Below are 142,544 nucleotides of genomic sequence, written 5' to 3' on the forward strand. Positions count from 1 at the left end.
CAATGTTGTGAGATGACTGGAGGCTCTTGTGAATAAGGAATTCGGGTGGCAGTTAGGTATGTTAAGCATCAAGGGTATATTGAAAGATTATCTTTGAATCTTACCTTTATAAGTCATCTTCAACTGCAAAATCTACATTAATTGATAAGTCAAATCTTAGCAGCCAGAACCTCGAGACTTGTAACGCAGTTTGCATTGTATCAAAGGAGTTTGATTGCTCTTTTCAAAGACATTTAGGCAATGACAAAGTTTGGTTAATGCTTTTTCCTGAAAATTAAAATGAAACATACCTAGTTGTTAATTGAAATTATTCATTTGAAATTTTAAATAGAATTGTATGTATTCTGTATTCTGTTATTCTGTTTTCACATTGCTGTTTACGTCTTGTTGTTTTTATGTTTAAATATTAGTTGAGTCGAAATCTAGGGTCCCGTGACAACTTTTAGGATAACTTGTTTTGAAAGTTGATTTTTGTATTTCAAAGTACGCTCTTCAAAATGAGCTTGGGTACATTTTGATTTTTGATGCTCGTTGGCCGGAAATGGCGTCATAAAATATGCACCTGTAAAATCATTTTTACGGTTATAACTCAAGACAAGTAAGTCAAATTCATTCAAAATACACATCATTCGACTCCTCGTGAGGAAAGCTTTCGAATGATGTACATCAAGTTATATTTTTATGACATCAGCAATTCATGCCATGACGTCACTGGTTGAACTCGCAAACAATAAATTGATCGTACTGCTCTGATAAAACTGAGTTCTAAAACATGTTATGTAGTGAAGTCACTGTCTTAGCAGAAATAACTGAGTAACATTATCGCAACTGTACCAGATGGATTGTTTAATAGAAAAAACATGTTTAATATCCTGTCAAACAACGTCTAGTCATCACAAATATGAGTTGGTTCTGATTCTGAGTTACTGTCAGAAAACAGTTCGGTCTCTGATTCGGATTCTTGTGTAATGCTACCAATATCTTGTCCGTTGGAACCATTTACTCGCAGGGCTATCACATCATCGGGGATTGCTTGCCATGTTGACAGGACTGGTTCTAGCAGCCCTGCTGAACCAAACTTCCATCCATGAGATAAAGGAGATGGAGGAGGCTTTTCTTCGTGAAAGTGTCTCCAAATGTAAGATTGGTAATTTGCTCTTCGGCAATGTTGTGCCAGTGAATCCTCATCAGGTGGAAGCCTCTCTGTATTCTTCCTCTTCATTAAACGCCATTTTGAGGATCTTGCTGCTGCAAGGGATTGGCTAGAAAGATCGCGATAGACACATTTTATAGTGAATTTTGTTAACCTTTGCATGAGCTCTGGACATAGCTCAACCTGTAGTCCAAGATCACAAATTAAACTGGCAAACTCTGGAGTTCTTTTCACTTTTTCCAACACTGAGACTTTTCCGTGACCAAAGAAGCCACTGATTGCATCTGCACCTGTGAAGGCATGCATTTGCACAAGGACTGGAGCTAGCTCTGGGAGCTCGTAGGTGACGCGCGACACTATTCATTAAATGTTCTTTGTCGATTCCCCAAGAATTTATCGCTGCTTCTATGTACGTCCCCCCACTCTGGCTATCATACACAATCAGTGGCGCAGAGAGGGGGGGCAGGGGGGCAGTTTGCCCCAGGGCCTCGGGCTGAAAGGGGCCCCAAAATTATTCTGAAAATTTTTTCGAAATGTCTTTTTTTTGAGAAACTGAAAATGCATTCAAAGATATATTTGTTAATGTCGAAAATGATGGCAGTAATTTCATTGGGTCCGTACACTGAGTCTTGTTTGAATTTAAAGCCTATCAGCTTTATTTATTGAGTCTGGGGTCCCGAAAAAACTGAATAAACCTTAGATCACATGTTTTACGGATTCGTCTTTTAAGCTGAGTTTCCCTGAGTTTCGCAAAATCGTACTTATTGGAAGGGAGCCCTGATAAAAAATTAGGTAACCCATATAATCTTGTTTTAATCTATGGCCCGTTCAAGTGAGTTATGTTTGCATTTAGACTCGTTACATAAAGCTATATTATACTTTTGGGGCCCCTTTCAGCAAACTAGCATTAATAAAGAACCGCTTACGTTCAACAATGACTCAAGACCGACTATCAAGCCTCATGACTCTTTCGATCGAGCACGAACTAGCAAGACAAATTGATTACGACAATATCATTGATCAGTTTGCAACTGAAAAGCAAGAAAAATTAACTTTTGAAGGACGAAAGAACTGAAAAGCGTAGTTCCATGGGATTTTTTAAATAAAAGTGCGTAGAATAAAAGTTTCCTTTCATTTTAAATTTTAATATTGCGTGGCTCACCAGAAAAAAACAGTCAGAATTGAAGGAAGACATTTTGAAGTCCTCTTTAATCAGCTAAAAGGGTGTGGTCAAAGAGCGTATTTAAATCACTTACTCTTAGAATTAATGCTTTTTATTACATTTTATGATATTTTAACCATATTCTATAACGTGCGCAAACGTTTGGAAATAATGGGCGTTTCCCATTTCAAAAAGGGCGTGGTCTCGAAAAAATTTTGTATCCGACTCTAGGGCACCAACCAGGACTTTGCCCCAGGGCCCAGGTCGCCTCTCGGCGGCCCTGTACACAATAGTGCTTTCATTTTCCTGAAATCTGTTATGGAAGCCTAGCTCATCAACAAAGTTGTCATCTAAAATCTTCTTTATACATGAAGTTCTTTCACATTCCGGATAATTAAAGTTATCAAGAAATTTGTTGTGATCTTTCATTAAGCCTTTTAATGTTCTTGGATCCCTATCTTCTATTACACATTCCCTTACATTTTCGACAAATAATTGGTTGCTGAACATGTAGTGTTCCTTCTTCTTGTCTACCATACTTAATGTGCTGATTCCAGCAACTCTTATGATACCTCACTTCGCAAAGGGGTCTTCACACTCCCTAATGAAATGGAGAAGCCTTTCTCGCACTATCTCATCTTTCAGAAAGATGGTTGCAGATTTTAACTTCATCCATGTACATTTTTGCTCCAAGAGATGCAAATTTGAGGTTTTCCTATCACGATGCTTCGAATCTTCTCCTCTCATGCAAAATATGCACAGGTTCTTATACAAATTTCCTGTCTGAGACCGTCGATGAACAGAAGATATTCTTGCTGGAAATTGTGAATGCGGCGTGAAATCATTTGACTGTGTACTCTCCAGAAAATCTTCTTGTTGTTTTTCCGTGACAAGGCACTTTCAAGTCTTTTATAATCTCCAAGCTTTAACCTGCGTGTCTTGTGAATAAAATTACCTTCAGGCCCGCTTTCCCACTTGGTCTCTGTGTAAATTCTTCCGTATGGATCTAATCCCATCCATTTCTCAGCGACAGCTCTGAGGTCCTTTCAAGCCCGGGTGTCTTTTCTCTCTTCCTTTGAATCAAAACAGTCTTCCTTGCAAGCAAGACATACCCCAAGACATACCTTGCGCCTTTTTGCAGCGCTTTCTGGCTTTGCTTTCAGAATAGGCTCCGACATTACCAGTGGAGTTACATCTCGTAGCGATCTCAGCACAAGTGTCGCACATTTATGTGGGAATATTTTCAATCATGGGTCATATTCTCATGAGCAAGGTACTATTTACATAATTGCTGCTCTTAGAATAAAAACAATGCTCTTTAAATAAATTTTCTCAACCACAGGCGACATAGATGCTGTACCATTGCTGAGTATCAATTACATACGGTAATTTGGAAATCTCAGTAATCCTTGATATGAGATAATTTCAAAGATACTGTTTGAATGCTAAGATCAAAGCCAAAGTTTACAACCATGGTAGATTTTGAAAACTGTCCACGGTAGATTTCGATAATATGAAAACTGCCCTTTCAGTTTCCTGTCTGTGACGTCATCAACCTTCAGTGACGTCATAGCATAAATTGCTGATATCATAAAATAATTTGATGTACATCATTCGAAAGCTTTCCTCACGAGGAGTCGAATGGTGTAAAGTTTGAATGACGTTGACTTACTTGTCTCGAGTTATGACCGTAAAAAAGGTTTAATAGGTGCATATTTTATGACGTCATTTCTGGCCAACGCCCATCGAAAATCAAAATGTACCCTGGCTCATTTTGAAGAGAGTACTTTGAAATACCAAAATCAACTTTCAAAACAAGTTCTCCTAAAAGTTGTCACGGGACCCTAGATTTCGACTCAACTATATTGCTTAAAAACAATTGTTATAGAGTGAAGAATAACTGATTTTTTTGGTTTTGTCTTCTTTACCTGTTTAATTCTAAACCTCTTTCTGAAACTAAGCGTGTTGAGGCAGTGAAGTTAGAGACACAGTGAAAATATGCGGAGTACTTTCAACGACTTTCATAGCAGTGACAAGCAAAGGAATAGGTTAGGCCTACAATATTTACAAGCAAATTAATTAAAAATATGTTTATGGAAGCATAGAATAGTTTGTATACGCAACTTTTTTGTCAAATGCATTGCGTAAGAATCTCAATACTGGGATTGCTAAAACATTAGAAAACTCTTGTCTTGGTACTGACTCGAAAATGTTAAGAGACATTGCACAGTTGTTTACTTATCATGATGGAATGAGTTTAATTTAGATTCATTGTTTTTGCGGATTATATAAAAAAAGGCTTGTCCTTGCTGCTAGTTTCTCTCCGAAAATGCAATGTCGGTGAATATGTTACGTACCATTTGTTCATCCATTTTTCTCTATTCTCGAAAATTAATGGCAATTGCTATTCGTGGCTGTCGACGGCAGAGGATAGAAAGAGGCTTAGCTGAGGGTTCTAAGGTGATTTTTTGTGCATTTTTCATCGTCGTTAATGTTTGATCTTGATCAAATCTTTTCATGTGATTTTATGAGATTGAAAAAAAATATGAAAAATTAGTCCTAACAACTGATAGCCTAGCTTTCATCAGGAGGGGCTCAAGCCCTGAAGCCCCTCCCAAGTCTGCGCCAATGTTTGTTATCATTTGGTGGTACATTGGTTGTATGAAGTGAAATCTGATTGTGTTCCAAGCTTTGATAAAGTCAACACTTAAACCAACAGTTGAATCAACATTTAAAATCAATCTTCGCGCTCTTCGACTCTTCGTTTCGCTTTTCTACATTGAAGCCCGATTATGTAAGATGACCTCTTGCACTCTCGAGAAAGGCTAGAAGTGATGACAAAGTCTTTGCACGTTGAAGTTTCTTAACCTCAATGTCCAGTAGATATAATCCCTTGCTAAATGAATCAATTATTCGTTATCCAGTAACGTTTGATAATGCATTGCGGCGGTATTAGTTTTGGTTGATGGTGACATTAGTATCGCATCGGAATCGCCATTGAGTCAGTTTGACCAGATTAATATGGACAACACTTGCTCTATAGAGTCTGTAAGCTTTGTAATACAACGCAAATCCATGGATAACTTTCTTCTTTCAAGACTTTTCTGGACTTAATTTAAACCATAGAAATAGGATGTAAACATTCTATCCTGCTGCCATGTAAACCTTACAAAGCTGAATAAGATCATTGTTGTTACACCTGCAAATGTTTGGATACAATCAAAACTGTTGACAAGAACTTTAACACCTCCTTGTTCAGTTATTTCTTTCACATTCGCTCAGTTCGCGCTAAGCTATAGATGAATGGCATGAGCTTGGTTAATATTGAATCAAGTTGTACCAAACTCTTTACAGGAGGTTGAAGTTGATGCAAATTCGCTTTTGAGAGAGAATGCAAGGTAATATGACATACTTGGACGCCACAGTAGCAGCTCACATCAAGGCATTTTTAGCTTTGGATTCGCTAGTTGCACTTCTTACTATTGTTGGAAACTGCATTTTTATGGCCACACTAATGAAAAAGAGCCGATTACATACACCTTCAAACATGCTGCTAGGAGCTTTGTGCGTAAGTGATATATTTATCGGGATAGCAGTGCAGCCACTGTGGATAATCGAATTTTCATCGTTTTTAAATGACAAGCCGTTTGAAAAACTCAGTTTAATAAAAAGAACACTGACATTAGTTTGTGTTGGACTGTCCTTTCAGTTCCTTGGACTTGTCAGCGTAGACAGATATACAGCGATTTGTCATCCGTTCATGTATTTCGCAAAGGCGACATGTCGAACTCACATACATATATCAATTATTATTGTGTTTTTAAATGCAGTGTTCTATGGACTGTTTTTTATCATTCCTGCCTATGAGAGGAAGCGCATCACTTTTTTAATAACGTGTATGTTATCAATTCTTATTATATTTTGCAACATTATGATATTGAAAACACTGCTAAAAACAAGGAGACAACTTGTCAGAGTGGGCGACTTTTTGAGAACTCAATCTACAGAGGCAATTGCAAACGTGTCAATGTCTCGACGTAAGCAGAGTTCAAGGCAAACAAAAGAGAGAAACAAGACACACGTTATCATGATTATCATGCTTCTATTCTTTATCTGCTACAGTCCATGGCTGATTCAAAACGCTCTTGCATTGTGGAAACTAGATGCCTTCAAAACAAGTACGGATTTTGTTTTCAGTGAGATATGGACAGACTTCCTTTTACTAGTCAATAGTTTTGTCAATCCATTGATATACTATAGCAGAATCAAAGAAATCAGGATGGCTGCCAAGGAGGTCCTTTGTCGAAGAAAAGAATTCAATGTTCATTTATCTTTTAGCTATTCACAGAGCTAACTGTTTACGCAAGAAAACCTTTCAAAGACTGATCGAGATTTTTCTGCAAGAATGAACCTTGATCACCTGCCACTTTCAGTGCCTATCTTTGCTCAACGTAATGTATGATTGGATGCTTTTAAGCACAAAAAGAGAGTCACTGGTGAAAAACAAGACGAGAAATCTACGATTGTTACTCCCCCTACAGCCCCCCCCCCCCCTCTATGTTAAAGATTAGAATTTTCTGCAATATATGAGTAGAATTACACGTTTTAAGCGTTTAGGCAACTCATATACATCACCTTAAAGGCTCGAGGCAGATTTATCATCATTGAATGGCTATATGATATACAGACAACAAACGCAACATAAATTTTCTTCTACATTAAAACGTTTCAGCATCCAGTCCTGTTAACCTACACTTAGCAAGTTTTCCTCTCTCTCTCAGTTGTTGCTTCTTGTTCACTCTTTTACCCTTTTTACCCTTTTTACCCTTTTTACCCTTTTTACCCTTTTTACCCTTTTTACCCTTTTTACCCTTTTTACCCTTTTTACCCTTTTTACCCTTTTTTACCCTTTTCACCTTCTGCTCCTGCTAGGAAATAATAACAGAACTTAAATTGGTGAAAAGCTTAATTTGCTTAGATTTCGCTTATTCCAAAATATCAATATACTTCTGCTGGTACTTTTTAAAGTTATTTTACAGATGATTCAAACATAGTTGCCAAGATATGAATAAAATTTTTCTTAAAAACCAAACATTTGTACATAGTAAAAGATTTTCGAAAAAATCCATATTAGATTTCTGGTGGCGTTTAAACACTTATAATTGATTTCAAGCGTCGGTTTACATTCGGATTAATTAGCGTTCTGGCAATAGCTTGATAGTTCTGTGTGATCTTTCTCAGGTATACCGCCACGCAATGTCAAGGGCTATTCAACAGAATATGTAGTTAACAAGTTGCTTGCTTTCATTACCTACCAACAGGCAGACGAATTTCATTGCTCAAAAATTCTTCTATCATCTTTGCAAAGTTCTAAACGCATCGCTTCTTTTCATGTAATTCGCAGACAAAGTTTTTCTTAAAATCTATCAGAGACATTACAGAAAGCTCAGTCACGAGTTTCTATTTAATCAGGTCTCAAGGACTGATATCGTGCTATCTTCCTTGGGAAATCCAAAGACCTTACGCATTGCAACTCTGATTTCATGAATTCGAGCATAATATAAAATCGGATTTAGGAGACTGTTGAACATCACTGCAAAATCAGCCCACATTTCTAAAATTTCATCTACATCAGACATTGGAAAAAATTGTCCTTTAAGGAATGCACCACCTACAATGAACCAGTATGGTAGGTAGCAAGCCAATAGAATCAGTATTAGCAATAGCAAAACGTTTATTCTTTTCTTCTCTTGCCTGAATCTTTGGCTCTCTTGCCTATGTAGTATTGCACTTTGTAAAACTGAAATTTGTCTCCTCTGTTTTTGTAAAACGGCATTTATTTTGCAAAAGCTATAAAGTAGAAGTATAAGACTGCCAACAGTAACTGTTAGCGTGGATTTGAAGATATAAGTTGGGTTGTTGTATGTAAAGAGAACAAAGCCAACTGCAGCAAAAATGCACCAAATAATTATGGCTACTGCAGAAATTGTGAGGTGTCCTTTGCAAGAGCTAACCACGTGATACCAAAATGGACGACAAACCGCAATGCACATATCTAGGCTTATCAACACGATAAAAAGAAAGGAAGATCCTACACATAGCCAAGCAACGGACCCTCTGATGTAGAATAGATTCTCGTTGAAGTTCCCAGTAACTCTAAAACTGTAGTCGGCTATCCACAATGGCTGGGCCACAAAGCCTACTAGAACGTCGCTAGTACTTAATGCTCCGAGGAAGACAAAAGAAGGTTTGTGTAGTGATTTTGTTTTTATCAACGTGATCAAAAATGCACAGTTTGCAAGGCCTGTCAAAACTGCAACAGCAACATCGAGTGGAAGAATGATCTTGATGCTGGTGTATGTATTTTGAGAAAGCATAACACGATCTTCATTCATTTTTTGTGCCTTGTCCGTGGATTAGAGCTTGAATACCTGTTGGCTCAAGACGTCAAATAGCTCGCAGGATAATCAACTTATACTAGTTATGTCGGAATTTTGAATCATGGAAAATACCTGTTATTACCATGGCCTTTCATAACAAGTTGGTTCTCTTTGAAGCCTGCAAATAAAAAGCCTCAAAATTATCCTCCAAGGTTTTTTATCCACGCTGAGCCTATGATCTTGTTTCCCAGACTTGAAATCGCAAATGCCATCAATTAATTTTGTTTTTTGTTATACTTGGACTGCAAACTGACGTATAAGCAGCTTTTCAGTTCTAGATTGAATATGAAGCAGGAAATTTGAATTTCATAACCAAACAAAGAATTTGGCGGTTTAAATTATTAAGAGAAGTTCTTGTTAAATAAATGCCTAAAACGAGATGAAGCTAATTAGTACACTTAGAAGGCTTTACCAAATGGCAGGTTTGACACCATCAGCTTTTGACTCGCTTGATTAAACTAGAAACCTAACAAATTCAGCAAATTGGGCATTGTAATCCACAATAAAAATCTCCTCTATATATAAACACTTTGATCCCACTATATATTGACGTTCTTTTAAGTTGTAAATAGTCATTAAAGCTAGGAACTTTTTGAAATATTTCACGACTCAAAGCAAGCCTTCTAGGAGGACTTTGTTTCCACAGTTGCAGGTTTTACTTCACATTGTTTCAGCATACAAAATCATTCGGCATTTTAAAAATATAATTCAAGCAGAAATTTTCTAATGTATTCTGGCAAATATAACGTTGAATAGAACTCATTTTTTAAAGTAAGATAATTGATTTTAAAAGTAAGATTTAAAATCAAGACAAGCATTTTAATAAGATTTTTTTGTATACCTCTAATGATATTGTAATTTATAATACATGTTACGTAATTACACTACTCACAAACTACTTAACAATACGACAAGGACCATACCACGAGGAGCAAAAATCTATGACTACCCCATGGCGTTAAATAAAAGTTAAACTACACATAATTGTGCATAACATACAATATAAGGAACGCTACTTTAAGAGAAATGGTGGCTGCATAGCATGTATCTAGAAAAAATAACTGATAGGTATTAGACAAGTCGACAGGTTTCATAAATAGCCGTAACAATTCAACAACTCAAACGAGAAGATGTTTCCGTTGAGGAGCGGTGCTAAAAGTGTTCAGTATCCTGGATTTCATTTCTTATTGGGTATATTGGGTTCATCGTATCCCGAAATTATTAGTAAAGAGGTTTCACTTGCTGGGACCAACCCTGTTGGGTGAGATTGGATAGTCCTTTTGGGTCATGAATGCCATAGACAGATTTTACAGGGAGGGGGAAGGGGTGGATTATTGACAAAAGGTTTTTGAGAAAACAGAGACAGATGGTTTAAGTCTCAAAGTGAAGTCCTGTCTGCAAAGTGAGAACCGCGAATAAGAAGTGGTTGGATTGGTTCCGTTGTGTAAACAGGGCTATGTTTGCTTCTTAAATTTGTAAAACAAAGTAAGACGTCTAAGTCATCTTTGGGAACTCAGTGTCTCCCAGCTGAGCACTAGCTACACTTTCTCTCGCAATGTCCCCCTCGCCACATTTTTTTATTAAATTTGGCAGAATGATATTTTACTACATACACATAGTCTTGCAAAAAAAATTGTAGATAGCATCACCATTGTCTAAGTGTGGTCGCTTATGAAGTTTATATAATTCGCTAAGGTTATGCCTATATAATTCGCTAAGGTATTTGGAGAGGTATTTGATATGAGCCGATAAAAAAAGATTTGAGTCATGGATAATTAATTCCTGAATGTTTATGTTCCTTTACTTTCTCCAAAGCTTTGTGATTAAAAAGAATCAATAGATGATCAGTTTCAATTTTCTTCTTTGAGAATATTAATTCAACAACTTTCTTTTAAGGATCTGGGTTAAATGACATTCTCCAATTTGTAGTAAATTGTCTTATCAACTCTAAGTCATGGTTCATATCATTGGAAGTTGTGTTGGAATCTTCAACAATTGCGAACAACAATGTTTCGTCAGCAAATTACTTACCATTGCACTTTAGGCCTACATCAAGATCATTAATATTCACAAAAAAAAATATGGGTCCAAGAATAGATCCCTGGGGCACCTCTGCAAAAGTTCCTCCACAGTTGGAACTTTGCCCATTGAGAACGAGTCGCTGTTCAGGCACCGCGCAGCCATTGGGCTAGCAGGGACTATTAGCCCACCCCCCCTCCACTTTTCGGCAACAATAGGCTAAATAATTTTTGGAAAATTTTCTCTAACGCAACTTTGGATAGTTTATTCCTATGTAGTTGCAGTTCCTCTTGACTGGGAACCTTTTTTGTTCATTTTCTAGGTGTAAAATGGTGTATTTTCTAACTTGGTTAGCTTGGTCTTTTATTATCCTTTTTTTAGTTATTGATATCTTCTCTGAACCAGACTATTTTTAAAATTTCAGTAGAAATGAGCAAGTATTCTCTAAATGGGGCGTTCTCCGGCGTTCTAGAGGGCGTGGCTTCAAAAAAAAATCGGTCACGCCCATTTCAGCCCCTCCACAATTAGACTGGTGCGTGGTCCCTGTCATTGTTATCGATCTTTGAGAAAACTTTGGTTCAAAGAAATAAATTATACTGAGACGTCACGTTGTTTTAGTTTAAAGATTAGAGAGTAATGCCACACCCTGTCAGATGCTTTAGAAATATCAAGATACACAGAACGAACATCAAGCATAGGACTACAATCAAAAGCTTTCGTATGCGTTATAGAGAGTAACTGATTTACTGTCGAGTCTCCTGGACAAAGCCAGTACTGATTTGGTCAAGTATCTTGCATGATACAAGTTGCAATTATAAAGAATCGTAGATATGTCTTTCGAGCATTTTTACAAAAATTAACAGGAGAAATCGAATGAGATTTTAACGAGCTATATACCTTCCATTTGATATCATTTTAATTATATTGGTAAGTTTTTCAGTTTTTTGAAAATAAAGCAAAGACTATTAATTCAGCAGAAAATACTAAGTAACAAAGATTTTGGAACAACTGAAAACCAACTAGATAGAAAACAGAAGAAACAGGCACTGATTTTACTATTGAAATATTCATTTTGAATCAATGCATTAATACAAAGTAACAGTATGATGTTCAGAAAACTTTATCATAAATCATGTTCCAGCGACAGAGTTGAATTTTATGATGCATTAATTTAATAAATACTGCATTTCATTGCCATAAGTAATGCTTTTGGACCAAGGACCGATATACAGGGGACTGTCTGGTGGCGCATTGGCCCCTCCAAAAAACTTACGTTGCATAAGTAAAATACTTTTATTTTCTAAAATATGGTTTTTGATACACTGATTTATAAGGGCTGCCCCCCCCCCCCCCCAAACAAAAAGTTGTAACTCGGTCTTTGCTTTGAAGCTTCTCGCAGGCGGTTTTGACTTGCCTGGTATGTGTTTTCCACGGTACCTTTTAGTCACCACAACCTCTATGTCCTTTCACCAATAATTAGCTAGTGATATCTATATTTATATATAGTGTGACTCTATTAAGGGCTTCAAACAAGGTTTCACTTAAAGTATATCAAAGACATTGCAGAGAGGTATCTCGTGAATAAATATTTGATCAGGCCTAAGCCACAAGAATTCATTCCCTGTTGTTTTTCTTGTGAAATCTAAAGACTTTCCGCATTGCAACTCTGATTTCATTCACTCTGGCATAATATAGAATTGGATTTAGGAGGCTGTTGAACATCAATGCAAAATCTGTCAACATTCGCAAAATTTCATCCGCATCTGAAACTGGATAAAGTTGCCTTCTAAAATAAGCAACACTTCTTGTAAACCAGTATGGTAGGTAGCAAGCTAATAAAACGAGTATGAGCAGATGCAAAACAATTCATTATTTTCTGTTCTTGTGCAAATCTTTTGCCCTCTTGCCTGTGCCGTCCATGAAAATCACCGGTTGGTCTGTTAAACATAGGCTGAGTATTAAGTATACGTTACTGAATTTTTACCAAACTCCAAGTTTTTTCCCTGATTCTGAATAAATCCAAGGTGGGTCATTTTGGATTTGGACCAAAAATGTGACAAATTGATGACGTCAAAGAACAGAAAATTGTTTCCATAATGACATGTTTACTGTGCTTCTTACTTTAGAAAACAAAAATAGAACCCATAGTAGACAAAGCAGAATGCAACAGTTGTTTTCTGCTGCCAATCTTTCACAGTTGCTAATTATTGGTGAGTCTTATGCCCTTTGTGCTGCAGATACATGCTACACAAACCATGTTTTTCAAAGTTTGTTATCAATAGCGATCGTGAGAATGAAAAATTAGAAAGTAGCAATCGAGATATGGGGGTGGATATAATGAATAAACTATACATATTTATCCGTATGACATTGTTATTCAAAAAGTATTCTTAAGTCTTTTGTGATCTTTTGAGTGACACGCTCAGCATGGGCGAAAACGAGGCATAAATCCCCCAGTTCATCATACTAGTGCATTCAAAAAGAAAGGTGCAAATGAAATTCCAAAAAAGGACTGGTTTCTACACCACCGCTCATCAAGTGATTGTTTACGCTAGTGACAAGAGCCTACTAGAATATGTCATGAAGATTTCAATGAGGAATTGTTTTCCCAATACATGACATCCCATTACGATCAGAAGCTGAAAATTACTGTCTGCGTTAGGTGCTTGAAGTCAGGTGGCTAGAGCAGTACATGCTTTGTTGGGTAAAGAAAACCAGTTCCACGTTCCAACTCTGAGATCAACAGGCAACTGTATGTTAGAAGGTATATACTGATAAAGCAGAAAGAGAATGGCAAAAATGGAATTTTGGAACCACCGAAAGTCCAGTAGATGAAAAATACAAGAAACATGAATCATTTGTGTTCTTTGCTTATGATTTTACATCACTGCGTTATTACATAGTTATAATATTTTGATCATGGAAGTTTGTCACAAAACCAGGTTCCAGTACCATGGTTGAAGATTCTGTTGCATTTCTTGTAAAAGAACTGCATTTCCCTTCCAAAATCCTGTCCTAGAAGCTTCACATAGCTGCTTCCGGACTGGCCTGCTATGTATTTCCCACGGTACTTTCTGCTCATAACAACCACTATATCCTTTCCTCCAGTAGACGTTGGTGGGTACCTCATGACTACAAAATGACCATTTGGATCGTTGACTGGCTCTTTGTCAGTGGATTTGACGTAATCGGGGTAGTTTGGATCGATTGTGAACCAGGCAGTTCCCCTCTTTAGTTGATAAAAGCCATCAGAACGTTGAATGAACAGGATTTGGTTATAGTCAGGAACTGTGCCGTAGGAAAAATAGAGATATTTCGATGCTAACATTTTTATGTGATATTTTGGCCATCTTACTGAGAGCAGAATGTATTTGGATCCAGTCCAACTGGCCATATCAGGGATACCTGAGAATAAGAAAGCAAAGAATGGTTAACAAAGATTATAAAAGAAAGACATAGAAGAAGAGACTCTCCTAAAAATGGTACCTTGGTAAATGAAAATTGCTTGCATGTTTCCTTATCCTTGGTTGCCATTCACAAATACAGTACATACAGAATCAATGCCCACTAACTCCAAATTTAAAAGAATTGGTCATGCTTAACAAATCCTTGAAATTCATTCTATTTCTTTTAAGCAGATTCTTTAAATATAGTAACCATGTTGCTTGCAAGATTATATAATGAGATACTCAGCCAAAACAACTTGAAAAAATTAAGCAAAACCTGGCAAAGTACTTACTACATAGAAATCATAGAGGCTTGAACAACAATCGTTTCCCTCCGAAATCCCCCCTCCCACGAACGATTAGAAATTGTTTAGAGAATTTTATTCATAAAAACGGTACCATTCAAACCAGATCAAGAGCTACAAACATTCAAGTATAAAAAATATATTTCCAGGGTATAGACTACGGATGTTTTGACCTTACAAATACAAATGGGAAGGCCACCAGAACAACCTGCTCTGCTCGTACCATGTTCTAGTAACAGAATGGGATATAATTGTAGCCAGAGGGTAAGAGGAATGTCCCTTATAAGATCCATCGTAGAAATTGGCCAACCTCTATTTCAGTTGGTGAGTTGATCTTTATTAGATGGTGAATTATATCTCTCTTACCCCGGCGGATTTGAGGGCTTGCCTATCGTAGTGCCAAATTCAAAGCAGAGAAGTTTCGTACCTGCCAGTTTCATGAAGTCCCGCAAGTACTTGCTTTTGGCATCGTGCCCTGGTGGATAGTAGTGAGAAACAGTGGTAGTTTGCTCAATCTTTGGTGCATGAAGGAATTTCAATGCCGTCTTGTAATTATTCAGGAATGAAGATTTAACTGTATTGTAACTTTTCGCTTCATCATCATCGCCAGCCTTTCTTAGAAGGAAGATCAGGTCATCAATCACCATGTCACGTATTGTGGCTATTTGTGCATACAAATTGCAAAAACTGTAGGGCCTCTTGGCTGCTTCATACGATGTTGCTGTAAGTGATCGAGATGCTATGCGGGATTCTAACAAAGCCAAAATTCCCACACCTGCAACAGAAATTCGAAAACTCATATTATAGGGTTATAGGGTTTAATGTAAATGCTTATGTAATCGATTTAGACTTGGCAATGTATAAATGTCAGTTTGCTTTGCAACACAATTATTAAAGATATCTATCTATATTACAGTCTCCTGGCAATTTTAATCCATCATAAAAGTCCTATGTGACTTTTAGTTTTGACTTCTAGTAAGCTAGTAGTTCTAGATATGCTAACACCCATCCAATACAAATTACACGATTGCATGTAGCCCAGATACACCCCATCTGGAATCAGTTGTTCTAAATGTTCTTTCTAAGCATTCCGACGTAAAATTGAGGAATTATATTTTGCTGCTGATAGGCACAAGTTGTTCCACCTGAATATCTATAGGATGGTATTTTGAGGTGCCAGTTACACTATACCGGATTGCTATCGGGGCGGAGTAACCACACCAATCCGGTACACAACGCTCTGATTAGCGGGGTGAAAATCACTCCGCTCTGGAGGTGATACGAAAGTCACTCCGGAGTCTCCATAGCGAAGCGTTGTAGTGTAATCGCACGATTCCGATATGCTCCACTTCGAAACAAAGGATTTCTTATTGTTTTCTGCTTGAAGCAATTCGATCGTTAATGAACAATGGCGATTTGTGAGATTTTATTGCTGTTGGATAATGCCAAACCGAAATCGTCCCAACATTTTCGTATTTGAATTTTATCTCTTCCCAAATTTTATTGAAGTAGCCCTTGGACGAAAAACATACTTTAACACATCAGATAGCAACACAATCTCGCTATCCGTCCTACGAACCGTCTCAGTTTCATGGTTGATTTCGTCATTTTATGCATAGCTATTGAAAACGAATTCGCAACAGCACATAGATTCAAAAATATTATCAAAAAATTGAATCTGGTTGATTTTGTGTACCAGCAATGTAAAGGAATGCAGGCTTATGAGCGAGCGGAGCGTCGTCGTGTAACTGCTACCCTAAATATCACTCCGGAGTAAAAGTTACTCCGTTCTGCCTCGCTCTGCTCCGCTCCGATAACAATCCGGTATAGTGTAGCTTTAGCCTGAGTAGTTATAACAAGGTTTATTCATTGCTACAAAGATAATGCTGCCCATGCAATTGAAATATATGTAGCCACAATTTTGTTGGAGGTGGAAGCCCAGAGGGTAATCGACCACTTTTTGCTTATGATTAAAGACACAAACCTAAGTTTTCATTTTAATCACACAATTGCTATTTAAAAGAGTGAATGAGATAATGAAATGCCCTTAGATGAAAGGCTGGCATCGAAAATTTAATCGCTCTTGCATCCAGTGGAGATAACAATGCTCTTCAGTACAAAAAACTTGCTCAGTTGTAGCCTGTTGAAATTAGAAGCTGATTATACTAGCCTGTGGTTATTGGAACCTGAGAAACAAGTCTTGTAACATCAGCTTGGTCTAGCGTTTGGGAGTGCTTAGAAATAAGGTAGTTAAAAGCTGTAGTGAGTTCTTGTTTGCTGGCCATTGCTTGACTCTCGAGCTCGTTATCTGATTCTTCACGTACAACTTGCTGTATAAATGTCTGCATTGTGTTGTCAACTTTTGCACCGGAAACAATTCCGATGATACCAGATACAAGAGATGCAAGGGGTGCGATGAACTGGCCAAACGGAAGATTCTCTGCTATTCCTGCCACAACCTCGAAAATTCCACGTGCAATCTATAAAGGAAAAAGAATGTGAGTAATACATGTAGCATATCTCTATGCAAAGTTTTCATTGTGAGAAAATTCCATGATACATGTAACTTGTAAACTTACCTCTGTACTGCTGGAGCTAATCAATTTAGGGACAGCCAAGTTCAGGGCTTTTGCCATGCCTAGTGTTCGAGTTGTGATAGTTGGTGATTTTGTGACTTCATCTTTAACGTCTTTGATCAGCGAGACAAATTCTTGCTTGTAATTCAGTTGCTTCTCTAGATCATCAAATATCGCATTTAATTCCTGTGTCTCAGCGTCTCCGCTTACTAGCGTAAAAATACTGAAGAGAAAAAAGATAATTCCTCTTTCCATAGTAGATTCTAACCAAAACCCGCCAAGGTCTTCCCAGTTGATGCTTTTGCTAGAGGTCACACAGGTTAAAGAGTAATGTTGCAAAGTTCAACTCTCCCTACATATAGAGTGTTTGGAAATCTTAAGTCACCAAATATTAGGCCAGTTGGTAAGCTATGTAAATATAAAAAGCATCCTTTTAAAAAACTTTTGAAACCATTATGGTATTAAACGCTTTCAATGGCTCCTCAAATCCAGGTTTCTTCTATGATGCTATTTATTTGGGAGATAAAGATTATTTACCTTGCGTCTAATTTTGTGTTTTGTTTCAGCGGGCTTTCTTCTCGTTACTGTATATTTCAAAGCTTTAAGAATACAACAGCTTTAAATGATAATGGCTTTACAAATAAAGAATATTTTAACAACAAACATTTACATAAATCAGCTGAATTTAATACTTAAACTAAATAGCTAAATTTCTTGAAATACTATTACTGCTTACATTTACAATTGTGAAATAGCCTGTTGGAGTAAACGAAACTAAACTTTAAATTTCAGATTATGATTTAAATTGCAACAACCTAGTTGAAATCTCTAGCTCATAGTTTTATATGCTGTATTAAAATGATGAGCTGAAAACATTTGTCTATATATCATCAACTCGAAAAGAAATCAAATTGAATTGCTAATGAAGAAATTCTCTTTGACCAGCTCTCAGGTATCGATGGATACAATGTTGCCGATGTAAATATGAAAGACCTTTGTCATTTACTCTTGTTTGGAGATCGGAATTTGGGTACAGTTGCAAACAGAATTATATTAGAAGCAACAATTTCCTTCGTTAAGGCCTCGGCAAGGTTAAGTTAATGCCGAAATACAGCCGCAGCACCCATTTCTTTTCTTTCTCTAACTTTTATTTCTTCTTATTTTCTCTTTCTTTTTTCTTAGATGATGTAACTTGTTGTTGAATTGTATGTGGCATTTATGGTGAGGACTCGGTGACCTTGTGTCTTTTCTCGCCATGAATGTCACAGCTTAATGTAATTGTAGTTTTAGTAGTTTTAGTTGTTCTTAATTGATATAAAAAAGTCGTACAATAAGAAATTCTTCATTGGAATGGCTACAGACATCTATCGATCAGTTTTGATTTACGACAGCATGGTTGAAATTTCCAGCTCAGAGTTTAAATCCTGCATTTGAATTGTGATCTGAAAAATTTTATCTTCAAGTCAAAAACACGAAAAACTGAACAAAGAATTCTTCATTGGAGCAGCTACAGCCATGTATCGATCAGGATTGATCGATGAACTGATCATCACAGAGATGTCTTGAAATTGTTGGTAGGATGTGGTTTGGGTTGCTGAAAGGAGTAAGAGTAGGTATTGAGTTGATGAGAAAAGAATGGATAAATCTTGAGTTGATGAGAAGAGAAGGGACAAATTATGAGTTGATGAGAAAAGATTGGACAAGTTTTGAGTTGATGAGAAAAGAATGGATAAATCTTGAGTTGATGAGAAGAGAAGGGACAAATTATGAGTTGATGAGAAGAAGGGATAAATTTTGAGTTGATGAGAGGAGAAGGGATGAATTGCTGATGAGAGGACCATGGCTTTTATTGATCCAGCTGATCAAGAAGGGCTTTTCACTCTTACTTTTGTTTGATTTATTGATTGAGAAGTGGATGGTATTTGTCAACATTGCCTAGACGCCATTATGAAATGTCCCTTTTTATTTTAATTTTGGTTGGAAAATCTGTTATTCACATTTATCAAGTTTCTTGATTTTGTTTAATGAATGATTTCCACTACTCTATAGCCTATTCAAGTTCTAACCATCACCCATTCAGTGTCTCCTAGCCACCAAAATGGAATAAAATACAGGCTCAAAATAAAACAGTTTATTGTAAGTCTATTTTAAATATCTTTGCAAAGCTCTTGAACTTAAAAGTTATAACTATAATCATGGATAGGATATTTACTCTAAGTTTTCTAATAATTCAAAGACGTTGATTTTAATGAATTTCCGTCCTTGATTTTTGTGTCAAGGTCTGTATTAAAAATATTCAAAAAATGTATTCGATACCGACTGTGTTTATCTCTGTGTATCGTATATTGATTTCAGTAAGGAAATAAAGACATCATTTTTAATTCTTGACATGGTTGTAGCTCTAAAGTATATTGTCCCATGCTGTGATACGTTAGATTTTTCTTCTGATTGATTTATAAATTATTATTATTTTATAAAACGCTTTTTTTCGCAAGTGAATTTACTTGGTGAAGTTTTTAGTTGAATTATTTTTGCCAGGTGAACACAAGATTCTTTCCATTCGTTTTAATAAATGTACCATAGGTTTGGTTTTTCTGAGAGCCAAAATAACTTTGGGCGGTCTCTTGGTCTTGTATATTTTTCATTCGCGTATGCTTAAAATATCTTTTCAAGGGTTTGGCCTGGTAAACAAAGTGCATGTCATAACCATCGAAGATGACTTACGAAATAGATGATAAAATCTTCATTAACTATTTTAACATTTTAGCTACACACCAAATACATTCTTGACTGCTGATTGTGGACACTAAAGCTTGATTTACCAAACGAAACTGAGACCAGCACCAGAGGGAAACTTGAAAAAAACGATGTGCTTTTTATAATTTTATTCTATGTTGACAAAACAGAGCAGACTATATAAGCTTATTTACTGTACTACTATAAATGACATGCACAATTCTTTGTACTGGTTTCTTCGAAAGATTTATCATGTTGAAGTAAAAATGGCACACAAGCCTAAAATTATGCGAAATAAAGCTGATCAATTCTAGTTCAATTACAAATGATGATCAATTCTAGGAGTCACAACCAAAACCAATACGATGCGAAACAAGCTATACCATGATTATGCTAAATTAAACTTCCACAACTATACCACAAAATTTTGCACTGGATGGTAGATTCAGAAATTGCAGTTTGATATTAATTTCATGAAATTATTGTACTTCTAGTACAGTTTTTCTAGGCTGAATATGTTTACATTATTTATGCCATTCCACTGCGAAGAGCTTTCTACTTGTCTTTTCAATTGCAGCAAAACATCTTCTTTGTTGATTGAGCATCTTTCTCAGGATAAATCTAATCTACTCATGAAGATGATTCTGTCTTTCTGTCTTGCCTTCACACAACATCTCCCGTGCAACTCTACGGAACAGACTCATTCGTCCGTAGTATATTACGGGGTTAATAAAACTATTCAGGTAGACAGCGAACTCTGACCACAGGTTGATGGAAAATTCCTGGCTCTTCCATCGTTCTTTTACATTTAGATAATCAATGCTTAAAAGTAATTTATAAACATAGATAGGCAAATAGCATAGAATAAAACATATAACCAGCATTGCAGTTACATATGCCTTATTCCTGTCCAAATTTGCTGTTCGACTTTGTTGTCGCTCATCCCCTCCAAATCTTGTGTCTGTTTGAAAGATTTGTCTGCTATGTTTTCTTATCACGAACGCTATTCTTACATTGCAAAAAGCGATGACTGTTGCAGTGATAATTAAAATGGGCAAGCCGTCTATAGCAAAATGTCTTATCACTATGAGCTTTATGCACTGAAAAACAATGCCAAAGATGAACAAGAAGATGCTTCCCCATATGTATCGTTTACATGTTGCATGCCTCATATACAAGTATGGATGACATATTGCAACATATCTATCGACGCTCACAGATACCAGGTAGAGCAAAGATAGAGTGATACAAAAGTAGCTGCCAATCAATTTGATGTATTGGACTGTGATGTAGTTGGCATCGAAGAGACGAAGAATGCATGTGCATATCGCCAATGGCTGCGGAATAAGTGCAACCAAGAAATCGCTTATCGACAATGCACCTAACAGAATGTTAGAGGGTGTTTGCAGTGACTTCTTCTTTGCCAATGTGAAAATAAAAATCCCATTGCCAACTAGTGTCAGAATTGTCACTATGCCATCCAAAATCAGGAAAATTATTAGATTGGCTGTATTATCTTCCATTTAAAGCAATATCTGGCAAGCAAACAGCCTAAACAGTAATACCTGTTATTCTCTTTCCCATTTGCGGTTCTCTGATAATCACACTGACAAGATTCCAAAAGATTTAACAAACCCTAAAACAAAACTGATTATATCCAAAACAGATGTTTTAGATAATTTTGACCAATGTTTATATAAAGCTCTTTAGATAATTTCTACCTATGTTTACAGAAAGCTATAAAAATCTTCTTTTTGAGGATTACTCATAAATTGTTTTGTCCAATAAAATTAAAAATCGGCAGGTTTAAGTTAAGTACATCTCTGCATCTAATATGTTGGAATAGAAAATATTTAACATCGTTCAAAGTATAGAAATCCTGTTTACTGTAATTCTTTCAAAACGAGAGAATGAAATCCAAATGGATGTTATTAGAAACCAACCGCGATCTTAACAGGATCATTTATCAGCAAATAGGCAAGATTGTCTGTAATTAAAATCTTTTTGACAATAAGATAACAACTTCCCTTTGATGGTTTCGAAGATCTTGCAATTAAACATGAGTAAAATGCAGAGGTAAAGAATTCTAGTTTTGAATAAGTCATTTCGTCAAGGTGGTTGTAAAAGAAGCTCAATTCGATTAGGCACCCCTGCTGCATACAATGGTATAAGATATGATGGTATTTCTTTGCTCTTTCTTCAATTATTACCCTTTAGTGCTCAATCTCATTCACGTGGGAAAGTTATTGATGAGTATCGCTCATTTGGGTAGTTGCATTCCTATTTGTCTACCAGGATGTTTCACGTCATTTTTTCATGTCTGACATGAGAAAGAAGGGGGCGAGATCAATTTCTCATGATATTACATCTGTCAACTGACTGTACTTTCGTGAAAACACTGTTCTGTTGTTAGTCAAATGACAAAATTTGTTGTTGCTTTCTCGCTCTGTTTGCAATCTTCAATTTTTTGCATCCGTTGCATCCGTTGCATCCGTTGCATCCGTTGCATCCGTTGCATCCGTTGCATCCGTTGCATCCGTTGCATCCGTTGCATCCATTGCATCCGTTGCATCTAACTACACGGCAATTTCTTCAAGCAAGTGACAAATAAGTGGCTCTGTGAGTGAGTTGAAAAATTGCCTAAAGGCTGTCTGTCCCCTCCATTATTGGCTAATTCTAAATTGGAAGCCTTGCTATAAAAGAGGGTCTGCCTCTGCCTCTTCATTATCCGAAATTAGTTATTGTGGGGGAACACGACAAAAATGGCTAATCTTTATATTATCACAATTGACTAGACATTGGAAGCCAAAACAAAATTCACAGCACTTCGCTAAAGGAGAGTATGTTGTAGTGGTTCTTCATTCTGATTGGTTATTTGTACAATATCATGGCCAAAAAAAGAGATTCTGAAAACTTTGAGGGACATACTGTCTTTAATCCTGATATTTTTTTACAAAAAGCAAACAAATAATCAAAAGGACAGTTGTTTAATCATTAAAAAGTCAGCGTTCTTAAACTACTGGTATGAAAGTTGTGTCATAGGTTCAATGAAATTACGGTCAAATAGATCACACATACTTCATATTGATGAAGCTAACATAGAGCTGACGTCACCCAACCAGAGTGATTTATGAGAGCACTTAGTGGCGGATTTAAGGGGGCAACTAGGGGGCAGTTGCCACTCCCTCAAATAGTTTAAGCAAGTCTGGTTCCCCTTTTTGGAAATTGTTCCCCCCTTTTGAAGAATAAGAGCCACGTGAAAAGGTTTCTGAGACTTATAGGTTAATTTACTTCAAGGATTACCTAAAAGTATGCAACAATTTTTGTGAAAATTCCTTATAAAGTGAATAGAGAGCCTTCTGTCAGTGGTTAGAGTGGTTGTTGCATACAGCGTAAATTTCCTCATTAAGATTCCACGTTTATCTTATTTGTGCTAGCATAGTAATACTCTTTAAGACCAATTAATACTATCAATGTAGGTTGACTAAAACGACAAAAGTCCCCTTTTTATAGTTTGAGTACCACAACATGCTAAAATGCATGCTAAAATTGCATGCTAAAATGAATTTCCGATATCAAAGGATGATTTGGCTTTACCCATTTTTTGTAAGATATCCATATAAGGACATGGGGTAATTAGAAGTCACGTGACAAATTAAAGCTCATTTTACTACTTTAAACGTATTTCTACCAAAAAAGAAAACTATCCTTCATATTCCACTGCTCAGACAAGATTTATTTTGTTAAAAACGTCATTCCAGCGACGTTTCTCCTTCCCAGAGGATAAGCAGGAACCTCTCCTGATTTATCCCCCATTTTTTCCCAAAAACAGCGGCAAATCCCCTTTTACCATCACAATTCAATATCACCAGTTGATAAAGAACTTGAAACTGGTAATCAAAATTTCCCCGCTTCAAAGTGGTACTCCCCGCCTTTTCCTTCTGGTCTGTAATCCGAGCAAAGGGGCCTCACATCTCATACATTGAAAAAAGGATAGCAGTACTTGCAAAAAGATTTTAAGTACCTGCGTTTGAATATTTATCAACTTGTTGGTTATGAATCAGACTCCCCGTGGTGAAAGGCTTAAAGAGTCAAATAGTTTCAAGTCTCAGCTTTGGATGAAATGAAAAATTGATTACATATGACAAGATCTATGTCACTTTTTCCTCGGTCAACCAATGTCAATTTATAAATGGCGATCAAGTTCTATTAAAATTTTCCAGGCAATTTCTGTCATCAAGTCATGCCACGCGTGAAGCTCAGGACGAAGAAGAGAAGATTAGGAGGTAAAGGAAGGTGAAGAAGAAAAGGGAGAATAAATCAAAATAGAAAGAATGAAGAGCAAGAAAAATAAATAAAAAGAGAATGAGAGCAGAAAGAAAATCAATGTAAAGAGAGAAGAGGAAAAAGAAGAAGGAGAAGAAGAGCAAGAAGGAGGGACAGAAGAGCAAAAGAAGGTACAAGGAGAAGATAATTAAGAAGAGGAAGAGAGAAGCAAGATGAAAAGGTGGAAGAGAGACAAAAAAGAAAATAAAAGGGAGAAATTGAAGACAAAGTAGAGTAATATGGCGAAAAAGGAAAGAGGAAGAAGAAATAATTGAAAAGAAGAACAACAAAAGTAAAAAGCTGAGTCTGTAGCCGATTTCTTTTGATTGTTGTTGTTGCTGCTGCTTCCAGAAAACACCATAGGAAACAGGTGAATGGCGGTAGAAAAGGTTGGAAGTTTCCCTTAAAAGGCCGAACAAGTGCAGATAGTTGTTAGGCTGTAGGAGGTTAATTTTATCTGCAAATTATAGTGATCAGCAGAAACGGCTTTGTATTTCTATTATGCAAAGATCTTCACCTGGAATAAGCACAATCACCTTCTGGTTGATATGTGGCCTAATAGTTCTTTTGTTCGCTTCTTGTTCATTAAGCGAGGAGTTTGACCCATATTTTACACTTGGACTGAGAAAAGATGCATCGAATAGAGAGATAAGAAGAGCTTATAAAGCTCTTGCAAGGAAATGGTAGGGACCTTTGAAGCTATATTATTTAATTGATGAAGCGTCTTGATCGACAGGTTAACATGTTCAAGCTGTTTACACTTCGCCAATAAGAAACAGTAATAGACTGTTTTTAACTAGCAACCATCAAGACCATCTTAATGCTATTGTAAATACCTTGAAATTTTGAGAACTTGAAGCAAATTATATTAGAATTTTATGTGAAGAGTTTTTTGGCGGTACAGAATTTGAAAATATGGCAAACATTTTACACCATATTGGCTAAAAACTTTTTCGTCTGACACTCCTCAGAGCATAAAACGTCAAAATTAGGGTCCGAAATAACACGATGAAAAATAGAATTTTATACTTAAAGCACCGACTCAGACTGTGAAGGCAGTCAATGTTTTCTCCAAGTCTTGACTTGTCATTTTGTTTGTCATATTGTTTGTCATTTTCTTTCATAGTATTGGTGCTAGTGCCTAACAGTTAAAAGAGTAAACAATGGAAATGTTATTATCTTGATTTTTCTTAAAGCAGGTTATAAAACGCCCTTTTAAATGAGTCATAAAAATTTGTTAATTTACTTCAGAGCAATGATGGGAACTTAGCATGCATGATGAATTCTTATTTAAAAAAATTGGCTTGGGTAAACTAGAGATTGACAAATTGGCCATTATACTAACCAAATCTATTGAAACCAGTAAAAACTTTTAATCCTGAATAAAACCTTATGACATAAAAAAAACTAATAGAAATTTCTTTGATTTGAACATTGAAGTTGAAGATTGTACGTAATACCATAGTTAAGATTGCATGTAGCATGCTTAAGTATATACTTTATAGAGTATAAACGTTGGATAATAACAAAAAGTATGCTGAAAATTTATATCCATGTGTGGGCCGAAAGCAGGCGCGGATCTAGGCCAGTTGCACAGGTTTAAAAAAACCGGTCAACTTCTAAGAGCTTTGTTTTTCTGTAAATCTTGAATTTTTTATCTAAATTTCATTTGCAACAATTGCTGCACTTCTCCCTGACTGGCTACAGCTCTTCTGTTTATATACTGAATTGAACCCCTACAAGCATCTTTTATCTCAAAGTATCTGAGGAATTCAAAATCGAGGAAATCAGGAGCCACTCAAAGTGACAGTTTTGAGTATGCTATCTATGTGCCAATATTGAAACCGGTGGCTATTGTTTTCTGAAAACCTGTGAAAACCGGCACCCATATGTTTCCCTTGGGTGAGAGAAACCGGTGGCTAAAAAGCATATTCAATATCAATATCCATAGCTTGAAAGTGTGGATGCTTTAAAACAAAATGAAACAAAATTAAATACGGAGGCAAATAAGAATCTGAGGTTTTGTGTTGAGGGAATAGACTTTCTTTCTCGGAAAAAATCATGAAAATTAGAATCGAAGTGGATCAAAGGCCATGCTGAAACGAAGTGAAATTCTGACATATTAGATGAAAATGTGGGCAAATTAATCACATTTTACTAACCTCATTAGCAACTTTTAGCAATATTTATGGACCAATAACACACAGGGCTGTAATGTGGGTAAAGCACCCAGAAACCGGTCAAAATTTTGGCTAGATCCGTGCCTGATCGAAAATAATGTGAGAGGTAGAAAGATGTGTTTGATTGGTTATCTTGCTTTTACAAATCAGCAACCACTACACCAGCAACCACATCTAGTTGAAGAGTCTAAAAGAGAAAATGAACTCTTCCTCTCTAAACAAGTTGGGATTTTTTGTTTTGGTGCAAACAGATACCAAATCTCCTGAATTGAAAGACAACCTTGCCTGCCCAATGATTTTGAATTTGTTGTCACTAAACATTTTGGCACACTCTGAATTTGTGCGTAAATTTTGACCAATTACCAAATCACATTTTATTTGGGCATTTTGGTTTTTGAAAATACACCATTCTCTGTTTGGAACTGTTTATTGCTTGATACCTGCAGGAACATGCTGTTTTATTTTGTCTATTAATTGCTGGTTGGTTAGCGCCCTACATACTGATCTTTATATTGGCACACAAAATTCATAAACAACTTTTGATTGGTAGGAATGCAGTCCTTTTGAATGAATAAAAGCATGCCCTTAGTACTATTGACCACATCCCTCCCTATCTGCTCAAAATTTTATGTGGGGTAATACCAAATAATCAATGAAACCCCTGAGACTTTTGATCCAGCTTGAATCCCAGATTTTAGTATTTACAGCTCTTGATCTTTCGGTACCAAGCAACCTTAGATCGTTTCCTTTCCATATGACCCTGTGTCTTTCCTGCTTTGATTTGCACTTTAAAATGCCATTTGGGTGCTTTAATTTGTTTTAATGATTACATAAATAATTTTAACTTGTGTCGTGAACTCAATATTGCTTCAAGCGCAAACAACTTCTTGAATAGTCCACAAAGCAAAGAAAAAGACCTTTTAATTCTACCATGCGGAAATTACCAAATCATTACAACTCTACTCTCGAATCATCACTAAAGAAAATTCTCTACTCTACGGGCACACAGCCTCATTTAGTATTACTACTTATTATTATATCACTTTACAAAAATATCTACCGCCGTTACATCATACTTGCCAGATTACCATCGAATGTTCTAGAAATTTCTGCGCATACTAATCATACCATGAATTATAATTACAAAGCAATGTCAGCAGGGGATAAACAAAGCAAGTCTTAAACAAAACAACCTCATATGTAATGTTTCTTTAATTAGTTCTAAAGATTATGTAAGTTCGCATCACATGTCTTCGTGGTACTCAGTGACTCTGTCACACTTGATTTCATATATAATTTCTCTGCTCAATTTTTATTTTCATTTCAGGCATCCAGACAAAAATAAGAATCCAAAAGCACAAGAAATGTTCATGAAAGTCACAGATTCCTACAATGTATGTATAATTTTATTTACTAAATTTTGTAGAATATTGGATTAATTTTTTCAGTTTTTAATTTATTTTAATATGTAGCACCAATAACCTAGCATTGTATTAATTATATACTAAACATTTAATACCGACAGAATTTGTTCAGGCACGCAATATGGTAAATTGTAAGGAATAAGTGTTTGATCAAAAACACATTTCCAGTCATCTTTTGTCACCCAAGCAAATAGCAGATACGATACAAAGCTATTATATCTAAACACAGGGAACATAAGTAAGCTGAATCAATCATATCTCTTGGAAAAATGCAATTGAATATCAAACCAATCATGGAAGCTAAGGAATACTATAGGCATTTAGTATTTGACCTTATACATTAGCCCTTGGAACATCGTCTGAACAGTTAAAGTGTTTTTAACAAGATTTTGGTATGGCACTTCAGGTTTAATCTCTCAAAGATCATCATAACAGTTCATTTTCATATGATTTTGCCTCACACCAAAGTAAAATGATTTTATAGTTTTTTGAAACATTAAGAACCCTTTTAGCCTTGTTGATTTTTATTTTTAACATTTTTTGTTGTCTTTCGTTAGAGTGATTGCTCTTGCCTGGGCAGGCTAAAAATAAACAACCAGTGAGAATGAGCAACCAACTTATTTATGCTCCAGTGTCAAAAGACACAACTTGACGTTAGCTATCTATTGAGTTTGAGTTGTTGTTCAAGGCATGGTTTTGACTCTCTTCAAACAATGTGTAGTATATATAACAGAATACAGTTGATTTAAATTGATGCATGAAATAAATGAAAAGGAGCACCATTATTTGACAACTTATAATAACATTTGAGCAGTTGTCCCAGAACTTTTTAACATTTAAGCTTTTTAAGTGTTTTGGTTTTAGGTCCATCATGTTTGTAATAAATTCTTATTCAAAAATTCTTTGCTGTCAAGGAAGTGCATGATCTTACATACTTTATGAGAACAATGACAATATTCTATTTTATAGCAGTCCTGGTAACATTGCCATTGCACGCCTCCACACATGCCTTGGTCAAAACATTAAGATGGGTGTTTCCATTACTCCATATTTATCTGTTCTCATTTCCTTTGCTCAAGTTTTTTTAGAAACTTATTTCCCTTCCTCCATTTTCAAATGTCTCTGTCTTTGCTGTTCCAAATAAAATGATGTGTATGATTACCAGCATGCCAACAAATTCCATATTACCAGGACTGTTTTATAGTAATGTTTTGGTGATCATTCAAATCATTATTCAAGGTAACAAAACATTTGAATTGATTTTGTAGATATTGAGCAATGAAGAGCGCAGATATAACTACGATAATTTTGGTATGACTAAAGAACAACCATCTGGTCAACACTCTGATGGCTACCACAGTCCTTTTGGGTTTCATTCAAATGCAAATTGGATGCCATTCAGTGATTCATTTTTTGGAAATATGGGGAACAAGAATATTCAAATTCTTACAAATCAGTTGTATGAAAAAACGGTTCTCCCTATGAGTTATAAAGCTCCACAGATGATTTATATTTATGGTGATTGGTGCTTTCAGTGTAAGTAAGACTTGTTTATAAGCTGTGTCCTTTCCTTTGCATTGAACACTAGATATACAAAGTCTAGAATATCATGCACAGATATTTCACTATTTTTGGCTCAGTTTTTCTAGCTAATTTCAAGGTTACAAAGTCTCACGGTTTGGTTGATGTACATAAATTATATAACCCTGATATGCTATGATGCAAGGCAGAAAAATGTGATGCTAATACACAGCTGTTTAAAATGCAAAAAACAGTACATGGTCAGCATTATGTCACTGATACATCCAGTATGAATTCGGTTTAAGGCTTTAAACAAGCAAGAACTGATTTACAGTGAGCTAGAAGCATTTACAGTGGATTGTGGTTTCTAAAGCATTTTAGGAAGAGCTTAAAATGTAAAGGGGAAACCATTAGATAAGATTTGGATAAAGTTACAACAAACACATGGCTTATTCAAGAATTGGTTTTCCTTATATCAAATGATCTTAATGTCAAAATAGCAAGTTTTACCTTCATCTCATCTATACTGGCCCAAAATTCATGATTGTGAAAATTATTTTCCCCACAAGGCCATTGGCTTTTATCTTGCTTAAGGGAGGTTTCAGACTTCCATTTTCCCTTATTTGCTGGCAAGCTTGAAAATTTGAGAATTCACAGATACAAAGGAATTTTTCAAGTGGGCTGCCACACCCCTCAAACTACCAAAACTACGACTTTGCAAAGAGCTAGGACTTGTGTACATGAAACCTTTTCTCACATTTATTGACCTTTCTGCAATCTTTCTATTCTCGAGAGAAAAATATCAAATCTTAATGATTTTACCTTGATTTGTGTGTAAGAAGGAAGAACCGCAGGATAGGCTGTCCGCCAGAATCTTGCAATGAGTAATAATACAAAAGATATTCAGGAACAAAGCAATATGACGACAAGAATCAAATGCAACAAGATAAAATTTTAAAAATAAATTAAATTTAAGGAATACTAATATTACGCCCCGGCATATAGGGCCTCATCAGAGTGATATGTGGTATTTATAGAGTGATATTTTACCTTGATTGTCTGGTTTGTTGTTAGGTATGCAGCTGGAACTGATTTGGGAATCAGTTGCAAATGATATTACATCTCTAGGGATTGGCTTTTATGAGCTGAATTATCAGTATAGCAGGACACTGAACAGCAGACTTGGTGTAAGGTATTATCCACAATTCTTAGCTGTATTTGAAGGCAAGGTTCTGGAATACAACATGGAAGAATATTCAAAAGAAAGTTTTAGGCTGTTTGTTTGGAAGCTGATTCCACAAGGCCTTGTCAAACAGGTATGTGATGTTATAAAGTAAAAAATATTGCTGCTTACATTGCAATACTAGCTCAGTGCAAATTTTTGGCTAATGTTTTTTTCACTACAAATGTGAGAAGCTAAGTTATACCTGTAATTGCATTTATAACTCGACTTTTATTTCAATTTCAGCTTAACAAAGAGAATTACATCGAGTTCTTCCGTCAGTGCTTTATTGACAACAAGCCACAGGCCATTTTATTCTCAAACAAGATAGATGTACCTCTTCTGTTTAGCCTGATTGCATATCAATACCACCAGAAGATTGCTTTTGCGTATGTGAATAGTGCACGACCTGGCTCTGATGGTTTATTGAGTAGATATGGAGTTCAGAAAAAGGAACAACTGTTTCTTATTCTTAAAGAAGAACCTTCAGTGCCAGAGGTTATCCTAAAGGTATACTATTCTTAAGAAACTTCAAAATTTCCTCATTTCTTACAAGGTTTCTTATGACAAGCCATTGTATGTATGCTGTACTGCTTGAAACTTTGAGCTTTTGAAGTTTAGTTACTTGCATTCTCTTTAGCTATGGGTGAATTTCGTTTCAATTGTGTATGTAATTATCACTATGAATAAGGTTATTTTTTTCAAATGGAATATATCCAATTTCAGGGTTGGTGATATGATAACATCCACTCGTTTTTTATGAAATTATTTCTTATTTTTCTAGGGTTCGAGTCTAAGCCAGAAAGCTATCCACAAAGCGATCTCTGAGAATTTGTATTTTCACCTTCCACGCTTATCATCTCAGGAGATATTTGACAGCATTTGTCCAGTATCATCTGAATATTATAAAAGGTGAGTATGGTCAGTGCTACGATAAAATCTGCTGCCACAAAGGGCTCTAAAAGTATGATGCGAAGTTTTTCTATTAAACATCGTAGGAGATTAGGACCTACTCTTTTTTTTGTGAGTTGTATGATATTTGCTTCAACCATTGGCATTGTTTTGGTTAAAGTTGTAATGTTTTTGGAAAAGGAATGAAAAATACATAATTACGATGCCAGTTGTTTGGTGTTCTAAGTTGCTCTTAGGTCAAGGATGCAGCGAATTATAGGACAACAAAATATCTTATTGATGTAAAAACCGATTTATATTTTCGTGAATTCGTAGTGATCGTGGTTTGTGAATGTCCCGCTTAAAAGAATCCATGAATAAATACATCGTGCATTCAAAACGGATTCAAACAAGTCGTTAAAAGATATAGAAGCAAGTCGAAATCCATCAAAAAAGTTATATGAAATCCCTGAACTTTTTACAAAACCCTTGAAATCATAGGTATGATTCCGTTAGTCCAAGCTGCATTCAGCCATTGCAGAAACCGTTACAATTCATTCGGTAATGATATTAGGTACGGAAGGAGCTGCCTTCTCGTGTGGTAACAGATCGTTTACAGTTTTGTGTTATCATCGAGAGAGTGTCAATGATGATTTTCTTATTACTCCATGTTGTGATTCAATAATCACTCATATTTCATGGAATTGAATTCACCTTCTTTTAAACGAAAATGAACCCATGCTATGCGTTTGGTGTAATTCGCATTATTTTTGTTGCGATTCCTTCGACTGTCAAGGACCGCAAGGAGACTGCATCTTCTATTTTGGCTCAGCATATGAATCCAACGAAACATGACCTTTGTGATGGGTGTTTTCTGAATATGGGATGCGATTTTATTAGCATATTTCTCATTATTCCAGGGAAGAGCCTTTATGCACTGTTGTTGTTAGTGTTTGAGTCATTCAAAAAATATCAGCTTAAAGGGAGCTCATTGCTGATTTTCTTGCTTATATAGATACTGCGTACTTCTGTTCACGTTTTCACGCCAAGATCATAGTTATCAAAGATATCTCCTAAGAAAAATGGCAAAAGACGTGAAATGGAAAGAGAGAAATGTTCAATTTATGTACATCAATGAAGACATACAGAAGAACTTCAGGATTGATGATGCCAAATCTGACGGATCTTGCCAAAATGGAGAACAGGCATTGAAGGTATTTCAATAAGCAAATATCTAGAGTATATACAAATCTATTTAACGTAAGGATAAAGTATGCTTTCATTGACAATTATGTTTACATTTATCCCTAATTTAAAAGGGGATGATTTACCTAGCAAAGAGATGTTGATCCTGATGAAAGTAAAACAGAATTTTGTCATTATGGCTTTTTTAGCACTCAATTTACTATTTTAATTTTCACCTTCCATTTTTTTGGCATCATCAATTATTGTATGTACGTTGTGGCAAAATTTGGATAAATTGTCTGATACCCCCAAAAAAAATTTACGAGGCGATAACATTTGTAAGCAAATTATCATTTCTCGGCATGGGAAAAAAGGCACAATAAGCGTATTTATGATGCCAACCCCCTTGCTGATTGTAATTAGCCACTTGTGCAACTCTTTTCCACTCAATGGTATACTGACGCCTCAAATTAAGGTATCTTGGAAAAACCGAAGCTAAATTTGCGCCCCAATATCACTACCCTTAAAGTTCTTAACCCAAGGCTTATTTCCAAATTTATTCTTGGAACTCAACTCAGTTTCTTCATTTTCTGTCTTTTGAATAGAACACATTGTTTTTTGACAGGTGCTGGTTTTCTTGCGTCTATCGGCAAAACGTATTCTTTATGACTGGCTACATGGAGGCTTTTGTCCTGATGATCCCGAGGACCCGTCGGTGAAACTCGCGTCCATGCTCGAGCAGCTTGTTGGTAGAAAAATAGATCTATCTAGAGAAGCAAACATATCCGCAATCAGCGACGAGCATCAGCCAGTAAGTTTAAAGCTCTACTCCCAATAGAAATATAACTAACTTGAAGGTCATCACTATAGTAACGTCTTTCAGCTTTGATTCAGGCGTTGCCCCTGCCTTTCTTTTGCTCGGGGTTGGTTGCTTCACTTCATGTACTTTTTGTATGCAGTTTAAAAGCTACCCAAACAATTTCCTATCAAATATCAGCACGCTGCTTACGTATTAGCAGATTTTGCTTACCAATTTTTTCTAACACAGCTCAGCGCTAAAAAATCATTCGTGATTTTCGTGGTATATAATTACATTGTAGAGAACAGGACGGTTCTAAGTTGCTACTGTGAGTTTCACGCTTAATTCGGTCATCGGGCAACTGTTCTACAATTAGATGTCAAGCTTTTCTTTTGGACCCATTTGGGCCTTGATTTCCACTGATTCAATGCATATATAAAATATTTAGAATGAAATGTTGAACACCCTTTTAGCATCACTAAAAAGTTAAAATTTCTGAAGTGTTCAAAATATTTATGGACAAGTTATGGAAAATCAAGGGACAAATTATAAACAAAAAAAGCATTTTAGGTGTATAGCTCGTTATCATAACGAATGGTGGACATGACGAATTTACTGTATGTCTTATTCACGCTACCCGTGCTGTTTATAATATGTGGACCATTCTTTTAATAAGCTTTTGCTATACAAATAGCAAATTTTAACTTCTTGAAAACTTTTTATAGCAAAAATTCCTTTAAACATGAGAAAGAAAACAAATGTAAATTACTTGTTATATTTCGTGTTATATTCGTTTTTTTTGAATCATCAATATTTCTTGTAGACTACCATACACTATTGACGTTTTTTCCTTTGCAGCACTTGTTTTATCGTATTTCCAAGCACATGAGCTCATTTTTTGATCACGTTGTCGATTCATACCAGTTCTTTAGTTGGTAAGCGTTTTTCCCTACTTTTCAATCATTATCATTCTGGGTGGTACCAGTATTTCTTTCTACTCGGGTACCATGTATTCTGAAATCTGACATCTAAATTTCGCTGCATCAAGTTTTGACCATAACAATTTATTGCTTTACATTGACCAGGGTATTTTTGCCTTCTTTATTGTTGGGTTTCTTATTGAATCGAAGCATTGTGTTGGTGTTAAATGAATCATGCTTGTGTTAACTGAAACAGTTCGACTTATGTTAACTGAAAGAACTTGGTGAGAGGTTAGCTGTTGATGATTGGTCAAAAAACTAAAGAGCCAATCAACATGCCGTTTTTTCCTGTGTGTGACTTCGGGTACTTACAGGAATTTTGCACATATACTGTATTTCCTCGAAAATAAGCCGCGGCTTATTTTTTTTTATGAAATGAAATTTTCAGCCTACTTTTGAATGTTGAAGTGTTTCCAGAAAGGAAAAAGAAAATTTGAACAAAAATTCTTTTTTCCACTGATAAACAAGCTCCTCCAAGTCCTCTGAAAGTGGTCGTCTGCCAGAACCAGGTAGTTGTTTGAAGAGAGCCTGATCGAGTTTTTCATCTTCTAATGTTTTTACATTGATTTCAAAGTGTCTTGCAGTTGTATTATTGGAACAGCCTGTATCTGCTATTTACTTTGAAACTTTTGTTTTAAACTTAGCAGAAAACGACTTTCTAGTAGGAGCCATATTTACAAAATATTTATTTTCAAACAATTTGCCAGTAGATTGGAATGATTTGATTCGAACGTTTATTTGACTGTCAGGAGTGAACGTTTATTTGACTGTCACTGTCTCTCGGCTTATTTTCGAAGTCGGCCTATTTTCCTATATTTTCTAATATTTTTTGGCTTATTTTCGAGGTCGGCCAATTTTCGAGGAAATACGATGTATTGCAGGCTAATATAACATTGAAATTAATGTTCCGTGATTTCATTGATTTAGACCGAGCTACTTGTACGTTGACACGACACTGCTTTTTCAAGTATGAGATGAAATAAACTGAATAAAGTTTTTAAGTTTAATCCTCCTCATTATTTTTGAAAAAAACCTGTTACATTGTTATCAAAATTATTGAATTTGGTGCTATTCAGATTTTTATGTTATTTCTTCATCATTTGAATCAGGTATCATTATCTTAATTCATTTACCAGAAATCTGAAATGCGTCTCCAACCTGTTGTTTGTTACTTTTAATCCGCCATATTGCTTTTCCCAGGAGCAGTCCTGTTTCCATGATAATAAATTCAATGTTGATTGGCATTGTGCTTGTTGCTAGTGTTCTGTTACCTCTTGCTGGGTGAGTTCATCATTTTTCACTTGTATTCCTTTTAGCGTTAGAGCTTTTATCTCTATCACTAATAATGTTGACGATAATTGGATGGCCTACAGAAAAATGCATCCTTATTTTGTGACTGACATCTCAGTGTAGGGAGATTCAATTGAGATTTGATTGAAATCTGTTTGGTTTTGGAACTGTCATTTGTATATATTTATCTTCAATGTATCTTGTTTTGCTCTTGGTTATGGGAAATAACCACGAAAACATCAGCATTATTATGACCAGTAACGTCCTTCTCCATCGCGGGAAACAAGGGGGATATGGTCTACAATCGTAATAAAGACATATTTTCAAGAAAGACTTCTTTTTGGTTCCTAAGAGGAAGCTATATCGAAGGTTTTTCGGTAACGCCCACTCTGCTTCCCTATCTGCTTAGGCTAGCGGCAAATCTAACGGATATCGCTCTAATCTAAAGACAATGCCGAACGACCATCTGTTTTTTATTCATGCAGGAGATCCTCATCACAACAAGAGGAAGAGGTTGATTGCACTGTCTTGGGAATTAAGAAGCTTACTTCCAAGAACAGCAAGGAGCTAATCACCAATGCTCCTCCGGGGAGGTTCACGGTCATCATTCTTTTAGATGCGGAAAACTTAAGTCAGGTAGAAGATTCACCAATCATGCAGGCCTTTTCGGACGCTACATACACATTTGTCAGGTGAGCTTTGCAAGATTCGTTTAACGGAAGAGGACTTAGACAAGCAAGCAGCCTATTCAAATCGAACACTTTGTTTATATTCTTAGCAATGATTTTGCATTGATATGCAACACATAAGTAAAATTTCTCGAAGCTACTACTGCGCCTACACCTCTTATTCAAATCCTTGCTATTTCGTCAGTTCAGATAACATGTAGCCTCTTTTTCACTTCAACTCTTCTAGCTCTTGCTATTATAATTGAAGCACATTTTTTAAAAGGGTCCCAAAAATAGCTTGTTATTGGCCAATTCAGCTACAGGAAAATTCTCTTCAGTTTTTATCTGGGTCTATTTCAGAAATGGCCCTATTGCTGCAGTGCCAATAATACCCACCTTAGTCCGTCCCTGTCTGTGAGCTAATTTTGTACCTTTGTAATTGTGCTATTTGTTCATTTGTAGAGGAGAGCTGATCACGTTTGCCTGGCTTTCCATTCAAGAGCAGTTGTCTTGGTGTGCGGAAGTTATGGACATAAGAGAGTTTGGGAAAGTTCTACCAGGCACTGTAATAGCCGTTAATGGTCGTAAGAAATACTTGCATGTTTTTAAACCAAATGGTAACGTGAATCATGAAAGACTTGCAGATTTTATAGGCCTTGAAAGTGACAATGAAATAGATGATGATGAACTGGATGGGCGAGCTTTGCAAAGTCAGAAAATCGCAGTTATATCTATTAGAAATTTTTTAGGTACTTGGTTAGAGAGACTTTGTGATGGAACATTGACTGATCGGATGCGTGTTGATAACTGGCCTAAACTGGAGCTTTAGAAACGATATCTGTTTGCAGTTTGCGAACAGTTTTGTTTGGCTAAACTTTAGGACTTGCAAAATTGAATGTATTTACAAATTTCAGGCAGAGATATTTATTTGTATGTAGGGAAGGAATTCCCGTTAAGGTTGACCATCAAAGTTTATACGAAAAATGGTAACTATTGCCTTTTGTATGCTCATGCCACATGGTTGTACCACTAACAAGTTCAGTGGTTTTTATATGTGTGCACTGTTAGAATTGATCATTTAAGTCTAGAAACAGAGGTTGGGTTGAATTTTTAGCACAAAAAATAATGCGTTTATTCGATCAGTTGAATTTATTTAAATTTAGTGTGCCGTTCGAGGGGGTCAGTTTTCTAAAGAATGCCCGCTTGTCCCCTAAAAGTATCGTGGAAATGCCTTCGAGTAATTTTAATTCTCTATTCAAGCCCAGTAGCAGTAAATTCGAGTGTCGCTTCTTCTGTTAGTGTTTTTTAAGGACATCATCGAAAAGGCAGTATTTTACAATTAACTTTTGCAAAAGTAACCGTGACTTGAAAGCTGAAAGGATATTAATCTCATGGACCAGCACCAGAATTCAAGTTTATTTCGCATACAAAAAACAGTTGATAGAATATTTATCATTGTAACTGAACAAATTTTAGTTTAATATTAGATTTAGTATAAAACTTGGTTTGTTTTGTCATTTGTTTCAATATTCGACTACCTTACGACCACAGAATCAGAGAAGGTTGATTCTTGAGTCAACCTTATCCTGATATATTTCTAAAGATTGATTTGCTTGAAAATAATTTGTTATGTAGTCCTTTTACATGTGTCATAGCTTTTTTTCGGCTACATATTGTGGTATTCTACAAATTGGTCAAAAGTCAAGAGAAATTAGGAACAAGCTGAGGCTGAGCTACTCTAAAATGCAATTTTAAACAACGTTTTATCTCAAGTACGAGGACTTTCGGATGCTTTTCCGGTAAATTTTCAAACTTGTCGGCAAATGAAGATTGTTCCACTTACTTTGTTGGCAAATGAGGCCTAAACACCTCCATAGAGCGAAAAAGCTATCAGTGGCACTGCTTACACCATGTTAATTTAAGAACAAAATAAGAACAATCCAGCCTCAAAAAAGATTGTATATATTTATAGACTAAGTACCCATCCCCTTTTTGCTGAAGCCTGCAACAACTACACAAAAGGTCCTTTCTGGGCACCCCTCAAAATTATTGCATTTCTTCCTTTAAGTATTGAGCAGCAACAACAACAATTTTGTTGCTATAATGCTGCGAGTTGAATTGCATTGTAAACAGAAGAATCGTCTGCTCGGGCTTTGCAAAGGCTGTTTGTTGCCGCCTTACAAATCGCAGTAAACTCTGCCAGATCGCAAAACATTATCAACAATGAGCTCTTCAAAGATTCAGCAAAGTATAAAAGAAGGTTTCAAACTGTATCCTTTAGTACCAGGTGCGCAATTAGATTTCTCAGGAGTGTTGTTGGTTCGGAACAATTAGTTTTTAGGCCATTCTTATCACCTAGTATATTTTTTCTATCGACTAGGTATAGGCGGAAGTTTTGTCTATTATACAATACCAGATAAACTTCAGCTCTCTTAATTCAAGTAAAGTTATGAGGATTTATTGTGTAAAGCTTTAAGGTTTTTTTACTTTCTAGCCTTTTTCTTTAGTGCAAATTATAAGGTGTGGTTTCATAGGTGTGTACTATTGTCTTTCATTGGTATTTCTAAATGAATTCCTCCATAAATAAATGCGAGTGGCAACAACAGTTCAACTCAGCTTCTCAAATGTTAGCTTTATTTTATGAAAACTAGTATAATCCCTGTAAAATCAAGGTTGTTGGATGTGGATTAAAAAAACTCTAGGTATAATTTCCCAGATTCAAATTTAGTGCACCATTGCCATGCTCTGCATACTGGTTTTTCAAAACCATTCATTGCTTTGTTGTTTACATCAAACTTGATAATAGAGCAACAGAAATCTGGAACAGAACAAAGACATCAAACAACTGTTTAAACAATTACTATGATTTGCATCACTTCAGCAAACTGCAAACATATAGATTTATTACAGCCCTTGACAGAAAAATGTTAGCACCCATTGGTTACAACATTTGAAATTTGAACACAGATTTCTAACTGCTAAAATGTGTCTGGATAACTGATCAAATAATAAATGCAGTTGTGTAAATAAAGAGCAGTATAAGATAACCTTATATGTTCAAGACCTTTGGGTTTTTTGTCTTGTTTTTATCGTAGGAAGGAGGGACCTTTGTCATTTAAGTAGTCCTTTGTCTTTGATATTTCTTAAGAAGGCCTGATAAAGATCTTTTCTAGTATTACAACTAGAGTTTTTAGGGTATGCTCCTTGACAAAGCAATAGAAATTGGATGAATCTTAGAGATGCTGAGAGTGGAAAAGTACTGTGGCAAGGAAGTGAGGACATGTGAGTAGAGTAATATGTATCAAACTCTAGCAATTTAAAGTTAAAAAGTTAATGCATAAAAAAAACTTGCTGTTCGAGAAATCAAGTGCTGTTCTTTTACATTATAAGTTAATAAACAAAGCAGAGATATGCAGATCTTTTAGAATTTTGCAAAATTGAAAAGATCGCACCCTTATGCAGGCTCATGGGCCTATAATTTTTTCCAAAATGCCAGCCATTGGGACCAAAAGATAAATCAAAGATGCTTTTTCATAACTTTGTGCATTGACAAGTAAAACACTTAACCGTTTAATCAATTTCAATATTAAGTTTTTTCACTGACCATCATGCATGTAAAAAATTTGGTTACCTGTTTTAGATAAAGAATTGATATGTTCCCTGAACAAGACATTATCATGATATACATATCTTGCTCTTGTGCATTAAACTGCAGAGGGAAAGTAAGAGCTTTTATAAGTGACTAAATTGACAACAAGAGGGGAAAAATTTAGAGATCTTATGCAAATATTTTCTTAAGATACCAGATCTTTAAAGCAGAATGTATGATCAAATATATTGTCAAAAGAGAAATATGTAATTTTTTGGTCTTTTATGAAGTATTCTTTAACATCCTCATCCAGAAAAGTCTCTAGCTTAGCTTAAAGGCTCAATGATCCTACACCCAGGTATAAGCCCATGGTCCTTTTTACCAGGTGGGCTTATTTGCGGCATAATAAGGTACATACTTTTCATTCATCAAAAGATTAGAATTTTCAGCCAGTCTTTTGTCATACCTTTCTAGCCCTTTAACTTCAATATCAAGCTGTGTGGAAAGAGTCACCTAAAAGAGTAATTTGGTTTATTTTTGTTATCTCATCATTTATAATGTTAAGAAAAGATTTGCACCTTTAAGCAAAATTTAATTATTTGACTTATTCTTGATTAAGAGCAATGATATTTAGTTTTAAAATATGATTATTAAAAAACTTTTCCTTTCACATTCAGCTTATAAGATTTATGTTTTTGTCCATATTTTATTTTTTCACTAAATAAACCTTTTTGTTTGTGTTGTAGATCTTTATCAGGTGTAGAACATGAAGGTAATATGTTGTCTCTGTTCTTCTGTGACTTTTAATAAATCTTGTTCTTGTTCCCCAAAAACTGATGACTCCTAACAATGCAAGTTTTGTTTCAAGACAAAATACAACTTTAAATACTCTTTGCCAGATTGACATGTATATGAACACTGTTATTATCTTCTGGATTTGTCAATAATTTCAGACTTTATTCTAAAATTTCAATATGGTCAATCCCTAATATTTTTGGGACATTTTCAGAACTTCAATAAGCATAGTTTATGCTACTAAACATATCCATTGGTTAAAAGAATAAAAACAATGTTCTACTCATCAACAGACCTTATAGAAACATTGTCTTCTATATATCTTTTCATTAGTAACCAATGACCATGAATATTTTCATAATTGTGAATCTCTATCCAAAGTCCAAAGAACAAAGTTCCACTAATGTGTATTTGAAATTTCACATTCCATTTGCTATAATCCCATCCTCATGTTCTTTTTGTTTAGCAAGAGTACCCAAAAAAGTTCTAAAGTGCAAATCAGTGTCAAGGGAAATCAATTTTACATCTAGAGAAGAAATGTCAAGGTTTCGGCTAGAACAGCGTGTCATGTTTAAAGGAAAATGTATAGAAGGTAACTTGATATAGTTTTTGGGAATCAAGCATGTCGTGGTAGGAGCAAAACAGCAGGTGCTTGACAAATTGAGCACCTTCAATTTGCTAGGCATGCAAAAAATATATTGCCAAATCATCAATAACAAAATAGATTTATTGTAACTATGTACTTTTAGAAAGTATAGACTCACTAGGCACTTGAGTGATTGAGCTGCTAAAAGTGTCTAGGCAGGCATGTGGAGATGCTCCATTGAGCTTCAGTGCCTCTCAACACAAGGCCTGCAGTCAAGACAATCTTTGTATTGATGATAAACTACATTGGAATCGTATTAAGAGTTTTGCTTTTTCATACTGTTATAGAGTTTCCCAGTTAAAAATCATTTAATAATAATTAGATATTCTTTCATACTAGAGTGGTATTTTGAGTTTGGATTTGTTATTCCCGAATCAACAAATACTTGGCAATCATTAATTGAAGCTGCTCCAGAAGACCAGATGATGCCTGCAAATGTTTTGAAGTAAGATTTCTTGTCTGATCAAAATTCTTCTTAAAATTTTAGTAAATAATGCTGAAGGATCTGTATTCTGTGAATAACACTGTTTCAAACTGATTGCTTGTCTCCAATTTTATAACTGCACAAATTTATTGCCTTTTTCTTGTTTCATTAATATTTTCTTTTTAGATTTTCATCTTGACCTCTACACAGGTATGATAATTCCCTAGATGAATTGCGGTCCAAGGTGAACTTTTAATCCCTAGATGAACATGAAATTTAATACTTACTTCTTCGAGTCCAATCACACCATATACAGCTTTTCTTCATTTTCATTTTAAAGTTCTTCATCATTTCTTTTTTCAGTGGCAATGTTGTGGTTGAGACAAAATTCTTTGATGATAACAACCTCATAAGCACATCAAGAGTCAGACTATTTTATGTATAAGACAATATGGACAGGAGGCAATCAGGATTGTAAATATGAATTAAACTTTTGCCATGTAGAGACAAAGTGCAACTTGCTTTTCCCACATAAATAGGTTGTTGGAGGCAATATTCATTTTGCCTTTCCATCATTCTTAGCTAAGCCTTAATCATTGCAGCAGCCAAAGGGACAGTGCCTTCATCGTAGTTTAAACTCATTATCATGATAATGATGATAACAGAGTATATAAAACCAATTCTTTTCCCTTCTGTCTTCAAAAGTCTCGTTTTGAACTAGCTTTATAATAACAAACTATTGATAAGAGTGATTTGATTACCGTGGCAGTATTTTGTTTTTTTAGTTTTTCCTATTTTTTATCATATAGCACATTCTTGGTTCCCTTCTCATTTATGTTTAGTTGTTAATTATTGCATCAAAATAAACAAACCACTTATTTATGTATTCTAATAGCTCCCTTAAATGTAGCAAAGCATGATACAAATAACAGAATCCTGAGGTTTAAACTTATGAAAAGATAAAGAGTTTGACTTTGCAATTTAACATAAACAAGCATGAAACATATAAGAAAGATCCATATGTTTGTTGTTTTCATGTCACAAATTGCATATTTTCTCTGATTTTCATTTGAATCTCCATAAAAATAATCAGATAACCATTCTTGGTGCCATACAATTGATTTGCAACATCAACCTCCATTCTTGGTTGATTGACAAATCCATTTTTCAAGAAAAGTTGCCAAGAAAATATTTCAATGTTTTTTCGGATAAGATATTTTTGCAAATGGAAAGGCATTCACTCCCTTTTTTTCTAGAATTTATTTCTAAAGTAATTTTAATAGCTAGAGATTACTTGACTGACTTAACTCATAACCTTGATTGTTGACTATGGAGTATTAAGATCTTAGATTCATTCATTGATTAAAAATCTTGATGAAAATCTAAACTTTTTCAGTTTTGCTTCTTTTATTCTCTTTCTGCCATCTAGGCAATTTATTTATTGTCTAGTTTGAATTAGTAATCAGGGGTGGTGCTAGAAAAGGTGTTCAATACTCCCCCCTTTTTTACGGGTGTATCAAGCAAATATCAGGTTGAAGAGTAGGATATTCTTCAATTAAATAAATGAAATCATACTCTCATGTCAAAAATAGAAGGGACCTTCTCCCCCGTTTACTTACTATTGATTTTATGGCTCTTGAACAATTTTTCTAGTGTAAATAAAATTTAAAATTTTTCATTTATTTTGAAGGTCGGCTCGTTTTTAAAATCTTCCCTTTATCCCCAACCTCAAAGTACCATGCTGAACAATATCTAGTGTGAAAACCTTATTTGCTTTTAACAGGCAAGCTAGGTATTTCACACGTTTTTTGAAAAACTCAGTCTGGTGCTGCTCAAGCTAAGAGACTTTCATTGCTTGCTTTAGAAATATGAAGCAGTTTTCAGATCTTTCTTTTCTTTAAAATATAAGTGAACCCTTCATTTGTTTATCCAAAACAGTGCTATATTCAAATGTCAAGAGTCAATCAGGATTCAGAATATGAACTATTGTTTCATTGATATCAAGACCAAAAAAACGTGGACATTGCCCCTCAAGGACTTATTGTAACGTAATAAAGTTTTGCCATTTGAGCGTTTGAACGGGGCTTAATATGAACGCTTTTCTAATGATAAGAGATATTGATATTTAAACTGCAAAGATTTTTGACGAGGATTCGTTTCAAATAAGCTTCAAATATTCCTGGATTTTGCAAAATCTTTCAGCAAAATTTTAGGATTTGGTGAGATTTCATAGATTTCATAATTTATTTTAAATTTTTTGAGATCTCAACAATGTTTTTAGAGATTTCCTTATTTTGTGAAAGGTTCCCGAGATTTTTGAGAGTGATTCACCCCTCGCATTACCCAACGTTAATGCTGAAAAGCCCATCGAAATGTTTAGTGCTGCCAAAGGGAGGGCACCAAACATCATCATTGGCTATACGTCCTGTCGTATAAGAGGAAAGTAAAACAAAGCTGTAAACTATTTAGCTAATTTTTGAAAAGAGGAAAACGATAAAACAATAAATGCTGCTATATAAAGATTAGAAGGAATCACTGTGAAACCTAATAACGAGATTTTGAGACTTTGAAGAAGAAGAAGAAAGAAACAAAAATAGAATTCAACTTGAAAAGAAATTTAGAATGGGAATGCGAGAAGCAAAAGATATTTCTGGGATTGGAAGATGAGCTGGTTGAGATATGGCCACATCAAAGTGACAGTCTCTTTCACCATCGAATCAATGTAATTTGGTCTCGGTGCAAAACTTTATAAACGAAGCTAGAATAACAGTACACTTTTTTATAAGAAAAATTTCATAAGAACACGAGCCTCAAAACTGGTCAGAAGTTAAGAACAAGCTGAGGCTGAGCTTCTGCAAAATGCAATTTTGAACAACGTTTTTTCTCAAAATCGAGGATTTTAGCGATGTGTGGGTGCTTTTTCGGTGAATATTCAAATTTGTCAGCTAATTAAGGCTGTCTCACTCACTTTGTTGGCAAATGAGGCCTGAACACCTCCTTAGAGCGAAAAAGCTAGCAATAGCACTGCATACACCCTCTCAATTTAAGAACAAATTAAGAACAATCCAGCCTCAGATTTTCGAAAAAATTAAGAACAGTCAGCCTGAACTTGAATTTACTGGTTCTTATAAAAAAAGAGTGTAATCCGTTAATCTTGCGAGCGAAGTTTAAGCCGAAGAAAAGACGAAACTCCATCACTTTGTGCTGGCACCAAGGTATTCTGGATCTTTTTCAATCTATTTCCTATGCCAAACTGTTATTTGTTGTTCAACTTGGACAATGACTAATTTCTTCCATCAAATTTTCATGTTTTATTTCATATATGTCCTTGTGGTTAGGACATAGTAACCAAGCTAAAGGTAAGAGCATATTTAAGGAAATTATATATAATGAATTACATGAATTTTTAATTTGAATTTGTTTTAGGAGAAAATAGTGGTAATTGTTTGCGGTGATTTACAGTGCTAAGTTGTTTGGGAGATAATTCTGTGCAAAAAGGTCCTTCTAATGTTTGCTTGCCTGGTAATGGGAACCCCCTAAGAATTTTTTAGCGCCGCCCGTGCTAGGCGCTTCCCGACAGGGACATCCTAAAAGGACCGCCAGTTATGTAAAGTGAGACCCAAGACCCCTTGATGTGCTATTAAAAACTAATAAAAATTCCTTGCCGGGACCCGTTTTGTTTTGAGTACAAATTATATTCAACAAATGCCCATTGTTGACCTGGAGGGAAATGGTGCCAAAAGAGTATATTTGCATTACAATGCGTGACCTCGATTGGTGAAACAAAAGAAACAACACCATAACAATAGTTGAAAGGCGGAGGGTTATCAATACCTTTGTCAATCAGCTCTTATTATTGATATTGTTTACTGAACAACATTTGAAAAGGAGACGATACTGACTGCTGGTAAAAAGGCAACAGGAAGTTGCTAAAAGCTACATAATTCTTTATTATTTGCCAGAGTTTTGCTGTACCAAAACCAAAACTTTGAATTTGGTCGATGCTGAAGCTTAGAGTACTGGTAGTGAAGATTACTCGTAACCATGGCCGAAGATGAAAGTTTCATTAAGGGATACCAGACCATGGTGAGCCTTGTTTCTTTCGTATTCACATCCTTCTCAAATAATTCCTTCTCTCTCCGGGTTGATATCTGAAACAGCTAATCATTGGCTGTTGTAAATGCAAACAGTCAGTTGATAACTTCGAAGGGGACATGACGGACTCCGGAGGGATCGTCAAATAGAGTTCAACCAGACGAAATTTGTGCATCAGTGCCCGAAATTTCATTAATTAGGAGCTAGGGCTTACTGGTTCAAGTTTAAATATGGCATGTACTTCAGCGCAAGGGGCAATTCACTCTTGCAAATACCGCACGAGATTTCCACCAAAACGAAGGGATTTGCAGGGATTTAAAGATAAAACAGTTGTGTTGAACGCCGGGGTCACTCATTTTATTTTTTGGCCTCAGAGAGGGGGCGCTCATTAGAGAAGGGTGCTCATTGGAGAGGGGCGCACATTGGCGAGGGGCGCGAAGATAGATAGATATCCACCAATAAAAACTGAGCTTTGAGATTCAAACGATCATTTCTTTACAAAGATTAATATTGAATTTGCATGGCACTTGTTAAAGCAAAAAATTTACAAGATGTCAATTCCTTCCGAGTCGGAACCCTCGTCGATTTGCATAAACACTGGCGTAGCATCTTGAATATCTGTATTTTCAACACTATCTCAAATGAGCGCTCATTGGAGATTTTTCTTCAAAAACAGGGCCTTGGCCCCCCCCCCACTTTTTTGCAAAACAATAGAATTTTTTAAAATCTTTTGTTATGGGTGTTAAATTTTCTCTTGGCCCCCCCCCCCCCCCCCCACTTTTCAACCTTTGTCGGAGCCCATGCGAAAGGGAGCGCTCATTAGAGAGAATACGGTAGGTCCCAGGTCGACCAGCGTACTATTACGAAGTGTATATAATCTCGGAAAATTCAATTGGTCTAAAGACAACAATTTAGCTGTTTATTTTTTGTTTTGCTAAATTTTGGAAGAGATGGAGACTGAAAACTCGCTTTGAAGTATAAAGAGACTGAAAATTTACTTTGAAGAATTCGATAATTCCTTTCAATTTTGTGCACTATATTTTCTGTTTAACTTGCAAGTTTTTGTTACTTTTATATGAATGATCGCATTAATGTGGAATTATTTTTTTTGGTATGTTGTAATTAATCGGAATATTTGTCGAATATAATGCACCTACCATAAGTACGGGGAGAGGATGTGTGCCTGCCGCGATCTCCACTTACAATGAAAATCAAAAACAAAATTAGGTAAAATCGAATTTTAAAGAAAATATGAATCATACATTGATGAAAGACTTACGCAAACGAAAAACTTTAACGTGCATGAGGAATTATACAATTAAGTATGCCCAAGAGTGCGTGACCCCTAAATGGAGCATATAGCCATTTACGCTGTGTAACTTTTTTCTTTATTTCTGAATTACCATGAAAGCTGTCCTATTTTGGCAATAACCAATGTTATGAAAAAACATATGTATATGCCCTTTTTATTCCTTTTGGCCCCCCTGCTCAAACCTGCGCCCGGCGGCCCTGTAAAGCACCTGCAAAGCAGGCGCTAGATCAAAAAATAAAATTGTAGAAGACTTTATTACCGGAACTATTGGATTATGTGTACAGTAAGTCCTCGAATAATCCCCCAAGGGCTTATTTTGCAATCTAGCATAACACTGGTATAATTCTGATATTTTTTAGAAGAAACATTGTTTCCATTGATCCATTGTCTATCGTTACCAAATGCAAACACTTTATACCAGCATCTGTGGTTTCATTTTGGGAGTAAATTGTGACTTTCCACCTTCAGGATATTGCCAGTTGTTTTGAATGGTTGGCAGCCAAAGATTTCATGGTTGGTTGCCAAATTCAGCCAGCTAAATGCAGTACACAAAAAAGCTAAATTTTTGCTAATTACTGGGAGTGATAGTGGAGTGATAGATTACAAAAGCTTTCACTTACTTTCATCTTACATAGTCTGTTATCTTTTACTTCATTTCATCCCCCCTTTATTTGCAATTTTGAAATAATTCTAAAAAATTTGAATATTATCTATGCCAAAAATTAATTTTCCTTTGCATTTTTCGTGGTTTTTGCAACATGCTGCCAGAATTCTGCCAACTTTTGTTTCTTCAGCCAAATCAATTTATGATGGCCAAGGGGTTAAGAAATGTCAAAACCGTTGATCTAAATTGCCTTTTTGTGTAGAAAAGATGGCAATTTTGAGTACACTGTGTTTTAGATGAGTGGTCAAAAAGACCAAATGGCAACTCTGGCCACTTTTGATGTTCTGAGCATGCGCTAGCCTCTTTCTCAAGCAGGGCTGCCCTGATTTGAAATTTAGCATAATTTTTGCAAATCTAGCACAATTACATGGCAAATTCGGCATAATTCCAATCTGGTCTTTTTGAGATTTAGCCACACTGTTTGCAACCGCCCAAAACCCCGCCAAGATTACCAAGATGCCACAGTTTCTTAGTCTGTGCCCCATACCCTCAACTTGAAAGTCTGGAACACAGGCTACAGTTTCTGCAAATTTAAATAAATAAAACCGAATTTTAAAGCACAATTTGAAAACATTTCCTGCATCAGTCTTGATAAACAAGGCGACGGGAAATATCTGTCCTCTGTTGCCAACGATAGCCATGAAGGTAACCATGTGAGCGGAATGTTTATGGCATATCACGAATAACTAATCAAATAGATCTTTGGAGCCAAATTTAAGCCATAGGAAAACGAAACTCCACCATTTTATGTGGCACCAAATTATTGTGGATAAGGTTTCTTGATCTATTTCCTATGCCAAGCTGTAATTTATTGTTCAACTTGGACAATGGCCCATTTTTTCGATTAATTTCCCGTGCTCGATTTTATTTGGGCCTTGTTTGGTAAAGACTTAGTAACAAAGCTAAAGCTATGGGCATATTTAAAGCACAACAGTTACTTGCAGAATGATAAAGTACATTTCTTTCCAGTTTTGTCTCAAAAAAATTTATTTTGCTCTGCAGAAAGGAAGCCCCACTTTCCCCGGTTTTGCCGGCCTTGTATCTGGCAGTTCTGAATGCAGTGTTTTCAAGTATTACTGTTCTAAGAGAAGCAAGGAAAAGATTTGCTTATCTTGAATTTCCTGCTACTGGTTTTGTGATCTATTATGACCTTATCATTGCTTTGTTTTTATTTCGAATTTTTGTTCTGTTTTAAAAACCAGCGTTTTAGGAAATGTTCCTATTTTTTAAAATCTCTATTAAAAATATTGATACACTAGGTTTTTGCACCCTTTCAACCGTGTCTAGCTACTTCTCCAATCAATTTCTTTCAATATCTGCGGCCTCTGTGTTGTGCAATTTTTTCTATCAAGTTGTTTTGTTGTTAACTCAACAAATAAATTGTTTCTGAGGAGAGAGCAATCATGCCGTCTGAGCTTTCATTCGCTGAATATTTTTTCTCACATTTACTATGGAATAAAAACGAATTAGATGGTGTAATTTTTAACAAAGTACGATTCGTTCTATTGTATATGAGAACTGGATATTATCGATTATACGGCTCTTTTGTTGGTAGGACCTTGCTGATGATGGTCTAAATGGTGAAATGGGTTGTTTTTTTCGTGATGGTGTTAGGAAAATTGGTAAGTTTATTCATTTTATTTGTGGAACCTGTATATCTATTATATATTATTCACTGTTTATATTCATATATTCATTTGTATAGCTATTATAATATTATTTTATATTGCTGGACATGGTCATGCAAATTTTGGGAACTTAGTTATGCTTTCTTGGTGTCTGCTTACCAAATTTAGGAGGATATGATTGGAGGACAAAATATTACAGACTAATAAAGAATATCGCCCTGGGAATAATTTGTGAGGCAGGGGTAGCATTTTTGAAGGATTTAGAAGGCTTCGGTCATCCCCTCCTCGTTAGAGTATGCTAGTTTCCAATTTTTTTGACAAAAAATCGAACTCAGTTTTATAAGCCTGGAACAAGGGCTGTGTTTTAGACCTCCCGTCGAATAATTGTTTGTGCCACTCCTTGTCTGAAGAAAGTTTTACATGACTTGTCTTTGACTAACAACCACCCCAAAGATATTGCAAGCTATTCACTCATTCAGCTTACGGCTGATCAGATCCAAGATCTTGGTATCACAAAGGAAATTGCATCGTGGGCTTTAGTGAATCTCAAAACTTTGTGTAGAGGATTTACATCAAATCCGCGTAAAGTTAACCCATATCAACACACCTTTTGAGAAATGTTCTAGAAGAGAAGACGAAGTTGTAAAATTTAGAAATCAGCATTTTCTTTTGAATAAAACACTTTTATGGCTGCAAAAGAATCTATTAAGGATTGTAATGACTTCCTTAAGTTTACCCTGCATTTATCAAAATAATGTCTTTTTTCATAGATTATGTTCTGGTGTTTAGTGAAGAAGTGGACAAAGAAGTAGATCTGAAAATAGTAAAATACAGAGAGAAATACCTTGAAAATTTAAGAAAATCACATTTAGAGATGGAAGAGGTAACCAACAACGCTTAAATTTTTGAAACTGCAAAATTCTTACAAATCGAACTGTGCGCTGTTTCTTAATATTTTGTACCATTGAAGGTAATTGGCAGGTACCAGAGTGGCCTAGGCCATCTGTCAATCAACTACTGACCAATCGATAAACGTGTGTTATTATGTTTGTTGGCTGGCCAGTTAATAATTGACAGATTGCTTAAGCCACTGCAGTATCTGTTGGTTGACTCTAACGTTTCTAAGTAAAAGTTGTATCTGATGTTTTGATATCTAATGCTTTTGCAGTTTGCTTACTTTTTCAAGCTGTCCATGCTTAATCACCTTTGGACGTTGTCTGCTAATGACGCTGCAAGTTTAAGTACCGCGGTTGCGTTGTCTCAGAAGAGTTTATTCCTGTGCTATGCAGCATTCGAATGATGCAATGTGTACTTGATTATCTAAACTATACCAGAAAAAACACTTAAGCTTTTTAAAGAACCTTCTTGAAACTATAACAAATGTTTTTAATTTGTTCTTGTAATAAACATTTTATTTTGACAGGAAATTACAATCGACAATCTGCATTTTATTAAATGCCATTGTCCATTCGAAGTACTCAAATTTTATGCGGAGGAGCTTAGCTTCAGAGCTCCATTGCAGGTATTACATAAAATATATTTGGCTTGCTTAGCAATTCTTCGTGGTATTTTTTAAGTGAGGCGTTGTTTCAGAGCCAAAAGAAAAACTAAGTTTGAAGAGAACGTTAAACTAAACTTTTTCAAGAATCCTATCAAACCCAATTATTTGTTACAGCATTTCGTGGAAATATTAAAAGTTATAGATCATAGCCATAAGTAGCATTTTTGAAGTGTTTGAGATTTCACACAGGTAAAATGCCGTTGTTTTCTATGCAGTACCATAAGTTTTTGAAACTTCTTTCTTGTATTTTCCTGCATTTCTTGCACAATTTTGTCAGAATCCTGCAAACATGGTCTGTAAAATTACGCTGACATCCATCTTTAAAAAACAATACATTCTTTCTAAATCGATTAAAGAAAAAGACTTTCGTTTCTTTTTACAATTCCGTTATTTTTTGCTGCCTATAAGATACCATGGTGACTAAATGACTTAAAGTTTTTGTATTTTATTGGTTAAGAAGTAAAATTCTTAAATTTTAAGTATAACTTAAATCTCAATTTCAACAAAAGGATCAAATGAAAGTTTAGCACGAAAATCTTCACGAGGTTTTGTTTTGTGTTGCATTGAGAAAATCATGCTTTTTGTTGTTCACGTTTTGCAAATTTTCTCGAAGCGTCGTGACACTGTGAAAACCAACTGGACCGAGCGAATGCTTGCGAAGTTTCATCTACCAAATCCATTTCAAGAAGAAGTCCCAAATCCACCACCGGACTATTTTACAACAACTTTCCAAGCAGAAAAAATGTACAAGTAGGTATTTTTGCCACGATTTTCCTTTCTTGCATTTCGTTTACGAATAATTAGGATTCCCTGCTTTCTCTGGAATGACATAAAAGACAAACAAATAATATATGGAGTTGTCATCTACAAACAACAGATTGCTTTGATGCCAAAAATATTTATGATCAGAATACGCCTGTCGCTTCAAACCTGTTATCGATTTCATAGAGTCAGATATCAATGGAGAGAACAGACAATTTTCTTTTCTCGTATTTGCTTGGCAGCTCACAGCTAATATCAATTTTAATCGCATGATTTCAAACCACCTTTTTTGTTAGATTTATTGGAATGACGCAAAGGTTTTTATTATCTGGCAGGGAAAGAATTTAACGACTTACCACTAGGTGCCAGAAAGATTGAATCTAAACTCCTTTTTAGACGATTTTTAGAAAATCATTTTATCTGATTTTAAATTATTCAATCTCTGGATTGGACTGTTAGTGGACTCTTGTATTTAGTTTTTCGATATTTTAATCAGTGCTTAAATATCAGGACCCTAATGGTAACAGTATATATTGTACTGATAGGTCATCCTGTTAAAACATTCGATTTTAATTATTATCATAGAGTCAGATACCAATGGAAAGAACAGACAATTTTCTTTTCTCGTATTTGCTTGGCAGCTCACAGCTAATATCAATTTTAATCGCATGATTTGAAACCACCATTTTTGTTAGATTTATTGGAAATGAAAGTCCCGAAACATATTTCAACGATACCCAGAGGTCAAGGGTTGCTTATGAAATCTTGGAAACGGCACCATATGGAAAAAGGCAGAGGGGAGAAATAGGTAAGCATGCCTGTTAGAAAGAAAAATTTCTAACGATTCAAGAGCGTAGAATTCTGTTACTTGGCTGCAACTGAATTTTACAGTTTTATGATGTCTGCAAAAAGTACAGCAAACGTTATTTTCCAACGTTGATACTTTTTCACATTATTTACATCTTTAGGCAACGTTACGTCAAAGATCGTTTTGATACGCACTACACGGTGATTCAGTTTCATGTATTTGAAATCCAACTACATAGAACTGTGTTAAAAACAATTGGATACTTAATAACAGCGAAAGCACTCGATCCAAATAATTAATACTTTATAATATCAGGAATTTCGTGAGGGAAATTTCATGCAGTATTTCTTTCAAAAGCTAGGCTAATCGAATCGAGGAAAAATTTCTCGAGTTTTTCATACTGATATTGTAATACACACGTTTTGGATGGAAATCGTAATGTTTTGGATTTGAAGAGTCAAGACGTAGACTTCAAAGTATCTTTTTTTAGGTATTGAGAGATTGGTTTCTGAGGGCTGCTTCGCTGCCGCTTATCCGCTTCACGTCGTAAGATCAAATTTTCTTTATCATTTATATCTATTCATTCGTTAAGTTGTTACCACTGCGAGATCCAAAGTATGTATAAGACTTTGCAGTATCCGAAACCTCTCCCAATAAGTTTGATTTGCACCATTTTGAGTCGGAATTCGCAAATGTAAAGTAATGATACAAGAATTTATCTAGCTTGGATTTAATGTAACAAGACTTTCTTTTGGCCAAGTAGGCTCTTGGTCCCAGCATAACGTAAATCACTCATCCAACCCCACTAATGTCATATCTCCCGGGGTGGAGCTAGGTTTCAGTAAATAGGTATTGAAGTTATTGCATTGTAGGCATTATACTAAGCATTGATATTATGTTTGAATGGCTCTGGAAAACAATTGGCTGTCAATTTGCTATCAATGTTTGTAGATACAGCCACTGCGTGATTGCTGGAGCTGCACACAGAATGCTTTTCTTTGGAGTTTTTATAAATTGTTATATCATTAATTCCTTGAAAATTAGCAGTTGGCAGTGCCGTTGGAAAGAGATTCGTATTTAGGGGGGTGGGGGGGAGGGGGTGGGAGGATTACCCATTGTATCGCTTCCCATTCAGTACACTGTTATAAAGGAAATATACTACAGTTTGACAAATATTTTCCCGCTTCCCCGCTTCCAATGGTCCTGGTTAGAAACAATGTAATTAGAAGTTGTGTTTTTTTACATGTGAATTAACTAAAAAAATTATTGTCACAGGGACCACACACACGTCAGCCATATTTGGCTCCAGAAGATGGAGGAATTGAGCCAGAGCCAGAGATGAATAACAGACAGGTCTGTTCACCGACTGCATTTGTATCAACAGCTTTCTTTTTTGTATCTCGAGACCTACAATGCCTGTTTCCAAAAGTCTTTGTACACTAACGTCAGTTTCCAAGGGCAAATTCAACCATCCCCCCCCCCCCCCCATCCTTTGAACAATGTTGGTTTACCACAAAACGACGTAGGGGATTAGGAAGAACGCATTTTTCTGCGACTTCTGCGATAATATTCTAAATTATCAGTATCATTTTTGGGGAAAGAGGGTGCAAGAATAGGAGTATTGGGGTAATGAGTTGAAACGAAATTGCTGGATGTTCCAAATAGTTTTGGCAATCATTGTAGGCCTCCCCTTAGTCTATTTTTATATTGATTCTAAGCGTGAAAATATACGCAATGTGAAGGGAATTCAGAGTTGCGTGACTTTGGAGGGATTTTTCCCTCTCTAATTGCTCCTTGTATTGAACTTTTCTCTCCCAACTCAAACTCCCTTTTGCCGTATTAATTCATTTAATGTAGACTGGGAAATTATGCACCATTTTGTATCTGATGCCAAGACAAACACGTTTTTCAAAAGGAGAAGAATTTTGCCTTTGTATTGCTTAAAACGCAAATCTTGCGGATTAACACCGTTTCTCTGGATATTATACATTTTATAGTTAAATGTTTCGTACATGTTAAGAGTTAAACTGAAAGGTATATTTAGATAAAAAGAGATTGAGAACGTAGAATACCAAAATCAACCAGGTATTGCTTTGACCTTTTCGAAAGGAAGCTGTCCTGTTAGCCAAATTTTTTGACCAAAATCTGTTTTTTCGCAAAACATCGAAAACTATTTTTATGGCTTAGGCTTACGATTCAGTTCTCAGCCCAGAATTTTTGCTGTTTTTTGCCACTCTGTCTAGCTTTTGAAAATTCCCTATTTTTAAATTCAGCTGTGCCTTTTCATAACATAGAATTTTATTTGTTTGGAATTGGACTGCATTAACTTCTGTTTTATAGCAATATTATTTCATATTAACTACAACACCTCTTTATTTCGTTTATATTCATTTTTCAATTTTTAGATCCTTAAAAACTACTGGGGACGCTGGGGGAAATGGAGTAAATACCAGCCTCTTGATCACATAAGGTTAGTGAAACTGAGGTTTTTAAACCTAAACTTGTTATATAAAGCATTCGAATTTCGTTTAAGTGGAACAGTTTCTGCTAGCAGCGCACAGAGACGAGGTTTCTACAGAGCTTAGAATTAAAAAGCTTCGAAAATCTTTCACCTGCGGCACTCAGAGCCATTACACGGGCAGAGCCCTGTTGTTGGGCTATCTCAAATTGACTTTCGTTCTATCATGAAAAATGTCACGTTTGACTTGCTGCCTTTACATTTCACCAACTAGCAAAGCTCTCAAACGTGCAATTATATAGTTACGATTAAAACAGCTAACAATGTCCTAATATAAAATAATTTCCATGTCAAAATATCAATGACATATAGATATAATTTGGTCATCAAATTTTATTTTAATGAAAAATTGTTATTTTCCTATATTCCATAGCATTTGTTTTTCTTTAACGCATATGAAATAGTTTATATACCTTGAAAGTATAATCACTTTGAACGATCTAATCGTGGTTCCCAGATAGGACTTTTGCTTCTTAAATATTTATTCATTAACTCATTACTTTGTCAGATTCTACTTTGGGGAGAAGATTGGTTTATATTTTGCATGGTTGGGTAAGTTTCCCTGCTCAACGTGATACTGCAAATTTTCAAATTCTTACTGCAAAAGTATTTAAGCTTTAGAGCATTCACAGATTTAATAAATCAAATTATTAATAATGAATTCGAGAAGATCATTTCTGTGGGAAAAATTTTGAATATCTCTAGTAATAACTTAATTTTTAAGCCGTTATCCTTCCTTTTCGATACCTTATACGTATGATGGAACAATAACTAATTCTTTATTAGAATGCCTCGAAATGTCTGACTGTCACTCTCTTTTAGGCCAGTATACTGCATGGCTGATTCTTCCTTCATTTGTTGGTTTGCTTGTTTTCATCTATGGAGTTTTAACTATTAATTCGTTGGATAACAAAGATGCGTAAGTCTGTTGAAAACTTTTTGATTGGCAGCAAATTGTCATGTTTATCAATAAATTCATATTCGTCGTCTTACTTGTCTTGTTGACATCATCATTTTAGTCATCATTCGCAAACATTATCATTGTTTTCATTGTCATAATTATTGCAGTCATTTTAATCTTCTTTATTCTATCTTTGCCTTTTTTATAATTGTTGCCTATTAACATTTATTGACCTTCTTGTTTCCATTATCACTGTCGTCATCATTTGTCAACATAAGTTTTCTGTGTCCCCCATGTTGAAAGAATTCACCAATATATGCAGCAAGGGAAGTAAAAGTAGAACCCGAGTACTTTGGCTTATAATTTGATGCGATGCACTATAATTTTTGCTTTCTGACCTGATAGGATTGACATTTGCAAAGCGAAAAAAGGAGAGTACAGAATGTGTCCTCGATGCGATGAAAAGTTTGGCTGCAAGTATTGGGATTTGAAAGAAAGTTGCAATCTAGTTAAGGTATTTTTTCAAAAAAGCATTTGTATTTTTTCAAAAAAAAATACTTCCATCTTTATTTTTCTAATCTATTAAAAGAATACTGTTGAGTAAGTTGATAAATTTTTTTTGCAGGTTTCCTATTTGTTCGATAATGCAGCGACTGTCTTTTTTGCAATATTCGTTTCATTCTGGGGTAAGACGCAATTTTTTCATTAAACTATGAATGGTTCACAGTACCATATTCGATATTGCATATTACTATTTCCATTGATAAAAAGAAGGAGAATTGTAGAGAGAAATTGCTTTTTCGAATTGTTGTAACATTTTAATCATCGAAATTTGCAGCCTTTACGATTACCGAGTTAACAAAATCCTTGTGAATTATTTCTTTAAGAAACATGGTCGTGTGAGGCATTTTAGGAGAAAATATGTAGGCGAACCCGAGTAAAGTATATAAAAGCACAAATTTTTTAGAAATTAGATTCAGCCTTATAAAACTGATTTATGTCTTGATTTATGATTAAAGACTTGATTTCAGACTGACTTAAGTAGTCTTTTTATTGTTCTCTACAATTGGCAGCCTTTTTCCCCGGGTGTCATTTTGGTATTGATGAATAGCAATATTTTTGTATGCACTGTATCTTTTAATTATCGCTGTTAATTTTTAATGTAGTGTATAAAAACATACGTGATAGGAATTAAGTGTGTAAAATCCCGATTCTTTTCCAGCTGTTTTCTTCTTGGAATTCTGGAAACGAAAGGAGATAACATTAGCCTATCACTGGGACTGCCTCGGTTTCGAGTCTGAGGAGGAGAGACCACGCCCCACATTTGCTGCACTTGCACCTACGGTCGAAAGAAACCCTATCACTGGAATAATGGAGCCCCACTTCCCAGAAGACAAGAGGAAACGTCGCTTGTTCTCTGGAATTATTGTCATTGTCACCATGGTAATATATCTATTTAAACTCTTAACAAGTAGAAGGCAAATTTGATTTTTTAAGCTGAGCTTTTCGTACATTTTGGTTTGTCTTTATGAAGTCAAAGTGACCGCAAAAATGTACACAGTTTTAAATAAAGTACCTTTGTCAAGAAAATCGTTGCAATAACGATGCCATTTGAAGCATGATAGGCATGACTACCCACTGACAATACAGTAGCCACAATTGGATAGTGCCGTGGTGCCAAAGAACTATGAACCACAATTTTGAAAAACCAGAGCAAAATGCTCTTGTTATGTTTACAGCCCATTCTTCAACTGTCGCATAAGATAAACAAGAACTCGATTTAAAATTTCTTATATTTCTATGTACTCTAAACACGATAATTTTAGTGTACTTACTTGCCCAATTTCCTACTTAAGACTGAGAATATCCTAACAGAATTTTCCCATTGCATCAGCTTTTCATTATCTAGGTATGTTTTAAGCAAATACCATTTCATGTGCACTTCTCTTTTTCTAAATGATTATTCTTCTAGGTTTCTCTCGTGCTTATATTCATGATCGGAGTCATTGTCTACAAGCTTCTTGTATACAGACCCCTAGCCAAGAGTTCTCTGTCAGCTTCCCGTGCGCTTCAGATTGCAAATATATCAGGAGCCTTCTGTAACCTACTGTGTATCCTGATTTTGTCTCGTGTAAGTACTTTTACATTGATTAATACTTTTTTCTCTTGATAACGTTTTCATTATTGCCAGAGTTTTACCTGAACATTTATGTAGATGTTTTTGGATATAGAAAGAGAGGGTAGAGAAAATAAAGATGGTAGGGAGAGTAGATAAAGTAGGGTAGGGTAGAGCAGGTTAGATAAGTTTAAAGTAGAAGGTTGATACCAGAGAGTAGAAAGTAGATGGAAAAGAGTAGAGGTTAGAAAGAAGAGAGTAGGGGGTAAAAGGAAGAGATTAGAGGGGAGAGAGTATAGTATAGTGGATAGTGAGTAAAGAGTAGAGCATGAGAGATGAAGATGTCTGCTATTGATTGTAGTGTGAGATAAGCTTGAAGGTTATTTTTGGCAAAACAGATAGCCCACAAATCGTCAGTGGCGGTATGGCGGCTTTTCAAATGCGAAAGCCCGTTTCACTGATGTGTTTATAAGCTGAAGTAGTGCAGACAGTCTCTGCTATTGTTTTTTGCTGGTTTCAACTCAATTGTCTCTTTATTCAAACTCTTCGATGGTTGATATGTCAGAGTAATTTAATTATTTTTCATAATAAGCTTCATGCTTATACTCTCTGCAGGTTTATGAGAAAGTTGCATTGGCTTTAACTCACTGGGGTAAGTGTAATAAAGTCTGATAATGTTTAAGCACTAAATCCTACAGTTCATAACAAACCCTTGCGAAGGCTTCAAAAGGCTTATTGATTTGGCAACGACCTCGGACACTGTACATGACGTGATGGTTTCCCCTATATTACTATTTTGATATCGTCGCATTATTTAAGAAAACGAATAATTTACACGACTTTATGTACAATAGAAAATACTCTTTTTAGCACAAACCTCTTTTCTTTTGTTTGGCTATATATCTTATGCCTACAAAAATTTGTCGAATGATATTTTCGGGCGTTTTGTTCTAACTTTGGACAAATATTTCCAGACTAGATTTTATTCTTTTTGTTAAAACTTTTCATTGGAACATTTGCAGTTCAATTTTACTGATAAGGAACTATGCTGTTTCTTGAACAAACTCTTGGCATACTTTGTGTTATGCTATCTTTAGCAAAGATATCAAATGATAATCAATGAAGTTGTGCGTGTTGTACGTCGAAAATGAACAAAATTTATTACAATAAAATAACGACTTTGTACAAGAAATGAATAAAGATATCGGCTGACACAAAGACAATAAACTCTAATGATAAACTACGCGTTATATCCACTGATCAGTGGCTATATCTAAGGATTAGAGTCTTGGTCCAAATAATTAGACAGCTCCTGGATATCTACCTGATCTAGAGCTACTTTATGTAAAATCACGTTGGTTATATAGTAAAACAATATCTTTCGAAATATTTTTCTGAAAATTTATATAATGTTAGAAGAATCTACCAATTTTGTTTGTGATTTTGGAGTAATTGCAAGATATCTTGGCCCAAGATTATCATGAGCATTTTTCGCAAGTCTTCCACATCCATTCCAAAAATGAGAGAGATTGATTTTAAAAAAACGCCATTTTCTTTTGCTATCTTCTTAAGAAGCTTTTATAACTTGAGAAGCTTTTATAACTTGAGAAGCTTTTATAACTTGAAAAGTAGTGATTTTGTTTTATTAACCTATTTTAATGAAAAACCTTTAATCTAAGCTATATTCAATCTTGTCCTTGGCGTTAAAGCCTTTAGAATAATAATCCCACCCCACCCCTGTGTTCCTTCTCTTTGTTGAGGGAGACTCTGGACCCAGGTAATTCAAGCACAAATTATCTTTTTCATTTCCTGGTGCTTTTTGACCTCACTTTTGACTTTCGTGGTGACAAATTTGGCCAAACTGATTATTTTTCGCTCGATATGCACCTCTACTTGTCCGATGAAGAATTTACCACGAAATTAATTTCCTTTACTCGAAGACGTTTAAGAATGCTGCTAATAAACTGCAATTTTAGTTATTTTGCAATGCAGAATTCTGTTACAAACTGTTCCCTTCCTCATTTCAGAGATGCATCGAACGCAAACCGAATATGAAGATAACTTGACCTTTAAGGTTTTCGTCTTCCAGTTTGTAAACTTCTATGGCTCAATTTTTTACATTGCATTCTTCAAAGGAAAGTAAGTGAAATTATTAAATATATTTTCCTGTAATAACATAACGTACTTATTTATGCTTTGTCATGAAATGTTCCAAAGATTTCAATAGCTTTGAGCGTCTACTTGTATTTTGTTAGAGTTTTACTATATCTGCTTTCGTAAAGGGTGTATTTTTATGAATTTTATTTGTAAGGACTGTGTATCATGGTAGATTTTTAACATTGGTCAAATTATGATGGATCGAACAATGCTGATTTAAAAGTTACTTACTACTTCTGCATTTTCTCACAGCAGCAGGCAACCGCCGTTTTTCGTTATTTTTCCAATAGTAAAATTTAAAGGTTTATGGTTGACTTTTATTTTGATATTGAAAATATGATTCGAAAATACGAGTAATTTCCAGCTGGTTCTTGGACACGTGGCAATATGAAGCTGCTGTTTAAGCTGATTTAATTATAACCATTTTTCATTTTGTAGGCTTATTGGGTATCCTGGAAATTACAAGAAGCTGATGGGTTTAAGGCAGGAAGAGGTAGGCAGGGTCATAAAATCACCGTCTAACCAACACCTTAAATTACTATTCAATTCCAAACTCTAAATGATTTCAACGCATGTAAGGAAACAATCTATTAACGAATTGTATTTATTGTTTATTTCCTATTTTGCTAACTTTTATAAAGGGTGTTTTTTAACCTAATAACTAGTGAAAAGTTGACCCCACCCCAATGCAGTTCATTTAGTTTAGACAGTAGACTATTGTCCCTTTTATCTCAGAACATAAGCGCAACATCCGCAGATAAAGTCCTATTCAAATTTTAACAATGAAAATGATTAATGCTACATGCAACGAAGACTCAACAAAACTAGAAGTTGAAGACTTTTATTCAGTAAGGTCTAAAACTGGATTCAATCTAAATTTTCGTGAAAACTGCCTAGCTAAATTCTAGCTTGTATTTGGTGAGGTTTATAGCCAAATAGTTAGAAGCAAATATCGAGCGTAACCAATCTTGCTTCTTTGTCTTTGGTGTGAATTATATGACAATGATAATTTTTTTCCTTTTAAGTACAGTATAAACCTCACTATTTCAACATAAACTTTGGCTTTCTGGCTTTCTTTTACGTCCTGTTGTCGCTTTTTGGCTTTCTGTTACGTCCTCTTGTCATCATGTTGTCATTTCTTTTCTCGAAGTGTGGACCTGGTGGATGCCTCATTGAACTTGCCCAGCAACTGGTCATCATCATGGTTGGCAAACAGCTGATTGGAAATATCCAAGAGATAGCTATTCCGTAAGATATTTTCAATAAGTGTTTCTTCCAATTTGTATGTTTATCATTCAAATAAAGAAGGATAACTGTTTGTTGAATCAGTTTATGCACGCCTTCTACTTAAATTGGGAATATTTTGACAATTTTAAAAATTCAAATATTTTTTGCAGTTTGATTAAACAAAAGCTACAGAAAAGAAAGCGAGGAAAGTCAGATGTGGACAAGCCTAGATGGGAAGATGACTATGAGCTGGCTGAAAATGAAGGTCTTTTTGCAGAATATCTAGAAATGGGTATGTCCAGACTGATATTGTTAATCAGTGAGCTATGATTTTAAAGGGGTGGCGCCAGAAATTCTAGCCCAAGGGAGCTCACCCATCCCACTAGAGCTAGACAACCAACCAGAGTTCCTCTAGTTTAGATCAAACCAATTCGTTTTATCAAAAACTCTAGCATATAAAATCCTGATCAACTATTTGTCTCACATTCTAGTAATCCAGTTTGGTTTCATTACAATCTTTGTGGCTGCATTCCCTTTGGCTCCATTTTTCGCTTTGGCCAACAACATCTTCGAAATTCGCATCGACAGCAATAAACTGGTTTGCGAAACTAGAAGGCCGATTGCAGAGAGAGCTCAGGATCTTGGAGTTTGGTTCAATATTCTCGAGGCCGTTGCAAAAATTGCCGTTATTAGTAATGTAAGCAACACATATTTGATTGAGAACCAACTCATTTAAAAATTTTGAAATTTAGTTTTGCATCAGTTTCCCAGCATTAATTCAAGATGGCAAGAAATTTTCGGTGAGGGGGCAAGGCAAAAAGGTTTCCACAAAATATTGTGGCTAGTGATTCTGTGAGCAAGTCAAAAATCTAGCTATTAATCAAACTCTATCCAAGCTTTCAGCTGTTTGGAAGCACTTTTGAAATTTTTACCACCGACCTTTTATTCGCGCAGAATATAAAGAATTGAATGCAATGTCAACATTGGTCCTAGTTTACAAGCAAAGACAAAAGTGAAAATTTTACAACTGAGCTTAGTGACACGTTTTAAGGCCGATTTCCATTTGACATTCCTTGTGCGCGCGGGCGTAGCGCCCAATTTTGAGCATACGTAGTTAAAATCAAATGGTCTCGATTTAGCTTCCACTGTGAGCGCCAGAAAGTTGATAGGGTCTCAACTTTTCTTGCGCTTGGCAACTTGACAGTAGCACTTAGCTACGCATGCTCAGATTCGGGCGCTACGTTCGCGCGTACAAAAAATGTCAAATGGAAATCGGTCTTCACCCCTCTGTGGCTACGCCACTGGTGATTCAATGTTTCAGAAGTTGAAGATCATTTAATGTTCCAATTTTGGTGAAGAACCCACTAATTATCGGCATTAAATCTGTTAGCAAGGATATCAATGCAAAATGATCGATTTTTTGTATTTACATCCTTGATTCAATTTTTTCAGATTTTTGCTATTTATTGTAACTAGCATCGAAGATTTCGAGGCAGTAATTCTCCATGTTATTTATATTAATTCTTTTTTGTGCCATAGGCCTTCCTGATTGCTTTTACCTCGAATTTTCTCCCAAAATTACTCTATCGCTACAAAGTTTCTAAAGATGGATCATTGGAAGGCTATCTCAACTACAGTTTGGCTTTATCTCCCAAAAATGCTACTTTGCTTCCGTGCAGGTAACATTGCTTGATAATTTCATATTCAGAATACATATTTTATTGCTGTTAACTTACGTTTTTTTTATTTTAAGGCAGGGTGTTTCGTCAGCCAAATTTATGCCTTAAGCTATCCAATATTTACTTTCTAAACAAATATTGTTGTCAGACCATTCAGTCAGAAACAAATTGTCGATTCTCAGAAAAAATTTTTCTAAATTTCTTAAGCTTTTAATCATTTAAAAATTGTGTTGTTTCTAATTATTTTCATGAAGTTTATTCATTTTATGAGACAATTCAAGAGTACGAATAAGAATATAGAGCAAAGGGCATTTTTATTTCTTGGAAAGCTTGATTATAAAGTAGATAATCAGCACGGCGACCAAGAGGGATATACTTTTGAAATTTATCCAAGTGATGACTAATCCGTTGTCAGTCGATAAATTTACAAGTCGGTGGGTTAGTTATGATCAGTTTGGTTTTATCAGTTAACAAAAGTCGTTTAAACATTATCAGTTAGACAACAATCACGTTTTGATTCTATCTGGAGTCATCTTCAGTAAAGTCTATAAAAAGCAATAATTTTACTTTAAATAGGAAAGGATCGTAAATCATGTGACCTATGAGCATTTTCATAGTAATGTCAGATTTTTAAAAAGTAAAAAGCAAAAAGAAGAAAAAGAAATAATATTTGAGTTTTGTTTTGATACACCTGACCGAAAGCCCAGATAGAGCAATTAAAAGCAACAATTGCAAATATATTTTTTGTAATAATGTTACTAGCTCGTGTAATAATTTCAGCTTTTTGTGCATGTTTGCTTGTTGTCTCTAACAGCACGAAATTATGGTCCTACGCTTTCTTTCGTTATTTCATCTTAAATTTGGTACTCCTTTCAAACTTAAAATTTTGTGTTTAGCGCTTAATTTCAAAAGAAAGTTAATGCAGCAGAGGCTAGAAGCAATGGCGCCCTTCCATTGATAAAGTTTTGATCATCCTTTAGCAACCATTAGATGAGTTACTGTATCAATCATTTAACACCATACTGTTCTAAAGCTTCACGCTACACTTGATACTGAAGCAGCAAAAGATCACATGCAATCCGATTGTGCTTATAAATGGCTGCTCTAGCATCTAGGCTATAGCTTTTAATCTACTTTTCTACAGGTTGTTATCAAAAACTGGGATCAGAAAATGCTTTTTATTTTAAAACAGTACCATTGAAGATCTAGTAATAAATACTGGAAGATTGAAACATTGATATATGCAGCGTGATAAAGTAACTTGTAGGTAATTCTTTTTGTGTAACATCTTCAGAATCCAAAGATTGTGTAACATTTTAAACTTTGTTTAATCTTCTTTAGATACAGAGATTTCCGCCATGATAATGGGCATTTGACAGCGTTTTATTGGCATCTGCTAGCTTTGAAGCTTGGCTTTGTCATCATTTTTGAGGTATGTCTTAGAAACCATATTTCATTTACAGTTTCTTTGATAGAGAAGCTTCCATCCTTTATGCATTCCTCCTCTTTATGACAACTGACAACTGGGCCTTAGATATATGAAAAAACAGAGTACAAAAACGTGATACTGCAATTGCGGCAATTAAGCTAAGTGCGCCGTTCAATAGGACAAAGTATATCCGCGTTTTTTCCGGCAACTTTGAAACAACAATCTTGCAGATTTATATGCGCTGCATTGTCCATGCTACTTTAATAAGCAAAACAATATTGTTCGTAGATTTTGTCTTCTGATTTTAAGAAACTTTCATCCGCAACAGAACCCTTTTCGCACGACTACATTCCCGCACGTAAACGCCGTCATATTACAGAAAGCATGTCTTAATGTACCTCTTTGTAGCAGTTTTGAACCTGATATCAAAAACACCCTTTTTTGCTTTTGAACTAATATTATGAAAGCAAACGAATTTATCTCTTATTTCTGTCTTGTAATTAGTTTGTTTTCAGTTTTATACCATTTCAATTGCAAATCATGATTTTCCATGACCCCTGGAAAACCAGCTTGTGCTGACGGGGTTGCCATCATAACCTTGCTCAAAAAGTATGAAATGAAAGAAGCCAATTTAAGGGGTCGATTTAAGAGTAAACGAACACTAGAATATGTCATCCCTGATTTTAATGGCTCTCAAAGGATAAATGCATAGGTGGAATTAAAGCTTCTTTGTTCTCTTGCTTACAAGATTGGTAAAGAAAGGGGTGGTGTAGGTGAGTTGGAATGGGATTTGAAATGGGATTTGAGACCTGGTAACCATGTTTGTAGAGAACGACAGACAATATAACTGATCGCGTGTTCGAATCCCTTCTCGGAGAAAATTGCAGAAGAATGTGAAAACTACAGCTGTACCAAACAAGCAGCCGTTCTTAATGAGTGTTTTATGGAATCTAAAGCCAGATATACCTGTTCAATACTAGTAAAACAATTAAGCAATATTCCCAGGATGCTCTTGATTACAGAAGGAAAGACTGTACAATATACGTGACGTGGACAGCTTGTAAAAGTATAATTCTATTGTTCTACCAGGAAGAAGGCATTTGATAGTTAAGAAAAGACGAGAAAATGTTTTTAAAAATGGGGCTAGAATATCTAGATATTTCTTAGCATCATTTACATTACATTGAAATACCCCAATATTGCAGGCATGTGCTGTCCGCAGTACGTATTATTGGTCCTCGTAACATAACTGCTTGCAATTTTTTGTTTCCCTTCTTTGTAAAACATCGATGTTTTAAAATATTTATAACAATTAATTAGAAATTCTAGCTTCCTCTTTTATCATTCTCCAAAAAGGGAAATTTGGTCCAAATTCTGCTGGATTTTGGAAAATATCATCGTGTGATATAAACTCTCCTTGATAGAGAGTTAAAGTTGAATCGGAATTGCTTCATAGTTAGGAGACATTGGAAAGTAATTTCGTACTTAAAGTCAATTTGAAGAAACTCTGATTTCATGGAAGGCCTCTCTGTGAGAATGAAAGGATTTCTTATCTTTTAGCATTTCGTATTTGCAACACACATACTGATCGACTTCATGGTACCAGATATCCCAGAAAGCCTTGACATCGCAATCAAACGAGAAGCCTACCTTGCTAAACGAGCCATGTCTGGTGGCCATGCCCTCGCTGAAACAGAGGATGAACTCGATGATAAAAGCATAGAGGGAAAGTTATAGTATTAAATGCATTGCACGTGTATGTGAGTTCTCAGAAGCTACAATCTCGACTTTTTTTCTACGACATTGATGTCAAATCCCCTTTTCTGTCATCTCGGCGTTTTCCTGCTCTCGCGACATGAATGTATTATTTCTTAAGAAGCATTACAAAGAAGTAGTTCAAGATTTTTGTAATGATTTTCTCATTGGATAGCATTCTAGTCCCTGGACCTTACTTCTAAATTTTTGTGTCATTGTAACAAGAAAGTAATATAAAATAGTAAGTTTCTTATTGACGCATATTTCTTCAAAGTCAAAGTATCAATTATATATTTTTTTCTACATTCAGTTTTCTATATTTTTGACTGCAGCTAGAAATAGAACCGATGCTGATTAGGACTGAGTTTCCAGTTTCTTCGCCCCTTCATATTTCTAAACCCTCTTATTTCTTTTTTAACTCTAATCACCCTTCCAATCTTTAAGGATCTTCATGTACACATAATATTTGATTCTTTACAAGAGTAAAACCTCCCAGCTTATAGTTAAGGACCAATTTTCTTAATGCATCCAAATTGCCCATAACCTGATATACAGGCCATTGTGCATCTAAATGGATCAATAATATAAACTTGATTGCACTCAAATTGGACGTAGAAATTGTTTTAATTGACACACAAATCTGGAGAAGTACGACGTGAAAACAGGCGAAATTAGTTTATACTTAAAGAAAAAACTTTGCCGGAATTCGAGTAGAAGTTTTGGAATGTGTAAAAATTTCTTCGCTAGACTTTTCAGTGACAATGACTTGTATTTATAATACAGTTTTGAAAAGTTCATCATGTTAACTGCAAGTGAGTAATAAATCAGAGATGTTCAAGCCTATATTGCACTTGATTGTTGCTGATCAATTTTATGATAGCAGCAAAGACCTTTCGTTGGGGGGGGGGGGGCATCCCTGACAATTAAGTGTAACAACAACCATATTTTACAAACTAAAAATATTTTACTTATGCTACTTGCGTTTTTTGGGAAACAAGGTCCTTTGATATCAGGAAAGAAGCATGTTACAGATTAACATCAACCAAGAGAGAAAGACGTTTACCAGGAAAAAGCTAGCCCATACTTTGGTATACAATTCCCATTCTGCCGATGTTGAGCGGCTAATCTCGGCATAATACAACGTAAAGTCACGTTCAAGGAGTTGCCTCTTAAGAACAACAAATAGATACTTATAGGCCGACAAGAAAATGCCTGTTAAGAAAATGTTATGTATGTTCCAAGGCCAACATTTGTCGATTTATCAGTGGGAAAGATCGTCGCCAAAGGGATAACACAAGAGCAGAATAACAAGAATGGTCTTATTAAGTGTTTTTACACATTCACGCGATAAAGATTCACAGGATGTTAAAAATGGATATGTTTTTTAGTAATAACTGTTTTTTAACGAGTACGTATATCTAGCAAAAAGAATTGTGATTAGTATTTTACCATTTCAATGTGGTTTATCATTTTTTTGTGACTGTTATAATAACAATATTAACATTTTATCAGTGCACAAATTGATTATCGCTGTATGTTAAATAAGGCCCTGAACATAAATATTTAAATCATGAATTAAATCAATTGTCCTCCATAGAAACGAAAGCTATATGCTGTTTAAATTTCGTCCTTTTCCGCAGAAATTGCGCAATGTTTTTACACCTGATAAAAACAAAGATTTAGCATCGACGAATTAAATATGAAAATGGATCCTGTCCTATAAAAACATCGCTGGGGTAGCTTTGGATCCAAATGGGATGCAGCTAGAAAAAATAGTTATTATGTCCGGTTTTTGTGTGAAATAAGGACCCATATTCCGTGCCAAATTGTCCATGTAAGAAGTAGGCTCTCCTGTATTGATGGGGTAACTAATACACTCACTTTTTTTATAAGAAACAAAGGTCGATGTTGAGTACTCCAGTTTCTTAATGTTCTGGAAATTTCAATACTCACTGTTTCTTAAGAGTTTCTTAATTATGATGCCATGAATGATGTTATGAAATCTTCGTGACCTCTTCTGTCAAAAGATTCGCTTTCGTTCCGATGCTGTATTTAGATGTGGGAAGTATATTTTTATCCCTTGTATCTCAAGTTCTAGGCCGACAGGACAATCATGTTCTTAGATTTTACAAAATTTCGTTGTTCTCAGTTTTATCACGATTTAATAGTTTCTTATTTTGTTTGCTTCGATTGCTGAAGTTTCTTAATTTTTTCTATCTGTCCAGTACTCGTTTCTTAAAGCCAGTTTCTTATAAAAAAAAATGAGTGTATTATTTTCCCCATAATTCGTTGTATTTGCATTTTCTGGTGAAAATGTATTGTTTCAGATGCTTCAACCATTGGTTGAAATGCAATTTTTTTTAATATGATAGGAAATACCCACTAAAGATGGTACTTCCAGCTATTAATACCTTTTCAAGTTACCACCCACACCCTTTCCCTGAAAAATGAATCATCGCGATTTGCAAGCTGGTGTGAGGATTTGCCAATTTTTTACACTTACCTCCCCAACAACAGTTGTTTTGATAACTTTATCAGCTTTCCGTTTGTGTCCGTTCATTCTCCTTTTGATAAGAAAAAATAAACACGTTCTTTACATTCTCTCAGCAAGAAATCTGTCGCTATGGAAATTACTTGGCCTTAACTATCGGGCGTTGATGAGTAGAATCTTACAAACGCTAAATACGATCGCTTAGCGTTATGCTAATTTACAATATAATGGGAGACACTTGAGCAGGTGCATCAAATGCTACAAATAAACAGCTCATCGATGATTGGCTAAAACCCGCGAACTTCCCCTTTTGATTGGTTAACAGCTCACTCTATTATTTCTACGCGTATTTGATTGGCTGATTGGTAGGCCAGCGAAGCCCTTGCAAATATGTGTATGTTGGGCAGGTAGCTTTGATCGGTGGAAAAACACTTCAAAATTATTTCAAAATATTGTCTTTCTAGTGAAACCAATATATAATACCAATGAATGTAAGATACAAATAGCACTTTGATGAGCGAAATTGCTTTAAGGAATGGCAGATGATAAAATCCCGCTTGGCCAAGCAGAAGCAATGGTGAGTTCATTTATTGTCCTGAAAACAAATTTGACTCCTGTTCAGAATGAAAGAAAAATTTAGTATATTATTTTAGTCTGTTTTATTAAATGATTTGACAGTAAATAGATCTTGCTCGCAAGCACCATATGATATCATGCCGAATAAGTGGTTTGTCGATTGGCTACTTGCTAGGCCTGTGTCGACCTGTTACATTTATATCTTGAGTGGTTGTAGGGTTATTGAGATATCCTGCATACCTTACCTCGCTCGATTTTCTACTGTAAACCCATGATAACATGGAACTAGATAAAGATAATTTAATTTCAAGCGCAGAAAAAATTCCATTTTGTGGAGTATATGTAAGGCGGGCCAATGGAAAAGTGTTCCTGCCCTTATTTCTTTTCAATCGCTCGTTTCTTAAATGTTTGGTTTATGGCTAGTGTTACAGTTTGTTTGAGAAATATGAGAATTTAAACAGCCCAATCTAGTAGAAAGGAGTTATTGTGTTATAATTATGTAATTTCATACGTATTATAACGACCTTTATAGAATTATCGGAGTATTGTTGAAACAGTTTCTTTTGTAAACAATGATTTTCAAGTCAAGGCTCGGTCGCTTTATTTTCATGGTATGATGCCAGTATTTCTTACCTTTCTGTAAACGTAACCTCTTGACATTTTAATCAGTAAGCTGGCTGTCGTTTTGGATCCAAAAATAAGATTCAAGTGCTCATGTCTATAGGCTGTGCAAACAAGCTCCTATTTGTATAGATTACCAAAATATTTGTTTGGAACACTGATCTTAGTCAAAATAATCATAAACAGTGTGGATAACAACATTGACAACTTTTTAAAATTTTGATGATCACTAAGGTACATAAAAAAGTTGCATAAAAATGGATTTCCATCATAAAGCAAAATTAGGAATAAAATGATAACAAAGATTTATTGATCTCGCTCATTTTTCTGCATTTAATATATTTATCTACTTTGTCAACAATCTGTAGAACTCTGGTTTTTATGAATAAAGCTATTGATTATTGAATTGCCAGGTTTTGAGAACACATTAGAATATTTTGCTATGAAAAAGCAACAAGATTTAACGTTTTAGATGTTGTTCTAAGAAGTTAACCTTTACTAAAAGTTAAAAAGCTGATTATTTGGCTGGTTATGGGTAAAAAATTTCTGGATTGACATATTTAGAGTTATACATAGAAGGCAATGTCTTGTATTGCCAGACCTGACCATTGTGGCTATTTGCATATTCCCACCCTTATAAGGTTTCAAGAAGATTTGCTACCCATAATAGCATTAGAATGTTTAATAATCTAAAAATCTGTTGTACAATGAGAGTTTCCACATTATTGAATATATAAATTACTTATTATGGTATGGTTTATGGAAGACTTTTCTCTAGTTTGCGAGCTTTGATTAAGGTTGAGTGATTAGGTATTCATTTTTAATGACCCAAATCATCATTCAGGCATTTTGATTTCTTTCTGAATATTGAAATTTGTTTTTAGATAATAGGCTCAAAAATTTTCAAGCTCAAATGTGTTTTAACAACCATGAAAAATATATTCCATTAACTCAACACAAGTCAAAACTCAAACTTTATTTGCCAATTTCATTTTCGGCTCTGAATTCATAAGATGGTCACAAACTGATGTTGTCAGAAATGATTGTCATTTTAAGCTGGGAAAGTATTTGGTTTCATTCAATGTTTCATTTAATTATGATGGAATATTTTCTAATTGCCTCAAAAGCTAGAAAAAACATGATAAATGGTTGACTCAATAAATCAGAAATGTGATCAAGAAAAACTATACTCCAGTGATAAATTGTAAAGTCACAAGGTACCAAATTCTTACTGCGTTGATACCTTTTGAATTCAATATATTTGCAAAGATTTTGTGCAGTATGTTGGGCTCTGATACACAGCAGTTAGAAATCTTAGCTCTCTATCAGCTAGATTTGTCCATGTTATGAAATTCAATTACAACTAGAAGTGGCTACTGATTTACAAAGCAGCTCCTTAAGGAAACAAGAAAAATTAAAAGAAACTTGAGGCAAATGATGTTTTGTCAACTTAACTTTTAATCATTAGATATTTTTCTTTTAGTTAGAGCTGATTTGAATGGTGTTGTAAACTTTCTTGATAAGATTTTGGACAAGCAAAATAATAATGTTTTTGGCAGGTTTCAGAATATAAACATTGCAATCACACTGCTTTTGCTGATGATTGATATCATGTTTCAGTCAAAGAATGTTTATCTTATTGATATAATAAATTTTATATATTTTACCATGCTTGGCTAAAATTATGTTACAGTTATTACTATTGATTTTTTAAATATAAATATTTGTATCTTTGTTTAGTTGCCTTTGTATAATCCAAAATGCTGAAGGTTTTAAGAACTGTAAAAATTCAAGGCTTCTGATGAGGGGGTAATTTGAAAAGTAATATATGTCCCACAATGTCCTTCATGACACCCTATAGTGCCACCCTTTCAAATAATGGCAGCTTTAGGGTAAATCCCTATTTTAATGATAAAGAGTAAAATTTTCCATTTTTTATCTAATCACAAAAAGCTGTCAATATATCAGTACTGAATATTGGCAAGCCCTGTAGCTATGATACAAGGGGGTTCATAAGCCCCATAAACTTCGGTAAGTTATCAAGTTTAACTACAATAGGTAACAAAAGAGGCTACCTTGCCCTACTTTTTTGTGTTTGGATGCCCAGTACAGAATCAATTGAGAAACAAGTAATATCAATGTAAGCGTAAATTTTTGAATTGGTCAATTTTTGGGAGATTAAATTCCTTGTTTGGGTGTGCTTCAATCAGTTATGCAAAAAGAGCTTTTATCATATCAAAAAGAATTTTTAAACCTTTAACAAAGAGCTTCCTGAGATGTCTGTCCCATGCTAAGTTTTGTACAATGAAAGACATTTAGGAATTCCAGGATCCCTGGGTAGGATTTAGCAACGCAGGTGCTAAAGTTGTTTACACCTACAAAATGATAAAGCTACTCAGTTGAATGAGTTTTAAAGAAGAAATTATTTTTTATTATTAGTAATGCTTTGCATGAGTAGACAGTACATAAAATTTTTTAGAATATCAAAGTTAACAAAAGTTATCATGAGATCACAAGATCTCGAAGCTTCTGTCACCCACTGTCACCTTTATCCTGGTTCAGATGATATTGCCTGATTGGAAGATTAGAATATTTGTTTGTCAACTGTAGTTGATATTAATTAGATAAACCTTGCAATGATTCTTGAACATATCCAAATAGCGGGTAGCAAAACTTATTAAAATTTCAATGTCAAATAGCTTCACATCAACTCCCAGCGAGCAGCTATTGTGGTTTTTGTTTTCAGGGAATAGATGGACAGACTTGACTAAGGTTTTTTAAGCGTTCATAATTAATTTTTTTTTAAATGGCGTTGTTAGCAAAGGCGTTAGCCTGAAATTTTGTTTTATCTTGTATATCGCAACTTTTAAGACCCTTTTTTAACCGACACTCCTCAGATAAAATCGTCATAATAAGGATCAAAAATGGGAAGTTAGAAAGCTAGCGGTTTTCATGTAACGTATTTCGACGTATTTCGCATATATTAAGATTACTTCGTTATATGAAAACCGACCAAATTATATGAAAACCACCTTAGTACAAAATCCTTATAGAACGTAATTCATCGTAATTCATCGGAAGAAGTAAAAAAAACTGTTCTACCCTACAAAATACGTTGAATTACGATGAAATGCGCCGAAACACGTTATATGAAAACCAGCCTTAAAGAATGAGGCAGTTAATATTTTCTCATTGTGAAAAGTGGGTATAAAATCAGTTTTACGTATGCTTGTAAAATAATATCATTGAAAACTGAAACTGAACTAAAACTGAAAATAGATTTTAATATACCTTAAAGTAAATATCGGACAAGACCAAATTATGATCCTAGGGAAGGCAGAAGTCCGTCTTTCATTGATACTGTTTTGTAGGCCTAAACATTTTTTTAAAGGAGCCGAGGGATGCTGGTTCTTGTTATTTATAAGACGGTAGCACTAGTCGAAATAAAGCTTGTAGATTATCTTAAAAATAAGATAACTGAGATAAAGATGAATAAATCGACAATTGGGGTTATAGTATAGAAGTTCGGTAAAATAATTATCTTAATCAGAAAGTAAATATAAGTCTTGTGGACAGTGGCATGAATAGGGCAGTCGGGGTCCAAAGGGATTTTTCACTTCGGGGCCCCCTATTTTAAGCATTATGCCACTACTTGTGAGTGTGTATATCAATCTATCATTGTTAAAAGGTTCCTGCGGGTAGGCCTTTTCAGGCCTGTTTTTCTATCGTTTTGCTAATGTACAGTAAAATGCAATACATGCAGTCATCTCATAAGATTCTACGCTCCATTTGACTGCCTTTGTTATTTACTGATTTTTGTTTTGGGTGTGGCTCGTATCACGGGGTGTGACCTGTAGTATAGCATGGGGAAGGCACGTATTGCTAGGAAAGGTAAATACATAGTAAAAGCCATCTATATGAAATAATTGTATCTAGGCAATCTAGTCCTGTAGAGTTCCTTGTTCATTTGTGTTTGGTTGGTATGAGAACTGGTGAATGAGTACACATGTTTTACGCTTGACTGGTCATGGGTCGGCAGGCGAACAATTTATTAAAAATGGCGGCATCGAACGAGTATTCTCATGAAGCGAATTTTCTGCTGTTTAGCTCGTGGATCTTATAAGGATTTTATAAACGGTGAGAAAAAATTTATAATTTGCATCAAAATGAGAACATTTTTTATTAACTCGTCAGCAAAGTGGCCGGTGATAAGAAAAAAACCACAATATAAACACAATAAAATGTATGTTGTTTGCATATTCTCGCCCAAAGCATTACAAAACTCTTTTTAATTTCGTATTTCTAATATGATAAATTGATGTATAACTCGTGTTTGGTAAGCTGCTTTTTAGGCTTATGTTACTACTCGTCTTTTATTTATAACAGTAAAGAAATTCAATATATCTACAATGTTTTGAATTTTTCCACCTGAACTTTTGCCTTTTACGCAGTTAAATATGGCTTTAAAAGTATTGAAATCAGTGAAGCTTAACAAACTGTGAATTTCCTCTTCTGATTTTAATTCAATTTGATTTAGAATTATTGTGCTCACATCTTCACCAATCGGCACAGATAAATATGGCCTAGCGTGGAAACTATAGATTGCTGCAAAGATTTCCTTGAAATAATCTCAGGACTGCCATCTTATGAATAAACTTAAAATTCCACACCTTCGTGAAAATATTTATCATTTCAGTATGAAGTTTTGTTTTAACTTGGTATATCCTGCATGTCAGAAAAAAGGTTTAACTTATCAGATCTATGTTGCCTAGTTACACAAGATTCTGAGTTGCATTAAGCAAGCAAAGACAACCGCCGATAATGAACATAAATATACTAGATTGCGTGCGGTACAATATAATTATATAAAAACGATGAATAGGCCTTAAGCAGTAGCAAGTAAGCCTTGCTGTTGTAAAGTGTACTTATCTTTCTTTCAATTTTTCATCTTAATTCATTTAAGACGGATTCCTTGTAGTACCACAGTAGTACCACAAGTATTATTACCATGGAACCGCAGTAGTACCGCAAGAAGTATTTCAAAACGTTTCTTTGTTAAGAAAGATATTTTGTCTTTATAGCTTTCTCTTGATTAATTTGTTAACAAGCTTCCGAATGCTGTATTACCAAAGACATCATTTTTGACTTACAAATTTCTTTTTTTCTTAGGAATTGACAAACAGAGGTTACAACACCTTTGGTGATGGAGTGCCTAATGGAAAATACAAGGTTTGTTGCTTTTTTATGCCATACCCTTTTGTGCCATACCCTTTTAGGCCATACCCTTTTGTGCCATACCCTTTTAGGCCATACCCTTTTGTGCCATGCCCTTTTGTGCCTTACCATTCTATGCCATACCCTTTTGTGCCATACCCTTTTGTGCCATACCCTTTTGTGCCATACTCTTTTATATTAGGCTTTCATATAACCTAAAAATCCTTGCTGAATTATAAGGCAATATGTCGTTGATGAAAGTGACAGGCAATGTGTCGTTTGTAACCACTTGCCTATGAGGTTTGCGGAAAGCTTTATTCTATGGGCTAAACCCACTGGATATCAGCCCCGGCAACTATTTGTTTAGAATTCCCTGACTCTCTACATGGCAGTCAGCAAAAGCTAAATTATAGTTCTGAATTCTATAACATTGAAATTGTCTTTCAATTCTTGCACTGGATTTTCAACGCATCTTACTCTTAAATTGATGCCCAAAGTTCGAAGACAAGCTTAAAATCATTATTAGGACAGCTTTCCAATTCTTGTTTTATCAAGCTGGTTTTCGGCAAATATTTGATATTATACATATTATTCTATGTATTATTTTGCGTTTGTTAAGGCTGGTGCTTAACATATTTTGTATTGCCTTGAATCGTCTAACTTTCCCGTGCTAAAGTCGGAGAATAATTATACTAGTTTTAATTGTTATTGACCGTAAAAGAGTCTCCGTTTTGTAAGGCTCCATTCGTTTATATTAACAAAGTTATGTTATGAAGCTGTATAAAATTTTCTTGTTTTATTTAATTCTTAAAATTTTTCATGTATTCAAATAAGCCGTGACGTTGCAATAAGCTGATTTGAATTCAGGGACGGACACCTGGGAGGCGTGGTAGACGGTCGCCCCCCAAAAGTTTTGAGGACAATGGACTTTTCCTCTAAAACAATGCGAAAATTTGACGTCATCCCATCAAAACATAGGTCCCCCCTCCAATATTTGACCAAGTGTCCGCCCCTGTTTTATAAAGTGTTTGTCCCCCCTGTTTGTGTGTAAAGTTGCTCTCTAACCCACTTCAAACTCTGTAAGAAGGGTTCAGTGTCCATGCTAGCGGACTGTAATGGTAAAGGCCACACAGTTTTCGATAAATTTTTCAAGTATACTTTTCAGAGGACTAGGAACAGTTCAACGATTCAAGCAGAAATCAGACTTGGAAATGAACTTGATACAATGATAGCCTCTTCTATTCACCAGCCAGAAATCGTTCTGGTATTCAAAGGTGGATCAATTTTTACAGGCCTTGCTATAAAATTATACCTGAAAATGATTCTTCTCGATCAAATTAGCTCGAAAGCACTGCCATCTGTTTTTAATCTCTCCTCGAATCCTAGATAATTTTGAATTATCATTAAACAGATGCAACAAGATTCGTATTTCAATTTCAGGGCATTGATGATGAGGACATGAGTGGCGAAAGAGGTTGTTATTTTCGGGATGGCCTCCGAAAGATTGGTAAGCTCAAATTCCTTACAGTAGCTTACTGTTTTTTATTGAAGATCGTATCTTTAATATTCTCTATTTGATTTTATCGTCCTCGCAATAGGCAGGCCTAGAAAACCTCAAATATCCTGTCTGGATAAAATTTTAATTTGATTTGTACCAATTTGTTTACGTTCGGCGATTTGCGATATCCTTATTTTTTAATAAATACTTCATCAGAATTATTTACTAGGGAGTTTCACTGAGTATTGTGTCTTTGGCAAAACTGTATTTTTCAATTCTTTTTCCCATTGGATCAAGGGACATATATTTGGTATTGCCTAAACGACACTTTTTTCTTATTATTTTATTTGAATTCCTAAATTCAACTCGTTTATTCACAATTTATGATTTAATAACTTTTTGAAACTGCAAAATTTGAAGATGGCATCAAAATAGCGGAAACATGTATAAGATAATATTTTAAAGCAACAGTATTTAATTTAAGTAAACTTGTTCCTCTGTCATATGATATTTACATAACATTTTATCGCACATCTTCTTGTGCCATTTGCAGAAGACATTAATTGGACCATTGCCCTGTTTAAACTAATAATTCGCTGAATTTTTTGGATCCAATGTTTTTCGCATATTGACCAGCTGCTCAAGATTCTACTCAAATCTCTCCAGCGTCATCTTGAAATAATTTGACTATTCAATTTTGATTAAGTGACTTTTCATTTCGCAGACTTCATTCTTGTTTACACGGAGGACAATGAAAAACCAGCTGATCCGAAGCATTTGGAGTACAGGGAGAAATTTCTTGCAAATTTGAGAAAATCCCATTTAGATATGGAGGAGGTAAGATGCACGGAGAAGATTTGCCGGCACCTTTGACTAATGCCTTTGAATAATTTATTTCCTAACATATTTCGGTTGTAAAAATGAAAATGACTGTTTAATTATCGTTGTATAGCTGTTTGTTAAATAGCCAAGTGTAATTGTAGATTGGGTTTCAAATAGCTCAAATAGTTGCTTTATAATTTATGTTTAACAATTTTACAAGGTTCTATAATGAAAACAGCAAGCGCGTCGTCCCGCGGTTATGTTGCTTGCCCGCGAGTTTAAAGGTTGGACGAAACACTGACTGGATTCACAAAAAAGCACACAAAAAATAGTTTCTTTAAATATCAATCAAGTACCGCCTGCGCCTCTTGTATTGTTTATTGTTCTTTAGCGGTTCATGCGTTTTCCGCTTGTGAAATATTATTTTATGTGTTGTTGAGTAAATATTCTATGGCAGAAATTTTGAATGTCCATAATGTTACGTTATGACCATTGTACTTTAGTTTTGAATCAGTACATATCTTAGAAAATGTATGTTATCTAATCTAATCATTTGCCTATACAAGACTACTGTAAAAATCTTCTCTTTACAACATTTTACACAGATATACAATTTCGGATTCTGTTTTAATTTCACAGGAAGTCACTGAAGACAAGAACACGAAAGTCCATTTCATCAAGTGCCATTGTCCGTTCGAAGTTCTCAAATTCTACGCAGAAGAAATGAGTTTCAGAGCGCCTTTAGAAGTATGAGTCATTCTAAGCCTTTATGAAATGCTCACCTAAAGCTCTTTGAACGCCAGATGTTTTGCCTCGTCTGCATGCTTTTCTTTTCTTGGTTACGATGCTTTCAACTCCCTTGAATACAAAGACCCTGTTGTTAAAGACAAGTCCCTTTACTGGGAGAACAGGTGCAAAAGGGACCAACGCGTATTGCTACAAGTCCGATCATAACAGACTTTAAGGATACTCTTTTCAAGATTTCAACACATCATTATTCAGTTGCTAAAACCTATTCATTTTCACAATTTTCTGAGATATGTTTGGCAGCATTTATAGTACGTATTAATGGAAATAAGACTTTCCTTTTACTTCAAAACCTTGCGTGAGTTAACCTTGCATGTATCTCAGGGAGTTTCCTTCACTTTTCCAATTAAGTTTGTATATATTTTTGGCTTAATTTATCCATGACGAGTTTCCAGATAAGGCTTTTTGAGTTAGAAAATGTTCCATTCCAGCTTCGAAGTACTGTGAAAACCAACTGGACCGAGCGAATGCTTGCGAAGTTTCACCTACCAAATCCATTCAAAGAAGAGGTCCCAAATTCACCACCGGACTTTTTCACTACGACCTTTCAAGGAGATAAAATGCACAAGTAGGTATTTTTTTGCAGAGGTCCTATGCCTTGCTTTGAGATCAGATACATTCGTATTGTTATATTTTCTAAACTGTTAGAATCCTGTTGTATGCTCCCTTCGTCCCCATCCCCCCCTTCCTTCCCTTGTAGTTGATCCAGTATACACTCAAGCAGTATTTTGAGCTTTTGCCTTAAGAAAGCCATTTTTACCAAAACTAAGGCATTCATCACCTAAATTTAGAAGCTTGCAGATACAGATATGCAGTTATGTCAAACGATGTTTCCACCTTCATGAACATTAAGAACGGTATGAAACAAAGCATTGCGCCATTCATTAGATAGACACATATCTATACTTATCTGTAAAATAAGAGACAACAATCGCAAGTGCTGGACTACATACGTTGACTTAAACAATGGAAATCACAGTTTTACTAGTCCTTCGTGAAGTGCACGGTATAAGCTCTTCGTGAAGTGCACGGTATAAGCAGAGCTGTGCAAACTTTGATGTTTAGACGTTTTGAGTTTCACGCTTAAAGCATTATCAGGCAACATTAACTTGAACAAATGTATATGCAAGTGGTATGCTTTTTTGTAGATTCATTGGCAGTGACAATCCAGATACCTACTTTACTGATACTCAAAGGACAAGAGTTGCCTATGAAATATTAGAAACAGCACCGTATGGTAAAAGACAAAAAGGAGAGATTGGTAAGCAAATACACGTCTTCTTTTTAAAAAATACTTCAGATCAAGTAGGCTAAAAGTATCTCAACATATTGTTGATTTGAGCTTCAAATGTTTTTAAAACGTTTTTTACGAACAGATTTTTTAGCGTTCCAGGTGGAAAGGTCTGTAGCTCTAACTTCCAGATAAAATTGTTGTGCTTCTTGTAGCTCCCAGCATACAGCATACAATAAAGACATTACATTGCGTGTCACACCGTAACAAATTCGAAAACATAACTAGTGTAAATAGATATGATTCTTAAGGACCAATTGGAAACCGACGATGGAAATATTTTTGAAATTTTAGAGGATTGATTTTCAGTTTACAAACCTTAGAATTGTTTGTATTTGGCGAAACTTTATGTTAACCAATGTAAGACTAGAACAGATAGCCTTAGGTTGCCTAGCGTTATTCACAAGCAATTTTATTATGTTGTACTTGAGATTTTACACAATGACACTTGCCTTTTTTTCTCCGCTATTCCTCTATCTGAGCCTTACAATTTTTCTTAAATGTTTCTTAGTTTTTAGGGTATTTGACCCTCGTGTTTCTTATTTCCCTGTATCTTAAAAAAGAACTGTATAGAAACTGCAGAAACTCCTCATTCGTCCCAAAGTTGTAATATGTCAAGATTCCGATGTTTTATTTAGTTCATTGAAATGGAGAACAAAATACAAAGGGTGATGTTGATACATTTTCAAAACTACTAGTGGGGTTTTAGTGAATGTACAAACTTTTTAAACAAATTTCTAAACTTTGGCGATCCCATTCAATCCTTATTTAAAAAGCCCACTCCCACATCGTCGCGACTTGATCATACCACATCTAGTATATCAACATTTTACAAGATGAAATCACTCTCTCTTTTTATTTCTTAGGTGTTGAGCGTTTGGTCGCGGAAGGTTGCTTTACTGCCGCTTATCCGTTGCATGTAGTAAGTTCTGTCTCCTTCTTAAAATGTTTTTTTTTCCGAACAGCTTTGATAATTGTGAAAGGATAAAAGAGGTCGTCATTTATCTCGTTTATTCACTATCCATCTTGGTAGCTCTACTTTTGTTAGCCTTTTTCGAAACATTTTTACTGCTAACTACGCTTTTAGCTCTTAGGCCCTTCAGTAAGTTGGCTTTTGCATTTTCGTTTCAATGTTGTTGTTAAAACTCAATCATATAAACAGGGACAACATAAAAGACCGCGAGAGGAAGGTCCAGACAGCCCCGACGATGAACCACAAATGAATAAAAGACAGGTAATGCCATGCTTTTTGCGTAATACAATATTAATACCTATCAGAATATCTGTACAGTAAAACTCTTGCTCTGTCAGATGAAATGTTTGTTTTTTTTCAATTTTTGGACCATCAAAAGCTTTCCACAGGGAAATGAATTGAAGGTTCCTAGAGACTTTGGTTCTTGCCATTAATTCTTAGAGACTATATTGTTTATTGATGTATATGAATAGTGAAAAGCTTTTTATATTTAATTAGACAATAGGGATAGCTGCAAGGGTTAAATATGAATCTGTGGTTGTACTGGAGTGGTTAAGCTTACAACCATTCCTTTGAGGTTTCTTAGAAATAGGTAAGGAATTTAACGAGGGATTCCATAACTATTTTCGGCTTAAAAGTCTAAGTGATTTGACCGCAATCACCTTTCCAGACAAAGCTCGGCGCTCCAGTCACAATTCAAGGTCAAATATTTAGCTTTACATGGATTCTATATCACTATCGTTACAATTGGATTTAAATATCGTTAGTAGTTCAAAATTCTCATGTCTAGAGAAGACTTTGGTTCGAGACCCAGATTCATGCCCTGAAATTGTGTCCAAAGACAACTTAAATAATTCTGAAAATACACCAGCATTGATCTTTTAAATTTCTGTTCAACCAATTTCTCATTTAGCTAATGTTTTTATTTCCAGATTTTGAAGCATTACTGGGGTCGTTGGAGCAAATGGGCAAAATATCAGCCTTTAGATCATGTGAGGTGTGTGTTCAGTCATTAGACCTTATTTTATGATGCCCCTTTTCTCACTTCTTGGCCCATATTTTTTCCCCATTGTTTTGGGGGACATCAAGGAGTCACTTTAGAAGATTCACCGCATAATATATATCTTAGCTCTTATTTCTTCGGCAGTAGGCTTTTACAAGTATGAAGTGTTTTTACAAGTTTTGGTCACAACTTAAGTTATGAGTTGGAATCAGATTCAATCCATTTTGTGACTAGGCCTATCTGTAAATTTCAGTAGGTTCGCACTTTTGAATGCATATTTCGGAGAAAATTTTTCAGGTTTTGCATTTAAGAGGTATCATGTCGTGAAATTTTTGCCCCGACACCTTAAGGTCGGTCTGCTGTTAAAAGTACGCTAAATTTTCAAGTAAGATTTGTCTTCTAATTTTATTGCGAGATCTCCATCTGGCACTGGCCAAGGAGCCATGCTTTCACTAATACCCTCTCGTTTCGTAAAGTTTATAACACCTAAAACCTTTTGCGATAAATACATTCTTGAAAAAATCTTAAATATCATTTGTTAATTTTTTTTTGAAAAGCAATTCATGAGAAAAAATTTCTGAAATCTTCATTGTCAACTCGCCCATCCATTAATCTGTGTCATTTACAAAATCTAGTACTTAGGCCTATATTTTAGAAACCGTGCAGCTCTAGAACAATCAGCTCAAACCCACGCCAGCAAGAGTTAAAGTAACCACTTGTTACGCGATTAATTCTCGCTCATTTATATCTGGCATTGGTGTAGAAAATGTATTTTGCTTTAACCGAATTAATTTGCCAGTCGTTATTGCTTATTGTGATTATCATTATGGTTTATCGTTATTTTATTGTATCAAACTGTCTATTGTGATTCAGACTGTGCAGGAACACCTTAGGCATGGTTGCATCTTAGGCCATATTTGACTCCACTAATTGGACGCGAAATATAAGTTTCATTACGTTTATTTTCCAGGGATTATTATGGAGAAAAGATAGGGTTGTATTTTGCTTGGCTTGGTAAGTAATAGAAGAGGAAATTTGTTTTTAATTTGTTTTGATGATTTTATTTCTAGGTATTTTTGTCTTTGCAAAAAGAACGTATTATCGTCACTAGAGATAACTATCAAGTTTCAATATATATTAACTGTATCACAAATACAGTGTTCCAATTGTATGACAAATACAGTAAATACTTGCAAAGAAGGACCTGCTTTTTCAAAAATCAGACCATTCTTGGTTCTAGGTGCATAATAGGCCAAAGTTTCTCTTTCCAAGGGGTGTATCCCTTGCCTTTGGGGGAGAAAAGAGCCAAAATACCTTATATAACGATACTTCAATTAAATTAGCCACAAAAGTCTTAATAAACAAACAATACAAACTGCAAACATGCCGACTGCGTTCAAAAAAGATCCTTTGTCAATGGCGCTATTTCATAAAAATATCTGTTTTTAGCCTTATATATTTTCAGTTTAAGAATCGTTCATTGATTGTGCACAATTTGTTACAAAAAATATAGTACTTGGGCTGCCGAGGAGTAATGTAATAAAATATTCAGTGCTGGCTCATAATAGTTAAGATGTCCATATATTTTACACAATTCAGAGAAAAGAAAACAGTTTTTGAAAGCTTTCATGTTTTGTTGTAGACCTAAATCAGTCGTTGTGGGATAATATTCTGTGTGTTGCCAGTTTTATGGATAAAACATTTGTTTTGCTTTCTCTCAATTCGATGTTTTTCTACATGGTAGGTCAATACACTGCATGGCTGATTCTTCCATCCTTTGTCGGTCTGATGGTTTTTCTTTATGGTATTGTAACTGTTCATTCACCGGATAACATTGATGCGTAAGTTCTGTATCATCAAGCATGTTATTAATTTTCTGCCTTCCTTTTTTTGGTTTCTTAATGCAAAATTATATTTGTAATTTCTGAGCCAACTACCAGAGGCCATTAAGGGGGAAAAGCATTGTTACCCAAACCATCATATTGCTTTTCATGATTTAAAAACAAAACTATGGTGTAACCTACAAAGCATTTGTAGAAAGTTTGTTTAAAAAATCAATTAAATCTGTTTGCAAATTGGTTGGGACTTAGCCAATGAAATAATTGAGTTTCGCTGATAGGTTACTAGCAGGTAATCGATTTTTTGTTTGGCTTGTAGGTTTTGGAAAGGTTCTCTAGGCCTTTATTTGAAAAACCTGTTCTGTAGGCCTATATTGGAAGGACTTGTTTGAAAAGGAAAAAGTCTTTGTCTAAGTAGCTTTATTTCAGACAGCCATGAACAGATTTTTCTGATTGACCATATCTTTCAGATCATACGATCCAGTAACAAAATTTCTAAACTTTCGCTTTCCCAATGGATAACCGTTCTTTAGGCCTTTATTTCTTTTAGAATCAAAATAAGACGACAATGATTTTTAAAGAAAATGCAAATGCCTTTGTGGCCTATAAAACTTATATCTCTGGCAACCGGTCATTGATTCAAATGATAGACCACTTTGATATGATGTTTTTTATGGTGTTCAAAAATTTTGACAATATATTTTTATGAGGCCATCACTTTCATCACAAGTTCATATCGCTACAGATTGTTGAATGACTTATGTTATTTTCCCGTAGTATTGACATCTGCAGCGCGAAAAACGGAACATATAGAATGTGTCCACGGTGTAATGAAAATTTTGGTTGTAAATATTGGGATTTGAAAAAGAGTTGTAATCTAGCAAAGGTGAGCACCAGCTTTTCTATTATTAGCCTAATGTATCAAAAGCTGATTTTTTATTCTTTTTTCAAATTTGAGTATCATAATGCTATAATGAATAGCGCTGCTTTTTATCCTGCGTAGACCGTCAATATTAATTTATAATAGTGCAAAGTAATTTATGTTAGAACAATACGATTTGTAGATATTCTTGGATTTTCCATCCCTTTTAACAGTCAACCGCCCTTATGTTTCAATTTCTATAAAGATTATTTGACACAAAGCTCTTGTCTTTCTTTTTAAGGTTTCTTATTTCTTCGATAATGCAGCAACGGTATTCTTTGCTGTTTTTGTTTCTTTTTGGGGTAAGTTTACAGACATTTGCACTTATTTTTATGTAATCGATCTTTCTGGTAGCGAAGATGAAATCATTTACTTGAATAAATAAGAAAGTCTTACAGATGGTGTCGACAACCCATTGCATTCTTCAAGACATTTTTAAATTAAAATATCAAAAAGCATTGTAAAAAGTATTTTTCTCAATATTTCTTGTTTTCTATTGTTGTTTTTAGTATCATTATAGCATTGCATCATATTTAGCACATCTTTACTCAAATAAAGGCAAAGTCGAGTCTTGAAGGATTGTATAGGAATGTCCAGATTCTCTGTTCATTGATCAAAGCTTAACGTAGCATCACAAATAGTTCAACTTAAAATTACTAATTATGTAAGTTACTAATTATTTCTGGCTCTTTCAATCACTCTTAATAGCAATTGCAATACGTCATAAGTTGCTAAACTCTGTGGCGGGTACATGAAGTATCTTGCATTAAAGCATCGTGAGCACTATCTGAAAATAATTATTTATCAGTACCTTTTAAATCTTTAATGAACTCTGCATCAAACATTCAACATCAAGGAGTTTTCAAAATTTTTGATTCTCGTGAGTTCATGAGTCAAAGTGCACTGATCGCTGGAAGGCCGTTGGCCATAGGTCTGAATCTAAGGTCATCATAAAGGTCATCGTTTGATAGACATCATCTAAAAGGGTTCATCTAATGGGTATCATCTACATGGCTATCCTGGGTACCAGGGTCTCGGTGAAAGAGATGGTCGTTAGAGGCATAATCTTTCCGCCCCTCTCGTCTTACTACCCATTCTTTCACCCACCCACTCTTTCACTGAAGCTGTGCCACCCGGGGCACTAAACGGCATTTTCTAAAGGTCATCATGTAAAGGTCTTTATCCAAAGGATCGAAACAATGATGAGCTGGGCAGTCTGCATCATGATACTGTGATTTCATTACGTTTTGTACAGCTGTGGTAATGCTGTGGTAATGATGATACGTGACAGTAATATGCGAATCGAGCTGAATAAAGCTCACAAAGTCTCGATGCTCTATGCAACGTATTTCATATCCCTAACTTCATACATATAAACATGATAATGAAACCATTGGTATATTTTACAGCTGTTTTCTTCCTGGAGTTTTGGAAAAGGAAGGAAATCACATTAGCTTATCAATGGGATTGTCTTGGTTACGAATCGGAGGAAGAGAGACCACGTCCAACATTTGCTGCTCTTGCACCGACTGTGGAGAGGAATCCAGTCACAGGCATTCTTGAGCCTCATTTTCCCGACGAAAAAAGGAAACCTCGTTTATTTTCTGGGATCCTTATTATTGTTACTATGGTAATGTTTTGTTTCATTGTTGTTGTTATGATTAAGTGTTTTTTGCGTATAAGATGTTTTTATTCCGTGCCTTTTCTGAAGTTAGGCAGTTAGAAAAGTGGACACACAGATGTGTCGTTTAGGAACATCAAAATCTAATGGATTGGTTTATTTTAGTTGGGTTTAATGATAAAGTTCCCTTTTCTTGTCTATGTTCAGGAATTCAAAATTATCTCTAGAACAAACTTAGAATTCTAGTTTTTTTCAAATTTTATTGATAACGGTTTATAGAAATTGGTGTTCAAGGACTCTATTATTTTCTAATGGCATATATCTTTGGAGTGCATTATAGCAGATAACAGTATTAAATCTTACTCTTCAGCATTGCTGTTGAATTCTCCCCTTATGCATCATACTCTAAACGTATTTTTGAAAGCATAATTTTTTATAGTGGTTGTTTAATATGTATATATGCAATGACTCAGTTTTACCGATAGTCGGTATATTTATCAATCGGGTAGAATGCATTACCCATTATACGAAAGACTACCCCTATCTACACAACTGTATGAATTCCTGCAGTGTATCAAAGTATGATCTTTCTTGTATTCATTTTAGGTGTCTCTTGTGCTTATTTTCATGATCGGAGTCATCGTTTATAAGCTGCTGGTGTACCGTCCTTTAGCAAAGAGCTCTCTTACTTCATCCTATGCACTGCAAATTGCCAATATATCGGGAGCTGTTTGTAATCTTATGTGCATCATGATCTTATCACGGGTATAGATATTTTTAGTATCAAGAACTTTTTCGTTATGCACTCTCTTTTTGTTCAAGTCTGGACAATAAGCTTTTATTCAATACCCACGTCATTTTGCAGTTTTATTTAATCCACTCTTTTGTTGGTAGCTCACTTCTGAAGTAGAAACCTACCTTGCAAGAGATTTTCTTTCCATTTCCCTTGATAACTTTTTAAGAAACGATTCAAGATTATCACTGAGTAAAGCACTTGTGTTTGTTTGCCTACGTAAATGAATTTTACCTAAATTTGGACTTTTCTTAAATAGATCACCAACCTATCTCTCGATATCGATAGAAACACCCAAGACCATATTTTTGTTTCAATGATGGTTCATCAGGTTAAATGAAGTCCAGAGAATTCTAAAGTCCATGTCCTAAGCTAAAACGCTGATCATAAAAGCAACTGGCTATTTACTTCCTTATGTGCATGCTCAAATAAGATGTGGTGATAGTTGATCACAGAGAGCCTCCCCTGTTTTTTAGTATAATGCAATTTTTTTGATAATATTCTTTTCGGCTTAAAATGAAACGTTTAGAGATCGATATTTTTTACTCAAGCCGTTCATTCTAGTCCTATGCCTGACTCTTCTACCCTCGTGCTCAAACCGATAACATTACTCGTGTTCATTCATTCATTTTTATGTTCTATACCTCTAGGTATACGAGAAAGTTGCATTGGCATTGACTCATTGGGGTAAGCTTTCTTTGAACACAGCATCTTTATACCGTATGGCTTGTATGATCTAGTTATCTCATTGTGTATGATTCATCAGCTTTATATCATCGTGTTAAGTTCGTTATTTTTTTATGAAATTGTATAGAAAGTACACTTAACAGTGTTTATTTGAATTGGCGATAGTGATGGAAGTTTGCTATTGGTAAGGTCGAAAACTCGGCAGTGAAGATTGGACAGCTTATGAAAGTCTGTTTTGTTAGGGAGTTGAAAGGAGGTTATGAAGACAGAACATCAAAAAAGAGCAATATCATCATCCTTTGGAGAGGATGTTGAAGGTCTATTTTGCAGCACTGGCTGCAAACAAGAAAAACTTTGCTTCGCAATTCTGTGGCTAGTTATTTATATTTAATTTGTTTAATTTGAATTACAGAGATGCATCGAACGCAAACAGAATATGAAGATAACCTGACGTTCAAAGTTTTCGTCTTCCAATTTGTGAATTTTTATGCTTCAATCTTCTACATCGCGTTCTTCAAAGGAAAGTAAGTATCATGCTGGATTTGAATGAAACGTTTCTGTCTTTCATAACCATATCCGTGATGAGAATTAGTCGATATAATTCCTTATCGTTATTTCAGCAAGACTCTCAATTCAAAATAAGTGCGGTTTAGGATATTTTGAATAAATTTGTTGCTTTCTAGAATGATTGGTTACCCCGGGCATTACAACAAGCTGATGGGATTACGTCAGGAAGAGGTAAGAAGACTGCATCAGAATTTTATTTTCAGCATCGTTGTTTTATCCATAATCTACTGTTCTAAGACTTCATCGAATGAGACTTTATCAAATGAGAGAGTTATTGGATAAGTTAACCTGACACAATATGCGTTCAGATTTCATGTGACATCAGCACTTTACATATCGAATGTTACGCGAAAAGAGAAGCGTTTTCTTTGGCGGTTGTTCTCTGCCGAGCCACTGGCACGTATATCAACAACCTTCCCCCTCCCCCGCTCCCCGTTCTGTTACGTCCTCTTGCCATCATTTTGTTATTTCTTTTCTTAAAGTGTGGGCCAGGTGGATGCCTCATTGAACTTGCTCAGCAACTTGTCATCATCATGGTTGGCAAACAGATGATTGGAAATATCCAAGAAGTAGCTATACCGTAAGTGCATCTAAGTAACTCTTGGAATATACTTTCTCTTTTTACTTAAACAATATAGAAATTACATTGCATTATTTGTTGAACCCTGGTTGAATTATTAATTCAAAAACTTTTTTGGTATTTACATTGGTATTAAATTTGCATTGATATTTCATATTTTGTTATTAACCTTGTATGGTAATTCTAATCTTTACCTATCATGCTGCGAAAGATTTTAATCCATGCTAATATTACATTTCATACACACTCATTTGACATTCTATTTTAATTAAAGTTTTTATGGATTATTGTTTATGGTACTCTTTGATCATGAAATTCCACGCTGTTTTTCAAGAATTTCCAAGAACCCTCCTTAAGCAAAGAAACGAGCTTTTGGTGTTGTTCAAATTTTGGGTCATAAGTGCCAATTTCGATCAAGAAAATTAGCGCTACATTTTAAGTATTGTGACATTTTTGGATTAATGATTCATTTTATAATATTTTTCTTTTTTAGTCTAATAAAACAGAAAATGGCGAAAAGAAAAAGAGGAAAGAAGGACGTTGTTTTAAAACCGAGGTGGGAGGATGATTACGAACTAGTGGAAAATGAAGGCCTTTTTGCTGAATACTTGGAAATGGGTGAGACATTTCATCTTTTGTGGTTATTGTTTATTCATTTTCATTTTTATTTGGCCATATAAGGGTTTTTAGGCCCTAAGAAACAGCGTTTAAGATGTAGGCTAAAATGGGTTTTATTGTCCGTTTGAAAGTTCGTTTAATTGAGGCTCTAATTGAAAGTTTCCGTGATTTTAGAGGATAAAAAGGCTTCCAGGAAGCACCCATCCTCCCTAAACGAATTTTTTGAGCACCTTCTTTATGGCTAAGGCCTAAACTCTTAAGTGGTGCGAAAGAATCTATTGTTTTAAGATTCAATTAGCTCAGAAATGACTCTGTGACTTTTCTTGAAAAGTTCTAATTGTTTGATGTTCTCAAGTGGTTTTTACCAGTGTTGCCATGTTGCTGACACTGCCGTCTTAAAGCTGTTTCAATTACATCCTATATTTATTAATGTTTTCTGGAACGTCAGCAGCAAAATCTTGGTTGAGTGTTTCCCTCAAACAAACAATATTTCAATGCTGTCAGGTAATTTATCCCTCAGAAAGTTAACCAAATTGCAGACTGCCGTTTTAATGTATGATTTGATGCTAAATTCTTCTATAAAAGTAAAGTCTTTATAGTTTCTTGGTCATGTTATCTTGAGGTTTCATCCGATATGTCATTTTCTTCTTCAGTTGAAATGACAATGTGCTATATTTACTGCAAAGTATTAATTGTTCCTCTTTATTCCACAGTAATCCAGTTTGGTTTCATTACAATCTTTGTGGCTGCATTCCCGTTGGCTCCATTTTTCGCTTTGGCCAACAACATCTTCGAAATTCGCATCGACAGCAATAAACTGGTTTGCGAAACTAGAAGGCCGATTGCAGAACGAGCTCAGGATCTTGGAGTTTGGTTCAACATTCTCGAGGCCGTTGCGAAAATTGCTGTTATTAGCAATGTAAGTTTAAAAGAAGAAAAATAAAATAAATACGCAAAAAAAATTGTGTCAATCCCTCGGCCTAAAAACAAACGTCCTGTTGTTCATTCGCTAAAAAGTATTCTTTTTAGATGCATTCTTCTTTTTATAAAATCAAATGCTTTACTAGGCCCAAGTCCCTGATAAAAATGTGATAAGTTTCTTGGATGTTTTGTATACGCTACTACCGCAGTGACATTTCCTCAAGCAATCCTTAACTTGTCTCAAACTCAGCCTTTTCTATTTGCTGTAGGGATCATGAAGTTGTGCTATCCACCCCACTGGGTTTCCTTGGTTATGTTACGTTTGCGCGAACATAATGCGCGCATCCCTTGGTTGAGTCCTACTTTCAAGCATTAATAACATCTTAAAGAAGCTATAGCCGCTTAGAGACCTCTCTGGTCCTTTGCTGTCATTGCTCTTAGAACTTTTTTTTTCGTTAGTCTCTGTTATTTTTTTTTCTCACGAAGGTAACCCTTTTCTGTTTTAGGCTTTCTTGATCGCGTTCACCTCGAAGTTTCTTCCCAAACTGCTTTATCGTTACAATGTCTCTGAAGACGGTTCACTGAAAGGATACCTCAACTACAGTCTCGCCTGGGCGCCTCCCAATGCAACAAAACAACCCTGCAGGTTTGTATTATTTCAGTGATCCTGTCAACCCTGTAATATTTGCAACATGAGACCTCGATAGCTTCACTTGCTACAGTTTTCTGTTTAATTTTTCTAGATTCATTCATCAATGGATAATATCTTTTAATTAATATTATTATGGATAATATTAGCTTTTAATTAATTTGTTTTTGTCATCTGTTAACTCTCCCTCTCATTTTCTTAACTTTATTTCCAAACCTTCTTTTTCATAGATTTTCGATTTTTTTCATAGATCGGTGTTTTATTGTAAATTTTAACAGCTGATTTCAAATTCTACAGATACAGAGACTTCCGTGACGCGAATGGCAATTTGACCATTTTCTATTGGCATTTGCTCGCCCTCAAACTTGGTTTCGTGATTCTGTTTGAGGTATGTTATTCTCCGGTATTTCATATACTCTCTTTAGTTCTTGCATATCAGGCTCTTTTCCTTTACACCCACCTTAATTTTTCGCAACCACCTTATGTCTCTGTTATGTAGCAACTGCACTTCCATGTTCCATATGGACATTTTACATATATTTAATGTATGTCATGTGGCTATTGGAATAAAATTCATTATAATGAAACGCTCTCCTTAAAAGGTTGCAAAGGGCGACAACAATTTTCTAGTCTGGCATTTTTCCAGCAATTGCTGGGTTCAATAATATTAAAATAACACTTCGTACAAAGAGTGCTTGAATGCAGTGCTGAAGATTACAAGTTCGAATCCAGGCTGGACCCTTGACCCATGCTTTAAGCGCTGTCCTCCTGTCGGTAACATTGTTTAGGCTTAGAGCTGCAAGGAATGGAACTAGCCACCATGCCTGATCATGCTATTTGCAAATCGTTGTATATTGGTATCATCTTACTAAAAATTGCTTTCATTTGTGCCGTAAGACAGTTATGTCATTGTAGCATTCTTAACTCTTTTGTTACTTTTAGCATTTCGTATTTGCAACACACATGCTGATCGACTTCTTGGTACCAGATATCCCAGAAAGCCTTGACATCGCAATCAAACGAGAAGCCTACCTTGCTAAACGAGCCATGTCTGAAGGTCATGCCCTCGCTGAAACAGACACTGGCGATGAACTTGATGATCGTAATATTGACATAAAAGTTCAGTAAAAAACTACCGTGTAAAGAACCATCGTTTTACCATGCAAAACTGAAGCATTACAAGCAAGGACCCCAACTGGGGCGACCGCATTTAGATATCAAACAAAGCGGGTATTTATAAGCCTTCGGTTTTTTGTTATGTTTCTTGACTTGAATTCGAGGTTTTTCTCCGTGTAAGAAAGTATCTACATATACTACCCTGCCTTTCTAAGCAGCCTATAAAAATTTGTGAGAGAAAAATTAAAGGTTGTGTGCCTTTTGAGGTTCAGTTTCTAATGCTCGGCGAAAATTCAATATGCTTACTTTATGAAATTTACAAACATTTATCTAAGATTGGCAATATAAACAGGCCTCTGTTTATGAATGCTTCACCTTCAGTATGTTTTCTACTTCCTGAGCTCCGTTCTATTTCCAGAGCTCCTATCCATTATTATATTTAAGTGACTCCTGCTACTTGTAAATGTTTATACGACTCTTGATATAAGCTTGCGTTAAATGTTGTTATAATCCTCCGCCCGTATATCCCCTATTCTTGCTGTGTCCTCTTTTTTCTATTTTTTAATAGATTTAGGTGCAACACATTATTTTACGTGTATTTATGATATAGAAGATTTTAAACGATAAATATCTACTCTATGAGGGTTTATTGTGGTAAATATTTAGTTATGATTAAGAGGAGAGGCTAATAGTAATGTGTTCCACTGTCATTTGTGATTCTCTTGATAAAAGTTTTCAATGTCAGTTTGCTACTACGACAATACTCGTTGTTCACAAAATGCTTGACATTCAAAAACAGGATCCAAAAGTCCAACACGGGAAAACACTGGTTTTTCAACTGAAGAGCTTGAATCGGCATTTTGTAATTTAGGGTCAAGTTAGACCTATTTGGACATAATTTTAAGTTTGAAAATTAAAGAGTTAAAAGTGACATTGATTAGATGCGCCATAACGACTTCCGATGCTGTTTACAATTATTTTTCGTGTTGGTAAGGTCCATGAAATTTAATGAAATTTAACAGGCTAAACATTTCAAATACCTTTGTCACCCCCAGGAGTACCTTTTCTTTATGTAGCAGATTGCTGCTTACGTTATTATCGGGCCTAAATATTTCTATAAAAGTGCCAGGCCTACATTAAAAGGGTGGGATAAAAATTGATTTACTTTCCGCCGCTGGCATTTAAATGTGGAACAAACGAGATTCTGTACAAATGCAATGATAAAGTGATTTTGCGTGTTATTAACTCTAGCGTTAACAGCCTGGCAACGTGCCCATGTCTAGAGCACAGTAAATACCCGCAAAGAAAAACAAGCTTTTCGAGAGTCAAATTAGTCTTGTTTTTATGTGCATGTATGGGTTGCAGGGAACAATTTTCTTGCATCAGGTTTTCATGCTTGACAAATCACCGACGAATTTGACTCATGATGCCTGGCAATAGAAGTGTCTCTGAACAATAGCTGTTCAGGAGACAATGCTTTCTGAAACAGAAGTATTATTATTGGTAAGGCAAGAAAGGGGCTCTTAAATATGGCTCTTGATTAAGAAAGTACGGTCTAAAATCTCTTAAATTCTTCTCTTTCTTCTTTGTGTTTTTCTTTGTGTGGATTTACTGTAGCATATTTTAAAGTATTCTTAGCTATGTAAGCAAATTTACATTTTCAATTCTCATTTAAAAGGCAATCAGAATATGATAGATAATTTTCTCATTCTCCGTATGTTTTCCCGTGCTAGCAGATGGCACATGTAGTGATGAATATGTATTGTGTTTAAAAACGTTGAATTCTTCAATCTGGATAGAGAATTTGGGTATATTAAATATTAGCTAAGTGGAATTAGTAAATAGTAAATTCTATGCGAAATTTGTCTTACCTTCGTGTTTTTCTTTGCATCTGCTCAATGTTAGAAATGATTTCACTGACTAGAATCGTTCCCAAGCAAAGGCGGATCCAGAGCAAATTTGTAAAATTTCCAGAAACTGGTGACGAATGTACGCTGTATATAACGCTTTCAGTCCCTAACTACTGACAGAAGGCTCTCCATTCACTTTGTAAGGGAATTTTCACAATATTTGTTGTATTCTTTGAGGTAATCCTTGAGGTAAACTAATCTTTGAGTCTCAGAAACTTTTTCACTTGATTCTCATTCTTGAAAAAGGGCGCACCATTTCCAAATAAGGAGCGTCAGACTTGTTTCAATTCGACGAGGGAGGGGCAACTGCCCCTAGTTGCCCCCCCCCCCTTAAATCCGCCACTGTTCCCAAGTTTGATACTTATTATGAATCTGAGCAAGTTACTAACTTCAAATACCTTTGCAGCATATTGCATGAAGAGGGCAGGTGTACGAAAAAAACACGAATAGCTTTGAAAGATGTACCTTCAACTAAAGAATGGAGCTTCCAAAAAAAGGCCTAAGCTTGAATCTAAGAAAAAGGTTGATTAAATCACGTGTACGAAGTGTGTTCTTTTATAGAGCAAAGACATGGACACTGCCCCATGAATTCTCAAGGATTGGAAAGAAAAGATATGTTATAGACTCCATTACCAGCAGAAAAAACAATAGATAGGGCATACTCTAAGACAACTGCTTATTGAAAACGGCCATAGAAGATCGAATGAAAGAAACATGGAGGAGAGGAAGAAAAAATCAAAATGCTCGATAACATAGAAATTGGACAGTATGTCAACTTGAAGCGAATGGCAGAAAAGAGGCTGGTTTGAACAGGACCTGCCGTCTAGAAGAACACTAGGAGAGAAAAATGAATCTAAGGTCAATAAGAAAGGATTATGGGCTACAACTGGTTTGAATTTAACAAAAATGTGTATTCTAAGAATTTTTGTGGAAAAAAAAGTTTTTGTGTGTAGAAAGCTGAATGAAAAGAAATAATTTAGGCTGAATCAAATGCTTATATTCACTGGATATGGATCACTTTTGTTATTCATTTTATTTGCTCTGAGAGTGCAATGGTGTTTAGAATTAATTTAAATGGGTGTAGAGTTTCATTTAGCAGAGCTGAATGAGATCAATTTGCATTCCAAGTCTTAGCCTTTGTCAATGAAGATTTCCCGGCTGATCTTATTCACGTACTGCTTGAAGTTATTTCTTTCTATTGGTCGATTTTGAAAATAAAATTTTCAAGTTTAACTGAGCTTTAAGGTTGCAAAATATCACTGCAGGATCCGGGGAATATCCTAACGACTTAGAAGTGTTCCAGTGTTCAGCACTAAATAGCAGTACACTTTTTTCATAAGAACACGAGCCTCAAAACTGGTCAAAAGTTAAGAACAAATTAAGAACAGGCCAGGGCCTAAACTAAGCGTGGATCTGACTCACTTTGTGGAGTCGTAAATTAAAATTGTGGACCTGTAATTGTAGAAAGTGTGGATTTGTAAATAATGCATGTTCTTAAAAGTGCAGCATAAAATACCAATCAGAACGCCTAAGAAAGAGATGGGAACATTTTTTCAACTCGAAGTGAATGCCCAATCCCAGCCTTGTGTATTGCACTCATTTTTTATAAGAAAATTGCGATAAGAGATAAGCAATAGATAATAAAGAAGAATTAAGAAACTTCAGAGCTCGAAGCTTCAGTACATGCGGAGAAAACTTAATTGCGCTTTACGATATTTCTGGTGCTATTTTGAAGTAAGATGGACTCTGTATACAGCTTTAACTTCAAGACATCATCTCAACTTAGCTTGCTTTTTTTTTTAAATTGGAGAAACATTGGAAAGATTCCTCTCAAGGCTACAGTAGCTGAACGATGATAAGCCTCTCGGTAGTAGCTGGGAGGAACATTCAATTGGGAATGTTGCATAACAGGGACTATAGTCCTCTTCAACTTTTTTGCAGTAATGTTTTGCAGTAAGGTTAGAAAATGTTTTGAAAGTTTACACTAACGAACGCATTAGTAGCAGTTCTTTTGGGAACACGTTTTTGTTCTTTTTGATGGTGCTTTATCTTGTGTGATCAAAGATAAATTTGTATTTTATCTAACTCGGTTTTGTATTTTTATGTTAATTGAAATCTTCTTTAAATCGTTATGTTTATGAATAAGGACAGAAAAAAGCAAATATTTTCTGAAAGGAGTGGTTTCCGATGTTTCAAAGGGCGTAGCCGTAAAAAATTTAGGTGCAAGCCTGTTAGTCCCGTTCCAGCCACTCCCTTGTGGGCTGGTGCCAGTGTGACCTGATCTAGCGTAATATTAACATGAAATTGGCCAAAAATCGTCATTTAGCATAAAATCTAGAATAATTTGGAATCTAGCATAACTCTGGCATAATTCTGATATTATTTAGAAGAAACATTGTTTCCATTGATCCATTGTCTATTGTTACCAAATGCAAACACTTCACACCAGCATCTGTGGTTTCATTTTGGGAGTAAATTGTGACTTTCCACTTTCAGGATATTGCCAGTTGTTTTGAATAGTTGGCAGCCACATATTTTGTGGTTGGCAGCTAAATGCAGCCAGCTAAACGCAGTATACAAAAAAGCTAAATTTTTGCTAATTATTGGGAGTGATACCGTAATCAAAATTTGCTTTGTAGGTTACAAAAGCTTTCACTTGCTTTGATCTAAAACTGTCTGTTATCTTTTGCTTTGTTTCATCATTCATCATTTACAATTTTGAAATTATTTTAAAATTTTTTGAATATTATCTGTGCAAAAATTTTTGTTTTCTTTGCATTTTCGTTGTTTTTTGCAACATGCTGCCAGAATTCAGCCAAATGTTGCTTCTTCCGCCAAATTAAGTTATGGCGGCCAAGGGATTTTGAGAAACTGCCAAAATGGAGAAATTTGGCGATCAAACCATGGATCTAAATTGCCTTTTTGAGCATGCATAAGCTTCTTTCTCGAGCAAGGTTGCCTTGATTTGAAATCTAGCATAATTTTTGTAAATCTAGCACAATCTTATGACAAATTTGGCGTAATTTCAAAATTGAGATCTGGTGCGTTGTTTTTATTCATTACAAACAAGATGGGGGTGAAGATCATGCTTTCAAACTGGGCGAAAAGAGAATAAGAAGAAACAAGCACAATTTGTACATCGGTGAGAGAAGTGTTTATTTGCCATCTATAACGAGGTTCTCGTTTATAGTATCAACACTTTTTGAAGAACAGATTTGATGGCAAAGAATTTGATGGGCTGAATGCAGTTAAGAACTTTCCATAAGTAAACAAGACTTAATAAAGCTTCACCCAGCTTTTGTCCCGGACATCGCAGCAATCCCTAATTCTGTCGATGCAGAGAGGCTGATTCCCACCTATAACAAGATAGAAGCAGGTGGGGAAAGCAGCATAGCTCCAGAAAACTTATCAAATAGATAAATATTGCAATTAATATTCTCGCAAGTTTCGAGTTCCGAGAAAAGCTGCAAAGATATGATTCCAAAAAACCAAAAAATACCAAAGCCTGGAAAGCAAGGCAGATTTAGGGATGTTTTTTAAGGTGAAAGGAAAAAATAACTTTGACAGAGACCCGAACAAACCAAGAAAAAGAGTTCTCTTTCGATAACTTTCCGCTCACATATCAAGACATCGCTAAATGTAGCAAATTTTCTTTTTAACCCAATCCATATAATGTAAAGAATCAGCTTTTGCTACTTATATTTCATTCATTTAAGAATTTGCCCAATTAGGACATACTATTTGCACTACGATGGCAGTTTCTATATTTGCCACCCCCATGATGCCAATCCCAACAAAGTACCACGCACAATTTTTATAAAAAGTGTGGATCTGTAAAAATTTCTTATTTTAGGCCCTGGAACAGGCTGAGGCTGAGCTTCTGCAAAATGCGATTTTGAACATTTTTTCTCAAAATCGAGGATTTTTAGCGATGTGTGGGTGCTTTTTCGGTGAATATTCAAATTTGTCAGCAAATTAAGGCTGTCTAACTCACTTTGTTGGCAAATGAGGCCTGAACACCTCCTTAGAGCGAAAAAGCTAGCAATAGCACTGCTTACACCCTCTTAATTTAAGAACAAATTATGAACAATCCAGCCTCAGATTTTCGAAAAAAATAAGAACAGTCAGCCTGAACTTAAATTTACTTATAAAAAAAGAGTGTAATTTCTGTTTTGTTTTTAGATTAAGGAAAACATTTATTAAAGAAACACTCTAGTGCCTAGGCCACGTCTTATTAGATAGCGTAGTAATGAAACTTTGGAACTGACAAATTAATGCTTAATTGTGGATTGTTAATTCAAAATACATAATTCAGCTTAAACCAATTGAGCTGCTTCTGTTCCGTACAGACCATTTCAGCAAACGTTTGAAAATGCTACCTTTTTGTTGATTTTGTTGATGTGGGCAGAACCAAATGAATTCTTATCATCCATGGGCACATACATAGAAGCATCGATTTTTTGGCCTAATAAAAGCTTTTCTAGAATTGAAAAGCAAAAGCGAGGTTTTGTCCAATCTCACTTTTATCTTTGGACTAATAATAAACTCAACATGTCTATGAACTAATCTCTTTGTACTAAATCTTAAACGGGAGTGCTTTGACTTTGGTTGAAATACTTTTTAAAAACCGCAGATGATACCTGAAATGTTGCTTTCGAGCGATCTAAACACCAACATGATCTAAATTCCGTTTTATGAATGATACTTTTTACTATCAAAAACCTTTTTTTAAAGTCTTCACTTGAAATATATTTCTTGGCCTGCTGAGAGACGAGCTCAAATACAGCCACACAAAAGATTTGTGATGCATATATTAACTGCAATATCACAGACAAATAACTTTTAATATGAGCAAATATCAACAGCTAGCTTATTGCATTGATCAAATACGCACGAATTGCAGCTTAGAGATTGGCTTACAAAACAAAACAAACAAAAGCAGTTTATATTACCACGAAATGATAACACCAAAACAGATTATGACGACAGTCTATGACAGAAATGCGTGTAAGAGGAACATTATCATTACTAAGGACAAATTGTGGATATTTAATTGAGCAACTAAATAAATCACCACTACTCTTTTAAGGAATATTCGATTTGCTATTAGTCAATAATCTAGTATCTGGAAAAATGGAAGAACAGATTACTATACCAGGTGATAATAAGGTGATAGTAGGTAGTGTCTTTCTTTCGATGATATTCAAAATACGAGGTCTTCTCTATATTAATATCTATTACCTTTTGAAGTTTCTTTAAAATGCTCACATAAAAGTGGTAATCCTACTAGAATTTGCAAGGCGTCATCTATGAGACCAAACGATTTGATTGATAGTTTTTGACAATGGAAATCGTAGTATCGGGATTTCAGTTTAAGGGTGGTTGTATTTAAATCGAGAAATTATCAGCCGCTATGATCAAATTTGCGTAAACCATTGGGGTTGTTCTGCCTTGTTCTCTTAACCATTCAAATCATATTGAAGCTGTCTGAATAAATTATACCAAAAACAGGCTAAATTCCTATATGCCCTTTAATAATGTGTGCTTAGTATAGGATGGAGTGCAAGAAAAAATCCTGTTAGAAATCACCAGCAAAAAGCAGATCTATACGTCTACAAAACCCTAAAAGATAATCAGATTGCTATAAACCCTAAAACCCTAAAGAAATCCTTACGCAATACATCAGCTGCGACAGAAGCGACCCGTTTTTAATAACCCATAATGCATTAAATGTACCTAAGAAGTAGTCAATTTGAAGATAACTAAATTCATTCGCGGGTGGCTCATCTGATGAAACGCTTTCCAAGGAATGTCTGGACAGCTCTCACGAAACTCTTCGGGTAGGACCACGAAGTTTTGCGTTGAATTGCATTGGCCTGTATCGAAATTATGTGTAGCAAAAGACCCAGACTTTGGAAGAATCCCATCACCTACAAAGAATAACGTCCTTTATGACAAGATTGAAACTTAAGGTGTTAGAAAACATTCTAGATTTCAATGAAGATCTGATTAGAAGAGCAACATAGGCAGGACTGCAATGCAAAGCCTGGGCAGTAGCTGGAATCGGTCGCTTGGCCCCACCCTTTACTATTCTGAGACGAGGAACAGTTCACAGGAGCAAATGGAACAGCTTTGTAATAGAACCAAGCAATTGCGATTTCTCAGCGAAACAAAAACCGAACGGGACCATGCTGAAAACGTAACATAAACTACCGACGCTCATTTGGGTATGGAGCCATGAGGTTTCGGACTTTTTTATAAAATAAATTGGGTTTAATTGCCCCATAATCAGTCCAATATTAACGGAAACAAAGATATTGGCAAAGAAATCAAAACCACTGACAGTGGAAAATCTTGGAACGATTGACGAAACGTTACTACAAGTGAAAATGAGATTTGAGCGTTCTGATTGGTCAATTCAGACCTCCCAGACTATAGATAGCCAATAAAATCAATTCAAATACCTTCAAAGAGCCAAGAAGACCTCCATACATAGCACCTGCAACTGCTGGGGTCCAAGCATCCTGGCCAGCCATGTACAACCCATCAATCTCAGTGTCACCTCTCATTATCCAGCGCATTGAGGTCTTGCTAAAGTAATCAAGATTGCAGCGAGTACCATAAGAACCCCCTCTGTAAGAGTGCAAGAATGTTGCGTCTGATATCGGTGTTCCCAGCTCGTACCACAGGACCTTGCCCTTCACTTGTGGTACCTGGAAACCGATCGAAATGTATGTGAATGTGACAGTGCAAGATACTGATACGAAAGTAATACGCATGAATCGTGCCTAAGTGAAGTTTTGTTTATCTATGATCCATCAGAGTGTTTGTGAGTACTGGATGAGGGCAGAAAAATAATGCTAGAAATTATCCACAAATAGCATACCTATACGACTTCAAAACCCTACTATATAATCGACAATTTATCAAGCAATTTTCTCGTTCTTGCTTGGAGAGGAAACTTACTCAGGGGGAACTTTTTAGACATCAAAAGTCACTTTGACCTCATCAAAAGGGACGAAGAAGCTAGAGTTGGAAGGTGGATGCTTTTGGAATCTTGAAAGTCTGAATGTCTCCTGTTTACCACTACATTTTTTTACATTATAAGCTATTCAACTACAAAATAGAAGTGATAAAAAACAACTCCATTTCGAACATGAAATGATCCAATAAATACAATTATGATGATGATGATTAATGGTCATAATCATCATCCCATAGAATAGAAAAAAAATCTAAATATCACGCCCAAACTCAAGATTGTTTTTTAAAAGTGTGAAGGAATTGTCCCGAGGTAGGTGGGGAAATTCCTTGAATCTATTTTCGAAAAAAGTTAAAATATCTTGAAGTATTTGAGCGTGATGAACTTTTGGAAGATGAACTTTTCACCGGTTACGAGTTTCGGGCTCAGTTCCTTATAAGTTATCAAACTTTGTACCGTAAAAAAGTTTACAATACAGAAAGAACCAAGATGAAAATAACTGGACCAAAAGTATGGCTGTGAGTTCTAATACTTGGGTATTGATCACACCTTGGAATAGAGAACGTCGAGTAACTTGGCAGCGAACTTTTCCTTTAGCTGGTCGTATTCATCCCCTCTTTTGTGCGTTCTAAGATCCTCCCACTTCTCGAACCACTCGTACTTTCCATCAGATATGAGGATGCAATTAGAAATTCCGGGATGGCGGTCCTTCCAAGTCGGGTCCTACAAAAACAAGACGCATTGCATTTACTATCACCTGCAAAAAAGTTCAAGACTCTCCACTATAAAGGAATCAAACAGATCGCCCCCAAGTTCTCATTAAATTTCTTTCTAAGTCTATCAATTTTATTGGTGCATAAGTTTATATCAAAAATTCACTTTAAAATATCATTCTTCTTCCTTAATGAGTGAGAGAGGTCCATTTCCAAATGAGTAAGAGGAGCCCTTGTCATCATTTTTTGCTAAAAGCGATTCAAGTAGAATAGGCTAGGCAATTTCAGGGTCATTTAAAATTGCTCGTTTTTGCAAAATTGTCTTTATAATATTGAGCTTACAGACAGGAAGGTGTTTTTCTAAATTTTAAAGAAACATTCCTAGATTGGATTTATATTTGACATAAAAATTTAATGACTTTCTATGACTACGACATTGGAATAGAGACCATATTCATAATGTTTTGATACTTTGTAATAGCTTTAACGTGTTATGTCTGTATGTGGTTTGATATGTGGTTTTCTGGGTTTTTTTGGAAAAGTTATTCCGACAAATCGAACACAGTCCAAGCGTTTGGTATACCATATAGGTTTTCCAGACACTGCAATAGAAACGAATTTCAACACAGAGCAAATCCTTGTTAAAAGGGCCAAGCAAAGTGTTGTCGTTCCAAATTTTTGCAGGAAATAAAGATGAGAAACTACACAGAAGAGAGGATTATTTTGTAATTAACCTTTCGGGGACTTTGTCGATCGTTTTGGATAAGTAAGCAGATGTTTAGTGTTGATATCTAGCTAGACCGATCATAAATCATTGAAGATTTCTTATTACTTATTAAGAGAACGGTTTCTATGATCAAAGCTTTAAAAGGAACGAAGCAAGAAAAAGGATGGTGGCATGTGTTCGTAGCAGACCGACAATACATAACTCTTCTCTTTATGCTTTGTTTCTTGATCCTACATTTCCGAAATCTCCTCAACAGAATGATTAAATAGAAAAAGATGACATTGAAGCTGTTCTCCTGTTTTTAGTTAAGAAACAAACGGCCTTCCGATGCCTTAGGAAGCTATGCGAAACTTTGCATATTTCCAGTGGCATCCCCTTCTCCCTTGAGAACAACGTTCCCGATGAGATACTTTGGATCGCTTAGGTGGAAATCTTTCAACTAACATTGCTTTAATACTATTTTTGTAAATATAATAGCAAACAGTTAATTCTTAAAAGTGCAAATTTTCGTGAGAGTTACGCCGCTTTAAGGCTGATATTCTAAAGAAAAGTGGAAATTTGTTTAAGAATACACTTTGGAAAGCACAAAATTTGACATTTTACAGTAAGGCACAAACTGCCTTTCTCTCTAAGCTAAGAAAACAAACAGTTACATCATTCCCTTCGAATTGTCATCATAACTATTTTTCGTTTTCGCGAATCTATTTCTTTGTTCACCGTTACCAGTTCAGTATGAAGTTCAATCCCTTGTATATCTTCTTCAGTAGCCATTTTACTGCCCTGTTGTCCCTTTTCAATAAATATTTGCAAGCAATTTCTAACCCGAAGCAATTTCTAACCCGAGGCAAGGTGTTTACCTTGCTCAAGTAAATACCTTGCTTCTTTTGTCCCTAAGTTGTCCGCCTTAAACAGGTTTTACTGTATAGCTAAAGGGGGAAAGAGGGGGAAGAAAGAGGGTGATTCACCGATTAAGTAACGCTGCTGCTGCCAGTTGGTATCCTGTTATTGCGCCGTCTAGTAGAGATTTTGTTAATCATGAACAATAGATGTCTGCAATATCTACTTACGTAGTGAATAAATGGTGTATCTAACATATGTAGAACAAGTTGATGACCAGCTCACCTTGGTACAAGGAAACCCAAGATACACGGTGGGCGGTTTGTGATCAGTGGGGTTATCAAAATACTTATCAAAACATTCATCGGTGTCATAGCCATTGAAATACCAAGTGTTTGTCTTCGGGATTCCAACCTCGTCCGCATCACCTGGAACAGTCAATTCACAAAGATTATTCTCATTGTAATTTTGCCCGTTGTTAGACCGATATTTAATAGAATGTGTATTTTATTAGATAAAACCAGGAACAACAAGAAGATATTTATAGCTGTATCTATAATCGATAGTATTTTATAAAGCAGCAAAAGCGAAGGTATTCTGAAGCAAGCTCATCCACTGTATATAATTACAATAGTAACGGGAAATACACCAATGCTTTCATTGGAGCAAAAATTGTTATAATAAGAATCATACCTTTAATAGCAACAAAAAGGTACATATGACCATATGATGGTATCATCTTGTTTGTTTCCTTGAATTCTTTAACTAGAGGTAAATTTTGCGGAAGTAGCTTGTTGTACAAGTTATGAATGCCAGTCGCATTAATGACAATTGGAGCCCGGATTTCTATCATGTTTGGTTTCTTTTCCGAACCCGGTTCTATTGACGTGGCCTTGCAGACCCGGACACCAACGGCACGTCCATTTTCGATCAAAATTTCGTCAATGTGGGCATTCACTAGACACTCGCCACCATATTCATAAACAACCTGCATTAGACAACACGTTCTGTAGAATGGGACTAAGCCATGAGATAAGAAAGTATCTATGATCCAGATGGACAATGCAATCACTCTTTCAAACATGGTATTGCTTCAAAAAGCATAAACCATACAGAAAGGTGTAAATATCAAATTTGTGGAAGCAAGGAAAATACAACAAAGTTAGCCTATTTGCACGAACATGAGAATCATGGTTGATCTCATTCAGAGACCGGGGAAAGAAAATAAGTTGTAAAACTATTTTAAAGAATTCAGTTGGCTGGGATAATGCCAGTGTGTCAACCTAAACCTCTTTTACCTTCTTTATAGCTTCCTCAAAGGAAGAAACTAGTCAAAAAAGAATGTTTTTCCTTTTCGAGAATCCATCATCGTGATAGCATATTTGCCAAAACTTTAGCTAAAAACTAATATAGTCAAAAAGAAATATTTCCTTAAACTCAATTCAAGAATCAATTATTAAGTCATGAATACAGGTTAAAATATAGGTTCATAGCACTAAGAATTTCAGGCCATGAAAACAAATTAGCCCTTAAGTTACTTTAAAGAAAGAAAACATCTTACTATAAATAAATACTTTAGAAAAATATTGGTACCTTGGCTGCGCTTTCAGAAATGGACTGAGTTGCTCCATTTGTATATGAAGCACCATTCATATAATACCAAGCTGTGAGGGAATGTGCAACTACTGATGAATCTCTTGGTTGACAGGCATAATCTCCCAAAGGATGAACCATTACCCCTGAAAAAGGAGATTTGAAATGCAACCTGTAAGTGGGCAGCCCAAAAAAATTTCAAAAAAATGTTCAGTTATGTTTCATGTTGAGTATTATAATAGAAAAGAACAGGAAAATCCAAGAATAAAGATTAAGTTAGCAATGGGACCCCTTTGAAATGTGGCCAAAAATGTGGATCTTGGTATAGCATGGACCCAGGGTCACCAAGCCACCTGAACAGTGGGGTGCAAGCAGGGCTGCCACCAAAGGGGGGGCAGCCAAGGCAATGATACCAGGGCCCAGGCCCTGAATTTGCTGAGTAATAGGTGTGGTATTGGCGTAACAAGAGCATTGTTTGGTTGTATTAATACAGGGCCATGAGCAGCTGCAAAGTACTTCCATAGAAATAAATTCATTTTTCTTTGTTTTTAGTAAGATCTTGAAACCTTGTGTATTGTTTTTTATTATAAGGTATTTTTTTCAGTTTTAAGTTTATTGGTAATTTTGGAGATTTGTTAACTAAGTCCTAATTTTGCTGAATTTGCTGAGTGACTTAGTCCCAGGAGGTAGCTGCACCCAATGCAACCCCTTTAGCGACAGCCATCAATGGACCATCAGCAAACTTTAACACAGTTACTTCAAAATTACTATATATACATTATTATGAAATGTGACCGATCGTCAAACAAATGAAATATAAGAAGAAATACCACAAGCTTATGCAATTGAATGAATCCTGGGATAGTACACAAGATTCAAATATGATGAAAGTCTCATAAAGGCTGCTAGCCTGGGGATCAACAACAAAAACTTTGACACCTGCTTGTAGCTACTACTTTGATAGATTAACTTTTTAACTAATTTTTATAAATTATTCATTACCTTTTAAACGTCTCCAGGTATTTTCAAGCCCTTTTTCCTCTTCTTTGGGAAGAGCCTTGTGCTGCAAAATTTCTTCTTCAGTGAACCCATGTGACAGCATGCCATCAAGAGTGTAGCCTGTTGTTATTTTGCCATACTTGAAAAAAGAATTGTACAGTGGCTCCAGCAGCCCTTCCAGCCATCTGGGAAACAAGCGTACTAGATACAGAGGTATAATTGTATTGTGTGCTACACGGCAAAATTCTAGAAATCTCTTCAACCTTGGCTTCAACTTTGGCTCATCAGGGTTAATCCTCTGGGAGATCTCTTCAATCAGCCTCTCAGCCCCCTGAAGAAAATCATAGCTGTCATTATTAGGGCAACCTTTGTCGACTCTTGGGTCATGTGGAAGTACAAGGCAGTCATAGGGATCACCAAGGTCATTCCATTTCACTTCACCATCTGTCACATACTTCATAATTGCTCCAGAGCGTGCAGTATCAAAGGACATATCAACTGCACAGTAATGACATCCTGTGTCAAACTCGCAAGTGCTAAACCCACTTCCGTCAAGGTTACTGCTTGACCAACTGAATGTATGTGTGCAGCCACCAAGTTTGTCATGCCTTTCTAGCACCAGAACTTTTTTCCCATGCTTGCTAAGAACAGAGGCAGCAGACATACCACCAATCCCTTAAAATTAGACAGAAATTTTTGCATATTACATAAATACAACTCTACTGGTAGCATTTTGTTTTATACTAAAATGCACTTTGGCCAATTTATGAAAGCTGGCATGATTTCATGAATGTGTATGTATAGGTTACAACATATATTCTGTGGTCACTTTATTTGTAACATCAAAACAAAAACTTCTTTTTTGTGAAAGGTGAGAAAGTTACTACAAGTCAAATATTTTTTTTATAACTTATATTTGTATTTAGAGATATTTTACAATGCTTTACAAGACCCTGTTGAAAAAAGAATCAGTGAGAAGGTGTTCTAATGCAAAAACTATTAGAGGAAAATTACCATGAATGCTGTATAAATGAAATTATGGGACAATTAAGGGACAATGTCATTGCACAACCGATCTCTAATGTCTGCTTGTATACCACTATCAAGTAGGGACACTACATCAACCTTCTTAAAAAATTGCTGGGAAAAGTATCTGCTCTCTGAAAGAAAGGGCTTTGTCTTATGTAGCATCCGAAAAAAGTGTTCAATATTTTAGTATTTCTCCTTTGCATTGGATCACCGAGTTGATTCTCTATAGTTTTGTTCATTTCGAAGTACAAAAGACCTGTCGTTTTCCTGCTAGCTCTCTGGTGACACCCTTTGACTACCAATAATTACAAAAGATATCTTTATCATAGCAAGACAACAAGACAACATGGCGATTTTGAATCGTTCATAGGATGAAAATTGAAATCAACCGGTACCTAATCTAGTAGTCGAGGTGATAATCTTAATTCAGGATAGGGGCACATGTCACAACAGACATAACATTCGATTTTTTTAAAGCAGCTTCAAAGTTTCGATCATAATAGCACCGAAAAAGAAATTGGTATCTCAGAAGCACATGACTGAGATGTGATACCGATATTGCCACAATTCTGATTATGTTGAGTGACAAATATGTAACAAACTTAAGTGACAAAATCTATGTGCCAGACTGCGTGAAGCAAAACAAATGTATACATTCACAGCCTCTGTTATCAGATATTTAAGAAAGTTCTGGGTGGAAGCATTCGGAAGTATTGGTGGAAAGCCGGGGCCAGGCATAGCTGCTGCCATTTTATTAACACTCGTGTCATAAATAGTCAGATGGGTATTTTTCAATCCGTTATAGGCCTACTGCATATTTGAAAAAAGAGAGTGAATTTGAATCTTATTTTAAGGTTTTGAAATAATGATTATATTTTCGATTACATGCGTTGCACGAAAGATTTAGAATACTTTCTACCTAGCGCACACCGTGCTGTTGAAAGTAAACACAGAATTGATCCGTCACCCAATCCGGGCAAATGTTGCACACGGAGAAAAGGTTACACGGCTAGTTTTATGAATCAAAACTGATTTCAACTAAACACTCCGCACGAAACATCTGCTGCAGGTAATTTACATTTTCGACAGATAGATACGTGTCTGTCCTGCCTGCAAAAACGTTCCATTTTTAATGTATTTTGGAAACTGTACTTTGGATTGAAAGGTCAAAGGTCTAGCCTTGTTTCAAAAGGGGCTGGTGGCTAAATTTTTAATTTCAACCTTGAAATCTTTAAGCCAAACAAAGGCATAATGAAAGAAGGTATACCCAATGTAGCAATCGACTTCTAACTGACAAAACTTTGTGTCTATCTTAAACAGAATTTATAAACAATAAACGACAGCGTCGATTATTTCTCCCAATATCTGTTGTGGAAGACCGATTTAAGGCACGCCCCTTCAATTCCAAAACGTGCAGGCTTAGGGTTGATTTCGCTCATCAGTTTAAAAAACAAATTTGATAATTTCAAAAATTGTCTTTGATAAATCACTTACCTGATCCGACGACAATAACATCGACATTGCTTGGGATCTTCGAAGTAGTGAAGCGATTTCTGATCAAGTCAAGCTTTGGGTCGACAGCCCTCTTCTTCTTTGGGTGCGGTGGTGCTATCAAAAGCCAAAAAACGCAAACAAGAAAACCAAGAAAGCAAAAGATCCCTCCTGCAATTTCCAGCAACGCCATTCCTCTATTCTGCCTGTGTTACCAACAAGTCAAGCAGAAGACTAGTTCGTTACAAAACGGGAGGTACCCTCCTTCTTCACAAATAAATCTTTCGATTGATCGAAGGGCATGAAATATGCCGCAGACCTATACAATAGGCGCTAATAAGCATGACAAGGGTGGTTTGTGAACCTGCAAGTCAAGGTAAATATACATTTGTACGCCCATTTCATTACCAGGTGGAATCCCCATTTTGTTTCTGTGCGATCACCCGCAACATAGTTTCCCGCCATAAAGCGCCAATCCAGCGTCCTCACAGTTTTCTAAACGTGCTCGGTGCAGTGCTCAGGGGAAGGGGTCAAGGGGTCACTGACCTTGGGGCTATGGCTATATGAAAAATCAAAAGTAATTCAAACGAGCTAATAGCTTTAGATGATTTTCTAGTAATTTAACATCATAACATTTACACGAAATTACTACAATAGTATTGCAGGCCAAGCCCGGGCCGCGGAACGGATTTATGGGCCCCGGTTCAGGCCGAAAAATGATTAGACAGGCACATCTTGGGCGGACTCTTCTAGGAGGCACGGGGGTACTCCAGGGATTTTTAATGTGCAATTCAACACAAAAAGTGCAATTCTTTAAACTTTTCGTGCAGTTCTAAAATTTTACTTTAATTAGCAAAAAAATTCAGGAATTTATTGCAGACAAAAACAAACAAAAGTTTAAATGATGAAACACAACAAACTTACAAAGATGACGCCAAAATTAAGCAAACATCTTTTGATATATAGAAATTGAAAGATAAAGAATGCTTATAAAATTCAATGGTGAGAAAATACAATGCTTATAAAAATAGTCTTTAATTCGTTTTTTTAGTCACGCATACACGAAGCACGAAATTGATAGCTTCAAAGCAGGACCCCTTTTCAACCTCTTGAAAAAAACAATATTGAAAAAATCAAGGACAAAAATAAATCATGTCACCAGTTTTGAATTGAAATTTTTCAGTTGTTTGGCTAAACGACACAGACAAAAATAAGTAAGAGGCAATCCAACATTTACTTATAAAGTGCAATTGCTATTTATACCTTGCTTTATTGTCATTAGTATCGCGCCGTCTAATTGGCATAAACTCGAAAAATAAAGGCGATTTTAAAATGTTTTAAAGATTATATAATACAACACTTTTTAAAGTCGTTCCACAAACACAATTTTGTTTTTCAAGATTCTGTATGTTGGTCTCTTGTTATTCGATATAACCAAGAACTTGCAATTGTTCCAAGGGGCGGATCCAGAGCAAATTTGAAAGAGGGGCAGTTGGTAGTGGGGGCACTGAAAAATTTTCAGAAATTGGCGACGAATGTACGCTGTACACAACAATTTCAGACCGTAACTGCTGACAGAAGGCTCTCCATTCACCTTGTAAAGGAATTTTCACAATATTTGTTGCATTCTTTGAGGTAATCCTTGAAGTGAATTAACCTTTAAGTCTCAGAAACCTGATTCTCATTCTTCAAAAGGGGCGCACAATTTTCGAAAAAGGGGTGCCAGACTTGCTTCAACTCGGTGAAGGAGGGGCAACTGTCCCTTATTGCTCCCCCCTCTAAATCCGGCACTGATTGTTCCTATATTTTCAAAAGTTTGGTTTTCTACTTTAAAGTACTTTATATTTTTGCTTCCAAGTTAAGTTAGAATCTACTGATATTACATAATAAATCTATTAGGAAAAATTTTCTTTATACGTTTTATTTCCCACATGCATGGCAATAAAACATGTATATTTTCAGTGTCACCGAGAGAATTGTGCAACTCTAAATTTTCTTTAAAAAACCTTGGGGAATGCATTGGCCTGGGGGCTCAAGCTCCTTGAAAAGATTTGGGGAAATGGCTTCGTCACCCTACATTCTTTTTGATACAGAAAGGATTTAGGGGGTTCATAAAAGGGTAGCATATTTTCACTATCTAAGGAACTAGGAATAAAAAAAATTTCTGACTACCTTGAGATGTACCAACAGGGGCTCACTTTGGACTTTCCGAGAATTCTGAGACATGATTTTGCCTTTCATCTCTTTTCTGTCACTAGTATGCCAATTATAAAAAAAACCTTTTCCAACAAAACACGTTTATGACTAGTAGCTCTTTTGTTTTTAGCAACATTTTCTTGCATTTTTCTCAGTTGTAATTTGCTAGCCTGAATAGCAAGTTATGCACACAATATTGTCCAAAATGCTTCGTTCTGAAATTTGCTTCAAATTCTTTTCTCTTAATTGTTAAACAGTCCATGTTATGTTTATTGTTAGTTTGACCCCTGAAAAAATTTAGGGGGCTTAGCCCCCCTGGGAAATAAGGAATTTGGCTATCGATTTGTTAGACTAATTTTTCACATTCTTAGTTTCATGGATAAAAATCGTCTCAAGAGAAAGTCTGCGCCTATAATTCCTTTTGATAATCTGTAAGATAGTGCTCTTTGATTCATAAACATCTTTCATTTTTCTTATGTTGTCTAGTGTAAGATATTTTCATCTGTTTACATTATAATGATGCCATGATGAAATTCTGCTTTTTGGTTTGATACCAAATAGTTTGCAATGTGCCTTGTTTAGCAGTTGTTTCGCTTCTAGCTAAAACTTCATGGAATTTTTCGCAAGGGTTTATCATTCTATTATGCTGCAGACATCCATTTTTGTCGTCTCTGGTAGTTGTTCTCGTGGTGTAGAAATTTCATTCTTTTGTTAAATCTTGTAGCATCCTTTCTCAGTTCATTAATTTCTCCTTTATATGAGCCAGCATAGGTGATTTTCTCCATCTTTCAGTTTGATCAAGAAACAACCTTTCTGTTTCAATATTTATGGGCCTGTTTAGCCCATAAAACCAATTGTATTTAAATAGTACCTTGCAAAAGTCTAAGTTAAGTCATAGAGTTCTTTTGACATAATTTTCCTATCTACAATGTCATATGCATTCCACAAATCCTATAGAAACTGATGTGAGGTGTATCAAATACGCTCTTTGCTTTTTATAAAAACAATTTTATAGAAACACGAGCCTCAAAATTGCCTGAGCTACTGTAAAATGCAAATTTTAACAACGTTTCATCTCAAAAACGAGGATTTCTAGCCATATGTGGGTGCTTTTTCGGTGAATATTCAACCTTGTTGAAATGAAAGTTGTCCCACCAACTTTGTTGGCAAATGAGGCCTGAACACTACCCTAGAGCGAAAAAACATTCTGGATTTCAAAGACCACTATTTCTGGACAAATCAACACTGGATTAGGCCCTGTTATGTTACAGAAATTCTTCGCTCAAGCTTCATGATAGCATAAGCAATTGTTTTTCTTCTGATAACCACTGCTACTGAATTTAAAGCCGTGGTAAATTTGACAAAAAAAGCTTGAAAACTTAAGCATCGAATCGTTTTTTGATGCGAATAGAAATGAATTTTCTTATTGCCATATTGGACTTGACTCGTGTGCATTACGACAAATGAGGCTGGGCGAATTGGAAACTAATGAAAAAATAGCCAGAAATATGAAGTACTTTTTCATTTCTCTGGTGACCTGTGAAAAATTCCTTCTGCCAAAATGATGCAAAACTCAAAATCTGAAACCCTGGAAACTCTCAACTACTGTATTAGTTTGGTCTTCTAATCGTTGAAACAGAATTTAGGACAGCAGCCGAGAAAAAACATTTAGTTGTTTAATTCATTCTTTTTGTGATGAAATTAAAATTTCGTGAAAATTAAATTAAAAGATTAGTTATATTTCTAGTACCAAGTTATAGTGGTACTACAACAGCCATTGCCAAAGTTGGCATAGGCCAAGCTTCAGCTGGTTACTTGCGAAATGATAAAAACAAGAGTCAATTGACTGAACTTCTGGCTTAAATAGCAGCAAGGCCAATGACGCAGCAGTTGTGGTGACGTAGAAGACGCCATCGTGATTCAAGATTCCTGCTAGTCTTCTTGTATATTCTAGAAAAAAGAAACAGATTTATTTATTATCACATGAAAATTTATGATAATGAAAATAGTTTTTAACCTAGTTTCATAGCTTAGTTTACAAGAATGCCGTGAAATTTGGCCAAATTTAAAGCATTTCAAAAATAGGACGGAGGGCACATGTCAGCAGAAAAGTACATCTCCGTCAGCTACAAATGGGCATTTTACCTCTGTTTTGGAAAAGTAGGTACATCAGATCCTGTACTCCCAGGCTCGTAAGTCTATGTCCATTATACATGTTAAAGAGAATTTCATTTTTCTTAAAGAATAGAATTCTAAAAGCAGACAAAAAATGACAATGAATATTTATGGAGCTTTGATGCCAGGAAAGTTCATGAAAGTTCAAGAAACGACTAAAATTGGGAACAAACTGGTTTTCCGGAGTGACTCACCTCTTGTTCAGGCCAATTCCATAGAGAAATCCATCCGACCCCATGCTGATATCAATGACTTGGCCACTGTTTCTCAAAGGTCCTCTCCAATTGGAGTTGTAACTTCTTCTGATATACAACTTCTTGTTCATCCCGATGCCAATAATAGCATCTCTGCTTGTTTTAGTTATTCTCGTCACTGAGCCAGATCTTCCAATTAGCCTCCATATGCCATTAACACCAGCTCTTTGCCAAAGTCTATTGCGCCTTCCTACTCCAATGACGCGCCCACTGCGTAACTGTACGACTGATTTGACGCAACAGGAGCGCGAAACCTGTCGCCATGAGCTGCTATCCACTGACGACCTGGTGTACATTTTGTGATCCATTCCAATCCCAACGAGTTGTTTGTTTTTCAGTAGGGTGATGCTTGTTACCTGGAATAGCACATTGACAGAATCAGTTGCGGAAATTCAGGCTTTCATTTAGGGGGGGAGGGGGGCGGTGGCCAGGCCTACAATTTTCCGACAAGATAACATCTTGGATCATGTTCAATTTTAAAGAAACTGCACATTTGATAAAAATAGGTGATTTTTGACGGGATCCTTTCTGTGGTCGGGAAATCTTTCCTGACCACACCATAACTAAATAGCAAGAAGAACAATCCGTTTATGATTTTTGATATCAAGATCGATATCTCATCTAAGACAATTGATGGTACAAGAGGTCGACCGATTATACTTTTGCAAAAAGGGCACAGAGAAGTTATAGAGGCCCCTGGGGTAAAAAGGGAAAATGCAGATCACCTGCGAGCGAAGCGAGCAGAAAATTTGGCAATTACGCCCCTTAGACTAGCTTAAAATTCCTTTTCAGAATTATTTCTTGGAGTAATTTTGACACGTTAAACGGTTGTCAATTATCCGGCAAAAGCCCGATTTGGGGGCCCGGGCCCCCCCAACCCCCATAATTTCCGCCACTGGACAGAATATAAGTTACTGCGTAGGAGAGACTGGATAAATTTGGCTGATTCAAAAACAATAATGGTAGTTTCGGTGTAAAAGAAAAACACTCTTCTTTGTCATTTCTTACAACACGATGTAAACGAAGATGTTCTGGAAGTGGCTTGAAATACCGTTTTTTTAAAATAGGCACATTTAGTGCAGCAAAGCAGCTTGTATTTTTTCTCAAGAATCCAAAGAAAGAACCAAATTGAAAAAATATTCAAGTGTGGAATTGAAAATAAATATTTCATTGTTCTTCCACAGATTCTGTACTGATGACCTCAAGCAACAAAAGCCAAGAATAGCAAAAATCTTTAAATCTCGTCTCCTTATCACTCTCACTAAACAGTTGAACAGTTGAGACTAAAGTTCTGAAAAAGACAACTCACCTTTCCACTGCTGAGAACAGAAAACCATGGAGCACGGTCGTTTGGCTTGAAATACAGCTCTCTGTTCGTACCAACTCCTACAATTTTGACTGGTACACGTCTGCTCTTCACTTGTATTGATTTTACACAACATGTATGGTGGCCCTGGAAAGCCCATCTAACTCTGCGGGTATTGGCAAGAACAGTTGAGTACAGTTTGTTGTTCATTCCAACGGCTGGATGAAAAAGATTTAAAGGTTTTAATGAAGAAAATCAGGAACTCTAAGTCAGCTGTAAACTGCAGGTAAGGCCTAGCTGAAGAGATAAAATAGAGTAAATAAAGATATTGCTGGAGAGGTACATATAAACCAAATCATTTCACAGATATATGTTAGAATTATATGTTAGATTAAAATATATATATGTTATATATGTTATTTTCCTCATATATGTTATGAAAAAATATTTGTTAGATTAAATTATAGATACTGAAATCTTTAAATTGTCATTTGCAAATTAAATTTGAACGACATATCCCAGTGTCCTATTCATTTGAAAAACCTTAATTTGTATTTATAATCAAAAGACTTTGCATTGAGAATATAAAACATAAATTTGGATTGGTTTGAAATTTAACTGACGTTAATGCTTAAGAATTGATGCGTATAAGGTATTAAGCAGAATGCGTCACTGTCGACAGACAATCAAAGAAATTTGCACATCACTGGAATTAAAATGTTTGATGATATTAATTCAAAAGATGACGAGAATCATGTTCAAGATAAGATTATTTAAAAAAATGATTTTCAGATATAATTTTACTTACCATAGGTAAAATGCTTGTTGACGTCATCTCGCACCTCAATGTCTTTGACACAGCAAGAGCCTGGAATTTTTCTCCATCTGCTAGCGAGGCCCTCTCTTTGGTATATAAAGTTGTCCATACCGACACCGTATAACCTACCCGTTACTCCTGCCACGGCCTTGACAGTACCTGAATGCGGATATGGGCCTTCCCAACGACTGTTAAGTGATTTCTTTGAGTAGAGTTTGCCATTCATACCAACTCCGACGATGGTCATTCGATTGCACTTTTCAGCCCTAAATGTTGTAACATCCTTCACGCAGCACGAGTTTGGAACAAGAGACCATCTTCCGAACAAATTTCTTTTTATGTAAATGTGTCTGTTGAAAAAAAGTAGATTTATTAGTACACTGTTACCCTAAAAAATAGCCTGATATGTAGAAAGTTGTGAACTATCTAAAAGTATGACCTGAAAAATATTTTGCAATACCATACTCTTACTTATCTACCTTCTATCTACACCAACTCAAAGAAAAGAGATAGAAGAAGAAAAGGTGGCCTACTCATTAAACTCGATAAACTTATAAACTCATTCCACAAGTTAGGAATGTACACAACATTCCTTTTAGGTAAATTATTTGAGCCAGTAACCCCCTTACCCGCTACAACTAGCGAAGGGGGGTTTCCTGTGATTAGTTCAAAAGTTCAGCTCAGCTCAATTCAATTCAATTCAATTAAGGAAATTATTCAACAATCCAATAAGACGCTGAAGTAAGTGACGTCACCTGTTTAATCCAACACCAAGAATGTTGCCGTTCTTCAAAAGATGAATCTGAGTGACGCAGCAGCTGTTAGGAACAAGAATCCATTGTTTACTTCTGGAAGTCGTGCTTCTCATATAAAGATGGTTGTTCATTCCAACTCCAATGAATCTGCCATTGACCTGTATAATTTTTCTTGGCTCGCCGTTGTCAACACAAATAGCTTGCACACAAGCCAAAAACAGAAGACTCACGTAGAAAAGCATCTTTCAGTCTTTCTAAGTCTACAAAGATATGATATATAGGACATGATATTGTCGCCTGATATGAAAAATGATTAAAAAATTGTTATACCAAGCAAAAAACAGTGATTTAAGCATTTCATATCGTAGAAAAACTTTTCACGAAGAGTAAAACTACAAGAACATTGCTATTTGCAATTAAATTTACTCCACGGGTATCTATAACGCTCCCTGGTATTTGCGCTTCTAATGCCTGTTAAATATCTATAGCCAGTGCGTATCGGTTGATATGTTGCGATGTCACAGAAATAGAGAGAGCGATACTGTGCGAACGGAGCTTGTGATTCAATACGTTTGTAGAAACAAATCGCCTTAAGAAACTTTTGCTACTCAGTTGTAGATTTTAGGAGCGTACTACTCTCGTGACAAAACTTTGAACACGAAAACAACTATCCATCAAACTTTGGTTATGCTACGCTTAATCGTAAACAGAATCCCGTAGCAGCTTTTCCCAAGCAGCTCTTGAAAAACCAGCAAATTTTTCCGTTTTGCAAAATCTGTTTCCATTATAACAGGCCAGAAATGACTGTTTCTTAAAAAGTTGTTGGCAAGTTGAGGGTTTTGAAGACACATCTCGAAAAAGTACATTTGCAAATGAAAATGATAAGCCAACGTAATCTATGGAAAATATGATTCTTGGACTAAAAATCCCAACTCTGTAAAATGCAATGCTATGAAAAAACTGAAAAATATAAAGAGGACAAAAAAGAGCTAAATCGGCTAGTACATATGAAATTGGATAAATATGATACGCAAACCACCAATCTGAATCATATTTTGAAGTTTTAGGTTTATATACGGCGTTGCCTGACCGTTCCTTTCACAAATTTCATTATCGATGCTGCTAGTTCATTACGGGCCTAAAAGTGAGACATAGGTTCTACTACATACCTGTTGAAGCACAGCCTTGCCGTTGTAATGTCATTGCAAGCTCTGCCCCTTTTATTATCTCCAGATCTTTGAAAGAAAACATTTTTCAATGAAAGCCTTTGTTAGGATGACGTTACTTTGTGCCAAATTTTGTTTGGATTAGTGGAGTGCATGCACCAACGTGCTGAGATACTGCTTTTCACAGTCTCAAGGTAATTGAAATGAACCAGTAAGATGTGGTGCCCTTGAGCTTGTTTCTCTCGTTGAAAGTTTAAAACAAAGGCGACGTAGCATTGCAAGCAAGCTCTGCTTCTTTTACTTTCTTATGATCCTTGAAAGAAAACCTTTTTTTCAATGAAAACCTTTGCTAGAATGACGTTACTTTGTGCCAAATTTTGTTTAGATCAGTAGAGTGTGCTGGGATACTGCTTTTAACAGTCTCGAGGTAATTGAAATGTGCCAATAAGATGTGTTGCTATTGTGCCCTTGTGCTTGTTTTTCTGGTTTAAAGTTAAAAACAAAAACAACGGTTCATTCAAAACAACGTAGATTGAACCCCAACCATCTTTTTTTCCACTGAAACCATAACGATAATTGTTCAGACTTTTTAAATGTTTGTCCCTCAAAAAGAAATTAAAATATGCCTGTGTCTTTTTGTGAATAGAGAAACTTTGATCAGTTCTGAATGTAATAGTGTGCAGTAAGTAGGAGGCAAATTTACGCATTTTTCACAAACTTCAAAATTTTTGAACTTTGAAGGAGAAGTTTAATATCCAAAACATACGAGGGCAGGGGGCAAAATGTCCACAGACAGACAGGGCAGGGGACAAAATGGCGATGTTTGGATTTATAGCAAAAATACAGGGCTATAAATCTGATTTTTTAAGAAGATTCCTGTACATTTATTCAAAATGTTCTCTCAATCCCACCAAAGGGTATGCAGAATGTATAAAATTGGTCTTAGACAGACGCAAAATGCTGGAATAGTAGATTTTCTTTACTTACGTGCGACTTTCTTGTCATCTCGTATTTTCGGCCCTATAAGAAGAGGTATTAGGGTGTGTCCCTTTCCTGGGAGAACTTTTAACCCCCTTTATTAATGTGATATCCCTTTTCAATTCGACACACAGTAAACTAAGATTCAAGGTCTAGGATGAAAAATAATACCTACTCAGCTTTCAGCTGTTAAAATGTCAAACAACTTAATGGGGTGGCTCTTCGGAAAACAGACTCAGAAAGTTTCAACAGGACGGTCTGCGGTGGACGCCTGCTTCAAGCGGTGGATTTTCGAAAAGCTGATTCAGATAGTTTGACACACAAACAGCAAACAATAATTTCTAAAACCATAAAAGTTTGCAGCGCGGGAATCGAGTATCTGCTGTCCGGTAATTCTAAAAAAAATCAGACAAAGGGGCTGAGTTATCCAAAAAATACGAGCAAACGAAAACAATCCGATCTGGAGAGGGGGGGGGGGAATTTTATTCTCAACCCAGGCTTAAAAGAAAGTTTAATTAAAAGTTTGTCAACGGGTAACAGCTATTATGGCTTGATTCATAAGTTTTAGAACCAGAGCCTAATCACAGCTGGGTGAAGGGGAAAGCCTGTACTAATGTGGCCATTTCTTAGACGATTTTGAACAGTTTTAGCTTATTTGCAGATCTAGAGGTATTTTATGATGTTTTTCAAGTTTTCTGTTGAAAAACCAAAAATCCTAAAGATAGAAACTTGTGAGAATATCACATTGCGAGTTTTGGAAGCCCAGGTAACCGGTCAAATAAGCACGATGCCAATTTTAGCATGATTTTTTCAAGAGTTTGCGAGTGGTTTACATGAATAATAGCAACAGCGATAAAAAATTCATCTACAGTTGAAATATAAAATTGTAGCAACTTGGCTCATCTAAGCTAATATTAAGATGGTTGAAAAAGAATAAGTAAATTTTTGAGAGAATTGTATTGCTGAGCATCGATTTAAGGAAAAATTTTACAGGTACCACGGGCAGGAGACTGGGGCTTTAACCTACCCCCCTCCCCCCCACTTTTTGTCAAACATGTACAATAATATGAAAAGAACATTCATTAAAGCCTCTTTTATTCAGTTTTAGCCCCCCCCCCCCAATTTTTTTACCCCCCAATTTTCTCTGCACCCCGTGGTGCCTGGCGTATAGGCAAAAATGGCAAGCAACGAAGAATGGTAAGCACTTATTTCTTACATGGACAGAATGTGATATTATTATGCTTCACTTTCGCTGAACTAATGCTACTGGTTGCTGAAAAAAAAATCATGCCTGCGTGGTTCGCAGACCACTAACCACTTACAAGAGTCGCGTTAATACAGCTTTCACATGCCACGGCAACATTTTCTATGTGTTTAACTCTTTAGCTGAAGGCTGGGCTGTAACCGGAATCCCCAAAGGTTCAAAATATTCTTATGACCTCCATTGATGCCACGACGCCAAGAAATACACCTCTGTCACCATTATTGGTATAAACAATTTGTGCTATACAATTTAAATCAAAGTTTTATTGTAGAAGATAGAAAAGGCAAGATTGAAAGTTTAAAGGTAAATGGCATGATTTTGCACATTGAGCGCTCCTTCAAGCTGCGGGCTCCCTCAAGGCTCTTGTCTTTGAACACCTTTATCTCAGATTAACATAGCGATCTTTAATTAGCCATAAAGCATTGGAAAGTAGACATATATGCTGATTTATTTCTGTCATAAAGCTCTGAAGCGAATATTGATGATAGAAGGAATAAAGATCTTGAATGTCAAGTGTGAATGAAAATTTTGACAGATTTAAAAATTGGGTACTTTGCAAACCAGCTGTCTTTAACGATACAAAGAATTCCATGTACGATAATTAGTGGTAGACAGGGTATGCAAGCCTATCAGAAATCCAGTAAGGGTGGAAATTCAGGCGGACAACTTTCAAAAAGTGAAGTGGAGGAGACCTTGATTATGACTGGGTGGGGATAATGGAAGTGAAGAAGATAGAAGAAGCTCAGAAACACAGCAGTGCTGTCGCTACCATGACTGAAGACTGAAGAAGCAGTCGCTACAGTGCTGTCACTACCATGACTGGGGCTGTCATAACCATGACTGAAGACTGAAGAAGCAGTCGCTACAGTGCTGTCACTACCATGACTGGGGCTGTCACTACCATGACTGAAGACTGAAGAAGCAGTCGCTACAGTGCTGTCACTACCATGACTGGGGCTGTCACTACCATGACTGAAGACTGAAGAAGCAGTTGCTACAGTGCTGTCACTACCATGACTGGGGCTGTCACTACCATGAATGAAGACTGAAGAAGCAGTTGCTACAGTGCTGTCACTACCATGACTGGGGATGTCACTACCATGAATGAAGACTGAAGAAGCAGTCGCTACAGTGCTGTCACTACCATGACTGGGGATGTCACTACCATGAATGAAGACTGAAGAAGCAGTTGCTACAGTGCTGTCACTACCATGACTGGGGATGTCACTACCATGAATGAAGACTGAAGAAGCAGTCGCTACAGTGCTGTCACTACCATGACTGGGGCTGTCACTACCATGACTGAAGACTGAAGAAGCAGTTGCTACAGTGCTGTCACTACCATGACTGGGGATGTCACTACCATGAATGAAGACTGAAGAAGACAAAAATGAGCATTGGTTCAGAAGAAACTTATGGGAAAACACTTTCTAATTTTTATAGGGTCACACATTTACCAGACCTGATTACATTTTCATTACTGATCAAATTTCAGAAAAGCTCTTCAAATTGCAAAAGTTGGAGTACATTGCCGAGCGACAATGCTAACGGATCGACGGTATTTCATTGCTGGCAGAAGCTGCTTTTCAGTAAAGCCTTTTTTAAGACTAATTGTTTCTAGAACGTTTTTCTTTTGTTTGCATTTTTGTTCAATACTTAGTTTCCCAGGCTTGCAAATATATCAGCTCAAATTACGTTGTTGAGTTGCTGAATAACACGAAGGTAAAAACTTCAAAATGGAGGTACAACAAGCTAAATAATGGCCATCAGCATTTGAATTCCACGTGCTTGAAAGCTGCAGAGCCGCCATTTTAATGACGTAATGCGAACTTTGAATAGCAATAACTCGTTATTTGAGTCTGATAGAGTTAATTCTTTAGAACTTTTTGCTCTTATTACAATGCCAAACAAGACGGTTTGAGCGATTTTTCAAAACAAGAAAAGTAAAAATTTTGAGGACCAGTGAAAGTAACCTCGTCGATCACGTGATTCCTATTTTGTAACAAAATTTCATCCAAGGCTTAAAATATTCAGCAAGGCTTAAAGTGCCAAATCCATGAACAAGAAAAAGGTTAGGCACTTTGCTCGATTGTTGTGGGAAATTTCCGGGCTAGTTTGTCAGCACGCTCGCGTGAATTTAAATAAGGCGCGTTCGAAACATTTCCTGGAGAAAAATACGTATAATTTTCAGCTTACGCTCGTCACGATGCGTCGCTTCACAATGCGTTATTTGTTGTTGTGCAAAAAGCTCATTAGAGTGTTCACATCAAATGCGTCATCGTGTGTAATTTCTTCATGCTGTTTTACTTGTTTTGGTCTTGGAAAGTCGATTTATTGCTGCCTTGAAGCATCGAAGGCCCTTCTATAAAAGCCATTGGGTTCCAAGAATTTCAACGATCAACAATTTCATCTAAAGTGCTATTGAACAAACAACAATACGATAGTCATATCCTTTCCGTGAAATATGTTATCCTAGACTTAATTGCAGTGAACCTTGCCTTCTCCAAGCTGTTTCCAACTGACTGCTTACGACTGCTAATAAACATCAAAGCAAACCAACAAACTCGTCTATAATTTCCTTCTTCTTTGCATTGCATAAAAACGGATATTTTCTGACTGCCTCGATCAAACGTTCCTTCTTGATACGTTTTGCGACCATTTTTACGCAAGTCAGCTATTGTTCTGAAGCGTCGAAGTTGGATAAATCCAATTTCGACGCATCATGACGCATTACTGAAAAACGCGCTGCACGTGCATCGCGTCAAAAACGCAAACGTATTATGGGCAGCGTAAAGTCTGGTGTGCATTCAGTTTCAAATATGAAAATAAGCGAAGTTGCCTAAGACTTACAACTTAGAAGTAAGCTATTGTTCTGAAGCGTCAAAGTTGGATAAATCCAATTTTGACGCATCATGATGCATTACTGAAAAACGCGCTGCACATGCATCGCATCAAAAACGCAAACGTAATATGGGCAGCGTAAAGTCTAGTGTGCATTCAGTTTCAAATATGAAAATAAGCGAAGTTGCCTAAGACTTACAACTTACAAGTAAGCTATTGTTCTGAAGCGTCAAAGTTGGATAAATCCAATTTTGACGCATCATGATGCATTACTGAAAAACGCGCTGCACATGCATCGCGTCAAAAACGCAAACGTATTATGGGCAGCGTAAAGTCTGGTGTGCATTCAGTTTCAAATATCAAAATAAACGAAGTTGCCTAAGATTTCCAAAAAACGCAAAAAATTGGCAGATAGATGTGTTTCCCACTTCTATGTTTACATGTGACCTGGATACAGCTGATAATGGGCTTTTGTTTAATTCTATTGTAATGTCTGTTATTGATTGTGGGAAAGAACAAAGTTTCATCGGTAGGAGTTTATTCTGTCTAGTAAACATTACAAAAGCTAGGAAGGAAAAACTGTTCGTCGTGCTTAGATTTTGTCAGTGTCAGTATTCAGTCGTCAAAGTGCGAGTCATCAAGTCATTGACTTTGTCTCCGATACCATCATCCTCAGCCATAACCACCATTAGGTGCAGCCCTAGCAGTGAAACAAATGGAGAATGACAATGACTTTCCATTACTGTTTCTGTTTCATTCCATAACACAAAAGACCAAAAACACCAAAAAATCTAAGCCTTTAATTTAGCTATAATATGTACATTTTAATTAAACTCTAATGATTAGGAAATAATTTGAAAGAATGCTTGCTAACGAAAGCAAAATCAACAGAAAATGAAAGCTTATCAGGTTTGTATCCGACTTAAGATACAGACAGACGAAAATCGAGTAATCATTTAAGTGCCAGCGCGGAAAGTTAACATATATACAATAAACGAGACTGAAATGTAACTGGAAATTGTTAAAAAAGCTAACAAAAATCAATCTACTTGGCTTTTTTTTAATCTACTTGGCTTTCGAGGCAATTGAAAATGATTCCTTACTGAGATGAGATAAGGGCTTTAACATCGGCTGATTGCGCGTTAATCTTTAGTGACATTGTAAACAGCTGCCACAAAACAACAGTCGGTGGAATGTCAGATTTTATAACTACCAATTCGTTTCATACAGTAAGAGATTACTAAAATGTACATAAACGATAGTAGCCATTCCATATACGGTAAAGAGCACAACCCTCAATGGAACGACGGGTAATACTGAACTGGTCATAGGTTACGTAACATACCAAGTAATCTACTTCTTATTGACCTTATGACTTTCACCCATTCCTTGAAAAAGTACTTTATGTCTGTTCCACCTATTCATCACACCGCACAAGATTCCATTTCTACATTGCAATTTACACGTTACCCTTTTAGATCGATTCACCAGTCACCTAAGTCAACATGCGTATTTACATTCTTTACGTGCTAGTATATTCCAGGAAATGATTGCATAACAGGAGACATATTTCATAAAGTATTGTATTCACTGTAGTTTGCACTGTTGAAATCCTGAGCCATCACGTGTAACCCTGTTTCCATTTGCGCAAATGAATGGATTGTTTTAGCTGCGTTAGAACTAATTTTTTAGCACCTTTATTTCCAACAGAGAAACAAGTGAATTCTAGCAAGATACCCTTTAGAGATTATCATTACACGGCAATCCGTGACAATAAACCAAGACTATGAAGGCCCTTAATTCTCATTAGTCCGGACTTCGTTTCCTAAAAATGTGCAACAAACATTCCGTTAACCATGGCTACTTGAACCGATATTTCTCCTGAGAACAATTATGAATCCGTGCTCAACAGAAAAGAAACCCGCTATTATAAACTCAACTAACAAATCGATTAGGCCAGAGGAATTTCTTTTGCAAAGCTTGTAATTTGTTTGGGTTTGAGCTGAAATAACACAAAAAAGCTCAAAGTTGAGTTCACATTGTTAGATTTACGGTTCATATTACACATTGGTGCTGTACAAGTGGAATTTCGACAGCAGAGTGTATTAGTGTATTGAATTTATCATGAATTTATCATGAATTTATCAATAATAATATCATAATATTTCAGTAGGAACGCGTTACATGTTAGACCCTATTGGACATAAGAACCAAAGGTTGTGTTGTAACTAGCCTATAAATTACTCCAAAGACGGTCAAATGCTCAACGCTTTCAATTACGAGATCTAAAATCGTATAGGAAATCAGTATGATGACTATACTGAAAGCCCACCTAGTAGAAATCAAAATTTATGTGCCAAAAACACAGTTTAGCAATAATTTCTTCAACACTACAAATAAGAGTTGGTCGAGTGACGTCACGAGTAGGCTGCAGCCACGTGGGCTACCGAGCTAAAATCAATGATTAAAACTTATGATTAGAACTAGATGCTCACATCATGGACAGTCATTGACCAGCAAGCTTCTACCATATATTGCACTTTTTCTTTGGGTTATATTTGCTTCCGGCCGGACACTTGAAAACTTTTGCAAACTCCGCCGAATTTGATATTGAACCAAGAACCCTAAACACATAAAAAGAAAATGTCAATTTGGCATTAAGATATACAGTCAGATATATAATCAAAATTCATCTTTACAAATTTGATTAGAGTCTGACAAAGAAGAAACAATTTCTTTTTATCTCGCAGTTTCAGATTGACCTTCAGTAATGCAATCCTGTTTTACAATTTCTTTAAAACTGCTATCTCTGCCAAAAAACGAAACGAAAACGTTCACAGCTTATAGCTTTGCGTCCAATTACTTGTCAGTTATAGAAAAGGCCTACTGGAGAATAGAAAATCCAACATTGGATTTCGCACCTATGATTCAAAATTCTCATAAACTTCACTTCTTTCAATCTATTTTTTGAACAGGTTTTACTGGAACAAAGATTTCGGGATAAGGAAAGCATTGAGAACCTAGATCTTTTATCAGATTAGGAGCTGCAGATTAGCGGCAAGTTAACCAGTTTTAATTTATTTTACTTCACAAAGTGTATGACGGATAAGGTTTGAGTAGGCTGCAATTCAAGAGCCATGTTCTTGGCTTGTTGTTGAACAGTTAAATAACAAGAAAAGTCGCTGTTTAAGAATGACTATCTTCAAGCAGATGACAAAAGAGTGTTGGTTCAAGATATGATCAGATCCACTTCTCTGCGAAGGTGTGGCTTTTCTATAAACATGGTTTAACCAAAGAGGTTTTTGTACCGCAAAACTTGAAGATTGCACGAAATACCGGAAACATACCATACTAAAGCACTTTTCGTCTGATACTCTTCAGAGTATAAACGCAGGATAATGACCACAAGTAAGCTGAAAATTTATATCTAGATGTGGATCGAAATAACTTGAGAGGAAGAAAGGCGCGTGTGATTGGCTCTTTTCTTAACCAATCAGCGACCGCAAACCTCTCACCTAGTTGGAAAGTCCAATAGAGAAAACAAACTCTTTCCGTCTACACAAGTCAGGGCTTCTTGTTTTGATGTGAAAAGATTCCAAAACTTCTAAATGAAAATACGACCTTGCCTGCCCAATGATTTGGTTTGCGAGATACTGTAGGACGTTTTGTCTTTTAATTACATAAAATAGGTACACATTCTGTTTGACATGCATAAGATAAGGCAATGAAAAAATTATTAAATGCAAATAAACTAGTCATTGAAAGAGAAAATGTTACCTATCCATAGCGGGCGAATGTGAGTCCGTATCTAATTGGTCCAAAAGAGCAGCAGTGCGGGCGCTGGTACACCACGACTAGGAAAAATGAAATTTTGAGAATGTCAATAATGAAAGCTAATGTAATCCGCGTCAAAGGTCTACATAAATGACGGGCATTTAGACTGAGTTTAAACCTTCCAAATAAGGGATTCAAAAATGGTGAGATCAGGAAAGGTTTTTGCGAGAAAAGAGATGCTATGACAATGAATGAGAAATCGCCATGACCAAGATTAAATCATACAAAAGTTAAGCCCTTAACTGTTGTACCAGATACCAGACCAGATATAAGGTACCAGATAAAATGTTTTTAAGTGAGTTTAAAAGAGTATAATAACGATCAATTTTAAGTAAATTGTACAAGGAAAATTGTTTTAAACAAATAACGACGTTACGAGCAAAGCCTGTTATCAAGCATTATATTTTACCGCACGCAATCTAGTATACTCATGGAAAGTTTAAAGAGTACATGTAAATCACTTTTTGAGTTGAAATATCGAAGGCCATTTAGCAGTTAACAAATGAGCTGTCTATGTTTCACAATGTAACAATATCAACAAAGAAGGCATTTACAGATTCAAAGTTTTAAGTTTTTCTTGTAATCAAAAATACTAATTTTACTGTACAGTTTTTTGTTATTGGAAAAAAAAGTGAATTCATTATGTTGTGTACATTCCTGTGATTCCAATCATTGAAAGCAGAATTTGAATAAGAATAACAAACTACAGATTCAAGTTGTTTGGGAACTCCATACTCATTTTGCGGGTTCTTTTGGTATTTTATCAAGTTTGATTACATCTAAATATTCAAGATTAAACGGAGTCTAATCAAGCGATCACATTTGGGAGGTCTTACCTTGAACCAAAGCAAGGAAACAAAGCGAACACAGAAAGCAGTAAAATAAAAAAGAATGAAATAAGCAGTGCTGAAGTTTTGTAGCGGTAAGAAGGGTCGGAATAGAAGCATTAAATAGATATCAGATGTGAGTGGAGGGGATCCAAGGTATAGGAGGACTTTTTCCCTCTTTGTTTGATGAGAAAGGTATTGAAATTTTCAGTCAAAATACATTGTAACCAATTCTAAAGATCTTCTTGATAATAGGATATCCTTTAAGATTCGAGCAATTGTGATTGGGTCTCGCGTTTTTGGGAGTAAACATAGCTGTGGATAGAAAAAGGGGAGGGGTTGTTCTTAAGCAAAACAATATGAAAATTTAGGACAGAAAATTCAACAAAATGAAATGAATATTCATGAACGGTACATTTGCTGAACTGAGATGTCAACCTCTACCAGAGTCAGGAAAACATCACGGCCCCACGGCCACTGGCTGGAGGAAGGTTGTAGTAATAAAAGGAAATCGAGGAAGGTGACCGAAAAAGGGAAAATGAAAAATCCTTTTGCCTTAGGGCTTTCAAAATGCAGTCAGGCAAAAAAAAAATAATTTATATTTATAAACCTCCTGTTTGTTGATATTTAATTAGTTAAAGAACTGCTTTGCACTGTAAAATTTGGGCGCAAACTTTTTGAAATTTAAATATCTGAATTATGACACGCATTTGTTATTAATTGACATAGGGATGTTACTTTTTATCTGTTCCAAAAATATCTATAATTAACAACAGATTACAATTTTTCGAAATGTTTTGGAAAAACAGAGTTGCAAGATAAGGAGCAAAAACTAGTTGAGTTCCCCCAACTTCCAGACCGCACCCATTTAAAACACGTTAAAATGAGGAAGGCTTTATAGTAAGGTATGCTTGGCGGGAGAAAGATTGACAACTTTTCGGGACTTTGATATCTACTCCTTCAAGCTTCAACGAACATACTTCTGGATGTAACTAACATAATAAATTGTCAGAACCAAAATATCAAAGCTGCTAAGTAGAGAAAAGTCATTTATACCTGGCCAAAGGATATGAAGAACAACTGGTCATGAGTTGCATCAAGTCCAGGAAGAATTGGCTCTTCTCCATTCTTCTTAACCCATGCCTTGTAAGCCTGTGAATCAGACAATTCAAGTATGAATCGAAGTTGCTCTCAAGCTATAAGGGCTAACTTTTCCGTATGAGCTGTGTAGCTGTTCTGGGTTGACGGGCTCAAGTGCTGCATCGAGATCTAAGTGCACCAAGGCCTACGTGTCTAGTACCTCAGAATAGTCTAACTTATAGTAAAAAAACCCAACTGTGAATGGTGTGAAATTGATCAAATAAATTGCTATTGTCTATTCCGCTATTTACTGGTAATGACATGGAAATGCTGCACGTCATGTCATGTCAATACTGGTTTGGTGACGTTGCAGTAAAAATTGACAAAAGTGAATATTTCAAAACGATGATTGATTTTGATAAGGGAGTTTTCGTCACTGAAACAAAGGAACTCTCTGTAATAGAAAACTGATAGCCATGCCAGGCTTATGGCAAGCATACGATAAACAATTGATGGCTGATGTGGCTACTCCGAGAGTAAAGCCACCACATTAAAGAAACAAGATCTTTTCGGCAATAATCTATTTTTGATAGGTCTTTTCCGAATATTGAGGTTTTTGCAAAGGCCTAAAGAATATTAAGAGATTGCATCAATACTTCATATCGAAGTTATTTCTCTATGGTGTTGGAATCTACATTTCCCCGTATTCAGGCTGTGCCTTGCCTAAGTTTCATCAATAGCCCTAAGTAGCTCTAGAACTGGCCAAAAGAAAGGCATGGCCAAAGAAATGGGGATTTTGCTCTTAAAATGATAAAAGCTGAAATCATTATGTTCCACTGGGGCGCAGATGCAATCATGACCTAATAACGGCACCGCCTTGAATACACATCTCCTGTTACTGGTTTTATCGAGATCAAGATGTTGCTTTGTTTCAGATAAAACTTCCACCTGCCCACTCACCATGAGTCAACATTACAACAACACTCAGTTCACCCCTACTCCGATACAAAGGCTGCAGAACTCACATTATAAGCTGCTTTTAAACCACCATTATCGGCAATGTTCTCACCCAAAGTAACTTTCCCATTGATCTGAAAAGTAGGAGATGCAGAATGTCCTACATAAATACGAACATTATTTTAAAAAAACCTCTAATATATCTTTGATTGCAAATACTTTTCAAGCTTCACTTTCTGTTTCACAATAAATGGACAGAAAAATAAATAAATAAAAAATTAAAGTAGGATAAATGAATAATAATAGTTTTTATAGCTTACCCAGTTTTCTTTGAGAGGAAATAGTTGCAACAATGTTTAAACGACAATAAATGCGTAACTACGACGATCATATTCAAATACAACTCACGTGCTTTCCCTTGATAACGTATTGTCCATACTCGTCGATAAAGCATTTTTCTTTCTTTTTGAACTCTTCCACGGCATGTTTGGTCCACCAAAGCTTTCCAGAATTTCCATTTTTATCATAAAGACGACCTGAGAGAGACGGATTACAAAAATAAGATTAAATTTATCAAGTGTAAATTTAGAAGGAAAAGCAGTGCGGTAATATTAGTGTAAAGTTAAAAAATAATAAAATGTTGATAATAATCCATAATTTATATAGCAACTCTGTGACTAGTGTACTTGGTTGCATGTTACATAACTTTTCCTGAATTTCTGTAAATAAACTTTTGCTTTATTCGCTTTTTTGGTACACCAGCCTTGTGGCTTTCTAAATTTCAGGGTCACTGCTATCCTCTAGAAGCTGAAACTTGGATGATTACGTCGCTTTTTGTATTTGAGCAAGATAACAACGATAATATGCTAATATGTGTTAAAGAGAGTAGGAATAAGAAATAACATTGTAAAAATAGATAATGTATGTTTTACCAGAGTTATCGAAGCCATGAAGAAGTTCGTGTCCGATTACAGCACCAATTCCACCGAAATTCACCGACCTACAGCAAAACAGAATGTATAAATCAAAATGAAGACAAGTCTGCTGCAGTGTGCTAGATGTCGTATAGACGACAGTCCGGTAAATGCAAGGTGTCATCTCTTTGTTTTATCACTCTATGACCATCACGGCAGCATGGCAGCAATAGTGTTAATGCTAGTTAATAAAAACCACCTGTTTATACCAGGTTCTTATCTCTGTGCTCAACTTCATTGGTCAACTGCTGGCAGACGAGTGGCTATAAGCCATTTTCACCAGAGGCAAATGCCTTTAAAATAGAAAGACTTACATTGGATATCGTATGTCGTAATATGGCGGCTGCAAAATACCAGCAGGAAATACTGAAACAAACACATGATAGCTTTAATACGATGCAAGGTGAGAAGGGATTACTAACTTTCCCGCAGTTCTTCGTTTTACCAAAGCATGTTATGTAGAAGAACTTACTACTTAGTAAGTTCTAAGAGCAATATAGGTACAATACACTACACCAACAATATAGGTACAATACACTACACCAACAATATAGGTACAATACACTACACCAGCCATTCTTAAACTCCAGCCCGCAGCATGTTTTTTATCCGGCCCGCCGAGCGCTTTATCTAAAAAATACGTTTTGAAAATGCACTTTGAAAATTTTGAATTCGATTTAGCTTTGTTTTTGGACTGCTCTGATATTTTCTTTTCTCTGCAGCAAATGATAATGGGCGTCCCGTTGACCATTAATTGGTCGGAAAGGGAGTACGAATAAAGGAAATACTTTATTAAATCATTTGAACGTTTTATAGCAAAATATTTTACTGCTTTCATTGAATTCAGTAGGTCGCTGATAAACTCACCATGACCTCACCCTTTCCTCCACTTTCTGAGATCCAAGGCCCAAGGCCAGACTTAATCTTTAGTTCATGAAGTTCATGCTTATTAGCGTAAGTGTATGAGGCAGCGTGTGTGGACTAGGGCACTGACTAATGCTTTATTGCCAAACTGTGTTTTATTCATTCTTTCTTCCCATCCTATTTTGGTTTTATTCATTTGTAAAAAAGTTGATTATTCGCTGTTATGCTAAGATAATTCTAAAACTTTGAAAGACTCTCTCTTTTTATGTCAAAATTAAAATAGATAAAACTATGGAACCGTTAGCTTCTCTCCTGTCAAATTCTATTTTAGATGCAGTTTCTGGGCATCCCTAGATTACTATAATCTAAAATTTTTCTTGCCGCCAACCATGGTGGCGGCCATTTTTAATACAAACGCAATCATTAAATTCTGGCCGCACTTTAGAATACGTTTCGCCGTCCCTGAATCCGACTTCAAGAGCACTAAGTCGACCTAACAATATTAACATCGTAACCTAAAGATAGCACAACTGTCTTCTGATTCAACCTGGTAAAAGAAACGCATGCTGCAAACTTTTGTGTAAATCATTTTTTTGGCTTTATATACTTTGGTACAGTTTGAAGCTTTTAGTCCCCCTCCCGCAGAAAGTTATCCCTGGCCTTGGGCGTGTAAATCCGTCGGGTGTTGCATATTGGACCAATCCCTCTAACATCAAGCCAGCATCATGTTCCTAAATGTTATCATCGCCCTCCCTTTTTCTCTCCTCTCATCCACAATTCCAAAACTTATTTCATGAAATAAGCACACTACATAGATTTTATGAATATAGAATATAGAACTTATGAGTTTGTGTAACTATTTTGACACAAGCTATGTAAAAGTCGAAAACACAGTGGCCCTCGGAGAAAATATAGTTTTTTTGGCCGGCAATCAAAACAATCAAGAGTCCCTGCACTACACACTTATGTTTAAGAGAACAAAGCAAGCCTCGACTTCAAGGGCTGTAAATACTAGTAATCGGTTGGATCGAGGTTATAGGTGGTCCCTTCATCCAATATGGGACTGGGGCATCAAATCGTTGTGTTTCCCCGATCGACTCAGTGATATCAGAATTTGATTCGCTTCGATAAGAAAGACAAAGTACGTTCCTAAGAGAACAGATTATTTCTAAAAATAAGAATTATGACTAGGGCATTGCCCAATCACTGTTTCAATCGCTCGTTAACTGAACTTTGAAGTTCAGGTTTTTCAGCTTTCGTTCACTGATCCGTCTAGTTAATTTTTTACCACATTAGAAATCTGCCTGATTGATATAGCTGAAAATTAAGAGGCAGTATGGTAAAATTGAAAGTACCTGAAAATCATAAAAAGCTTCATAAATGAATTCTAACCTATTTGATTTCGTGTTGCATCATAATAAGCATTCACGGTCGAAGGAGTCATGTACCATCTGAAAAATAAGATATTGCCAATCACAGATCATCATTTAAAAAATGAAAAGAGGCTTTAAACAATATAAAAGAAACTAAAAGGAAAGACATATTTCAGGTATCAATTTTCAAGAATCAACTGGGTTTTAAAAAACTTGAAGTGAAAACCCAGGTTAGTTATTGGTCTGGGGAATTAACTTTCAAACAAGATTTCCATCAATAACGAGGGAAGTCGTACATTGACAAATTCTAACAAAAGAGTTTTATGAAGTCATTATTTCGGAACTCTATTTAACCGATGCTTTCTTTTGGCAGATAGTTAGAGTTAGAACTTAATTACTTACACCGTTTTATCCACAGGTTTTGTTAGTTGGATAATGTTTTCCTTCGCCATCCACTCTCTGTAATTCAGCATGTTTTGAAAAAAGCTTGTTTCTGAAAATTGTACCTGTGCAAAAACACAACGAATAGTATCATTTTACGAAATATTTTGAGAGATGGAATAAGAACAACAACATATAAACACTTCAACAATTACAACTTCGCTGTTATCACTGTGAGTCCTGTGATTTACAAAACTACAATTACAAAATTTGCAGCGTTGATTCTTAAAAAACAGGTATCAAAAGCCTGTGCATTGGTCACAAAATAGATGCAGGCAATTGCTAACGTATCGTCTACGTTGTATAGCATAAATTTGTAAACAGTGTAATAAGCAGTGGGTAGAGCAAGTTTTAACTGGAATGTATAAAGAGAGCTGCATTCCAAATTGACAATTAGCTAACTCCAATCGGATTAAGGAAACTTAAAAGTTTGATCAAGAAACATATATCTAGCTCTGCAAATCGATTTATTTGTATTGCTGATATGATTAATAAAAACCAAATAATAAAACATCATTGGTACTGTTCATCGCACAAAAAGATCAATAATGGAAATCAATTAAAGCGCAGTGGCTTCTCGCATCTTTCGAAATACCCAATAAATAACAACAATATTCCAAGGTTGCTAAACTTATCTTTAATACAGTATCTACTTAGCTGGACAGTCTGCGGTAACACAACTTCTTCCAAACTACCTCATCTAAATCCAAAATTCCTCATCCAAAATAAAAATGATAACAAAAATAACTTGCCAAATCTCCGTTTCGGAGCAGTTACCATAACACAAACACAGAATTGCCAGGAAAGACAGCATGTACAGTATAGTACCACAGGCTTATTTCCACTTAGGTTTGAAAATTTTCAACCAATCTCTCGATTTCTATCAGGCCTTTTGCGTTGCTTTTTAGAATTTGTTCCATTTCTGGAAGATGTTTTTTTGAATTTTGGCATTGCCATAAATGTTCTAAGTTCTCTTTATTTGATTCACACCTTCTGCAACTTATATTATCGTATTTTCTTTGTGATTAGCTTATAAATCGGTCAGTTTCATGAAATGGAAAGAGATGGAAAAATTGGTTTTTTTTTACCTATGTTACAACAGCAAAACTTGAAATAGGGTTATAAACAAGAAACCAGATAAGCGAAAAGGTTTCTAAGACAAGAACCAAAATTGTCAAATTTCGACAAACCTTTGTCATAATGATTGAAACATTTACTATTTACAAAAAAGTTGTCTAGCGTCAAAGCATTTTCTGGGAACAATGCCACTTGATCCAAAATCTTCTTCAAACTTTCTCAAACTTTGGCCTGGCTAACTTTTACCATAGATTGATGTTTAAATAAACTTACTCCTTGATACATCCTAGTTAACTTTTCTGGATCCATGATTTTTTCTGGGTAGCCAATTTTTGGGAACACAGCAAGGGCCTGGAGAAGAAAACAAAAGATTGATAAAGAATTGTCGATATTCTAAAAATTGATTGAGAATATCAAATAGCCTCAATGCAAGCATTAGTTAATGGCAAATTGCCGCTTTATGCAGAAGTCTTCAGCTTTGGGCTGGATCATTTCACTTTCATGTGAACTCGGCAGCCATTACCAACAACTTGCCACAATGATTCCGAAATCAGTACGAGGATATTTCATGTGATAAGTCTCATGTCCGCCAATAGCAGTGCCTCAATATAAAATTTCCATTTAATGTAGCAACCTATTTGCAGGTGCACGTGTTCAATTGAAAAACAAGAGATACTTACTACATAGTACCAAGTCAGCTTAAATCTATTTTCAAGAGTTTTGAATGTCGACGACATAACGGGAAAGAACATCAGAGAATGCCACTCACTTTAAGTGCAAAATCAGTTAAATATATTGAATACTGACAGAGATATAGCACGAAAAGGAATCATCTTTTGTAAGTGAACCTAAAAATATTTTCTAAGATATCAAACCAAGTTATATATCAAAACAGAAAAGGGATTTTAGTTCAAAATTTTGACATTTTCATTGTGTTTTTGTCAAGCATTAAGCAAATTGTGTATTTCCCAGTTGTTCCTCTATAAAGGCTCCCATCCATGGCGGCTTATTAAAACGCTAAAACTGGCATGCTATGGTGGGTGCTTATTCGAGAGTAAGGGCTTAATGAAAATTTTTTCTTCCAGGATGTGGACTTGTTCGAGGGGGGGGGGGGGCTTATACGAGGGGACGGGGCTTATACGAGAGGGGTGTGGCCATTCAAAGATATACAGTCACACCGAAATCATTGTAAACTAGGCAGGGGTTTCCCAAAATATCGAGCAATGGTGTGGAATTACACGTCAAAAGGTGAATAGACATTAGCGTTTTTTATTCCAAAAAACAAAATCTGTTCGCACGTCCGGTGTACCAAAATCAGCAGTGCTGGAAAATCAACATATCTGAAGTATAAATACCTTCTCCTTAGCTGCTCTGCGAGTTTCATCGTCCATCCACTCTATGCGAGGTAAGCTTGCGATAAAAGCCCGTCGAAGTTCCTCAACTAAGTTGGCAGCCTATAAAATATATTTTAGAAAATGAGGAACATTTCATGAGTTAGTGAAAAGAGGGTTAACTGTGTGTGAGTGGTACAACTTTGGGCTTGGATTTGAAAGGGTAGCTCATTTTGTAAAGCAACGACTCGCGGATTCGAGTCCTGAAACCGCGGGTTCGAGTCCTGAAACCGCGGGTTCGAGTCCTGAAACCGCGGGTTCGAGTCCTGAAACCGCGGGTTCGAGTCCTGCCCTCGCCTTACGCACTCACATTATGTCTGAGTTAGTATATTTCAGGAAGGTAAAATCCAGTATCTTAAAAATGCAAAACCATAATGTCGGCAGATGAAAGCAAACGCAAAAATTTACAGCAGCATATGCATATTGCTGTTTAAATTTGCAAGAATTATTTATGGCGCCCAAGAAGTCAAATTAGGAGAGCCACGCCATTCTTAACACAGTAGTAAAATTCAGTCTGGATGTCCGAACACGACATTAGAGTCAGCTTTACCTATTACCGAGAAGAGATAAAAATGATCCCTAATTTTTCAGTCAATAATACACGAATTTCGTAAAGTCTCTTAGAAAAATACAGATGAATAAGACGAGCGTTAGTGTTGATAATTAAATTATGAGAATCTAAAGGGGTGGTTTAAAGTTTAAAAGTCACCCTAAAATCTAGATTTACACAAGGCCGCTGTGCCAAAAAAAGAACAGTTATGCGAAGCAAAACCGAGCAGAAATTTTGGGAACATTTACGTAAAGCATAACCAACTACATTAGTCATGGAGGGGCTATATTATGCAGCATTATTATCAGTATCAATATCAGTATTATTATCAGTATCAATAACAGTATTATTATCAGTATCAATAACAGTATTATTATCAGTATCAATAACAGTATTATTATCAGTATCAATAACAGTATTATTATCAATATCAATATCAGTATTATTATCAATATCAATATCAGTATTTTTATCAATATCAATATCAGTATACGTTATATTCATACCACTGACTTGCTTTTCCCTCTAAATTTACGCTTGACAAAGATCGATCCAATCGCGAAGCCAATAACACCGTCTGTCTGTTCAACGCATGTCTTCCATCTAGGTTGTTCCAAATGTGAACCAACTGATGCTATGTCAAGCTCTTTTCTCGCGTTAGTAAATTCATCCGACAAATATGGAGCAAGGGAAGCGTACAGTCTCCAATGAACATAAAGGAGTACTACATTAAAATCTGTCTTTTCAATTAAACCAGAAAGTTTTTCCAGGTAAGGCTTAGCAAGGACAATGATTTCTGTGTCGCTTGTGATCTTCGCTAGGCCTAAAGATGCTTCTTGATAAAAGCTAAGCCAATCAATCTAGCAAAATAGAAAGCATAAAAAGGTGTTACCTTGAGTATACAGAAGGTTAGCACCACACAATTAGTTTGTGAATTCAATCAGTTATGAAACGTGTCCCATATGTTCGAATTTTAGACGTTGTGTTGGTTATTATAAAAAAGCCAGTGTTTCTATTAAAATGCTGATCCTTAATAACACAATCTTGTTTGTTATACCTGACAGAATAAGGATCAACACTCTCAACACGTCGTCAGCAATTAAGGATCAATTAAAAAGTTCCGTTTTTTATTTATTTGTAGTTGGAAAGCGTAGTGGACGCCGTTCTCCAAGCCTATGGGCAATTTCCCTAACGTGAGCCCCCAGTTTTGACCACTGATGGAAGTTTTATCACCCTCACAAAACTATGAGGAAGCATCCTTAGCATAGACACCAGCTTTGAATTTTTACCGGGGGTCACTAAAACTTTGCATGAATCATTCCAATGTATTTCGTCTTTCGATCAATTTCCATCTAACTGTCTCAGAAAAGTATCCTTGGTAAAAAATATCTGCACTTTCTTCGATCGAGAAAATAAAAGGCTAATTAGCTGTTTTCTAAAAATTCTTTTCTACGTTAGGAAATGGCCAGGGGTGGCTGAACGAGCTCTGGAAACTTCCAAGGGGCTCGAGCACCTAGCCCCTAACCCCCGCATAATCAGCACTTTGGGAAGCGTTTTCTGTTACTTCAAAAAGGCTTTGGTTTTTCCATATGTTAAACACGATATTTTGAAAGTCTTTGTCTATGACAATTATTTGCTTTGCATAGGTTATGAAGTATAAGCTTGGATCCGTACCAGCCTCCTTATACCGGATCTCAACTTGAACGGATCCGTACCGTACTGGTACACCTTGAGAAGCGTTCACAAACTAGTACGAATAAAAAATCCATACTGGAACGGATCCAGCAGGTTTAATGTAAATGGGACGCCTATCTTTACTCGTTATATTCCGAAACAGTGTCACCTTAGCTGACAGCGATCTCCTTACCTATGATGCCTATGACTAGTGGCGTAACAGACAAAGGTTGGGGCTAGGGCAACTCCTAAGGGCACACAAAGATTCTCAATAGACAGGCTATTTTGCACTATTTGATGTGAAAAGGGATTTAAAAAGTCAATATTCCCTCGATAACAGGTTGCACGATGCTTCTTTTCTTCTAACTTGTTAAAAACCACCGCTGTATCTTAAATCCTGATGTTTTCTTTCGATGAGGTGGGAGTAATCCAGACTTTGGATAAGAGGCCAAGGAGATGGTGGTGCAAACGTCATAAGTTGAACACATGCTTGTGTGCAAACGTTGATAAAGAATATGGTTGACAGCCCTGTTCTATTTGTTAATTGCGGCAACCATAACTTGAATCTGGTCATTAGTGACTCTGTGGGGGCAGTACCGGAGAATGATGATTTCTTTGGAAAATTGAAGAATGTTTTTAAAATTTTCGGTTCAATATATTCGGTGATAGATATCCACATATTATGACAGTTTGAATTTGCATTACCTTGACATCAAAAAACAAAAATGAGCGAGATGATGCAAAAAACAAGAAACTCAAAGAAAGGATGGATTCTTATGAATTCATTCTTTTTATCATTATTCGGGAACGAATTCCATGGGCATTCGGCACAACTTCTCGTGAATTGCAATCCCCAAAAATTGACTTAACTGTTGCATCTCGATTGATATGTTGCTCTATTTCAGAGCTTGTTGTGCTACGCGAGTCCTGGGACTCTGTTAAGCAAACTGCGCCTGCTTTAGCTAGTGCTTGGCACACAGTAGTTGATTTAAAGCCAAAAACTAGAAGCAGAAGGTCCGTTATTGGAGCATTTGAGGACAATATTTTCAATACGCCAGAACAAACATTCAAAATCAATGTGTTTCTTAAAACTGTCGTTACTGCTTCGATGCAGCTTAAAGAAAGGTTTTGTGGCCAAGATCTGGTTACTTCAACGTTCGATATTTTATTTCCAAACCCTCTAACAAGAGCCACCAACGAAGACATCTGATCCCGAAGATTTTGAAGAGGACTTGGAATCAGAGCTACGGGCATTTGCTATCGAGTTTCGAGTGGAAATAACAGAGAAATTGGCATCTGTAGACTTGGTTGATTTGATGTTGGAAAGTCGAGTTAGCCTTTCATTTCCTACAAGTCGACAAAGATTTTTATCTTTTCGCCACAATTCCTGTTACTGTAGCTACCACTGAGAGATCTTTTTCGAAGCTCAAATTTGATTGTCTTGAAAAAATTTCATTGTGAAAGGGCCTCCAAGCAAAATATTCCTAAGGGCCCCAAACTGCTCGGTTACGCCACTGTCTATGACGTAATGCCTTTGCCAACCATATCTTCTACTCAAGAATATTATTGAAAGAATCGCCAACTTACATGTGATGAATCAATATACACGAATCCTATGTAACAAGTTTTAGATAACAGTCTAAAAAAAACTTTTATGGAGCAAAATGATTCCAAAGTCAAGTTCATATCCAGACTTACAAAAATATTCTGAAAATGTAACCTTTTGTGATTAAATTCCATACATAATAAAATGAAAAATTCAAACAGGCTCAAATTAAAATATACGGGAAGAAGCCAAATAATCCCTTATCCATTCTGGTTTGATGCCTCTCTTCTATCGACAAAACCCCGACAAAACAAAGTTGAAATGTGAATACAATATTATGCCAACCAAGCTACTAAATCTATCCAGTAAGGATATACATACTAATATCGAATTGAAAGCAAAATTAAAATACTTCTTTGTTAGATTTAATACGCTAGATATCTGGCGACATTCCATATGTCAGTTCAAGAAATAAGATTAAATCAAAGGAATCTCTGTGTACAAAAATACTCGAAGAGGATTTTTTATTAATGCAGGAATGTGATATTAAGAGTAAGCTGGCCAAAACAGACCCTTAGCTAGGATTAACTGCTTGTAGTTTCGTCAAAGCGGTTAAATTATCTCCAAATAAAGATTATAGATTTCTTTACAAATTCTATCACTGTTAACATGTTTAGCTTCTTTGATTAACTTAACTATCTTTGACGATTTAGAAGAATCAATAGAAAGTAATAATCAAATCAAATTAAAAAGTCAACGTCTGAAATTCTAATGTTTTATCTAAACATCGACCACTGCTTCTGAGAAATTACGACTTTGCGAGTATTATCAAAAGAATTCATTTTAGTCCGGAGGTAAGCAGATTAATCTTTTACGTGATAATCATTAGAATCCGTGAACTACCGAATCTAGACAACAAGATAAAGATGTTATGTAGAAAAGAGAACAAGGGAGACAGACAAAAAAAAATCAACTTACCATGTTGCAGATTTTTGTGAATTCGCCAATTGTCATTTTGTTATAAATCTTGTTAATTTCGGTCATATTTTCCCTAGGCACGAAGATCTGCAAAGAGCAATCACATACATACGAATACTTTTGAAGGCAAACAGTTGAAAATAGAAAGGAAAGCACCTAATCATACAAGCATTTGGAAGGCAGAAAGTGAAATTGGTCATTCTGAAAAAAGACCTTTTGCTAAAACGTTTATCATTTACTTCGATTTGATTGCACTTCTGCAGATTCCTGTTGGTTTATTTGAGTATCAACAGTGTTGGTACACATAGATACCCTTAATTAAGATTCTGGTCCTGCAGATTTAACAAAATCGCAAAAAAGTGGAAACATGGCAAACTTTAACCATTACCTGACGTTTATACACTAAAGGAAAGTCCTTAAGCATGCTATCAGGCCTTGCCCGGAAAGGCGCTCGATCGAGCGCGCGCGCCTAGAGCGCACCCAAAAGAAGCCTTGGAGAGCGATTTATAGAGCCCCTCAAAACGTAAAAACAATATTAACACGGAGCAAAATAAATTTTTGGAATTTGTTGAATCAACTTGATCAAGCATAAACAATCTTCCCAACAGACCGCAATATTATGATTTGCGTAAGATTACCCCTTGAGAAAAAATTCAGCAAATTCAACGTTGGGTTTTCGATATCATTTTAAATCTAATAACCCTCTAATAACCATCAAGAATACAGGCCATCAAGCGTATTCTCCGGCAGATTTATTTGATTTTTGAGCAAGCGTTAATCTTCTATTGAAGTAAATATTATTTTCTGTTTTTCTTAATAACTTAAAATCGCCTGTGCAAATCAGCGATCACGTTTCCGTCCAAATTATCGCATTGCTTTTCATTTGAGTTTGCGAGTAGTAGATGCTCTAGCGTTTCTTATAGAATGGATAACATGAAAAAAGGAAACAAAGTTAAATGTTCGATTTAAAGCCATGCGTTTTGATGAAGCAATATGTGAAGCTGAGCATAACAGTAGTGATACTGACACTGATAAAAGCTCATCGCATGATGGCAACTTACATATCTAGAAAAATCTGAACAATTTTGCGACTTTGTTCTGTTATATTTATATATTTACATTAACATAGTGTTTGTTGCATGTTTTGTTATTTTATATAATGGTGCTTTCTGGTATCACCGTTGAATTTCATATTTAACATTCTTCCGAAGCTTTTAATATGAAGCTCTCGATCTTCTAAAGCTCTCGAAGGATGCTCTCAAGGAAATTTACTTAGAGGTGCGAAATAAAGCGCCTAGAGTTTCTAAGGGGCTCTTTTTATGGAGCACCTTCATTTTACTTAGAGCAAGGCCTGCATGCTATGTTTCCATTTTTCCTTGATACAAATATCCACAAATGCAAACACGTTGAGAATAAGATACAAAACTCTTAATCAAGAGCAAAGGTTTCCATCTAGCTTTTTTTAAGGAAAGACAAATGTTACCTTTGCTAAACTTTTCTCAAAGTTAAATACATCTTCCATCTGGGATCCTAATTTTGTCACATTTCCAGCTCCAAGAAGCAAATGAATTTTGGTCATATAATTGATGTATGCAGAAATAACCTGAAAATATAAAAAAAAATAAGATTTAGTCTAGATACAAGACTCCATCAACAGAGCAATAGAAATAAAATTCCACTGAAACGCTATCTTTGAAGAATGCGACTCTAGATTCTTAACTTTTCATAATCCAGATTCAAACAACAGACAAAATGTTGCTCTTGGGTCCTCAAAAGACAAAGCATAGCAAAAAGAGCTTGTTTGAAACATCTAGAAAGATAGCAAAGGCTGGCTTGGGCAGGGAGCTTGGGCAAAAACGCAGCTGTGCTCGAGGTAAATGAGCAAACAAAACAAAAGCTTTTATCCAAGAAAACAAGGGTGCCAACATTTTTATCTAAGGCATTAGCTATGACTGGGCTTGGAAGCTTGGGCCAGTAATTAGAAGATTGGGCTGGTCTACTTTTTGCAACTTTTCAAAGTAGAGCATACTTTCTCCAATTACGAAACAACAAATCAAAATAGGTGCTTAGATACTAATCAAGGTAAAAATTCATTCATAATCAAACTTTAGAAAAATTGACCCTTTTCAAACCAATATTTTCAGCTCAAATATTGTGTCACCAATCAATAAATTTAAAGTTACTGCCTATAACTATGATGGAACAAATGTAATACAACTTTTAAACAAAGATGTTTACTTTAATGAATATAGGAGACACGTTACATAGCTGCTGACTTGGAAAGCAGAAAACAATGAAGGGGAATAAAAGCTTGAACAGCAAGGGTACTTGTCAATTAGGCAATAAAAAACAATTAGTAGTCTGTTTGGGGGTTTAAAGCCAAGGAATTCATAATGTTAAAGGTATTACTAATTCCTATTAGAAAGAATAAAACTTTTGAGGATATGATAAATTAATTGTGTTTGGAATTGTTAAAGAATTAAGATAGTTGTATTATCATATAATTCATTGTATGATATCTATATCACAATACTGATGCAAAAAATCTATGATTGCTTATAATTTAAACAAACTGACTTCTCCTTACTTGTGCAACTCAACTACACACATAGTCTATATTTGATAATAAGATAAATGTGTGACCTTAAAAGTCCTACATCTAACTTTAAAACAAGACCTAAAACAGTCCGACCCTTGGAAAATTAATCCCTCTTTGAGAGCTTTTCTGTAAACTTGGGATGCAAAATGACATTTATCAAAGGCATATTTATTCAACTTGCAGCTTAGCAACAGGCTACTACATGAATTTATAACATAAAAATTAGAGATCAAATATTTCTTTAAACAAAGATGCTATCTGCTCAAACAAAATCCTATGACCTAATCAAAACTGAATACAAACAACAATTCATTACCTTGTCTGTCATATTAGCTGCATAACGGCTTTG

The 142,544-nt window shown here is 35.7% G+C and overlaps 11 protein-coding genes across 12 annotated transcripts in view; 5 read left to right on the top strand and 6 right to left on the bottom strand.

The window, feature by feature from the left end:
* Positions 1-3,749: 3,749 nt before the first annotated feature.
* LOC148958000 (neuropeptides capa receptor-like) lies at positions 3,750-6,669 on the top strand. Its single transcript, XM_089114060.1, has one exon. The coding sequence runs from the start codon at positions 5,707-5,709 to the stop codon at positions 6,667-6,669; it is 963 nt and encodes a 320-aa protein (XP_088970186.1). The 5' UTR covers positions 3,750-5,706.
* A 1,096-nt stretch (positions 6,670-7,765) lies between these two features.
* Positions 7,766-8,710, bottom strand: LOC148958001 (melanocortin receptor 5-like). Its single transcript, XM_089114061.1, has one exon. The coding sequence runs from the start codon at positions 8,708-8,710 to the stop codon at positions 7,784-7,786; it is 927 nt and encodes a 308-aa protein (XP_088970187.1). The 3' UTR covers positions 7,766-7,783.
* A 3,593-nt stretch (positions 8,711-12,303) lies between these two features.
* LOC135688381 (trace amine-associated receptor 4) lies at positions 12,304-21,430 on the bottom strand. The gene is made up of 2 exons (XM_089114202.1): positions 20,468-21,430; positions 12,304-12,638 (listed from the first exon to the last, which is right to left on the bottom strand). Exons 1-2 carry the CDS (start codon positions 21,358-21,360, stop codon positions 12,389-12,391), a joined length of 1,143 nt encoding a protein of 380 aa, XP_088970328.1. The 5' UTR covers positions 21,361-21,430; the 3' UTR covers positions 12,304-12,388.
* Positions 13,580-17,429, bottom strand: LOC148958002 (toxin CrTX-A-like). The gene is made up of 4 exons (XM_089114059.1): positions 17,105-17,429; positions 16,696-17,005; positions 14,953-15,300; positions 13,580-14,179 (listed from the first exon to the last, which is right to left on the bottom strand). The coding sequence occupies exons 1-4, from the start codon at positions 17,354-17,356 to the stop codon at positions 13,692-13,694; spliced, it is 1,398 nt and encodes a 465-aa protein (XP_088970185.1). The 5' UTR covers positions 17,357-17,429; the 3' UTR covers positions 13,580-13,691.
* A 2,690-nt stretch (positions 21,431-24,120) lies between the features above and the next one.
* LOC135688470 (dnaJ homolog subfamily C member 16) lies at positions 24,121-38,297 on the top strand. Its single transcript, XM_065205330.2, has 12 exons — positions 24,121-24,846; positions 27,671-27,737; positions 29,036-29,303; positions 30,363-30,604; positions 30,757-31,020; positions 31,295-31,422; positions 32,417-32,615; positions 33,212-33,397; positions 34,244-34,320; positions 35,566-35,646; positions 36,141-36,347; positions 36,786-38,297. Exons 1-12 carry the CDS (start codon positions 24,665-24,667, stop codon positions 37,150-37,152), a joined length of 2,268 nt encoding a protein of 755 aa, XP_065061402.2. The 5' UTR covers positions 24,121-24,664; the 3' UTR covers positions 37,153-38,297.
* A 137-nt stretch (positions 38,298-38,434) lies between these two features.
* On the top strand, positions 38,435-43,168 carry LOC135688475 (retinal rod rhodopsin-sensitive cGMP 3',5'-cyclic phosphodiesterase subunit delta). The gene is made up of 6 exons (XM_065205336.2): positions 38,435-38,593; positions 39,543-39,605; positions 40,659-40,684; positions 41,174-41,299; positions 41,693-41,798; positions 42,141-43,168. Exons 1-6 carry the CDS (start codon positions 38,547-38,549, stop codon positions 42,220-42,222), a joined length of 450 nt encoding a protein of 149 aa, XP_065061408.1. The 5' UTR covers positions 38,435-38,546; the 3' UTR covers positions 42,223-43,168.
* Positions 43,169-43,276: 108 nt separating this feature from the next.
* Positions 43,277-68,241, top strand: LOC135688468 (anoctamin-7). Its single transcript, XM_065205329.2, has 24 exons — positions 43,277-45,863; positions 49,404-49,470; positions 50,247-50,359; positions 50,900-50,998; positions 51,651-51,787; positions 52,495-52,607; positions 53,098-53,153; positions 53,883-53,960; positions 55,013-55,077; positions 55,634-55,677; positions 55,948-56,044; positions 56,432-56,540; positions 56,652-56,712; positions 57,249-57,469; positions 57,999-58,157; positions 58,758-58,794; positions 60,170-60,281; positions 60,738-60,792; positions 61,450-61,547; positions 61,697-61,818; positions 62,018-62,223; positions 63,066-63,205; positions 64,547-64,637; positions 66,195-68,241. The coding sequence occupies exons 1-24, from the start codon at positions 45,822-45,824 to the stop codon at positions 66,369-66,371; spliced, it is 2,499 nt and encodes an 832-aa protein (XP_065061401.2). The 5' UTR covers positions 43,277-45,821; the 3' UTR covers positions 66,372-68,241.
* An 865-nt stretch (positions 68,242-69,106) lies between these two features.
* LOC148958003 (anoctamin-7-like) lies at positions 69,107-93,867 on the top strand. Of its 2 annotated transcripts, none has more exons than XM_089113906.1 (25): positions 69,107-69,457; positions 75,247-75,306; positions 76,732-76,798; positions 77,514-77,626; positions 78,251-78,358; positions 78,850-78,986; positions 79,567-79,679; positions 80,576-80,631; positions 80,872-80,943; positions 81,615-81,679; positions 82,656-82,699; positions 83,430-83,526; positions 84,301-84,409; positions 84,687-84,747; positions 85,855-86,075; positions 86,673-86,831; positions 87,510-87,546; positions 87,959-88,070; positions 88,230-88,284; positions 88,596-88,693; positions 89,187-89,311; positions 90,025-90,230; positions 90,739-90,878; positions 91,179-91,269; positions 91,824-93,867. In XM_089113906.1, the coding sequence occupies exons 1-25, from the start codon at positions 69,416-69,418 to the stop codon at positions 92,007-92,009; spliced, it is 2,574 nt and encodes an 857-aa protein (XP_088970032.1). In that variant the 5' UTR covers positions 69,107-69,415; the 3' UTR covers positions 92,010-93,867. The 2 variants fall into 2 exon arrangements, with proteins under 2 accessions (XP_088970032.1, XP_088970033.1); XM_089113907.1 differs by lacking the exon at positions 69,107-69,457 and adding an exon at positions 72,317-74,214.
* A 4,833-nt stretch (positions 93,868-98,700) lies between these two features.
* Positions 98,701-108,638, bottom strand: LOC135688471 (all-trans-retinol 13,14-reductase). The gene is made up of 8 exons (XM_065205331.2): positions 108,282-108,638; positions 105,762-106,433; positions 104,760-104,905; positions 103,860-104,154; positions 103,452-103,594; positions 101,439-101,612; positions 100,372-100,620; positions 98,701-99,837 (listed from the first exon to the last, which is right to left on the bottom strand). Exons 1-8 carry the CDS (start codon positions 108,469-108,471, stop codon positions 99,691-99,693), a joined length of 2,016 nt encoding a protein of 671 aa, XP_065061403.2. The 5' UTR covers positions 108,472-108,638; the 3' UTR covers positions 98,701-99,690.
* Positions 108,639-112,141: 3,503 nt separating this feature from the next.
* Positions 112,142-117,016, bottom strand: LOC135688304 (uncharacterized). The gene is made up of 6 exons (XM_065205094.2): positions 116,951-117,016; positions 115,782-116,041; positions 115,018-115,376; positions 114,213-114,427; positions 112,844-113,259; positions 112,142-112,424 (listed from the first exon to the last, which is right to left on the bottom strand). Exons 2-6 carry the CDS (start codon positions 116,021-116,023, stop codon positions 112,334-112,336), a joined length of 1,323 nt encoding a protein of 440 aa, XP_065061166.2. The 5' UTR covers positions 116,024-116,041; positions 116,951-117,016; the 3' UTR covers positions 112,142-112,333.
* Positions 117,017-122,812: 5,796 nt separating this feature from the next.
* Positions 122,813-142,544, bottom strand: part of LOC135688046 (endothelin-converting enzyme homolog) — a 23,361-nt gene continuing 3,629 nt past the window's right edge. The window contains exons 2-16 of the mRNA XM_065204737.2: positions 142,512-142,544; positions 141,080-141,199; positions 139,597-139,683; positions 135,905-136,258; positions 134,813-134,911; positions 133,731-133,808; positions 132,342-132,445; positions 131,959-132,017; positions 130,017-130,068; positions 129,661-129,728; positions 129,137-129,264; positions 128,797-128,862; positions 127,748-127,843; positions 125,808-125,884; positions 122,813-124,654 (exon numbers count right to left, since the gene is read on the bottom strand). The exon at positions 142,512-142,544 is cut by the window's right edge and continues 27 nt beyond it. Of these exons, the coding sequence (XP_065060809.2) occupies positions 124,555-124,654; positions 125,808-125,884; positions 127,748-127,843; positions 128,797-128,862; positions 129,137-129,264; positions 129,661-129,728; positions 130,017-130,068; positions 131,959-132,017; positions 132,342-132,445; positions 133,731-133,808; positions 134,813-134,911; positions 135,905-136,258; positions 139,597-139,683; positions 141,080-141,199; positions 142,512-142,544 (1,521 nt within the window). The 3' untranslated portion in view covers positions 122,813-124,554. The remainder of the gene's footprint in view (positions 124,655-125,807; positions 125,885-127,747; positions 127,844-128,796; positions 128,863-129,136; positions 129,265-129,660; positions 129,729-130,016; positions 130,069-131,958; positions 132,018-132,341; positions 132,446-133,730; positions 133,809-134,812; positions 134,912-135,904; positions 136,259-139,596; positions 139,684-141,079; positions 141,200-142,511) is intronic.

The sequence above is a fragment of the Rhopilema esculentum genome, chromosome 19 (assembly GCF_057945365.1).
Source record: "Rhopilema esculentum isolate cy_ngs chromosome 19, ASM5794536v1, whole genome shotgun sequence".
In the NCBI taxonomy this organism is placed as follows: Eukaryota; Metazoa; Cnidaria; class Scyphozoa; order Rhizostomeae; family Rhizostomatidae; genus Rhopilema; species Rhopilema esculentum.

What these genes read in the sequence shown, in the direction of transcription:
- LOC135688381 (XM_089114202.1), bottom strand. Translation starts at nt 21,360, where the DNA reads ATGGAAGATAATACAGCCAATCTAATAATTTTCCTGATTTTGGATGGC. An exon ending in AGACAGAATCATCTTCATGA is followed by an intron (nt 12,639 to 20,467) that starts GTAGATTAGATT and finishes AAAATAATGAAT; the next exon opens with TGTTTTGCATCTGCTCATAC.
- LOC148958002 (XM_089114059.1), bottom strand. Translation starts at nt 17,356, where the DNA reads ATGGAAAGAGGAATTATCTTTTTTCTCTTCAGTATTTTTACGCTAGTA. An exon ending in TCAGGTTCCAATAACCACAG is followed by an intron (nt 15,301 to 16,695) that starts GCTAGTATAATC and finishes TTTCTGTTGCAG; the next exon opens with GTGTGGGAATTTTGGCTTTG. An exon ending in GGACTTCATGAAACTGGCAG is followed by an intron (nt 14,180 to 14,952) that starts GTACGAAACTTC and finishes TCTTATTCTCAG; the next exon opens with GTATCCCTGATATGGCCAGT.
- LOC135688470 (XM_065205330.2), top strand. Translation starts at nt 24,665, where the DNA reads ATGCAAAGATCTTCACCTGGAATAAGCACAATCACCTTCTGGTTGATA. An exon ending in ATGGAGAACAGGCATTGAAG is followed by an intron (nt 32,616 to 33,211) that starts GTATTTCAATAA and finishes GTTTTTTGACAG; the next exon opens with GTGCTGGTTTTCTTGCGTCT. An exon ending in TCATACCAGTTCTTTAGTTG is followed by an intron (nt 34,321 to 35,565) that starts GTAAGCGTTTTT and finishes TGCTTTTCCCAG; the next exon opens with GAGCAGTCCTGTTTCCATGA.
- LOC148958001 (XM_089114061.1), bottom strand. Translation starts at nt 8,710, where the DNA reads ATGAATGAAGATCGTGTTATGCTTTCTCAAAATACATACACCAGCATC.
- LOC148958003 (XM_089113906.1), top strand. Translation starts at nt 69,416, where the DNA reads ATGGCAGATGATAAAATCCCGCTTGGCCAAGCAGAAGCAATG. An exon ending in ATTGGCATTGACTCATTGGG is followed by an intron (nt 87,547 to 87,958) that starts GTAAGCTTTCTT and finishes TTTGAATTACAG; the next exon opens with AGATGCATCGAACGCAAACA. An exon ending in TGCTGAATACTTGGAAATGG is followed by an intron (nt 89,312 to 90,024) that starts GTGAGACATTTC and finishes TTTATTCCACAG; the next exon opens with TAATCCAGTTTGGTTTCATT.
- LOC135688468 (XM_065205329.2), top strand. Translation starts at nt 45,822, where the DNA reads ATGGCCGAAGATGAAAGTTTCATTAAGGGATACCAGACCATG. An exon ending in TTATTGTCATTGTCACCATG is followed by an intron (nt 57,470 to 57,998) that starts GTAATATATCTA and finishes TTATTCTTCTAG; the next exon opens with GTTTCTCTCGTGCTTATATT. An exon ending in TGCAGAATATCTAGAAATGG is followed by an intron (nt 61,819 to 62,017) that starts GTATGTCCAGAC and finishes CTCACATTCTAG; the next exon opens with TAATCCAGTTTGGTTTCATT.
- LOC148958000 (XM_089114060.1), top strand. Translation starts at nt 5,707, where the DNA reads ATGCAAGGTAATATGACATACTTGGACGCCACAGTAGCAGCTCACATC.
- LOC135688304 (XM_065205094.2), bottom strand. Translation starts at nt 116,023, where the DNA reads ATGCTTTTCTACGTGAGTCTTCTGTTTTTGGCTTGTGTGCAAGCTATT. An exon ending in CAACAAGCATTTTACCTATG is followed by an intron (nt 114,428 to 115,017) that starts GTAAGTAAAATT and finishes TTTTTCATCCAG; the next exon opens with CCGTTGGAATGAACAACAAA. An exon ending in GGAATTGGCCTGAACAAGAG is followed by an intron (nt 112,425 to 112,843) that starts GTGAGTCACTCC and finishes TCTTTTTTCTAG; the next exon opens with AATATACAAGAAGACTAGCA.
- LOC135688471 (XM_065205331.2), bottom strand. Translation starts at nt 108,471, where the DNA reads ATGGCGTTGCTGGAAATTGCAGGAGGGATCTTTTGCTTTCTTGGTTTT. An exon ending in TCGACGTTCTCTATTCCAAG is followed by an intron (nt 100,621 to 101,438) that starts GTGTGATCAATA and finishes ATCGGTTTCCAG; the next exon opens with GTACCACAAGTGAAGGGCAA. An exon ending in GTCTTCTTGGCTCTTTGAAG is followed by an intron (nt 99,838 to 100,371) that starts GTATTTGAATTG and finishes TATTCTTTGTAG; the next exon opens with GTGATGGGATTCTTCCAAAG.
- LOC135688475 (XM_065205336.2), top strand. Translation starts at nt 38,547, where the DNA reads ATGAGCTCTTCAAAGATTCAGCAAAGTATAAAAGAAGGTTTCAAACT. An exon ending in ATAAAAGAAGGTTTCAAACT is followed by an intron (nt 38,594 to 39,542) that starts GTATCCTTTAGT and finishes ACAAAGCAATAG; the next exon opens with AAATTGGATGAATCTTAGAG. An exon ending in ATCAGGTGTAGAACATGAAG is followed by an intron (nt 40,685 to 41,173) that starts GTAATATGTTGT and finishes CTTTTTGTTTAG; the next exon opens with CAAGAGTACCCAAAAAAGTT.